This window comes from Oncorhynchus nerka, linkage group LG19 (assembly GCF_034236695.1).
Source record: "Oncorhynchus nerka isolate Pitt River linkage group LG19, Oner_Uvic_2.0, whole genome shotgun sequence".
Taxonomy (NCBI): Eukaryota; Metazoa; Chordata; class Actinopteri; order Salmoniformes; family Salmonidae; genus Oncorhynchus; species Oncorhynchus nerka.
In genome coordinates this window covers 39,501,433-39,645,611 of record NC_088414.1, presented here as the reverse complement: position 1 = coordinate 39,645,611, position 144,179 = coordinate 39,501,433, and the positions used below count along the sequence as shown (strand labels likewise).

Sequence of the window (144,179 nt, the reverse complement as noted above, 5' to 3'; positions counted from 1 at the left end):
GTGGGAGAGGACCAGGAGAAAGAGACATGTATGTGAAGTGTAGAGGAACTAGAGGAGGTTGTGACTGGTGAAGAACTAGAGGACAAGAGTGTGAGCCGAGAGGATGGAAGTGTGTAAAGCGGAGACGAATGGACTGGAGTGTTTGGCTGAGATTTTAAAGGGATCTCAATAGTCTAAAGATGCTTCCTCTCTTCGTCTCCGTCTCCTTGGCTCTTCATCTCCTTGTCTTCCGCTGTATCTGTTGGTCCATCCATCCCTCCCTCCCTCCACTCACTATGCCTCTGTTTCTGTGGAGATGGAGTCTGTCACTGCATCTAAAATGGCACCCTATACCCTATATAGTGCACTAGGGGTCAGGTCAAAAGTAGGGCACTATATAGGGAATAGGGTGCCATTTTGGATGCAGTCTGTGAAACTCTTCACAGACGCCTTGGACTGATACTTGAATGGACACCTACAGACACTAACCACCACACACATTCACCAGGAGATGAAATGGATCTGAACAGGTTGGTTGAATGGTTCAGCTGTTCGTTTGACCACCTAGCTATCACAGTGTCTGGAAATGTAGATAATACACTGAACAAAAATCTAAACGCAACACGCAACAATTTCAAAGATTTTACAGAGTTACAGTTCATATAAGGAAATCAGTCCATTTAAATCAATTCATTAAGCCCTAGTACATGGATTTCACATGACTGGGAATACAGATAGGCATCACAGATATCTTATGGATCAGAACCAGTCAGTATCTGGTGTGACCACCATTTGCCTCAGGCAGCGCGACACATTTCCTTCACATAGAGTTGATCAGGCTGTTGATTGTGGCCTGTGGAATGTTGTCCCACTCCTCTTCAATGGCTGTGTGAAGTTGCTGGATGTTAACTGGAACACGCTGTCGTACATGTCAATCCAGAGCATCCCAAACATGCTCAATGGGTGAGATGTCTGGTGAGTATGCAGGCTACGGAAGAACTGGGACATTTTCAGCCTCCAGAAATTGTATACAGATCATGCTGAAACATGAGGTGATGGCGGTGGATGAATGGCACAACAATGAGCCTCAGGATCTCATCATACCCATGGGGCACTCTGTTCACATCGTTGACATCAGCAAACCGCTCGCCCACACAACGCCATACATGTGGTCTGTGGGACCGCTTGGATGTACTGCCAAATCTCTAAAATGACGTTGGAGGCAGCTTATAGTAGAGAAATGAACATTAAAATATCTAGCAACGACTCTGGTGGACATTCCTGCAGTAAGCGTGCCAATTGCACGCTCCCTCAAAATCTGTGGCATTGTGTTGTTACAAAACTGCACATTTTAGAGTGGCCTTTTATTGTTCCCAGCACAAGGTGCACCCGTGTAATGATCATGCTGTTAAATCAGCTTCTAGATATGCCACACCTGTCAGGTGGATGGATTATATTGGCAAAGCAGAAATGCTCACTAACAGGGATGAAAACAAAGAGAGAGAATAAGCTTTTCGTGCGTATGGAACATTTTAGGGATCTTTTTATTTCAGCTCATGAAATATGGGACCAACACATGTTGTGTTTATATTTTTGTTCAGTGTAGTTAGTATAGCTACTGTAACTAGTATACTAGTTAGTTAGTGTATCTACTGTAACAAGTATACTAGTTAGTCATCACTGATGAACACTACTCACACAGATTTTATTATTGATCACTAAACTGTTGGATGTTATGTGTGCTTATAACCCAGTACCACAGAATGAGTCAGTGTAGTAGTGTGTAGGCGAAAATGTGTGTGTGTGTGTGTGTGTGTGTCATATTTATCTGGAGACAATAACTAACCCTTCTTCAACTTAAGAGGCTCTACGTCTGGGGCGGTACAGAATTTTTTTTTTTCGTTTTTAAAAACTTCATCTCATTCCTTTTCTTTAGTAATGTAATTTTAATTTATATGAATTGTATGAATGTTATGATTCACATTCCTGAATGTTTTAAGTGAAAAGGAAAATGGAATCTTGTCATTGTGTTTTTATTGTCTGAAGTTTTGGAAACACTGGAGAAGTAACAGAGCTGTAGTATGGCTGTATGTCCAAAATGGGACCCTATCGCCTATGTACTGCTTTACATATGACCGGCTCCCATCCCATAGGGACAACAAGTAGTGCACTGTATAGGGAATACAGCCATTTAGGACAGAGTCCTATGGGTTTTTCCAGTAGGCCTAAGACCAAGTCTAGTACAGCACAGGTACAGAGTTGTGATGTAGAGGAGCTACCTCACTGTTTGGTGTTTTCACATGTCATTTGTCATTGATCAAAACGAGAATATTAAAGTGTTGACAGATATTCTGTTGTGATGTGATGGATGCAGGAAGGTGATGGAGGGAGCGAGGGAGGGAGGAAGCAAGGGAGGGAGGAAGGAAAGGGAAATGTGTAATTTAACACATCTGTGTATTGACCACTGAGCAATACTTCTGTCAACTTGACTGTCAGTGTTTAGTGTAACATCATGACCCATCTCATTACTGTACCCAGTGTGCACAGACTACAATAACCTTTAGCTCACTTAGCTACGCTGTCTATCCTACGTCAGAGAGACGAGACCCTTTTTACCCAGCCAGAGGACAGAGAGACGAGCCCCTGTCACCCAGCCAGAGGACAGAGAGACGAGGCCCTGTCACCCAGCCAGAGGACAGAGAGACGAGGCCCTGTCACCCAGCCAGAGGACAGAGAGACGAGCCCCTGTCACCCAGCCAGAGGACAGAGAGACGAGCCCCTGTCACCCAGCCAGAGGACAGAGAGACGAGCCCCTGTCACCCAGCCAGAGGACAGAGAGACGAGCCCCTGTCACCCAGCCAGAGGACAGAGAGACGAGCCCCTGTCACCCAGCCAGAGGACAGAGAGACGAGCCCCTGTCACCCAGCCAGAGGACAGAGAGACGAGCCCCTGTCACCCAGCCAGAGGACAGAGAGACGAGCCCCTGTCACCCAGCCAATGGACAGAGACTGGACACAGCCAGGACAGAGACTGGACAGAGACAGGACTAGGGTTGCTGCGGTGACTATTACCGCCACACCGGCGGTACCGAGTCAAGAAGGCACTCAAATTCCACGTGACCGTTTAGTCAAGGTAATTGGGCTTCTCCAAGCTCTGATGCTGCTGATGGTCATTAGTAGCCTACTGAACTTGCTAACTGCCTGGTACTCAGCACTTTATTGTCCCTCTAATCACTCTGACGTCAATGCAAATCTAATCAAACACTTCATTAGAGCTCATGTTGCGCAACATTGCTATAGGCTATGCAATTGCGCAAGAAAACAGAGTGATGGCCTCTTAAAAAGAGGAGGATCCCATTAGCTTTCTAAAGGCTAAGCCTACTATATTTATTTCTCATAATATTAAACACATTGTTCTCTTTACAACAGGAGTATAGCCTACCTGTCTGGCATGAAAATGAACCATGGGAAAATCGTCCTTAATTCGCTATTTAAGTGCATAGATCACATGTATTTCTTTCCCCCGCTGGACCCTGTTTTGAGACGGTTGCATGATAATTGTCCATTCTAAATCAAAACATATTTCACACGTTCAAAAGTTTGGGGTCACTTAGAAATGTCCTTGTTTTTGAAAGAAAAGCAAAAAGAATTGTCAATTAAAATAACATCAAATTAATCAGAAACATTGTTAATGTTGTAAATGACTATAGTAGCTGGAAACAGCTGATTTTAATGGAATATCTACATAGGCGTAGAGGCCCATCATCAGTAACCATCACTCCTGTGTTCCAATGGCACGTTGTGTTAGCTAATCCAAGTTTATCATTTTAAAAGGCTAATTGATCATTAGAAAACCCTTTTTTGCCATTATTTTAGCATAGCTGAAAACTGTTGGCCTGATTAAAGAAGCAATAAAACTGGCCTTCTTTAGACTAGGTGAGTATCTGGAGCATCAGCATTTGTGGGTTCAATTACAGGCTCGAAATGGCCAGAAACAAATAACTTTCTTCAGAAACTCGTCAGTGTATTCTTGTAAATGAAGGCTATTCCATGCAAGAAATTACAAAGAAACTGAAGATCTCGTACAACGCTGTGTACTACTCCCTTCACATTACAGCACAAACTGTCTCTAACCAGAATAGAAAGAGGAGTGGGAGGCCCCGGTGCACAACTGAGCAAGAGGACAAGTACATTAGGGTGCCACTAAAGTGGCCAAATGACTTCTTTAAAATTAAGGGCATTAATCCGGGGGTTTAGAGCCTAACTGATGTGAGTTTCAAGTTTGAGAAGAATTTTCCCTATAAAAATGCACCTTTTATAATTAAAGCATTACATGTATAATAGCATTTGCGGTCACTTTTGATAATGGTGGTTTCCTGCTAAAGGAACATTTGCGCTTATGGCATGTGTCCTTTCCTGTGTTTTATAATATGAAGAAATAGCTTAATAGTTTGTCAACATTTTAAGCTAAACATTCTGATCTGTTGCGTCAGCCACATTAACCTCTCTAGGGTACGTGGGAGGGTAGTGTCCCACCTCGTCAACAGCCAGTGAAACTGCAGGGCTCCAAATTCAAAACAACAGAAATCCCATAATTAAAATTCCTCAAACATTTATTTACATTTACATTTAAGTCATTTAGCAGACGCTCTTATCCAGAGCGACTTACAAATTGGTGCATTCACCTTATGACCTCCAGTGGAACAGTAGTGCATCTAAATCTTTTCAGGGGGAGGGGGGGTGAGAGGGATTACTTTATCCTATCCTAGGTATTCCTTAAAGAGGTGGGGTTTCAGGTGTCTCCGGAAGGTGGTGATTGACTCCGCTGTCCTGGCGTCGTGAGGGAGTTTGTTCCACCATTGGGGGGCCAGAGCAGCGAACAGTTTTGACTGGGCTGAGCGGGAACTGTACTTCCTCAGTGGTAGGGAGGCGAGCAGGCCAGAGGTGGATGAACGCAGTGCCCTTGTTTGGGTGTAGGGCCTGATCAGAGCCTGGAGGTACTGAGGTGCCGTTCCCCTCACAGCTCCGTAGGCAAGCACCATGGTCTTGTAGCGGATGCGAGCTTCAACTGGAAGCCAGTGGAGGGAGCGGAGGAGCGGGGTGACGTGAGAGAACTTGGGAAGGTTGAACACCAGACGGGCTGCGGCGTTCTGGATGAGTTGTAGGGGTTTAATGGCACAGGCAGGGAGCCCAGCCAACAGCGAGTTGCAGTAATCCAGACGGGAGATGACAAGTGCCTGGATTAGGACCTGCGCCGCTTCCTGTGTGAGGCAGGGTCGTACTCTGCGGATGTTGTAGAGCATGAACCTACAGGAACGGGCCACCGCCTTGATGTTAGTTGAGAACGACAGGGTGTTGTCCAGGATCACGCCAAGGTTCTTAGCGCTCTGGGAGGAGGACACAATGGAGTTGTCAACCGTGATGGCGAGATCATGGAACGGGCAGTCCTTCCCCGGGAGGAAGAGCAGCTCCGTCTTGCCGAGGTTCAGCTTGAGGTGGTGATCCGTCATCCACACGGATATGTCTGCCAGACATGCAGAGATGCGATTCGCCACCTGGTCATCAGAAGGGGAAAGGAGAAGATTAATTGTGTGTCGTCTGCATAGCAATGATAGGAGAGACCATGTGAGGTTATGACAGAGCCAAGTGACTTGGTGTATAGCGAGAATAGGAGAGGGCCTAGAACAGAGCCCTGGGGACACCAGTGGTGAGAGCACGTGGTGTGGAGACGGATTCTCGCCACGCCACCTGGTAGGAGCGACCTGTCAGGTAGGACGCAATCCAAGCGTGGGCCGCGCCGGAGATGCCCAACTCGGAGAGGGTGGAGAGGAGGATCTGATGGTTCACAGTATCGAAGGCAGCCGATAGGTCTAGAAGGATGAGAGCAGAGGAGAGAGAGTTAGCTTTAGCAGTGCGGAGCGCCTCCGTGATACAGAGAAGAGCAGTCTCAGTTGAATGACTAGTCTTGAAACCTGACTGATTTGGATCAAGAAGGTCATTCTGAGAGAGATAGCGGGAGAGCTGGCCAAGGACGGCACGTTCAAGAGTTTTGGAGAGAAAAGAAAGAAGGGATACTGGTCTGTAGTTGTTGACATCGGAGGGATCGAGTGTAGGTTTTTTCAGAAGGGGTGCAACTCTCGCTCTCTTGAAGACGGAAGGGACGTAGCCAGCGGTCAGGGATGAGTTGATGAGCGAGGTGAGGTAAGGGAGGAGGTCTCCGGAAATGGTCTGGAGAAGAGAGGAGGGGATAGGGTCAAGCGGGCAGGTTGTAGGGCGGCCGGCCGTCACAAGACGCGAGATTTCATCTGGAGAGAGAGGGGAGAAAGAGGTCAGAGCACAGGGTAGGGCAGTGTGAGCAGAACCAGCGGTGTCGTTTGACTTAGCAAACGAGGATCGGATGTCGTCGACCTTCTTTTCAAAATGGTTGACGAAGTCATCTGCAGAGAGGGAGGAGGGGGGAGGGGGAGGAGGATTCAGGAGGGAGGAGAAGGTTGCAAAGAGCTTCCTAGGGTTAGAGGCAGATGCTTGGAATTTAGAGTGGTAGAAAGTGGCTTTAGCAGCAGAGAGAGAAGAGGAAAATGTAGAGAGGAGGGAGTGAAAGGATGTCAGGTCCGCAGGGAGGCGAGTTTTCCTCCATTTCCGCTCGGCTGCCCGGAGCCCTGTTCTGTGAGCTCGCAATGAGTCGTCGAGCCACGGAGCGGGAGGGGAGGACCGAGCCGGCCTGGAGGATAGGGGACATAGAGAGTCAAAGGATGCAGAAAGGGAGGAGAGGAGGGTTGAGGAGGCAGAATCAGGAGATAGGTTGGAGAAGGTTTGAGCAGAGGGAAGAGATGATAGGATGGAAGAGGAGAGAGTAGCGGGGAGAGAGAGCGAAGGTTGGGACGGCGCGATACCATCCGAGTAGGGGCAGTGTGGGAAGTGTTGGATGAGAGCGAGAGGGAAAAGGATACAAGGTAGTGGTCGGAGACTTGGAGGGGAGTTGCAACGAGGTTAGTGGAAGAACAGCATCTAGTAAAGATGAGGTCGAGCGTATTTCCTGCCTTGTGAGTAGGGGGAAGGTGAGAGGGTGAGGTCAAAAGAGGAGAGGAGTGGAAAGAAGGAGGCAGAGAGGAATGAGTCAAAGGTAGGCGTGGGGAGGTTAAAGTCGCCCAGAACTGTGAGAGGTGAGCCGTCCTCAGGAAAGGAGCTTATCAAGGCATCAAGCTCATTGATGAACTCTCCGAGGGAACCTGGAGGGCGATAAATGATAAGGATGTTAAGCTTGAAAGGGCTGGTAACTGTGACAGCATGGAATTCAAAGGAGGCGATAGACAGATGGGTAAGGGGAGAAAGAGAGAATGACCACTTGGGAGAGATGAGGATCCCGGTGCCACCACCCCGCTGACCAGAAGCTCTCGGGTGTGCGAGAACACGTGGGCAGACGAAGAGAGAGCAGTAGGAGTAGCAGTGTTGTCTGTGGTGATCCATGTTTCCGTCAGTGCCAAGAAGTCGAGGGACTGGAGGGAGACATAGGCGGAGATGAACTCTGCCTTGTTGGCCGCAGATCGGCAGTTCCAGAGGCTACCGGAGACCTGGAACTCCACGTGGGTCGTGCGCTGGGACCACCAGATTAGGGTGGCCGCGGCCACGCGGTGCGGAGCGTTTGTATGGTCTGTGCAGAGAGGAGAGAACAGGGATAGACAGACACATAGTTGACAGGCTACACAAGAGGCTACGCTAATGCAAAGGAGATTGGAATGACAAGTGGACTACACGTCACGAGTGTTCAGAGAGTTAAGCTTACGTAGCAAGAATCTTATTGACTAAAATGATTAAAATGATACAGTACTGCTGAAGTAGGCTAGCTGGCAGAGGCTGCGTTGTTGACTAAGTAGGCTAGTTGGCATTGGCTGGGTTGTTGACACTACACTAATCAAGTCGTTCCGTTGAGTGTAATAGTTTCTACTGTGCTGCTATTCGGGGCTAGCTGGCTAGCTAGCAGTGTTGATTACGTTACGTTGCGTTAAAAGAACGACAATAGCTGGCTGGCTAACCTAGGAAATCGCTCTAGACTACACAATTATATTTGATACAAAGACGGATCAAAGACGGATCAAACAAATCAAGCCGTTGTACTGTAATGAAATGAAATGAAAAATGTGATACTACCTGTGGAGCGAAGCGAAATGCGACCGGATTGTTGAGTGCAGAAGTTCTGTTCGGTAGACGTTGGCTAGCTGTTGGCTAGCTAGCAGAGTCTCCTATGTTAAGGACGACATAAAACTACACACTCTAAACTACACAATTATCTTGGGTACGAAGACAGCAAAGACAACTATGTAGCTAGCTAACACTACACTAATCAAGTCGTTCAGTTGAGTGTAATAGTTGTGCTGCTAATCGGTAGACGGTGGACTAGCTAACGGTGGACGTTAGCTAGCTGGCTAGCTGCAGGGCAGTGTAGACTGCGTTAGGACGACGAAATACGATAATTACGCAATTATCTATGATAATTATCTATGATACAAAGACGGCTGTGTAGCTAGCTAAGAAGAAATTGCTAAGATTAGACAAATCAAACCGTAGTACTATAATGAAATGTAATGAAATGTAATACTACCTGCGGACCGAGTGCAGATGCGACCGCTCGCTCCAACCCGGAAATGTTGGATTTACACCATTTTAAAGATACATTTGGTGTAAATCCAGCCACAGTGTCCGATTTCAAAAAGGCTTTACAACAAAAGCAAACCAAACGATTGTGTTAGGTCAGAGCCAAGTCACAGGAAAACACAGCCATTTTTAGGAGTCACAAAAAGCAGAAATATAGATAAAATTAATCACTAACCTTTGATGATCTTCATCAGATTTACATTTACATTTACATTTAAGTCATTTAGCAGACGCTCTTATCCAGAGCAGATGACACTCATAAAACTTCATGTTACACAATCCATGTATGTTTGGTTCGGTAAAGTTCATATTTATATCCAAAAATCTGAGTTTACATTGGCGCGTTATGTTCAGTAGTTCCAAAAACATCCGGTGATATTGTAGAGAGCCACATCATTTTACAGAAATACTCATTATAAATGTCAATGAAAATACAATTGTTAGACATGGAAATATAGATACACTTCTCCTTAATGCAACCGCTGTGTCAGATTTCAAAAAAACTTTACGGAAAAAGCAAACCATGCAATAATCTGAGTACGGCGCTCAGACGACAAATCAAGCCAAATTGATATCCGCCATGTTGGAGTCAACAGAAGTCAGAAATAGCATTATAAATATTCACTTACCTTTGATGATCTTCATCAGAATGCACTCCCAGGAATCCCAGTTCCACAATAAATGTTTGTTTTGTTCGATAATGTCGATAATGATTTCCCACTTCCTGGTTGGATTTCTTTCTCAGGTTTTTGCCTGCCATATGAGTTCTGTTATACTCACAGACATCATTCAAACAGTTTTAGAAGTTTCAGATTGTTTTCTATCCAAATCTACCAATTTATATGCATATTCTAGCTTTTATGGCTGAGTAGCAAGCAGTATAATTTGGGCACGCTTTTCATCCAAAATTCCCAATGCTGCCCCCTAGAGATTTAAGTAAAAAAGTTTTTTTTTTATGCTCGTAGTTGTGTTAATTTGGGATATATTGCACCCCACAACTGTCCCAGACTGTTTGGAATATTTATTTCTGGCACAGAATAGAATAGGTTGACTTTTGTACTATGGGGGATAGTAGAGTGACATAGGCTAGTGCTTTTGCTGATCGTTAGGCCTACTCATCTTGTTGGCTGACGAAAAGTAAATGTGGACAGCTCTTCCAATATCTTCAAAATGCTCCTCGGAATTGGATAAGGACGCACGCAGTTGCGCCCCCGATGTGTCTGTCTTCACTTTGTAGCCTGTGAGAAAGACCTGATCACTTGATGCAGAGCCATGTGAGTGAGAGGCACTTTGGATTGTGCAGCACTCCGGGAGAAGGGCACAACGCAGGACTCCGTGACGACGCAAAATGCATGCATTTTTTTTTACAGACAGATGCATTACAGACACAAAGGGGATGCCACTGTGAAATTCGAGGCATTATCAAGTGCTTGTCAAATTGTGAGTGAGAGACTATTGAAGTGTTTGCAGCCTGCGCAAAAACAACTAAGCAGTGCTCTTGCCTTTCAAGCGATTTTGTCCAAATCAGCATTAGTCGCATCATGCAGCCTTAGAATGTATTGAAAATCTAAACATATAACCCAATGTTTATCACAACTAAAGTTACATAAATAACTGTAAATTAAGCATATAGAAATACTAGTTTCTTTGTTACCCGCGCAACACAGAATAACCGCTATATTACATGGATTTATTAGACTTTTTAAAATGTAGATGGTCTGCATTAAGGTCTGAAGGCATTAATTGATTGTAGGCTATGTGTAGGCTATGTTGTAGGCTATGTGTAGGCTATGTGTGGAAGCCAGGAGATGCTAAATGTGTTTGTGAATTAACGTTCAATTACCATGAGACCAACAGTTATTTGTGTGACAATCACCAGTTGACTAAATTTCGTGACCGCCACAGCCCTAGACAGTGAACAGCCAGGACAAAGACAGGACATACAGGTGTGTGTGTGTGTGGTCAGCTGAACTGAGTGATCTGTTTCTGTCTGTAACTGAGTTAGGGATCAGTGAGATCCAAAGGAGGAAATGACATAAAGACAACCTGCCTTCTGCTTCCTGATTCTGTCATAAGAGTTCGAACATTCCTTTTGGCCCTCCCCTGCTGAACTACTTCCTAGAGAATCTTGAAGATTCCCTGTTTAATGACATCACAGTCTAATCCATCTTGATCTCATTTTGTTTTCCTGGTTTGAATGTCCTGTCTATGAACACAATGTGTTGATGGTGATCACTGGTCGCAGCGAGCCAAGTGAGGCAGTGGATGAGAAACAGGAAAATCCCACTAAATAGGGCCAGAGAAAAGTCTCACTATGCTTGTGTGTTTGTGTATGAGATTGGTATCCTTATCTCTGTGTGTGTGTGTGTGTGTGTGTGTGTCCTGGCACTGAGCCAATCAAATTATACTTATGGGAACCAAAACAGGAAGTGAGGCGCCAAAGTCACTAGGACACAGAGGGCAGGACTGACACACACACACACACACACATCCCTGCTAGAGCTAGGAAAGTTGGAATGATTACTGTAACAGATCACGGCACTGATGACAACCCCACCCACCCCGACAAAACACACACAAATATGTTTACATACCCTCATGTTTTTATAATCACTCCTCTTACGTAGCCAGAGGTCATATCATAGGAAACACAGAGGAACCTATAGAAGTTTGACACGTGACGCTACATGGACAGACACCATCAATAGGTTGAACACTGACTGGTTAATTACAGACATCTCTATGAAGTCATAATAACGCAATCTTCTGTCTGACTGAGTCAGTGTTGTGCTGGTCATCGCAGGTTTCCTGACAAAACGGCACCCTTTTCCCTATATAGTGTGCTACGTTTGACCAGGGCCTATAGGCAATGGGGTTAGAAGTAGTGCACTATGTAGGGAATAGAGTGCCCATTTGGGATGTAACCTCAGAATGTTGTTTTTGTTGCTGTTACAGGTTCTGTGGAAGCTTAACAGATCAATCCCATAATGCCACAGTGTTTTCTCACTGGGCACAGACGTCAGTTCAACGTCTAGTTTTGATTTACACTTGGTTGAGTTGGTTGAGTTCACTAGCGTGAATACATTGTTAAATCACCCCCCCCCCCCCAAAAAAAATCACTGTCATTTGGATTTAGGTTCCAATTTGGGTGGGGAAGAAAATATAAAAAGGACATGTCCTTAAGATGATGACTTTTTGCAAATCCAATTAGTTTTCCATGTCGATCACATTGATCATCACATTGATGGTCACATTGATTCTTTGGGTTGGAGTCCCGTGGAAACAAGGTTAATTTAAACCAGCTGTTTTCCCAGTGGGTTAGCACTGTGGCGAGGTGCTGCTCACCCCACACGACACAACTGACCAACAACAATCCTGTATTAATTATAGATGTATCATGCTTGTTGTTTATCGAGTGGCTCAGATCTGCTGGTTTAAACGGCTCGGTAGGATTCCCTCACGGCATTTCAGCCGCTGTTCAACAACGTCAATAAAACCGCCGGACAGCTGTTGGGCTAAACTCCATGGCTGTGTCTGTATTGGCTCTCTTTTCACTATACAGGGCTCTCTTTTCACTATACAGTACTCTCTTTTCACTATACAGGGCTCTCTTTTCACTATACAGTGCTCTCTTTTCACTATACAGGGCTCTCTTTTCACTATACAGTACTCTCTTTTCACTATACAGGGCTCTCTTTTCACTATACAGTGCTCTCTTTTCACTATACAGTACTCTCTTTTCACTATACAGTACTCTCTTTTCACTATACAGTGCTCTCTTTTCACTATACAGGGCTCTCTTTTCACTATACAGTACTCTCTTTTCACTATACAGGGCTCTCTTTTCACTATACAGTGCTCTCTTTTCACTATACAGTACTCTCTTTTCACTATACAGTACTCTCTTTTCACTATACAGTGCTCTCTTTTCACTATACAGTACTCTCTTTTCACTATACAGTGCTCTCTTTTCACTATACAGTACTCTCTTTTCACTATACAGTACTCTCTTTTCACTATACAGTACTCTCTTTTCACTATACAGTGCTCTCTTTTCACTATACAGTACTCTCTTTTCACTATACAGTGCTCTATGTTTGATCAGTGCCTATAGGGCTGTGGTTAAGTAGTGTGTCATTTGGGGACATCACTACAGAGCGTAGAGCTAAAGACAGCCTGCCCACAGGGCACAAACTGGTTGTACCGAAGTTGTTTCAACGTAATTTGTTAACGTATTGTGAGGTGGAGTCTACGTAAGAAAATACATTGGATTTGAAAAAAGTAATCAACTTGTTTTGAGGGTGAAATTTCAACCACAAGATTATGTCATCATTGTAACACATATTCAACATAAATAAACCTTGTATATATGTTGAATTTGTACCTTTGAAAAAAAACGTTGATTCTTCAACGTTATATCCACATTCAGAAAAAAACAATAGGCTGGGCAGCACCTCCTACTGGAGAGTTGATTTATCTACAGCACCTCCTACTGGAGAGTTGATCTATCTACAGCACCTCCTACTGGAGAGTTGATTTATCTACAGCGCCTCCTACTGGAGAGTTGATTTATCTACAGCGCATCCTACTGGAGAGTTGATTTATCTACAGCGCCTCCTACTGGAGAGTTGATCTATCTACAGCACCTCCTACTGGAGAGTTGATTTATCTACAGCACCTCCTACTGGAGAGTTGATCTATCTACAGCACCTCCTACTGGAGAGTTGATTTATCTACAGCGCCTCCTACTGGAGAGTTGATCTATCTACAGCACCTCCTACTGGAGAGTTGATTTATCTACAGCGCCTCCTACTGGAGAGTTGATTTATCTACAGCGCGTCCTACTGGAGAGTTGATTTATCTACAGCGCCTCCTACTGGAGAGTTGATCTATCTACAGCACCTCCTACTGGAGAGTTGATGTATCTACAGCACCTCCTACTGGAGAGTTGATCTATCTACAGCAACTCCTACTGGAGAGTTGATGTATCTACAGCTACCCCTTCGGTCTCCCATCCAGGGTTTTAGCCAAGCCCAGGTTAGCTTTGATATTCGTCACTGACTACTACCAATGTGCTGTCGTGAGAATGAGCATTGAGAGATCTCTTTAATAACTAAACATACGCCCTGTTGCTATGGAAGTCATTCCAAAGGGAAGGTTTAACAGAGCAAATAAAACGGAACCATACTTTCACTCATATATCATCAACAAGACTATTTAGGACTATATAGTATCTGCAGTCATCAACAGCTATTGTTTCAATTCAGCACAGGATGCATGGGGTGGCAGGATAGCCTAGTGGTTAGAGCGTTGGACTAGTAACTGGAAGGTTGCAAGTTCAAACCCCCGAGCTGACAAGGTACAAATCTGCCGTTCTGCCCCTGAACAGGCAGTTAACCCACTGTTCCTAAGCTGTCATTGTAAATAAGAATTTGTTCCTAACTGACTTGCCTAGTTAAATAAAGATACAATTTTAAAAAATCTAAAAACAGACAATACTTCAAGCTTTGGTTGATTTTTAACAGAATCTACAAGTGAATCATTAATATGTTAGATTTACATGTCCGTCTCAACCAAAAATCTAAGTTAAAGAATAGAATAAGAACTACAACTAATCAAACTTTAAATACACTTTTAGATAAAGTATTTGATTTAAGATGGAGACGTGAATCCAGCATACACATTATTCATTTGCAGACATGATTAAATTAAAGCCAGACTAAGTGGTTAGAGCGTTGGACTAGTAACCGAAAGGTTGCAAGATCAAATCCCCGAGCTGACAAGGTAAAAAATCTGTCATTCTGCCCCTGAACCGGCAGTTAACCCACTGTTTCTAGGCCATCATTGTAAATAAGAATTTGTTCTTAACTGACTTGCCTAGTTAAATAAATAAACAACATCCATGGCCACATGTTGAGGTTAACCTACTGTAGCATATGAATAAATGCCTTCTTATGTAATCATAGAAAGCTGCATTTTCAAGATAGCGTACAAAAGTCGCAGGTCGGTGGAGATCTTCACTATTACTGTAATAATCTGTGCAGAATCTCCAACAGCGTTGATCTCTTGCACCATGTACTTTTTAAATGTAATCTCAACTGTAATCTAGTTATTTTGGTTCTGCTTTTAAGATAAAGCAAAGTGAGAACACATTACATTGTTGTATAAATACAAAATATTTCACATTGTTTTTCCCATTTGAACTTTGTTGCGTTTTGTAAAATGATTGAAAGGATTGAAAGGACAGATGACAACTATACCAAAAATCAGACGTTGTTTTTTTCCATTGGAATTTGGTTGTGCTTTCATGTGGTTGAAAGCATAGTGATAACACATTGGGAATTACAACGTCTCTACCAAATATCACCCACATTTTGAAATGATGTGGGTGTGTCCAGTGGGTGGTTTCATTAACTGCTGCGTGAGCTGGCATGAGATCACTTCGTTCTTTAACCCAGTGGTTCTCAAACCTCTCCTCGGGGACCCCCAGCGATTCCATGTATTTGATCTAGTCCATAGGTATCACCACCGATTTTTTTGCAATTGTCAACTAATCATCTAGCTAGTACTTGATTAGCTGAATTAGCTGAGCTAGTTCAGGGCTACAACAATATTGTGAAACGTCTGAGGAGAAGTTTGAAAACACCTGCTATAACCAATATCTCTGTCGATGCTGTAAATGTGTGGTGAATGCCGGGGGTAGCATAACCAGGACTTACACAGGACTTACACCAAGAGGCTCAAATCTTTTGATGAAGTTACTCAGTGTCATACGAAGGACTCTTTGAGGACCCACAGGAGGGGACTCGACAAATACAGCTCTATGACTGGGCTAAGCTCTGGATTCAACAGTAGAGCCCTATGGATCCATAATGAATAGCTCCAGCTAGTGGTCACTGTCCACCTGACAACCACAACCCACCTGATATCTACCTAGCAAATACCTCTCCTACCCACAAATTGCAGGCTTTCGGTGTGTGTGTGCGTGTGAGCACACCTAAGTTTCACACTCTCAACCAATTTATACATGTCCTGTCATCATGATATGAGAGAGGGAAGGAGGGAAAGAGAGCGAAAGAGAGAGAGAGAGAAAGAGGGAGAAATGAAGTGTGTGAGAGAGAGAGAGAGAGAAGGACAGGGAGGGAGTCCTAGAGAGAGAAAATGAGAGAGAGAGAGGAAGAGGGAGAAATGAAGTGTGTGTGAGAGAGAGAGAAGGACAGGGAGGGAGTCCTAGAGAGAGAAAAGGAGAGAGAGAGGAAGAGGGAGAAATGAAGTGTGTGTGAGAGAGAGAAGGACAGGGAGGGAGTCCTAGAGAGAGAAAAGGAGAGAGAGAGGAAGAGGGAGAGAGAAAGAGGGAGAAATGAAGTGTGTGAGAGAGAGAGAGAGAGAGAGAGAGAGAGAGAGAGAGAGAGAAGGACAGGGAGGGAGTCCTAGAGAGAGAAAAGGAGAGGAAGAGGGAGTGAGAGAAGAGGTGAACACTAACTCAGGTTCATAGGCTGGGTTTATGGTCTGTTATAATAACACAGCTGACTGTGTGGCTGGTCTGACTGTAAAGATTTACTGTACTTAGTGAGGCAGTGGTCAGCGTTAGCTACGGCTGCACAATAACAATGGAAACACTACTGACGTCATGCATAGAAGGTGATGATACCTCTCTAAAAGTCTCTTCACACTTACTAGACTTTTGGTAACCATCGGCTACACATATTACTCACGTAAACTGGTGTACTTGTTACATCTCGACCCAGCCTGGTCTCATAGATTGGACATAACATAGTAAACGTAAATCTGGGAAACTCAAATTTAGTATGATATGTTACATTTGGTATGGTTACGTAAGACAAACGGTTACTTGAAGCAAAAACAAATGTTAGCTAACCCAAAAACACATGTTAGCTAACCCTTCCCTTAACCCTAACTTTAACCATTACAGATAGCCCTTCCACTATCCTTAAACCTATCTCTTAACCTTAACCCCTAGCCTAGCTAACATCAAGCCAGATAGCTAACATTAGTGTTAACCACCTAGCCACCTAGCTAACATTAGTGTTAACCACCTAGCCACCTAGCTAACATTAGTGTTAACCACCTAGCCACCTAGCTAACATTAGTGTTAACCACCTAGCCACCTAGCTAACATTAGTGTTAACCACCTAGCCACCTAGCTAACATTAGTGTTAACCACCTAGCCACCTAGCTAACATTAGTGTTAACCACCTAGCCACCTAGCTAACATTAGTGTTAACCACCTAGCCACCTAGCTAACATTAGCCACAAATAATTTGGAATTCGTAAAAAATCATATGTTTTGCAAATTCATAATATATTGTACATTTTGCTAATTTGTGGCATACGAAATGGATGATGGACATTCAGAAATTAATACATACCAAACAAAAATAAACATATAGTAAATGGAGTGTCTCAGATTTACATACACAATAATACAAAATGCTCTGAGACCAAGTTGCTCGACCAGTATGCACGACACTCACCCAACAGTTGCCCCCCCTTGAAGCAGCGCATATTTGTCTCCTTGAGCCAACACTCCTACAGTGTACATGGTAATAGCAGAGCAATGGTTTTGAAGCAGCTGAAAACGTATAGACATTTTATATTTGAAATTTGTTGTATTGAGTTTTTACCTGAAATTGCAGTAACATCCTGTGACATTCTGAAATTGTTGCAGTAGCTGCCAGCTGCACTGAGCCATGTGAAACTATGGAAGCCCATCACCACCAAAAACATGTCAAATGTAGATCATACAAATAGGATTTCCCCCCCCACTTGTAACATTGTGTTGATTTCAGAGGTGGCACCACAGGTCCCAGAGTGGTGTGGAGGGGGAGGGATTATTGTGTTGATTTCAGAGGTGGCACCACAGGTCCCAGAGTGGTGTGGAGGGGGAGGGATTATTGTGTTGATTTCAGAGGTGGCACCACAGGTCCCAGAGTGGTGTGGAGGGGGAGGGATTATTGTGATGATTTCAGAGGTGATAGCAGGTTAACCTAACCATCTCCGGACCTAGTAGTAATAAATCAGCTGAACAAAAGGTTTTATATGGGCTATGATGGGACCAGTAGCAGTAGGGTGGTAAAATCACTATGGAAGCCAAGCCCCCAAATAAGTCATATTACAACCTATGTGTTGTGACACTTGCATTGTTTGCTCTATAACTTTTTAGTTCATATGTGTTGACACGGTCTGAGGCCGAGACAATAAGAAGATACAGTGATATATAGGCCTGAGGCCGAGACAATAAGAAGACAGTGATATATAGGCCTGAGGCCCAGACAATAAGAAGATACAGTGATATATAGGCCTGAGGACGAGACAATAAGAAGACACAGTGATATATAGGCCTGAGGACGAGACAATAAGAAGATACAGTGATATATAGGCCTGAGGACGAGACAATAAGAAGATACAGTGATATATAGGCCTGAGGACGAGACAATAAGAAGATACAGTGATATATAGGCCTGAGGACGAGACAATAAGAAGATACAGTGATATATAGGTCTGAGGCCGAGACAATAAGAAGATACAGTGATATATAGGCCTGAGGACGAGACAATAAGAAGATACAGTGATATATAGGCCTGAGGACGAGACAATAAGAAGATACAGTGATATATAGGCCTGAGGACGAGACAATAAGAAGATACAGTGATATATAGGCCTGAGGACGAGACAATAAGAAGATACAGTGATATATAGGTCTGAGGCCGAGACAATAAGAAGATACAGTGATATATAGGCCTGAGGACGAGACAATAAGAAGATACAGTGATATATAGGCCTGAGGCCGAGACAATAAGAAGATACAGTGATATATAGGTCTGAGGCCGAGACAATAAGAAGATACAGTGATATATAGGCCTGAGGCCGAGACAATAAGAAGATACAGTGATATATAGGCCTGAGGACGAGACAATAAGAAGATACAGTGATATATAGGTCTGAGGCCGAGACAATAAGAAGATACAGTGATATATAGGCCTGAGGCCGAGACAATAAGAAGATACAGTGATATATAGGTCTGAGGACGAGACAATAAGAAGATACAGTGATATATAGGTCTGAGGCCAAGACAATAAGAAGATACAGTGATATATAGGCCTGAGGACGAGACAATAAGAAGATACAGTGATATATAGGCCTGAGGACGAGACAATAAGAAGATACAGTGATATATAGGCCTGAGGACGAGACAATAAGGACAAAGTGGAAGAATAGATTTATTCTTTTCTTTCTTTGTTTCATCACAAAACCGGAGAGCAACCCCTGTCCGATGTAGGTCATTTTAACAAACAGTTAAATGACCTGTAGCATGGTCAAGCAAGTTAATGTTTCTGACATTTCTGGACTACTAAACAAATGGTGATTTAGAACAACAGAGTTATTGCAAGTTGCAAAGAAAACAAGAGCTGCCTCCACTATTCCAAGCACCATTTCAACTTCAACATTTCAACATAACCTCTGCTTAGTCTAATACAGTGACAACTAAAAGATACCAAAAACGATTTATTCCAATCAACGTAAGTTAAATTTGAAGGGTTCTGTTGATAGTTCTGATGTGTGTGTGTGTGTGTGTGTGTGTGTGTGTGTGTGTGTGTGTGTGTGTGTGTGTGTGTGTGTGTGAGTGAGTGCAAGTAGAAAAAACCATGTTGATTCACCCTCCTCTCTTTCATATTGACGAAACGGTCTATGACTCCGTCATACCGTATGCTTTTAGTTGTTGTCATAGGCTACCTGGCTAAAATGCTTGCTCTCTAGTCTAACTTCCTTTCCAACGATGAGCCAGCTAGTTAACATTAGCCTACTACATCTAGCTTCATACTGAACTTCCACCCCTCTCAGGCTAGACGCACAATGTATGAATTTATGGTTGGATCAGAATCGCCATTATAATCATTAATCAGTACGGAGAATTAAGTAAAACCACAAGTCCAAATGCTGATTGGCTATTGTTTGATTATTTATTTATTTTTAATCAAGGGAGACCAAATGCTCGTTGGCTTCCCTTGCATTCAATGCTATGGGCGGCAAAAAATGTCATACTTCTTTTGACCAGACAGCATCAGATAGATGGGCTACACATACAGAGACAGAGGGGCGCTGTTTCTCTCTCTTGGATGCTTTCTCTGGTGAGATACAGTACATTCAGCCTCTTGCGAATTGAAGGAAAATTATGAAACGTAGAGAGACAAAATATTATTTTGGGGGTTTTTTTTGTAAAAAAAAATGGGCGGGGGGGAGCCTGGCTTCCCTTGGCATCCATGAATACATGCCACTGGATGGGGCCACATACGTTTTCTAATCAGGTCATATGTTGTTGTTTTTTAAACGATTGGAAAAACTAGGGAGGATGAAAACCTTTTACCCAGACACAGACAACAAAACAATGAACAGGGCTGAGCTGTCTGTATGCAGGGCTGCATCGTTAAACCTTTGTATCTGTAATTAAAAAGATACTCATACCGTATGCAATCACTATTGTGTTGATCGATTCATTCTAGTCAATCATTTGAGATTAAAAAGGCCGAGGTAGCCTAGCCACCTGTTGTTTGAATATAAACCACATTTGATCACATTCACGTTTTCTCAGAACACAAATAAATGGGCCAACATGACGTTACGTTTCCCCTGGCCCAGATGGGATCAGAGCGCATAGACTTCTCTAGGCTACCTGCAGCTGTGGTTGTAATCAGTAGACTTCTCTAGGCTACCTGCAGCTGTGGTTGTAATCAGTAGACTTCTCTAGGCTACCTGCAGCTGTGGTTGTAATCAGTAGACTTCTCTAGGCTACCTGCAGCTGTGGTTGTAATCAGTAGGCTACAGTTGATCAGACTGAAGTCAAATGTCTGTTGATGATCTGGTGCTTCTGTCCCCAACCAAGGAGGGCCTACAGCAGCACCTAGGTCAGGGATCGTCAACTACATTCAGCCACGGGACGATTTTCTTCTTGAGAGGATGGTTGGGGGGACGGAACATAAATATACAAAACAAAAATATAAACACAACAGGCAACAATTTAAAAGATTTTACACTTCATAGAAGGAAATCAGTCAATCGAATTAAATTCATTAGGACCTAATCTACGGATTGCACATGAACCGGGGCGCAGCCATTGGTTGGCCTAGAAGGGCACAGGCCCACCAACTTGGGAGCCAGGTGCACCCACTGGGGAGCCAGGCCCAGCCAATCAGAATGAGCTTTTCCCCACAAAAGGGCTATTTTGAGAGAAATACTCCTCAGCACTCCCCCTCCTCAGACAATCCCACAAGTGAAGAAGCTGGGTGTGGAAGTCCTGGGCTGGGGTGGATATACGGGGACTGCGGTTGTGTGGCCAGTTGGATCTACTGCCAATTCTCTGGGAACAGCTCTGTTGGACATTCCTTCAGTCAGCATGCCAATTGCACACTCCCTCAAATCTTGAGACATCTTTGGCATTGTGCTGTGTGACAAAACTGCACATTTTAGAGTGACCTTTTATTGTCCCCCAGCACAAGGTGCACCAGTGTAATGATCATGCTGTTTAATCAGATTGTTGATATGCCACACCTGTCAGGTGGATGGATTATCTAACTTTTTGGGGGAGAAATAAGCTTTTTGTGCGTATGGAACATTTCTGGAATCTTTAATTTCAGCTCATGAAAAATGGGACCAACATTTGGTCCCATTGCGTTTATATTTTTGTTCAGTGTATACAGAAAGGAAATTACCATTGAACTGACCCCAAGATCCCAGATTCTACCTTTATGGGTTCACAAATCCCAGATTGTACCTTTATGGCTGGTATCAGGTTTAGCATATATCTAGCTAGCAAGAACAAGCTAATAATGTGGCAAGATCTAATAACAGGTCTGAGATCTGCATATAAATACACTCAACCATGATCAGAGCCACTTTTTTAAATGTTGAACTGCAATTAATGTGCTGGTGCTGCTAGCTAGCTAAGGTAGTTCATTTTTGCTGTAATGCTTTTCAGTGCTGTGGTAAACAAGTTTGAGACCAAGCTGATCAAACAAAATATTTGGAGAAACGATCAAATTAGTACACTACAACTGTGTCCTAAAATTCAGCTATGATCAGCTATGATCAGCATTTCTGATAAACTGTAAATTACAGTGCATTGAGAATGTATTCAGACCCCCTTTTCACATTTTGTTACATTATAGCCTTGTTCTAAAATGTATTAAAATACTTTTTTTCTTCATCAATCTACACACAATAACCCACAATGACAAAGTGAAAACAAGTTTTATAAATGTTTGCAAATGTATTAAAATAAAAACCAGAAATACCTTATTTACATAAGTATTCAGACCCTTTGCTATGAGACTCAAAATTTTGCTAAGGTGCATCCTGTTTCCATTGATCATCCTTGAACTGTTTCTACAACTTGATTGGAGTCCACCTGTGGTACATTCAACTGATTGGACATGATTTGGAATGGCTGTCTATATAAGGTCCTACAGTTGACAGTGCATGTCAGAGCAAAAACCAAGCCATGAGGTCGATGGAATTGACCGTAGAGCTCCGAGACAAGATTGTGTCGAGACACAGATCTGGAGAAGGGAACCAAAACATTTCTGCTGTATTGAAGGTCCCCAAGAACACAGTGACCTCATTCTTAAATGGAAGAAGTTTGGAACAACCAAGACTCTTCTTAGAGCTGGCTGCCCGGCCAAACTGAGCAATCGGGGGAGAAGAGAGGAGACCAAGAACCTGATGGTCACTCTGACAGAGATCCAGAGTTCCTCTGTGGAGATGGGAGAATCTTCCAGAAGGACAACCATCTCTGCAGCACTCCACCAATCAGTCCTTTGTGGTATAGTGGTGATGAAACCAAGATTGCACTCTTTGGCCTGAATGCCAAGCATCAAGTCTGGAGGAAACCTGGCACCATCCCTACGGTGAAGCATGCTGGTGGCAGCATCATGATGTGGGGATGTTTTCAGTGACAGGGACTGCTAGACTAGTCAGGATTGAGGGAAAGATGAACAGAGCAAAGTACAAAGATATCCTTGATGAAAACCTGCTCCAGAGCACCCAGGACCTCAGACTGGGAGAATAAATTGAGAAACTCCCCAAATACATGTGTGAAAAAATGGTTGCATCATACCCAAGAAGACTAGGCTGTAATCGCTGCTAAAGGTGCTTCAATAAAGTACTGAGTAAAGGTTCTGAATACGTAAATGTGATATTTCAGAATGACCATACTAGAGACATATTTCCCTCAGATTACACAAATACACAAAGAATTAGAAAACAAACCCAATTTTGATAAACTCCCATATATATTGAGTGAAATACCACAGTGTGCCATCACAGCATTATTATCTAGTTCACTTGCTTTGGTAATGTTAACATACGTTTGAAGGGTAACACACACATGCACACACAAAGCTGTTGACGAGGAGAGGCTGAGAAGGTCATCTAAATGGTTAGACTTGACAGTGTTTTTTTTAGAGAAGAAAAGACCAACAGAACGGCAAAGTTCAGAAAGAACACACACCGGGGGCAGACTGGGACCCAAAATATAAATCAGCATTTCTAACACACCGGCCCCCACATCGGCCCATTGTTTAACAGATAACGATCATTTTGCCTAAAACCCAAGTTAGACAGGCCCGCTGGGCTAAAAATGGAACAGCCCATCTGACAGTTGCCTGAAATGCCAGATGGCCAGTCCTCCCCTGACACACACTATAAATCCTTATAGCTCAGAGAATAAGATCCTGTAAAATGAGTTCTCACCTCCACATACTGTACACACGCACACACACACATACACACACTAGTATCTCTCCGTCAGTGTACCTCTCTGTGTATCTTCCAGTAAATCACTGTGTATATTTATTGTCCTGAAAGACAGTTGTGCAGATTATAAAATCCCCTCCACCTAATCCCCAGAGAAAAATAGTTCCGCAGTAGATAAGCCCAGGCTTTGTTATCCTCCTGATTTAAATCTAAATCAGGGCTTACGACATGGATAGTCCCAAATAGTAACATTTTCCCTACTTAGTGCACTACTTTTAACCAGGACCCAGCAGTCTGGTAAAAATTAGTGCGCTATATTTTTACCTTTATTTAACTAGGCAAGTCAGTTAAGAACACAATTTTATTTTCAATGACAGCCTAGGAACAGTGGGTTAACTGCCTGTTCAGGGGCAGAATGACAGATTTGTACCTTGTCAGCTCGGGGGTTTGAACTTGCAACCTTCCGGTTACTAGTCCAACGCTCTAACCACTAGGCTACCCTGCTGCCCCATATAGGAAATAGGGTGGCATTTGGGCCAGGGAGGAAGTGATGAAATTGATTAGAGCTACTCTCAGTGATAGCTACTCTCAGTGACAGCTACTCCCAGTGACAGCTACTCTCAGTGACAGCTACTCTCAGTGACAGCTACTCTCAGTGACAGCTACTCTCAGTGACATATACTCTCAGTAACAGCTACTCTCAGTGACAGCTACTCCCATTAAGAGCTACTCTCAGTGACAGCTACTCGCAGTAACAGCTACTCTCATTAACAGCTACTCTCAGTGACAGCTACTCCCAGTAACAGCTACTCTCAGTGACAGCTACTCTCAGTGACAGCTACTCCCAGTGACAGCTACCCTATTTGACACCTACTATCAGTGACAGCTACTCTGTGACAGCAACTCTATGTGTGTGTGTGTTTGTGGTTGTGTGTGTGTGTGTGCATGTCTGTGCCAGTTTGTGTTGCTTAACAGTCAATGACAGCTACTCTTAGTGACAGCAACTCTCTGTGACAGCAAAAGTGATCAAAAACCAACCTGTCAAAAAAAAATGCATTCTGTGACAAAACCCGTTTCATTTGAAGTTAATCTCCAATAAGATTTATTGTAAAGTCACGGTTGAGGGTTGAATGGGTCCAAGCGTCATACTGACGGTACCTACAGTGTGTGTGTGTGTGTGTGTGTGTGTGTTTGTTGAGGATTGGTTTGGTGGCTTATACCTTTGTACTCCACAGCTTTAGGCTCAAAGTCCTCTGGAGAGGCTGAGAACAGCAGCTGACACTGAAAACATTACTAATCAGCAGCACTCATGAGGTGGGTGTGTGTTAGTGTGTGTGAGTCTGTATGAACGTGTGTGTGGGTGTGTGTGAGTCTGTATGAGTGTGTGTGGGTGTGTATGAATGTGTGTGTGTGTGTGAGTCTGTATGAACGTGTGTGTGTGTGTGTGTGTGTGTGTGTGTGTGTGTGGGTTTGTGAGTCTGTATGAACGTGTGTGTGTGTGTGCCTGTGAGTCTGTATGAACGTGTGTTTGTGTGTGTTTGTGAATGTGTGAGTGTGTGTGAGTCTGTATGAACGTGTGTGTGTGTGTGAGTCTGTATGAAAGTCTGTGTGTGTGTGTGTTTGTGAATATGTGTGTGTGGGGGTTTGCGTGTGAGTCTGTATGAATGTGTGTGCGTGCGTGCGTGCGTGTGCATGCGTGTGTGTGTGCGTGTGTTTGTGTGTGTGTGTGTGTGTGAGTGTATGAAGATATGTGTGTGTGTGTGTGTGTGTGTGTGTAAGTGTATGAACATATATGTGTGTGTGTGTGTGTGTGTGTGTGGTCCAGCTACAGTCATTTGCTTCATTGTCCCGATGCAGACACTGCTTGTTGTTTCAGCTAATACTCCACCAGGGACATTACTAAGTGGATAAGGGGATTACAATGCTACATTGTCTTTGAAGGAGTGGAGTGAGTATGTGTATATGTATGTGTAGTGGGTGTCTGTGTGTGTGTGTTTATGTGTGTGTTCCACCCACACACACACACACTCTTTTGGTAAGGGAAAATGAATTGTTCCGGGGAGGTACCTGATCAGACAGACAACGCGGATAAGGAAGTGACGTAGGCATTGACGTACAGGTAACTGCCAAAATAAAGGAAACACCAACATCTTAACAGGGCGTTGGGCGCTGGGCGTTGGGCGTTGGGCCACTACGAGACACCACAAAAACTTCAATGCGCCTTGGCAGAGATTCTACAAAGGCCTGGAACTCTATTGAAGGGATGCGACACCTGTGGAGTCAAATCCGATTCAAAAGTCAAACGGGCGCATGGCGGCTTGTGCAAGCAAGATCAAACATCAATGCATGAGCAAACACTTGAGCTATACACACGACTCTGACAAGAGTTTGCAACTTTGAGTAGTAAATTCATGTAAGAGCCCTAAAGTTTCCCTAAAGAAGGTTTACTACATGTCAAAATGTGTTGATCGAATTTCGGTCACGTTTTTAAAAGATTTCCTTTATTAAAGTCCCCAGCTACAATAAATGCGGCCTCAGGACACGTGGTTTCCAGTTTGCACATAGATCCTTGAGAGTCGTTGCGGTGTCAACCCATTGCGGTGTCGGCTCGTTGCAGTGTCGGCTCGTTGCGGCGTCGGCTCGTTGAGATTTTTTGTTGAAATATCACATTTACGTAAGTATTCATACCCTTTCATCAGTATTTTGTTGAAGCACCTTTGGCAGCGATTACCAACTCGAGTCTTCTTGGGTATGACGCTACAAGCTTGGCATACCTGTATTTGAAGAGTTTCTCCCATTCTTCTCTGCAGATCCTCTCAAGCTCTGTCAGGTTGGATGGGGAGTGTTGGTGCACAGCTATTTTCAGGTCTCTCCAGAGATGTTTGAACAGGTTCAAGTCCTGCCTTTGGCTGGACCACTCAAGGACATTCAGAGACTTAGGTCGTTGTCCTATTGGAAGGTGAGGTCCTGAGTGCTCTGGAGACGGTTTTCATCAATGATCTCTCTGTACTTTGCTCTGTTCATCTTTCCCTAGATCCTGACTAGTCTCCCTGCCGCTGAAAAATATCCCCACCACATGATGCTGCCACCACCATGCTTCACCGTAGGGATGGTGCCAGGTTTCCTCCAGAAGTGACTCTTGGCATTCAGGCCAAAGAGTTCAATCTTGGTTTCATCAGACCAGAGAATCTCGTTTCTCATGGTCTGATAGTCTTTAGGTGCCTTTTGGCAAACTCCAAGCAGGCTGTCTTGTGCATTTTACTGAGGAGTGGCTTCCGTCTGTACACTCTACCATAAAGGCCGGATTGGTAGAGTGCTGCAGAGATGGTTGTCCTTCTGGAAGGTTCTCCCATCTCCACAGAGGAACTCTGGAGCTCTGTCAGAGTGACCATCGGGTTCTTGGTCACCTCCCTGATCAAGGCCCTTCTCCCCTGATTGCTCAGTTTGACCGGGCAGCCAGCTCTAGGAAGAGTCTTGGTGGTTCCAAACTTCTTCCATTTAAGAATGATGGAGGCCACTGTGTTCTTGGGGACCTTCAATGCTGCAGACATTTTTTGGTACCCTTCTCCAGATCCGTGCCCCGGCACAATCCTGTCTCGGAGCTCTACGGACAGTTCCTTCAACCTCATGGCTTGGTTTTTGCTCTGACATGCAATCTCAACTGTGGGACCTTATATAGACAGGTGTGTGCCCTTCCAATTCATGTTCAATCAATTGAATTTACCAAAAGGTGGACTCCAATCAAGTTGTAGAAACATCTCAAGGATGATAAATGGAAACAGGATGCACAGGAGCTCAATTTTAGGTCTCATAGCAAAGGGTCTGAATACTTATGTAAATAAGGTGTTTCTGTTTTTTATTTTTTATACATTGCAAAAATTGAGGAAAAAAAACGGTTTTCGCTTTGTCATTATGGGGTGTTGTGTGAAGATTGTTGAGAACATGTTTTTATTTAATACATTTTAGAATAAGGCTGTAACGTAACAAAATGTGGAAAAAGTCAAGGGGTCTGAATACTTTCCGAATGCATTGTAGATAGGGATAAGGTGACTAGGCGACAGGATGGATAATAAACAGTAACAGCAGCGTATGTGATCAGTCAAAATATTAGTGCAAAAAGGGTCAATGCAGATAGTAAAATAGTTAACCAAATAGCTACCCCAGATTAACTATTTAGCAGTTTTATGGCTTGGGGGTAGAGGCTGTTTAGGGTTCCAGACATGGTGCATTGGTATTGTTTGCCATGCGGTAGCAGAGAGAGCAGTCTATGACTTGAGGGCTTTCCTCTGACACTGCCTGGTCAAATCAAATGTTATTTGTCACATATACATGGTTAGCAGATGTTAATGTGAGTGTAGCGAAATGCTTGTGCTTCTAGTTCACACCATGCAGTAACAAGTAATCTAACCTAATAACTACCTTATACACACAAGTGTAAAGGAATGAATAAGAATATGTACATATAAATATATAGGTGAGCGATGGCCGAATGCCACAGGCAAGATGCAGTCGATGGTATAGAATGCCACAGGCAAGATGCAGTAGATGGTATAGAATGCCACAGGCAAGATGCAGTAGATGGTATAGAATGCCACAGGCAAGATGCAGTAGATGGTATAGAATGCCACAGGCAAGATGCAGTCGATGGTATAGAATGCCACAGGCAAGATGCAGTAGATGGTATAGAATGCCACAGGCAAGATGCAGTAGATGGTATAGAATGCCACAGGCAAGATGCAGTAGATGGTATAGAGTACAGTATATACACAGGCAAGATGCAGTAGATGGTATAGAGTACAGTATATACACAGGCAAGATGCAGTAGATGGTATAGAGTACAGTATATACATAGGCAAGATGCAGTAGATGGTATAGAATGCCATAGGCAAGATGCAGTCGATGGTATAGAATGCCACAGGCAAGATGCAGTCGATGGTATAGAATGCCACAGGCAAGATGCAGTAGATGGTATAGAATGCCATAGGCAAGATGCAGGCGATGGTATAGAATGCCATAGGCAAGATGCAGTCGATGGTATAGAATGCCATAGGCAAGATGCAGTAGATGGTATAGAATGCCACAGGCAAGATGCAGTCGATGGTATAGAATGCCATAGGCAAGATGCAGTAGATGGTATAGAATGCCACAGGCAAGATGCAGTAGATGGTATAGAATGCCACAGGCAAGATGCAGTAGATGGTATAGAATGCCATAGGCAAGATGCAGTAGATGGTATAGAATGCCATAGGCAAGATGCAGTAGATGGTATAGAATGCCATAGGCAAGATGCAGTAGATGGTATAGAATGCCATAGGCAAGATGCAGTCGATGGTATAGAATGCCATAGGCAAGATGCAGTCGATGGTATAGAATGCCATAGGCAAGATGCAGTAGATGGTATAGAATGCCACAGGCAAGATGCAGTAGATGGTATAGAATGCCATAGGCAAGATGCAGTAGATGGTATAGAGAATGCCATAGGCAAGATGCAGTAGATGGTATAGAATGCCACAGGCAAGATGCAGTAGATGGTATAGAATGCCACAGGCAAGATGCAGTAGATGGTATAGAATGCCATAGGCAAGATGCAGTAGATGGTATAGAATGCCATAGGCAAGATGCAGTAGATGGTATAGAATGCCATAGGCAAGATGCAGTAGATGGTATAGAATGCCACAGGCAAGATGCAGTAGATGGTATAGAATGCCACAGGCAAGATGCAGTAGATGGTATAGAATGCCATTGGCAAGATGCAGTAGATGGTATAGAATGCCATAGGCAAGATGCAGTAGATGGTATAGAATGCCACAGGCAAGATGCAGTAGATGGTATAGAATGCCACATGCAAGATGCAGTCGATGGTATAGAATGCCATAGGCAAGATGCAGTAGATGGTATAGAATGCCACAGGCAAGATGCAGTAGATGGTATAGAATGCCACAGGCAAGATGCAGTAGATGGTATAGAATGTCACAGGCAAGATGCAGTCGATGGCCGAATGCCATAGGCAAGATGCAGTCGATGGTATAGAATGCCACAGGCAAGATGCAGTCGATGGCCGAATGCCATAGGCAAGATGCAGTCGATGGTATAGAATGCCACAGGCAAGATGCAGTCGATGGTATAGAATGCCATAGGCAAGATGCAGTAGATGGTATAGAATGCCACAGGCAAGATGCAGTAGATGGTATAGAATGCCATAGGCAAGATGCAGTAGATGGTATAGAATGCCACAGGCAAGATGCAGTAGATGGTATAGAATGCCACAGGCAAGATGCAGTAGATGGTATAGAATGCCACAGGCAAGATGCAGTCGATGGTATAGAATGCCACAGGCAAGATGCAGTAGATGGTATAGAATGCCACAGGCAAGATGCAGTAGATGGTATAGAATGCCATAGGCAAGATGCAGTCGATGGTATAGAATGCCATAGGCAAGATGCAGTAGATGGTATAGAATGCCACAGGCAAGATGCAGTAGATGGTATAGAATGCCATAGGCAAGATGCAGTCAATGGTATAGAATGCCATAGGCAAGATGCAGTAGATGGTATAGAATGCCACAGGCAAGATGCAGTAGATGGTATAGAATGCCATAGGCAAGATGCAGTCGATGGTATAGAATGCCATAGGCAAGATGCAGTCGATGGTATAGAATGCCATAGGCAAGATGCAGTCGATGGTATAGAATGCCATAGGCAAGATGCAGTCGATGGTATAGAATGCCATAGGCAAGATGCAGTCGATGGTATAGAATGCCATAGGCAAGATGCAGTCGATGGTATAGAATGCCATAGGCAAGATGCAGTCGATGGTATAGAATGCCATAGGCAAGATGCAGTCGATGGTATAGAATGCCATAGGCAAGATGCAGTCGATGGTATAGAGTACAGTATATACATATGAGATGAGTAATGTAGGGTATATAAACATTATATGAAGTGGCATTGTTTAAAGTGACTAGTGATACATTTATTACATCCAATTTTTAGTTATTAAAGTGGCTAGAGATTTGAGTCAGTATGTTGGCAGCAGCAACTCAATGTTAGTGATAGCTGTTTAACAGTCTGATGGCCTTGAGATAGAAGCTGTTTTTCAGTGTAGGTGTCCTGGAGGGCAGGTAGTTTGCCCCCGGTGATGCGTTGTGCAGACCTCACTACCCGCTGGAGAGCCTTGTGGTTGTGGGCGGAGCAGTTGCCGTACCAGGCGGTGATACAGCACGACAGGATGCTCTCGATTGTGCATCTGTAGAAGTTTGTGAGTGTTTTTGGTGACAAGCCAAATTTCTTCAGCCTCCTGAGGTTGAAGAGGCATTGTTGCGCCTTCTTCACCATGCTGTCTGTATGGGTGGACCATTTCAGTTTGTCCGTGATGTGTACGCCGAGGAACTTAAAACTTTCCACCTTCTCCACTACTGTCCCGTCGATGTGGATAGTGCGGTGCTCAAGAGAGGGCTGAGAACGCACCCTTGTGGGGCCCGAGTGTTGATAATCAAGCCTACCACTGTAGTGTCGTCTGCAAACTTGATGATTGAGTTGGAGGCGTGCATGGCCACGCAGTCTTGGGTGAACAGGGAGTACAGGAGAGGGCTGAGAACGCACCCTTGTGGGGCCCGAAGTGTTGAGGATCAGCGGGGTGGAGATGTTGTTTCCTACCCTCACCACCTGGGGGCGGCCCGTCAGAAAGTCCAGGACCCAGTTGCACAGGGTGAAGTCGAGACCCAGGATCTCAAGCTTAATGACGAGTTTGGAGGGTACTATGGTGTTAAATGCTGAGCTGTAGTCAATGAACAGCATTCTTACATAGGTATTCCTCTTGTCCAGATGGGTTAGGGCAGTGTGATTGCGATTGCGTCATCTGTGGACCTATTGGGGCGGTCAGCAAATTGCAGTGGGTCTAGGGTGTCAGGTAGGGTGGAGGTGATATGGTCCTTGACTAGTCTCTCAAAGCACTTCATGATGACGGAAGTGAGTGCTACGGGGCGGGCGATAGTCGTTTAGCTCAGTTACCTTGCTTGGGACAGGAACAATGGTGGCCATCTGAGAACTTTTTGAGGTTCTGAGGGCCCATTACAAATCTTTTCAGCCTTCTAAGGGGGATCCAGGTCAGGGAAGTGTAATTTCTGGTGAGTGACCGCCAATCTAATGTCCAAAAGTTATTTGGGGCTGTAGTTAATAATATAATAAATGTTCTGAGCAAATAATGTAACAAATAACACAAAAATATATATAATACTACTGCAAATTTAGAAACAGGGTGACCGTGTCTGTCAGCCTTGTCTTCTTTGGGTCATCTTGTGTGGTTGAACAACACTAGTTGTTCTCAGGAGACAAGTCAGTGTGTGTAGAGATAACACATTTGACCAGGTGGAGTCCTGGACCACTACACAAACGAGGCAGAGGACCTCAAGTTTGGACCAGTGAGTCACCAACTCATCCTTACACAACTCGGCACATATGTATCGCTCCGCCTTCGTCAAACTCCAGTGCCTTACTTTTATTGAGCTTTTAACCAATGTCTATGAATGCAAGGACTGACCATCAGACCTCCTCCAAAGGAGGTACGGCAACTGCTCCGCCCACAACCGTAAGGCTCTCCAGAGGGTAGTGAGGTCTGCACAACGCATCACCGGGGGCAAACTACCTGCCCTCCAGGACACCTACACCACCCGATGTCACAGGAAGGCCATAAAGATCATCAAGGACAACAACCACCCGAGCCACTGCCTGTTCACCCCGCTATCATCCAGAAGGCGAGGTCAGTGCAGGTGCATCAAAGCAGGGAACGAGAGACTGAAAAACAGCTTCTATTTCAAGGCCATCAGACTGTTAAACAGCCATCACTAACATTGTATGTAATAAATGTATTACTAGCCACTTTAAACAATGCCACTTCTTATAATGTTTAAATACCCTACATTACTCATCTCATATGTATTTACAGTACTCTATACCATCTACTGCATCTTGCCATCTTGATGTAATAAATGTATCACTAGCCACTTTAAACAATGACACTTTTATGTGTTTATATACCCTACATTACTCATCTCATATGTATATACTGTACTCTATACCATCTACTGCATCTTGCCTATGCCGTTCTATACCATCACTCATTCATATATATATTTTTTTATTTTATTTTACATACTCTACATTACTCATCTCATATGTATACCTGTATGTATATACTGTACTCTATATCATCTACTGCATCTTGCCATCTTTATGCAATACATGTATCACTAGCCACTTTACACGATGCCACTTTATGTTTATATACCCTACATTACTCATCTCATATGTATATACTGTACTCTATATCATCTACTGTATCTTGCCATCTTTATCTAATACATGTATCACTAGCCACTTAAACAATGCCACTTAATATAATGTTGACATACCGTACGTTACTCATCTCATATGTAAATACTGTACTCTATATCATCTACTGCATCTTGCCTATGCCGTTCTGTACCATCACTCATTCATATATCTTTATGTACATATTCTTTATCCCTTTACACTTGTGTGTATAAGGTAGTAGTTGTGGAATTGTTAGGTTAGATTACTCGTTGGCTATTACTGCATTGTCGGAACTAGAAGCACAAGCATTTCGCTACACTCGCATTAACATCTGCTAACCATGTGTACGTGACAAATACATTTTGATTTGATTTGAGAAGGATGTGAGTAGAGAGGAAGTGAGGAGTTAAGCAGAGATGATTGGGACAGAGCTCATATCATTGTTTTTGATGGAATCTTGTGTTTGAATGATACTTTTGTATCATGTATCAATATACCAATTAGGCACATTTGGGCAGACTTGAGACAACATTTTGAACAGTAATGCAATGGTTCATTGGATCAGTCTAAAAATGTGCACATACACTGCTGCCATCTAGTGGCCAAAATCTAAATTGTGCCTAAACTGCAATAATACATTAAGGCCTTTCTCTTGCATTTCAAAGATGATAAAATTAAAATAAAACGCACGTTTTTTCATTGTAATATCTTTTACCAGATCTAATGTGTTCTATTCTCCTACATTAATTTCACATTTCCACACATTTCAAAAGTGTTTCCTTTCAAATGGTATCAAGAATATGCATATCCTTGCTTCAGGTCTTGAGCTACGGGGAGTTCGATTTGGGTGTCATTTTAGGGGAAAATTGAAAAAAAGTGTCTGATCCACAAACCTAATGCAATGGTAAATCTAACCGCTGGTGGTAGCACTATTAATTCGGGGGTGTGTCAGAAATATTTTAGCTATTTTCACAACCACAGTTATCTGCACAGTTGCTGGAGTTTGTGCGAAAGTGCTTGGTTTTGATGAATTTGTGGGTTGTGAAATTAAATATACAGTATAGCATTCACACTGATATAGGGGCTATACCTAATGTAAATTGCATTATGGCTGAGCATAATAAACAATATTCAATATTAAAATGGAATACAAAGAACAGCATACAAACAATGTAGACTTTGATCTGAAGCCATTCTTGTGATTATTGTGACTTTGCCATTGTAATTGTTTGTAAACTTGTGTAGTCGAAAATGTATTTATGATTGTATGCTCTCCATTTGTTGTTTGTATGCTGTTGTTTGTATGACATTTTAATATTTGATAATTAACCAATGATATTAGGCCACTCCTGGCCATGATTACAGACACCTGTGTCTTTTGACACTATATAAACGAGTCATCCCGCAGTGTTTGTGATTATACCCTGATGAAGACAGCTTGGCTGTCGAAACGTTGGTAATTACATTTTTGCATCTGAGCTCCTAGAGTGTGCGGCTCTCTTTTATTTTTAAGTTTTCTACTCCGCTAGCCAGCACCTCGCCTAAATAGGTGTGCGTTTCTTTTTCTTCTAGATTACTTGGTAGTGACCGAACATAATCGTTGTGGTGCTTTTGCTGTAAACACCTATTTGAAATCGGACACTTTGGTGGGATTAACAACAAGATTACCTTTAAAATGGTATAAGATCTTCCCCTTTATGTTTGAGGAATTTTAATTATGAGATTTCTGTTGTTTTGAATTTGGCACTCTGCACTTTCACTGGCTGTTGTCATATCGATGCCGATAACGGGATTGCAGCCCTAAGAAGTTTTAAGGGTAAAAAATGACCCGCCACTATGTTTAACAGCAGAGAAAACCCCCTAATGATATTTTTTAAACTTGAAATTTGATGACTTTTCTAAAGTGACTCCAACATTAGAAAACGTGCAACCTTTGTTTATATTTCCATGAAAGCTGTACACCACCAGGGTACAAAGATTGTCTGAGGGTAATGTTTTACCTGGCAGTTATAAAATCATTTACACACACACACACACACACACACACACACACACACACACACACACACACACACACACACACACACACAACAAATTGAGATTATGTGTGCTACTAATTGAACTCAGCCAGCAGCTCCTCAAGAGGAAGATCACCATGGTTGGCACAGTTAGAAAGAACAAGCCTGAGCCCGCTGCACTCCTCGCAACAAGGGGGAGAGAGGCCTTCTCATCAAAGTTTGCCTTCACCCCCACCAACACTCTAGTTTCTTACCTCCCATAGAGGAACAAGAATGTGGTCCTCCTGAGCACAATGCACAAAACAGCTGAGATTAGTGATCGTGAGGACAGGAAGCCAGCCATCATCCTGGACTACAACCACAACAAAGGAGGCGTGGACAACCTGGACAAGGTGGTTGGAACTTACAGCTGCAGGAGGATGACTGACCGCTGGCCCCTGGTCATCTTCCATAACTTTACTGATGTGTCCTCATACAATGCCTTTGTGATATGGAACAAGATCAACCCACTCTGGATGCCTGACAAGCGAAACAAGAGGAGGGTGTTCCTGGAGCAGCTGGGAAAGGCACTTGTAAACCCACACATTTCAAGCAAGGAGCAACTCCCCTGCACAGCAGCCTCTGCAGCGCTTGTGAAAGCTGTTCAAGGGGCTGAATCTTGTGCTGATCCACCCGAGGCTGTAGCTGGGGCAGGCAAGAGGAGGAGATGCCAATTCTGCCCCCCAAAGAAGGACTGTAAAACAAATACTATGTGCTGTACATGTGAGAAATACATCTGCAAAGTCCATGCACACACACATGCATACTGTCCTACATGTGCTAATTAGAGTTGATTGATTGACGTTCTTCACATTTTTGTTTTGTATCTTATCTTATTTTATTTGTATTTATTGTTGTTGTTTATACACTTTGTGGGTGGGGGCAATGGTTAAAAAAACGTGACAAGACTAGTATTTTGTAGTGGAATTCCTCATTGAACAGTCTATAAGAATAGATCACTATGTTACCAAAAAGGTTCACGACTGCTATTGTGTCTCTTCAATAAAATGGATTCAAAACTACTTTCTGTCCATTTCTGCTACCTTCTTAGGCTATACAAGTGCTATCTCTTGCTAAGAAAACTATGCAGTACCAATAATAACAATAATAATAATAAACCTCTACTATAGGTAAAGAAAACCTTTATGCCAGGTGTGTGGTAATAAAACGAGTGGTGTCCACTGATTAAATGCAGTCTGTCTGCATCGTGAAGAGGGAAAACACAGATATTAACAAAGTTTGTGATGAATGACAGGTTGTTTCTTCATGAAAAAAAAAGATTTGGGGTTTAAAATTCAATTAAGCTGCTTTATTTTAGGGGTTTAGTGAAGGCAGGTCATTTTTGACCCTTAGGACAAGGGGAGTATACAGAATGTTAAGACACAAGAGTCAAGTCTAATTTCCAAGCGGTCTCACGAGCCAAACACTTTATCGATGGTCCCGACTAGCCTACTTAATTAAATCTGGCAGGACAAAAAGAAAACGGCCTTCATTGAGAGGAGGGAAGGCTATGCTTGTTTTTTTTTTATCAAATAAAAACAACAAATATTATTGTTTTAAGTTTCTAAATACGAAGTATACAGGCACCAAAAACACATCTTGTCCCATGTGGACAGTGTTGCGTCACAGCTGGATAGGCTGCATTTCCGCTGTCAAAATTAAACCAGCTTTTGGTTGATCTTAAATATCTCTAACTGCCTGAAATTAGCACTTTGGATCATGTTTTTAAAGACACCCCTCAAATATATCCACCCATCTAAGCACGAGCGTGCTAGTGTTAGACAGGTCAATTGCCGAAACTTGCGTTAGGGCTGGAAAATGGCAGTGCAGCAATTTTTTACATGACAAAATTGCAAACTAAAACTTGTGTTTGATGCTAACGCCGCCTTAACGCTAGCCGATAATAGAGCCCCCTGTGTGATTCGGCTCCCATATTATTGGCTGTGTTCAATAAAACTTCCAATGCCAAATGGAAATAATTTGAGACTCTAATTGATAGACAATGGTAGTTCTCGATCAGACAATTACTAGAACCAATGTCGGCTCTAGCTGGTATGGCTCCCTGGGCGAAGCCTCACTTCATTCTGCACCAACTGTCATTTTTATTCAGACATTTGGAACAACACAAATAAATAATCATAACATTTAAAACTATATAAATATAAAGATATATAGAAAAATAAGACTCATAAATATCAAAAAGAAGCAACAAAGACAAATAGAAACAAATGTGTTGATTTGGCACTCGCGCATCAATACATTACCCATCCCCCAACACCGTCAACCAAGAGTCAAGACTAAACCAATTTACTTTGGTGGTGTGCAGACTGGTTTTATACTATTCTTAACGATTTCACACAAACCCCCCCAAAAAATGCAACAATATGTCTGTGAAATTATATTATTTCACAGTATTATGAATGAATTGTGGTTTATTTGGTAGTATTTCGTAGTATGACTGATTTTACTAATTGCATTTAGTACTGTACAAAGTTAGAGGTGTGCTAATTGATAGATTCCCCCGCTGTCCCTACCTCGGGCTTCCAGTGGGGAGACCTGAGGTCAACCTACCCACGCCTCCCTACCTCGGGCTTCCAGTGGGGAGACCTGAGGTCAACCTACCCCCGCTCCCCTACCTCAGGCTTCCAGTGGGGAGACCTGAGGTCAACCTACCGCCCCCCCCGCCCCCCTACCTCAGGCTTCCAGTGGGGAGACCTGAGGCTTCCAGACCTACCCCTGCCCCCCTCCCCAAATCATACTTCTAAGTGAGACACCTTCCCAGGCAGTAGCCGGTTTAGCTCACAAACTAGAATCAGGACGCCCAATCCGACAAGTTAAATTGACCCACAGTCCCACACGGTGACATGATATCATTGATGTGACGTGCAAATGAAAGATAGAAAACCGATTGCGCAAATGTCACCATTCCAATTATTTTTTGTTTTGTGTGGGTGCCCCGTACCACCCCCGGCAAGATGCCACTCTGGGTGGCTGCCCATGTCGCCTATATCTAAATCCGCTACTGATTATAACACAAATCTGTGTTCCTCAGTGCAATGTTGGAGAGTGCATGGTGTTGTTTTGTCCTCACTCCTCCTTTGAATGCTGTGTGTACTGATTCAGTTCTAAACGAGAGTCCTCCATCACTGCAATGGATTGTCTGCTCTGCTGAGAGCAGGTCCTTGGCTTCCACCTGCCTTGCATCGAGGTCCTGCACAACTCCGGGGCAAGGAAACGTGCAGGAAAGATCATCGCTGACAAATCCCACCCACTCTTTCAAAGACTCCCCTCTAGTAAATGCTTCAGGTAAATCATGACCAAAACCTCCAGCCACCTGAACTGTTCCTTGGCCATCAACAACCAGTCACCTGGTCCAAGATGATCCTCTCATCCACAGACTAGGCACTCTGCACGATTCATCCACAGACTAGGCACGCTGCACTATTCATCCACCGACTAGGCACGCTGCACTATTCATCCACAGACTAGGCACTCTGCACTATTCATCCACAGACTAGGCCCTCTGCACTATTCATCCACAGACTAGGCACTCTGCACTATTCATTCACAGACTTGGCACTCTGCACTATTCATCCACAGACAAGGCACTCTGCACTATTCATCCACAGACTAGGCCTTCTGCACTATTCAGCCACAGACTAGGCACTCTGCACTATTCATCCACAGACTAGGCACTCTGCACTATTCATCCACAGACTAGGCCCTCTGCACTATTCATCCACAGACTAGGCCCTCTGCACTATTCATCCACAGACTAGGCCCTCTGCACTATTCATCCACAGACTAGGCCCTCTGCACTATTCATCCACAGACTAGGCACTCTGCACTATTCATCCCAGAACTGCACATTGCTCTTTGCACTCTATGCACATCTCTTACAGGAATCATTTATAATGTAGCTTATAGTGTTCATAGTGTAGTCTATATAGTTTATAGACTTCATAGTGTAGTCTATATAGTTTATAGTGTTCATAGTGTAGTCTATATAGTTTATAGTGTTCATAGTGTAGTCTATATAGTTTATAGTGTTCATAGTGTAGTCTACATAGTTTTAAATTCATAGTGTAGTCTACATAGTTTTTAGCTTATTGTGTTCATAATGTAGTCTATATCGTTTTAAATGTTCATAGTCTAGTCTATTTAGTTTATAGTGGTTATAGAGTAGTCTATATAGTTTATAGAGTTCATAGTGTAGTATAAATAGTTTATAGTGGTTATAGAGTAGTCTATATAGTTTATAGAGTTCATAGTGTAGTATAAATAGTTTATAGTGGTTATAGAGTAGTCTGTATAGTTTATAGAGTTCATAGTGTAGTATAAATAGTTTATAGTGGTTATAGAGTAGTCTATATAGTTTATAGAGTTCATAGTGTAGTATAAATAGTTTATAGTGGTTATAGAGTAGTCTATATAGTTTATAGAGTTCATAGTGTAGTATAAATAGTTTATAGTGGTTATAGAGTAGTATACATAGTTTATAGTGGTTATAGAGTAGTATATATAGTTTATAGAGTTCATAGTGTAGTATAAATAGTTTATAGTGGTTATAGAGTAGTATAAATAGTTTATAGTGGTTATAGAGTAGTCTATATAGTTTATAGAGTTCATAGTGTAGTATAAATAGTTTATAGTGGTTATAGAGTAGTATATATAGTTTATAGAGTTCATAGTGTAGTATAAATAGTTTATAGTGGTTATAGAGTAGTATATATAGTTTATAGAGTTCATAGTGTAGTATAAATAGTTTATAGTGGTTATAGAGTAGTCTATATAGTTTATAGAGTTCATAGTGTAGTATAAATAGTTTATAGTGGTTATAGAGTAGTATATATAGTTTATAGAGTTCATAGTGTAGTATAAATAGTTTATAGTGGTTATAGAGTAGTCTATATAGTTTATAGAGTTCATAGTGTAGTATAAATAGTTTATAGTGGTTATAGAGTAGTCTATATAGTTTATAGAGTTCATAGTGTAGTATAAATAGTTTATAGTGGTTATAGAGTAGTCTATATAGTTTATAGTGGTTATAGAGTAGTATATATAGTTTATAGAGTTCATAGTGTAGTATAAATAGTTTATAGTGGTTATAGAGTAGTATAAATAGTTTATAGTGGTTATAGAGTAGTCTATATAGTTTATAGAGTTCATAGTGTAGTATAAATAGTTTATAGTGGTTATAGAGTAGTATATATAGTTTATAGTGGTTATAGAGTAGTATATATAGTTTATAGTGGTTATAGAGTAGTATATATAGTTTATAGTGGTTATAGAGTAGTATATATAGTTTATAGTGGTTATAGAGTAGTATATATAGTTTATAGTGGTTATAGAGTAGTATATATAGTTTATAGTGGTTATAGAGTAGTATATATAGTTTATAGTGGTTATAGAGTAGTATATATAGTTTATAGAGTTCATAGTGTAGTATAAATAGTTTATAGTGGTTATAGAGTAGTCTATATAGTTTATAGAGTTCATAGTGTAGTATACATAGTTTATAGTGGTTATAGAGTAGTCTGTAGAAATTCTGCATGTCTTGCCTGTATACTGTATATTGAGTTCATGTGACAGAACCATTTTTTCTGAATCAAACTCCTCTACATGAAAATGTATTTGGCGAATAAAGCTGATTCTGACAACGTTAACCTATCATGTCAGTTTACATTCTATTATTTGGGACTGGTTATGTACTGGATGAATGGTATCAGGTAGTAGTTTATCCCCTTTGTGTCTTCATATAATCCTAAATCCCCATGTGCTCTCTCTCTGTTTCTCTCTGTTTTTCTTTGTCTCTCTCTCTCTCTCTGTTTTTCTTTGTCTCTCTCTCTCTCTCTCTGTTTCTCTCTGTTTTTCTCTGTCTCTCTCTCTTTCACTCTGTCTCTCTCTCTGTCTCTCTCTATCTGTCTCTCTATCTGTCTCTCTCTCTTTGTCTCTCTCTCTCTCTCTGTTTCTCTCTCTGTCTCTCTCTCTATCTGTCTCTCTCTCTGTCTCTCTCTCTTTGTCTCTCTCTCTCTCTGTCTCTCTCTCTGTCTCTCTCTCTTTGTCTCTCTCTCTTTGTCTCTCTCTGTTTTTCTCTTTCTCTCTCTGTCTCTCTCTCTCTCTGTTTTTCTCTTTCTCTCTCTCTCTCTCTCTTGCTCTCTTTGTCTCTCTCTCTCTCTCTCTCTTTCTCTCTCTCTCTCTGTCTGTCTGTCTCTCTCTCTCTGTTTTTCTCTCGGTCTCGCTCTCTCTCTCTCTCAATTCAATTCAATTTACTTTATTGACATGGCAAGTTTATTATTACTTACATTGTCAAAGTATACATATCAAAAAATAAAAATAAAATAAAAACATATATTTATATATAAAATATATATATATTTATATATAAGTAAATGATGAGGCCAACAGCAATAATAATAGTAGTAGTGAACATGGGATTACCATTAACAACAACTACAACAACAATATTAATGAGAACAACAATACATTAAAGCAATGGTAGTAGACCAGTGTCAACATGACTGAGAAGACACATGACCTGGTAGTAGACCAGTGTCAACATGACTGAGAAGACACATGACCTGGTAGTAGACCAGTGTCAACATGACTGAGAAGACACATGACCTGGTAGTAGACCAGTGTCAACATGACTGAGAAGACACATGACCTGGTAGTAGACCAGTGTCAACATGACTGAGAAGACACATGACGTGGTATGAAAGACAAAACAAAACAAAATGGGAAATATTATCGACATTATTTGCACTTTTCATTGGCTGTCCCTCAGGTTGTGGCAGCAGGACACATATTTGGCTGCCGAAACTGCACATTTTGGCTTTTCACCCAATAAATATTAGATTTTTCTTCATCTTTTATAGTTTCAAATTCTTTGTATTGAATATAATTTTGGGAAAGAAATATTCTCTTAGGTCTGAGTATTTGTCACAGTATAATAGGAAATGCAGCTCTGTCTCTACCTCTCCCCTGGAGCAGATTGAGCACAGCCTGTCCTCTCTGGGCAGCCAGGTTTGTCTGTGATGACAGGTCTCTATAGCCAGACTGTGCTCACTGAGTCTGTACCTAGTCAATGTTTTCCTCAGTTTTCTATCAGTCACAGTGGTCAGATAGACAGTACATGGTGGCAGACTGTTTAGAGCCAAATAGCATTGAAGTTTACTTTGATTTTTTTGTGGTGTTTTTCCAATAGGTGATATATTTTTATTTTTGTTTTATGATGATTTGGTTGGGCCAGATCTTCTGCGTGCTGTCCTGAGGCTCTATGGGGTTGGTTTGGGTTGGTGAACTGAGCCTCAGAACCAGCTGGCTGAGTGCTGTCCTGAGGCTCTATGGGGTTGGTTTGGGTTGAGTGCTGTCCTGAGGAACTGAGCCTCAGAACCAGCTGGCTGAGTGCTGTCCTGAGGCTCTATGGGGTTGGTTTGGGTTGGTGAACTGAGCCTCAGAACCAGCTGGCTGAGTGCTGTCCTGAGGCTCTATGGGGTTGGTTTGGGTTGGTGAACTGAGCCTCAGAACCAGCTGGCTGAGTGCTGTCCTGAGGCTCTATGGGGTTGGTTTGGGTTGGTGAACTGAGCCTCAGAACCAGCTGGCTGAGTGCTGTCCTGAGGCTCTATGGGGTTGGTTTGGGTTGGTGAACTGAGCCTCAGAACCAGCTGGCTGAGTGCTGTCCTGAGGCTCTATGGGGTTGGTTTGGGTTGGTGAACTGAGCCTCAGAACCAGCTGGCTGAGTGCTGTCCTGAGGCTCTATGGGGTTGGTTTGGGTTGGTGAACTGAGCCTCAGAACCAGCTGTCTGAGTGCTGTCCTGAGGCTCTATGGGGTTGGTTTGTTGGTTGGTGAACTGAGCCTCAGAACCAGCTGGCTGAGTGCTGTCCTGAGGCTCTATGGGGTTGGTTTGGGTTGGTGAACTGAGCCTCAGAACCAGCTGGCTGAGTGCTGTCCTGAGGCTCTATGGGGTTGGTTTGGGTTGGTGAACTGAGCCTCAGAATCAGCTGGCTGAGTACTGTCCTGAGGCTCTATGGGGTTGGTTTGTGTTGGTGAACTGAGCCTCAGAACCAGCTGGCTGAGTGCTGTCCTGAGGCTCTATGGGGTTGGTTTGTGTTGGTGAACTGAGCCTCAGAACCAGCTGGCTGAGTGCTGTCCTGAGGCTCTATGGGGTTGGTTTGGGTTGGTGAACTGAGCCTCAGAACCAGCTGGCTGAGTGCTGTCCTGAGGCTCTATGGGGTTGGTTTGGGTTGGTGAACTGAGCCTCAGAACCAGCTGGCTGAGTGCTGTCCTGAGGCTCTATGGGGCTGGTTTGGGTTGGTGAACTGAGCCTCAGAACCAGCTGGCTGAGTGCTGTCCTGAGGCTCTATGGGGTTGGTTTGGGTTGGTGAACTGAGCCTCAGAACCAGCTGGCTGAGTGCTGTCCTGAGGCTCTATGGGGTTGGTTTGGGTTGGTGAACTGAGCCTCAGAACCAGCTGGCTGAGTGCTGTCCTGAGGCTCTATGGGGTTGGTTTGGGTTGGTGAACTGAGCCTCAGAACCAGCTGGCTGAGTGCTGTCCTGAGGCTCTATGGGGTTGGTTTGTGTTGGTGAACTGAGCCTCAGAACCAGCTGGCTGAGGGGACTCTTCTCTTGTTTCATCTCTTGACATTGTAGAGCTGTGTGATGGAATGTTTTGGGGTCACTTGTTTTTAGATGGTTGTAAAATTTGATGGCTCTTTTTTCTATTCGAATGAGGAGGGGGTATTGGCCCAATTCTGCTCTACATGCGTTATTTGGAGTTTTTCTTTGCACTTGCAATACAGTCTTGCAAAACTCTGCATGCAGTATTTCAATTGGATGTTTGTCCCATTTGGTATATTCATTATTAGAGATTGGACCCCATACTTCACTGCCATATAGAGCAATTGGTTCTATAACTGATTCGAAAATTTTGAGCCAGATTCTAATTGGAATTTCGATTTTGATGTTCCTTTTAATGGCATAGAATGCTCTTCTTGCTTTGTCTCTCAGCTCATTTACAGCCATGTGAAAGCTACCTGTGTTGCTGATATTTAGTCCTAGATATGTGTAGTTTTTGGTGTGTTCTAATAGAGCTGTGTCCAAATAGAATTTATATTTGTCATCCTTATTTCCGGACCTTTTTTGGAATATCATTATATTAGATTTTTTGGGGTTAACGGTCAGAGCCCAGATCTGACAGAACCTGTGAAGACGATCTCGGTGCTGCTGTAACCCCTCTTTAGTAGGAGACAGTAGCACCAGGTCATCTGCGTACAGCAGACACTTGATTTCAGTGTTGTGTAGGATGATACCAGGTGCTGCCGATTCTTCTAATGTTTTTGCCAATTCATTAATGTAGATGTTAAATAGTGTTGGACTTATTGGTCAGCCCTGTTTCACTCCCCGTCCCTGAGAGAAGAAGTCTGTTTGCTTGTTGCCAATTTTAACCGCACATTTGGTTTTAGTGTACATTGATTACACTACGTGTACATTGATTTAATAAAATCACATGTTTTCCCTCCAATACTTAGTTTATAAAAAATACCTTCTTGCCAAATTGAATCAAATGAAGTCTTGAAATCTACAAAACACAAGCTGATTTTGCCTTTGTTTTGGCTTACTTCTTTATCAATTAGAGTGTGGAGGGTGTAAATGTGGTCTGTTGTACGATAATTGTTTAGAAATCCAATCTGGCTTCTGCTCAGCACATTGTGTTCGTCAAGGAAATGATGTAGTCTGCTATTTATGGTACTGCAGAGAATTTTCCCCAAGTTGCTGTTAACGCAAATTCCTCTGTAATTATTTGGGTCAAATTTGTCTCCATTTTTATAGATTGATGTGATCAATCCCTGGTTCCAAATACCTGCAGTGAGGATAATGTTGAAGAGTTTGAGTATAGCCAATTTTGAATTTGTGGTCTGTATATTTGATCATTTCATTTAAAATACCATCAGCACCCCAGGCCTTTTTGGGTTGGAGAGTGTGTAGTTTTTTCAATAATCCTTCTTCTGTAATTGGGGTATCTACATGATTCTGATAGTCTTTGACTGCTGATTCAAGGATTTGTAATATTTCTTGTATATCTTGTTGTTCTGGTCTCTTCTGTTATATTGCTGTAGAGGTTTGCAAAGTGATTTCTCCACATATTCCCATTTTGGATAGCCAGTTCCTCCTGATGAGGTTTGTTTAATATATTCCAATTCTCCCAGAAGTCGTTTGATTCTATGGATTCCTCTTCCGCTGTTCCTTTTTTGTTCTTAGGGTGTGTTTGTATTGCTTCAGTGTTTTCCCCATATTGAAGGCGTATATTTTTGTTGTCTGGTTCTCTGTGTTTTTGATTAGATATATTTCTCAATGACTTTCTTATGAATTTTGCAATCATTATCAAACCATTTTTCATTATCTGTTATTCCTGGTTTGCTCTTATGCTTCTTTAAATTAGCCAAGGAGGCTAATTTGTCAAATATAAAGTTTATGTTCCAAACCATGTCTGTACTGTTTGCACTCTCTCAATAGGCCTGTTTTGTACCATGTAATTTATTGGGCCGTGATGCTTCATGGTTGGGTTCTGCTCTACTCAGATACACTGTGATTTTACTGTGGTCTGAGAGAGGTGTTAGTGGGCTGACTGTGAAGGCTCCGAGAGAGGTGTTAGTGGGCTGACTGTGAAGGCTCTGAGAGAGGTGTTAGTGGGCTGACTGTGAAGGCTCTGAGAGAGGTGTTAGTGGGCTGACTGTGAAGGCTCTGAGAGAGGTGTTAGTGGGCTGACTGTGAAGGCTCTGAGAGAGGTGTTAGTGGGCTGACTGTGAAGGCTCTGAGAGACTCTGGGTTGAGGTCGGTGAGGAAATAGTCTACAGTACTACTGCCAAGGGATGAGCTGTAGGTGTACCTACCAGAAGAGTCCCCTCTCAGCCTACCATTGACTATGTACAGACCCAGTGTTCGACAGAGCTTCACAAGCTGTACTACGTTTTTGTTTTTCACTTTGTCATAGTTGTTTCTGTGGGGGTCTGTGGGGAGGGAAAGGTTGTTGCTTCCTGGTAGGTGTTTATCCCCATGACTGTTAATAGTGTCTTGTTCTTCTGCTCTTCTAAGCATTCAGGTCTCCACAGACCAGTACGTTGCCTTGGGCCTGAAAGTGACTAATTTCCCCCACTAGAATGGAGAAACTCTCGTCATTGAAGTAGGGTGACTCTGAGGGGGGAATGTATGTGGCACAGAGTCTCTCTCTCTCTCTCTCTCTGTCTCTCTCTCTGTGTCTCTCTCTCTCTGTGTGTCTCTGTGTCTCCTTGGTCTTAATACCCTAAATATCGGCTTCCATTATGGTGTTTGCTAGAGCTGACTGTCTGCTTTTGGTTTTACAGACGAACGTTGCCGGCTAACAAGTAATTAGCTAGCTTACTTTGGCAAGTAGATTTCACTCAACTCAATTTAAATGTATTTGGTTATCAAGCTGCTGGGTATCGCCTATCTGAAATCTTTGGGACATCCCTACCCCATTGAAGTTTGGATGTAAAATGGTTAAGGAAACGGTTAAGGGTAGGGTTAGGTTAAGGTAAGGGTTAGGTTAAGGTAAGGTAAGGGTTAGGGTTAGGTTAAGGTAAGGGTTAGGTTAAGGTAAGGGTTAGGTTAAGGGTAGGGTTTAAGGTTTGCACTGACCCGCACTTCTCAAGCCGGCTAGCTAGCTAAACCTTACAGTCTAAGATAGAGGTCCTGGATGGCAGGAAGCTTGCTTACCAGGCAGTGATGCAACCAGTCAGGATGCTCTCGATGGTGCAGCTGTAGAACCTTTTGAGGATCTGAGGACCCATGCCAAATCTTTTCAGTCTCCTGAGGGGGAATAGGTTGTGTCGTGCCCTTTTCACGACTGTGTTGGTGTGCTTGGATCATGTTAGTATATGTGTTTTTGTGCGTGCGTGTGTGTGTGTGCATCAACGACCTGTGTGTGTGTGTGTGTGTGTGTTTGTTTGTGTGTGTGCATCAACGACCTGTGTGTATGTGTTTGTGTCTGTGTGTGTGTATCAAAGACCTCCAAATTAAGATTCTTAGAGTGTCTTGGACTTTGGCTCTGGGTAGCACACACTGAAACACTTCCATTGCGCAGATTAGGGAAAACACACACACACACACACACACACACACACACACACACACACACACACACACACACACACACACACACATCCATCATATCTCAGCCCCTTTAGAATTGAATTGACAGAGTTGATCTGGTGACGTATTGAGAGTCTTGGCTTACAGGCTGACGAGTTCAGAGGGCCCCTCACACACTCACACAGACACACACTCACACAGACACATATACACACAGACACATATACACACAGACACATACACACAGACACACACTCACACAGACACACACTCACACAGACACATATACACACAGACACATATACACACAGACACATATACACACAGACACACACTCACACAGACACATATACACACAGACACATATACACACAGACACATATACACACAGACACATATACACACAGACACATTTACATTTACATTTACATTTAAGTCATTTAGCAGACGCTCTTATCCAGAGCGACTTACATATACACACAGACACACACAGACACACACTCACACAGACACATATACAAACAGACACACACTCACACAGACACATATACACACAGACACATATACACACAGACACACAGACACATATACACACAGACACATATACAAACAGACACACACTCACACAGACACATATACACACAGACACATATACAAACAGACACACACTCACACAGACACATATACACACAGACACATATACACACAGACACACACTCACACAGACACATATACACACATACACATATACAAACAGACACACACTCCCACAGACACATATACACACAGACACATATACAAACAGACACACACTCACACAGACACATATGCACACAGACACATATACACACAGACACACACTCACACAGACACATATACAAACAGACACACACACACACAGACACATATACACACAGACACATATACACACAGACTCATATACACACAAACACATATACACACAGACACATATACACACAGCCACATATACACACAGACACATATACACACAGACACATATACACTCACACAGACACATATACACACAGACACATATACACACAGCCACACACTCACACAGACACATATACACACAGACACACACACACACAGACACATATACACACAGCCACACACTCACACAGACACATATACACACAGACACACACACACACACAGACACATATACACACAGACACATATACACACAGACACATATACACACAAACACATATACACACAGCCACATATACACACAGACACATATACACACAGACACATATACACTCACACAGACACATATACACTCACACAGACACATATACACTCACACAGACACATATACACACAGCCACACACTCACACAGACACATATACACACAGACACACAGACACATATACACACATATACACACAGACACATATACACACAGACACACACTCACACAGAAACACACTCACACAGACACACATACACACAGACACATATACACACAGACACATATACACACAGACACACACTCACACAGACACATATACACACAGACACATATACAAACAGACACACACTCACACAGACACATATACACACAGACACATATACACACAGACACACACTCACACAGACACATATACACACAGACACATATACAAACAGACACATATACACACAGACACACACTCACACAGACACATATACAAACAGACACACACACACACAGACACATATACACACAGACACATATACACACAGACACATATACACACAGACACATATACACACAGACACACACTCACACAGACACATATACACACAGACACACACTCACACAGACACATATACACACAGACACATATACACACAGCCACACACACTCACACACATAGACAGACACACACTCACACAGACACACTCACACATAAACACACTCACACAGACACACATACACACACACACACTCACACAGACACACACTCACACAGACACACACTCACACATACACACATACACACTCACACAGACACACACTCAGACAGACACACACACACACATGCAGGCCCTGTCTGAAGGTTTAACGTAATTGACTTGAAATTTTCACCCTTGTTCCAAGATGAACCCCTAAACCCAGGCACTCCCCTCTCTTACCCTCCCAGTCACCGGCTGCTCTCAGAACCAGAGATACGGGCCAAGATCTGCTCTTCCCCAGTCAGGACTTCAACCATCGTACTGTGCCTGGAATGATACATCTTTTAGATCTTCTATACCTCTCACTGACCAAAGTGTCAGACATGCATTATAGGCCTAGAATATTATTCATAAAAATTAATGTCCTTTTTTTAATGTTCCAATCAAAAAAACATAGGTTTGTGAATATATCAATTATTAATACTATATTATTTATAATGTACCAGGCAAGTATACAGGCAACTACAATGATTTAATTACAATTAACCCTTATGACTCATATAATAGGTTATAAAATATGGCTGCTGCCTAAACATCCTGATTAATCTAATTCAAATTAGAGTAAATTTATTAGGAAAGCATGAATCATAGTTTAGTGACACAGTGAAGAATGACCTTCTGTTTAAGCATGTAGATATCTTTAGTCTTTTTATAGACTGGTCACCTTGGTGTGTCTAGGGTCACTTTGACTCGAACCCTCTGGGAGTGTGAGTGTGTCTGTGTTCATTCACGTGAAAAGAAACCCCCCCACTTTCCGCCCCTTTCTCGACACGGAGGCCTATGCAAGCAAGCTTTCCCCCCACCAAACGACACCGAGACCGTTTTATCTTTCCAACTCGCAACAGTAGTCTCCCCCTCCTCCCTCTCTCTTTTCAGTTCAGCGCTTTTTTTTTTCCTACCGTGAAGTGAACTGCCGCCATGTTCTTCTGAGCCAGTATGACAGTCAGACGGGAGGAAGAGAGACAGGGACATAGTCTGTGACTAAAACGACGGTTTAACTCAGCTTTTCGGAGTATGAGAGAGATATTTTAACGCCACTGAACGTTTAGAACGGTGGAAGTTTTCCGTTTAATTTTTTTTTGCAACAGAAGAGCCGTTCGGATTTACAGAGAAATCGGCGTGTCCGGATGTTACAGCGCGATATATTTTATTTTCCTATGGCGTAGGCACCTTTATATAAAGGCTGATCTTTTTACACATTTGGGGGTCGGAGGGTCGCCTCCGGTCGAATCTATAAGCACATCCTAGTCTGTTTTTAAAAACCTTTTTTTAACCGAAAAAATACACGGAGTAAATGTCTAATTTGTGTGAAATAGAAGAAAAACACATTCCAACATTCGTTCGTGACTGAAAGGATGACTATCGATACTAACGGGATTTAATTGGTGTTTTGGACGTTTAATTGATTATCAAAGACTCATCATTTGCCGTCTACGAGATTTTAAAGACGACGATAGGGGAAATACTATTATTTCCTTCCTTGAAGCCCTACGGTGAGCGGATTCCAAAGATGACGGGCTCTACCCCGGCAGACATGGTGAGAAATTTTGCCAAATGTTTCAGAAGAAAAATGTAACCAGTTCGGTGTCCTCCAACGTCAAATTCATATTGTGAATAGGTCTATAATGAATTCTTATTAGTGTGATTAAACTCGGTCTATTCTTCAGCCTGTAGACAAACTTGAAGATGACTAGATAACGAAATTGGTCAATCAAATAATGTTATTTTGGCTGGTCAGATGGCTATCATTAATTTTTTTATTAAATAAAATGTTAATGATTAAGAGATTTTAAAAATATTAAATAAGGAAAAGGACGAGAAGCACAGATAGCAGCAGTAGCTATAACATTTGGCACAGTGGGGCTACTGTTTACATTTAGCTGCTGTCTGTGTGGGGTGCCCTTGCAGTCCTCAGTCATATAGGCAAAAGGCATAACTTTGGGTTATATGTGGGGGGGTCAGGGTTAATGGGTTCCGGTGTCCCCCTCCCCCCAGGAGAATAATACAATAAAAAATAGCTGTGAAAAGGTTGTTTCGTACTGCTGTTGTTTTTTTATGCTGTGTTTTTATGGTATGGTAGCTAGATGTTTTATTTCTACTAAATGTTTTGGTAAATCACGGCATTTAACAAACTTTAAAGTCCTTTTTTAAGGAGAGATGTTCCTGGCTGCCAGGCAGCAGATCAAGATGATTTGATTTACAGTTCTGGTTGCCTAGTGATGGACTTTAGTCCTGCTTCAGAAGCCTCATTCCTTTACAGACAAGTCAAATGCCCATTCAAATCTCCAGGGAAGGTTTCGTGTTGGCATTTAAAAATGTTTTGTGTAAGTCTACCCTAACAAACATGCTGAAGCCGAGGCGCTTTCAAGGGCCCACATTCCATTATGCCTGAAAAGGATAAGGGATAAAGCCTACTGTAATTTCATATTATGAGGCTAAAATGAATAGTAGGCTACCCCGTGCTCGCAAGACTGGCCCGAAGATACCTCTGTATCCTGGCGACATCAGTGCCATGAGTAGGCTAGGATATTCTACACGCAACAGACTGAAGACTGAACACACACTTGCATCATTAGCCAAGAGACAGAGCAGGCAGGCCATGTTTTGGTAATCTGCATCTCGCAATGTCTTGTCATGCATGCATTGCAAATTCACCAAAGTAGTCTAAAGTTCACCTCTTCCTCTCTGTATTTATGTGAATTACACAACTTTCCCAGACCTTTATAGCCTATCGACTATAACGCCGAAAATGCTGTGTTTTGTGATAACTGCACTGTGATTTTAATTAAGTGGTGAAAAATTAATTAAGTGAAAAAAACATAGTGTTTCGGGTTAGGGATTTTGCTGAATGTTAAAGATTCCAACTTCCTTTAAATGTTTTAACATCTAAACATTCACACCCCTCCTCTCTACTGTCTCTGACCACTGCCAAATTAAATCACAATGATGGCAACAACTGTTTTCTTCGAGCACTTGGGCTATAGTCAGCAAAGATGAGGAGTTGAACTAATAGTGTCTTACAACACACATTGTCATGTATTGACCAGTTCCTCCTCCTCCTCGCCTCGCCTCAACATGGGCGGTGCAATCTCTCTCTATTGCCTGTCTTTGATCCCTGCCACGACCATATGACATTGACATCTGAGTCATTTAGCAGACTCTTATCCAGAGACACGTATAGTTAGTGAGTCATTTAGCAGACTCTTATCCAGAGACACGTATAGTTAGTGAGTCATTTAGCAGACTCTTATCCAGGGACACGAAGAGTTAGTGAGTCATTTAGCAGACTTTTATCCAGAGACACGAAGAGTTAGTGAGTCATTTAGCAGACTCCCTTATCCAGGGACACGTATAGTTAGTGAGTCATTTAGCAGACTCCCTTATCCAGAGACACGTATAGTTAGTGAGTCATTTAGCAGACTCTTATCCAGAGACACGTATAGTTAGTGAGTCATTTAGCAGACTCCCTTATCCAGGGACACGTATAGTTAGTGAGTCATTTAGCAGACTCTTATCCAGAGACACGTATAGTTAGTGAGTCATTTAGCAGACTCTTATCCAGAGACACGTATAGTTAGTGAGTCATTTAGCAGACTCCCTTATCAAGAGACACGTATAGTTAGTGAGTCATTTAGCAGACTCTTATCCAGAGACACATATAGTTAGTGAGTCATTTAGCAGACTCTTATCCAGAGACACGTATAGTTAGTGAGTCATTTAGCAGACTCCCTTATCAAGAGACACGTATAGTTAGTGAGTCATTTAGCAGACTCTTATCCAGAGACACGTATAGTTAGTGAGTCATTTAGCAGACTCTTATCCAGGGACACGAAGAGTTAGTGAGTCATTTAGCAGACTCCCTTATCCAGGGACACGTATAGTTAGTGAGTCATTTAGCAGACTCCCTTATCCAGAGACACGTATAGTTAGTGAGTCATTTAGCAGACTCTTATCCAGAGACACGTAGAGTTAGTGAGTCATTTAGCAGACTCTTATCCAGAGACACATATAGTTAGTGAGTCATTTAGCAGACTCTTATCCAGAGACACGTATAGTTAGTGAGTCATTTAGCAGACTCCCTTATCAAGAGACACGTATAGTTAGTGAGTCATTTAGCAGACTCTTATCCAGAGACACGGAGAGTTAGTGAGTCATTTAGCAGACTCTTATCCAGAGACACGTATAGTTAGTGAGTCATTTAGCAGACTCTTATCCAGAGACACGGAGAGTTAGTGAGTCATTTAGCAGACTCTTATCCAGAGACACGGAGAGTTAGTGAGTCATTTAGCAGACTCTTATCCAGAGACACGGAGAGTTAGTGAGTCATTTAGCAGACTCTTATCCAGAGACACGGAGAGTTAGTGAGTCATTTAGCAGACTCCCTTATCAAGAGACACGTATAGTTAGTGAGTCATTTAGCAGACTCTTATCCAGGGACACGTATAGTTAATGCATTCATCTTAAGATCGCTAGGTGGGACAACCACATATCACAGGCATGGAAAGTACAATCTTCCTCAGTGAAGTAGCTATCAATAGAGTCAGAGTTAGAAGGAGGGGGGGGGGGGGGTAGTGCTGTCATCAAGACAAAGGTTGGCTATTTTGAAGAATCTCAAAACTCAAATATATTTAGATTTGTTTAACACTTTTTTTTTGGTTACTACATGATTCTCTATGTGTTTTTTCATTGTTTTGATGCCTTCACTATATTATTCTACAATGTAGAAAATAGTAAAAAATAAAGAAAACCCTTGAATGAGTAGGTGTTCTAACTTTTGACTGGAAGTGTATTATTTACATGTTTTTACTAATGTTGCTATAACAACAAAAAATGATGTCATATTATCCTTGAAACATTGAATTGAATTACTGTAGAATTCCATTCATTCCAATATCCCTTAATGACAAAACACATTTCCGAAACTATTCAGACCCTTTGGTAGCGATTACAGCCTTGATTCTTCTTGGGTATGACGCTACAAGCTTGGCACACCTGTATTTGGGGAGTTTCTCCCCATTCTTATCTGCAGATCCTCTCAAGCTCTGTTTGGTTGGATGGGGAGCGTCGCTCGTCCATTAGATCCCTGGGCTATTCCACGTAGGCCATGGTAGGCTAACGTTGTAATAATGTTGGGATAATGAGTTCAGTTGGGATTGTGTCTGACTGTGGCCTAACTCTGAGGGGTTGTGTGTGTTTGTTTTGTTCTACCTCATACCACATGAGGAATGCTATGACCTGTCCAACCATAGACGAGGTATGAATGCCCAGGGCTTGGAGGTCTGCCATAGGCTAGTAATTAAAGTACGCTGACTACCCTAGGAACTCTCACAATCTCTCTCACTCTCTCTCCCTGCTACAGTACTGTAATTCAATCATAGTAAAGAAAAGGTGTGTGTGTGTGTGTGTGGCAGCGATAAGTGTTCAGCTGGATGAGAGAGAGGGTCAGAGTTGGAGGTGAAGACGGAACTGTAGAATAAAGCCTATGAATACATCCACTTTTTAACCAAGAGAGAATGAGATTTTTGGTTAAAGGAGAGGAAGGTAGGAACCGAGGAGGGGAAATAAAGAGAGAGCGTGGATAACACACAGAGGAATCAAGAAGGCGTCTCATCGCTGTGGGGTCCTCACCTGTGAAGTGTGGAGGTGTGGGGCAGGAACTTCATAACAATGGGAGTGTGTGTGTGCCTCAGTGTTCTGTTCTAAGGTTCTAGAAGGAGTTTAGGAGCCCATTGTGAGGTTATTAAGTAGAATCAATTAGAATGGTCACAATGGACTGGGTCATTCCGTACTCCACAAAAGGTTGAATACCCTTCTGTTCTAGCTACCACACACAGTTGGATGTAGCAGGGGTTAAAGGTGAGAGGTGTGTGTGGGCTGGGGGTGAAAGAGAGAGAGGAAACAGGGATGGAGTGGGTTTCTTGTGGTTGAAATGCCCATCCTGTATCACCTCTCACTAGCCTGTCTCAGTATTAGTCACACGCACACATTCCGGGCATTACCATCTAAAAGGACCCCTGAGCACCGACATGTGAAGTTTCCTAGGATAATATCAAATGAAAGCTAAAAGTCTATATATTGTTTTTAAATGAAGGTATAGATACATGTTTCAACAATTTTACATACAAAAAAATGAGGAATAAGCTTTAATTTCTAGTCAAACGGATGAAAAAGGGGTTCTTAGAAAACATCTACCAGAACAAGTCTTAAACAGCATTAGAAATACATAAAAACCCCGTAATGTGGAAGTAAAGACCCATGTACACTAATATCAACACTTATATTTAGTTTTGCTTGAAATGATTTGCCTTTTGTAAGTTTAAAAAACATTGCCTTGTGCCTTATAATTCTGTTACCACATATCTTGAAGATATTTGTTCTAATTTCTCTCCCTCATGAGGAGAGAGGATACTGAAAGTAAAAGTAGCCCTATCAATTCATTATAGTTTTTTTTTTAGTTATATCAACTTTGTTTATGAATTATTATCAGTAATGGAATTATTGATATTTTGAATTGGCTACAATGAGAAAATCATAGTAGTCACAAACCACAGTTGGGTCACCTGCTACTGTCCTCCCTTCCACTGGTATACTGTTAATGTTCAGTACTACTGTCCTCCTGGTATACTGTTAATGTTCAGTACTACTGTCCTCCTGGTATACTGTTAATGTTCAGTACTACTGTCCTCCTGGCACACTGTTAATGTTCAGTACTACTGTCCTCCCTTCCACTGGTATACTGTTAATGTTCAGTACTACTGTCCTCCTGGCACACTGTTAATGTTCAGTACTACTGTCCTCCCTTCCACTGGTTAATGTTCAGTACTACTGTCCTCCCTTCCACTGGTATACTGTTAATGTTCAGTACTACTGTCCTCCCTTCCACTGGTATACTGTTAATGTTCAGTACTACTGTCCTCCCTTCCACTGGTATACTGTTAATGTTCAGTACTACTGTCCTCCCTTCCACTGGTATACTGTTAATGTTCAGTACTACTGTCCTCCCTTCCACTGGCACACTGTTAATGTTCAGTACTACTGTCCTCCTGGCACACTGTTAATGTTCAGTACTACTGTCCTCCCTTCCACTGGTATACTGTTAATGTTCAGTACTACTGTCCTCCCTTCCACTGGTATACTGTTAATGTTCAGTACTACTGTCCTCCCTTCCACGGGCACACTGTTAATGTTCAGTACTACTGTCCTCCTGGCACACTGTTAATGTTCAGTACTACTGTCCTCCTGGTATACTGTTAATGTTCAGTACTACTGTCCTCCTGGTATACTGTTAATGTTCAGTACTACTGTCCTCCCTTCCACTGGCACACTGTTAATGTTCAGTACTACTGTCCTCCTGGTATACTGTTAATGTTCAGTACTACTGTCCTCCTGGTATACTGTTAATGTTCAGTACTACTGTCCTCCCTTCCACTGGTATACTGTTAATGTTCAGTACTACTGTCCTCCTGGCACACTGTTAATGTTCAGTACTACTGTCCTCCTGGTATACTGTTAATGTTCAGTACTACTGTCCTCCTGGCATACTGTTAATGTTCAGTACTACTGTCCTCCTACTGTTAATGTTCCTACTGTCCTCCCTTCCACTGGTATACTGTTAATGTTCAGTACTACTGTCCTCCTGGCACACTGTTAATGTTCAGTACTACTGTCCTTCCACTGGCACACTGTTAATGTTCAGTACTACTGTCCTCCTTCCCTGGTATACTGTTAATGTTCAGTACTACTGTCCTCCTGGTATACTGTTACTGTCCTCCTGTTCAGTACTACTGTCCTCCCTTCCACACTGTTAATGTTCAGTACTACTGTCCTCCCTTCCACTGGTATACTGTTAATGTTCAGTACTACTGTCCACGGGCACCTGTTAATGTTCTACTGGCACACTGTTAATGTTCAGTACTACTGTCCTCCTGGTATACTGTTAATGTTCAGTACTACTGTCCTCCTGGTATACTGTTAATGTTCAGTACTACTGTCCTCCCTTCCACTGGCACACTGTTAATGTTCAGTACTACTGTCCTCCCTGTTAATGTTCAGTACTACTGTCCTCCTGGTATACTGTTAATGTTCAGTACTACTGTCCTCCCTTCCACTGGTATACTGTTAATGTTCAGTACTACTGTCCTCCTGGCACCTCCCTTCCACTGTCCTCCTGGCATACTGTTAATGTTCAGTACTACTGTCCTCCTCCACTGGTATACTGTTAATGTTCAGTACTACTGTCCTCCCTTCCACTGGTATACTGTTAATGTTCAGTACTACTGTCCTCCCTTCCACTCCACTGGTATACTGTTAATGTTCAGTACTACTGTCCTCCCTTCCACTGGCACACTGTTAATGTTCAGTACTACTGTCCTCCTGGCACACTTCCACTGGTATACTGTTAATGTTCAGTACTACTGTCCTCCCCTCCACTGGTATACTGTTAATGTTCAGTACTACTGTCCTCCTTCCTGGTATACTACTACTGTCCTCCTGGCACACTGTTAATGTTCAGTACTACTGTCCTCCTGGTATACTGTTAATGTTCAGTACTACTGTCCTCCTGGTATACTGTTAATGTTCAGTACTACTGTCCTCCCTTCCACTGGCACACTGTTAATGTTCAGTACTACTGTCCTCCTGGTATACTGTTAATGTTCAGTACTACTGTCCTCCTGGTATACTGTTAATGTTCAGTACTACTGTCCTCCCTTCCACTGGTATACTGTTAATGTTCAGTACTACTGTCCTCCTGGCACACTGTTAATGTTCAGTACTACTGTCCTCCTGGTATACTGTTAATGTTCAGTACTACTGTCCTCCTGGCATACTGTTAATGTTCAGTACTACTGTCCTCCTGGTATACTGTTAATGTTCAGTACTACTGTCCTCCCTTCCACTGGTATACTGTTAATGTTCAGTACTACTACTGTTCAGTACTACCCTTCCTGGTATACTGTTAATGTTCAGTACTACTGTCCTTCCCTGGCATACTGTTAATGTTCAGTACTACTGTCCTCCCTTCCACTGGTATACTGTTAATGTTCAGTACTACTGTCCTCCTGGCACACTGTTAATGTTCAGTACTACTGTCCCTCCCTGGTATACTGTTAATGTTCAGTACTACTGTCCTCCTGGCATACTGTTAATGTTCAGTACTACTGTCCTCCCTTCCTGGCAGTATACTGTTAATGTTCAGTACTACTGTCCTCCCTTCCACTGGCACACTGTTAATGTTCAGTACTACTGTCCTCCTTCCCTGGCACACTGTTAATGTTCAGTACTACTGTCCTCCCTTCCACTGTCCTCCCTCAGTACTACTGTCCTTCCCTGGTATACTGTTAATGTTCAGTACTACTGTCCTCCCTTCCTGGTATACTGTTAATGTTCAGTACTACTGTCCTCCTGGTATACTGTTAATGTTCCACTGTCCTCCCTTCCACTGGTCCTCCCCCTTCCATACTGTTAATGTTCAGTACTACTGTCCTCCTGGTATACTGTTAATGTTCAGTACTACTGTCCCTGTTAATGTTCAGTACTACTGTCCTCCCTTCCACTGGCACACTGTTAATGTTCAGTACTACTGTCCTCCTCCTGGTATACTGTTAATGTTCAGTACCTTCCACCTGGTATACTGTTAATGTTCAGTACTACTGTCCTCCTGGCACACTGTTAATGTTCAGTACTACTGTCCTCCCTTCCACTGGCACACTGTTAATGTTCAGTACTACTGTCCTCCCTGTTAATGTTCCTACTGGCACACTGTTAATGTTCAGTACTCCCTGTCCTCCTGGCACACTGTTAATGTTCAGTACTACTGTCCTCCTGGCACACTGTTAATGTTCAGTACTACTGTCCTCCTGGCACACTGTTAATGTTCAGTACTACTGTCCTCCTGGCACACTGTTAATGTTCAGTACTACTGTCCTCCCTTCCACTGGCACACTGTTAATGTTCAGTACTACTGTCCTCCTGGCACACTGTTAATGTTCAGTACTACTGTCCTCCCTTCCACTGGCACACTGTTAATGTTCAGTACTACTGTCCTCATGGCATACTGTTAATGTTCAGTACTACTGTCCTCCTGGCACACTGTTAATGTTCAGTACTACTGTCCTCCTGGCACACTGTTAATGTTCAGCTCAGTTTTTTCCTTCTCTGTCTGTCATGTGGTGGTCAAAGCAAGACTGTGAAAACTGTCTGGACAACCCCTCCGTCCCACTCACTTTCCTCTCTCTCTCTCTCATCTCTGTCTCCAGTTAATGTCACCTCACCCCGGGTCTGACAGACACCTAACATGACACCCACCGTCTTTCCATTTACTGTAACAAGCACCGACCGACACCGGACGTCCGTGGACGTTGAAAAGGAGTTTTGTCATTTTGGTCAGTCCGCCCTGGCTGAACCAATCATAGACGTCTATGCTTCACAAGTTCAGACAGTACAGTAGAGAAGGGTGCCGTGCCGTAGGGAAGGGTGCCGTAGAGGAGGGTGCCGTAGAGGAGGGTGCCGCGCCGTAGAGAAGGGTGCCGCGCCGTAGAGAAGGGTGCCGTAGAGAAGGGTGCCGTGCCATAGAGAATGGTGCCGTAGAGAATGGTGCCGTAGAGAAGGGTGCCGTGCCGTAGAGAAGGGTGCCGCGCCATAGAGAAGGGTGCCGTAGAGAAGGTTGCCGTGCCATAAAGAATGGTGCCGTAGAGAATGGTGCCGTAGAGAAGTGTGCCGCGCCGTAGAGAAGTGTGCCGCGCCGTAGAGAAGTGTGCCGCGCCGTAGAGAAGTGTGCCGCGCCGTAGAGAAGTGTGCCGCGCCGTAGAGAAGGGTGCCGCGCCGTAGAGAAGGGTGCCGTAGAGAAGGGTGCCGTAGAGAAGGGTGCCGTAGAGAAGGGTGCCGTAGAGAAGGGTGCTGTAGAGAAGGTTACCGTGCCGTAGAGAAGGGTGCCGTGCCGTAGAGAAGGGTGCCGTAGAGAAGGGTGCCGTGCCGTAGAGAAGGTTACCGTGCCGTAGAGAAGGGTGCCGTGCCGTAGAGAAGGTTACCGTGCCGTAGAGAAGGGTGCCGCGCCGTAGAGAAGGGTGCCGTAGAGAAGGTTACCGTGCCGTAGAGAAGGGTGCCGTGCCATAGAGAAGGGTGCCGTGCCGTAGAGATGGGTGCCGTAGAGAAGGGTGCCGCGCCGTAGAGGAGGGTGCCGCGCCGTAGAGAAGGGTGCCGCGCCGTAGAGAAGGGTGCCGCGCCATAGAGAAGGGTGCTGTACTCAAAATGTCTACTATACTCTAATATACTGTGTGGGACTGTGATGTCCAAACTTGTGAAGCATAGGCGTCTGTGATTGGTTCAGATTTGGTCTGGTCCTGCCCAAACAAAATGTGGTCTTGTTTGGGGATTGGGCTTGTTACAATAATAGCCTGGGTGTTGAATAATACCCAAATATACAAAAGAAGAATATTGCATATTTCCACCTTTTGTGTACCTATTCAGGATACATCACCATGAAGAGAATGACATTCATATCTATAATTATATAACAAGAAGAGAGACAGGTAGGTGTTAAACAGGTGTATGTATTAGGAAGACAAGAAGTAGGTGTTAAACAGGTAGGTGTTAAACAGGTGTATGTATTAGGAAGACAAGAAGAGAGACAGGTAGGTGTTAAACAGGTGTATTAGGAAGACAAGAAGAGAGACAGGTAGGTGTTAAACAGGTGTATGTATTAGGAAGACACGAAGAGAGACAGGTAGGTGTTAAACAGTGTGTATTAGGAAGACAAGAAGAGAGACAGGTAGGTGTTAAACAGGTGTATGTATTAGGAAGACAAGAAGAGAGACAGGTAGGTGTTAAACAGGTGTATTAGGAAGACAAGAAGAGAGACAGGTAGGTGTTAAACAGGTGTATGTATTAGGAAGACACGAAGAGAGACAGGTAGGTGTTAAACAGGTGTATGTATTAGGAAGACAAGAAGAGAGACGGGTAGGTGTTAAACAGGTGTATGTATTAGGAAGACATGAAGAGAGACAGGTAGGTGTTAAACAGGTGTATGTATTAGAAAGACAAGAATAGAGACAGGTAGGTGTTAGACAGGTGTATGTATTAGGAAGACAAGAAGAGAGACAGGTAGGTGTTAAACAGGTGTATGTATTAGGAAGACAAGAAGAGAGACAGGTAGGTGTTAAACAGGTGTATGTATTAGGAAGACAAGAATAGAGACAGGTAGGTGTTAAACAGGTGTATGTATTAGGAAGACATGAAGAGAGACAGGTAGGTGTTAAACAGGTGTATGTATTAGGAAGACAAGATGTAACCTGTCTGACCTGTTCAGAATGCTGTCACTGTGAGACGAACCAGGAAGTGGAGCTCTGACCTAGCACAGTGAGGAAGGAAAGAGACAAGGCTCTGGTATACACAAAGGGACAAGGCTCACAAAAGGACAAGGCTCTGGTATACACAAAGGGACAAGGCTCTGGTATAACTCTGGGAGGACTAACACCAGAGAATAGACAAGAAAATGGAAAGAGGGAATGGTGTCGGCCAGCATCCCGGAGTCGCCTCTTCATTGTTGACGTTGAGACTGGTGTTTTGCGGGTACTATTTAATGAAGCTGCCAGTTGAGGACTTGTGAGTCGTATGTTTCTCAAATGAAACATTAAATAGTACCCGCTAAACAAGTCTCAACATCAACAATGAAGAGGCGACTCCAGGATGCTGGCCTTCTAGGCAAAGTTCCTCTGTCCAGTGTCTGTGTTCTTTTGCCCATCATAATCTTTTATTTTTATTGGCCAGTCTGAGATATATCTTTTTCTTTGCAACTCTGCTGCCTAGAAGGCCAGCATCCCAGAGTCGCCTCTTCACTGTTGACGTTGAGACTGGTGTTTTGCGGGTACTATTTAATGAAGCTGCCAGTTGAGGACTTGTGAAGCATCTGCCTCTCAAACTAGACACACTAATGCATTTGTCCTCTTGCTTAGTTGTGCACCGGGGCCTCCCACTCCTCTTTCTATTCTGGTTAGGGCTAGTTTGCGCTGTTCTGTGAAGGGAGTAGTACACAGCGTTGTACAAGATCTTCAGTTTCTTGGAAATTTCTCACATGGAATAGCCTTAATTTCTCAGAACAAGAATAGACTGACAAGTTTCAGAAGAAAGTTTTTTTTTAACCATTTTTAGCCTGTAATCAAACCCACAAATGCTGACGCTCCAGATAGTCAACTAGTCTAAAGAAGGACAGTTGTATTGCTTCTTTAATCAGTACAACAGTTTCAGCTGTGCTTATGTAATTGCAAAAGGGTTTTCTAATGATCAATTAGCCTTTTAAAATTATGAACTTGGATTAGCTAACATACATATAAATAGTGCATTAGGAAAGTATTCAGACCCCTTGACCTTTCCCACGTTTTGTTGCATTACAGCCTTATTCTACAATAGATTAAATTACCTTTTTTCCCTCATCGATCTTCACACAAAACCCCATAACGACAAAGTGAAAACAGGTTTTTAGACATTTCTACAAATGGATTAAAAATTAAAATGAAATACCTTATTTACATAAGTATTCAGACCTTTTTGCAATGAGACTGAAAATTGAGTTCAGGTGCGTCCTGTTTCCGTTGATCTTCCTTGAGATGTTTCTACAACTTGATTGGAGTCCACCTGTTTAAATTCAATTGATTGGACATGATTTGGAATTGCACACACCTGTCAATAAATGTCAGACAAAAACCAAGCCATGAGGCTGAAGGAATTATCTGTATAGATTGTCGAGGCACAGATCTGGGGAAAAGTATAAAAGTTTTGCAGCATTGAAAGTCCCCAAGAACACATTGGCCTCCATTATTAAATGGAAGATGTTTGGAACCACCAAGACTCTTCCCAGAGATGGCCGCCCGGCCAAACTGAGCAATCGGGGTGAAGGGCCTTGGTCAGGGAAGTGACCAAGAACCCAATGGTCTCCCTGACAGTGTGACTCTCTCCAGAGTTCCTCTGTGGAGATGGGAGAAGCTTCCAGAAGGACAATCATCTCTGCAGCACTTCACCAATCAAGCCTTTATGGTAGCGTGGCCAGACAGAAGCCGTTCCTCTGTAAAAGGCACACGACAGCCCGGTTGGAGTTTGCCAAAAGGCTCCTAAAGGACTCTCCGAACATGAGAAACAAGATTCTCTGGTCTGATGAAACCAAAATTGAACTCTTTGGCTTAAATGCCAAGGGTCACAGCTGGAGGAAACCTGGCACCATCCCTACTGTGAAGCATGGTGGTGGCACCATCCCTACTGTGAAGCATGGTGGTGGCACCATCCCTACTGTGAAGCATGGTGGTGGCAGCATCCCTACTGTGACGCATGGTGGTGGCAGCATCCCTACTGTGAAGCATGGTGGTGGCAGCATCATGCTGTGGGAATGTTTTTCAGCGGCTAGGACTGGGAGACTAGTCAGGATCGAAGGAAAGATGAACGGAGCAATGTACAGAGTGATCCTTGATGAAAACCTGCTTCAGAGAGCACAGGACCTCCGACGGGCTTCGGGACAAGTCTCAATGTCCTTGAAGTGGCCCAGCCAGAGCTCGGACTTGAACCTGATTGAACATCTCTGGAGAGACCCCCATACGCTACGCTTGTAGCGTCATACCCAAGAAGACTCAGGGCTGTAATTGCTGCCAAATGTTGTTCAACAAAGTACTGAGTAAAGGGTTTGAATACTTATGTCAGTGTGATATGAGTTTGTTATTTTTTATAAATTTGATACAATTTCTAAAAACCTGTCTTTTGCTTTGTCATTATGTGGTATTTTGTGAAGATTTATGAGGGGGAAAAATGTATTTAATCAATTTGATAATAAGGCTGTAATGTAACAAAATGTGGAAAAAGTCAAGGGGTCGGAATACTTCCCAAATGCACTTTTATGTGTGGGTGGAGAGGGAGAGAGACAAATTTATCACCGACCTCAACCCAGTTTCCCTCGGAGCTTTCACAGTCAGCCCACTAACACCTCTCTCAGACCACAGTAAAATCACAGTGTATTTGAGAAAAGGGGACCGAGGCAGTGAAAAATGGTGACCGAGGCAGTGAAAAATGGTGACCGAGGCAGTGAAAAATGGTGACCGAGGCAGTGAAAAATGGTGACCGAGGCAGTGAAAAGGGTGACCGAGGCAGGCATTAGGGACCGGCACGGTTAATCGAAAATCTGGATATCCGAACGGGACGTTAATATTGACTACTTTAGTGAGTGTTAATTTTTGAAGACATTTCTTCTGGGCTATTTTAACAATGAAAAAAGCTTTTTTCATTGCTTTTTTATAACGATGTGTTGATCTACTGCTTTACATTTAACCCTCAAAGGTTTTTGGTAAAATAGAAATGTTTTGCATATCCCACTCCCCTTGAGACAACCTCGGATATCTGGTTCCCGAAAAAAAATCCCCTGGCGTTGTTTGAATATTAAAACATAAATACGTGTCCATCCTTAGTTCAAGTAGTCTGGGTTAAAGAGAGAAAGAGTTTGAGAAGGTTTGTGTGGAAGTTTTTAGAAAGAGGGAGGAAGTGAGGGATTGGAATAGTATGGTTTAAAAAGGGAGTAAGTGAGGGATTGGCATAGTATGGGTTAAAGAGGGAGGAAGTGAGGGATTGGCATAGTAGGGGTTAAAGAGGGAGGAAGTGAGGGATTGGCATAGTAGGGGTTAAAGAGGGAGGAAGTGAGGGATTGGCATAGTATGGTTTAAAGAGGGAGGAAGTGAGGGATTGGCATAGTAGGGGTTAAAGAGGGAGGAAGTGAGGGATTGGCATAGTAGGGGTTAAAGAGGGAGGAAGTGAGGGATTGGCATAGTAGGGGTTAAAGAGAGAGGAAGTGAGGGATTGGCGTAGTATGGTTTAAAGAGGGAGGAAGTGAGGGATTGGCGTAGTATGGTTTAAAGAGGGAGGAAGTGAGGGATTGACGTAGTAGGGGTTAAAGAGGGAGGAAGTGAGGGATTGGCATAGTATGGTTTAAAGAGGGAGGAAGTGAGGGATTGGCATAGTAGGGGTTAAAGAGGGAGGAAGTGAGGGATTGGCATAGTAGGGGTTAAAGAGGGAGGAAGTGAGGGATTGACATAGTAGGGGTTAAAGAGGGAGGAAGTGAGGGATTGGCATAGTATGGTTTAAAGAGGGAGGAAGTGAGGGATTGGCATAGTAGGGGTTAAAGAGGGAGGAAGTGAGGGATTGACATAGTAGGGGTTAAAGAGGGAGGAAGTGAGGGATTGGCATAGTATGGTTTGAAGAGGGAGGAAGTGAGGGATTGGCATAGTAGGGGTTAAAGAGGGAGGAAGTGAGGGATTGGCATAGTAGGGGTTAAAGAGGGAGGAAGTGAGGGATTGGCATAGTATGGTTTAAAGAGGGAGGAAGTGAGGGATTGGCATAGTATGGTTTAAAAAGGGAGTAAGTGAGGGATTGGCAAATGATGGTTTAAAAAAGGGAGGAAGTGAGGGATTGGTATAGTAGGGGTTAAAGAGAGAGGAAGTGATGGATTGGTTAAAGAAATAAACCTTTCAGCTGGGAACAGTTTCCATCCAACAGCTCTGTCCTGTTAGAGAGAGAAGAGCACGGTTACATCACCACTACAGCTACTGAGGGGGGGGGACAGACAGGAAGAGAGAGAATACATTCACTACTGCTGAAAAAAGAGGGAGGGAGCGAGGGGAACAGAATTACATTCACCACAAAATCAAATCAACTTTTTTCCCCCACATGCTTCGTAGACTAACAGTGAAATGCTGACTTTACGGCCTTTTCAAGAGTTAACAGAGTTAAAGATAAGATAAAGAATAAAATAAAAAATATAATTAATGACATGAGGAATAAATACACAGTGAAAAACGAAGGGAGGGAGTGGGGGAGTGGGACGGTGGGGGAGTGGGACAGACGGAGAGTGGGAGAGTGGGACAGACGGAGAGTGGGGGAGTGGGACGGTGGGGGAGTGGGACAGACGGAGAGTGGGGGAGTGGGACAGACGGAGAGTGGGGGGAGGGGACGGTGGGGGAGTGGGACGGTGGGGGAGTGGGACAGACGGAGAGTGGGAGAGTGGGACAGACGGAGAGTGGGGGAGTGGGACGGTGGGGGGGAGTGGGGACGGAGAGTGGGGAGTGGGACAGACGGAGAGTGGGAGAGTGGGACAGACGGAGAGTGGGGAGAGTGGGACAGACGGGGGTGGGGAGTGGGAGAGTGGGGGAGTGGGACAGACGGAGAGTGGGAGAGTGGGACAGACGGAGAGAGTGGGACAGACGGAGAGGGGGGAGTGGGACGGTGGGGGAGTGGGACAGACGGAGAGTGGGAGAGTGGGACAGACGGAGAGTGGGGGAGTGGGACGGTGGGGGGAGTGGGACAGACGGAGAGTGGGAGAGTGGGACAGACGGAGAGTGGGAGAGTGGGACAGACGGAGAGTGGGAGAGTGGGACAGACGGAGGGTGGGGGAGTGGGACGGTGGGGGAGTGGGACAGACTGAGAGTGGGGGAGTGGGACGGTGTGTGAGTGGGACAGACGGAGAGTGGGAGAGTGGGACAGACGGAGAGTGGGAGAGTGGGACAGACGGAGAGTGGGAGAGTGGGACAGACGGAGAGTGGGGAGTGGGACGGTGGGGGAGTGGGACAGACGGAGAGTGGGAGAGTGGGACAGACGGAGAGTGGGAGAGTGGGACAGACGGAGAGTGGGAGAGTGGGACAGACGGAGGGTGGGGGAGTGGGACGGTGGGGGAGTGGGACAGACGGAGAGGAGAGTGGGACAGACGGAGAGTGGGAGAGTGGGACAGACGGAGAGTGGGAGAGTGGGACAGACGGAGGGTGGGGGAGTGGGACAGACGGAGAGTGGGAGAGTGGGACAGACGGAGAGTGGGAGAGTGGGACGGTGGGGAGTGGGACAGACTGAGAGTGGGGGAGTGGGACGGTGTGTGAGTGGGACAGACGGAGAGTGGGAGAGTGGGAGAGTGGGACAGACGGAGGGTGGGAGAGTGGGACGGTGTGTGAGTGGGACAGACGGAGAGTGGGAGAGTGGGACAGACGGAGAGTGGGAGAGTGGGACGGTGGGGGAGTGGGAGAGTGGGACAGACGGAGAGTGGGAGAGTGGGACAGACGGAGAGTGGGGGAGTGGGACGGTGGGGGAGTGGGACAGACGGAGAGTGGGAGAGTGGGACAGACGGAGAATGGGAGAGTGGGACAGACGGAGAGTGGGAGAGTGGGACAGACGGAGAGTGGGAGAGTGGGACAGACGGAGAGTGGGAGAGTGGGACAGACGGAGAGTGGGGGAGTGGGACGGTGGGGGAGTGGGACAGACAGAGAGTGGGACAGACGGAGAGTGGGAGAGTGGGGACGGAGAGTGGGGAGAGTGGGGGGGAGTGGGACAGACGGAGGGTGGGGGAGTGGGACGGTGTGTGAGTGGGACAGACGGAGAGTGGGAGAGTGGGACAGACGGAGAGTGGGGGAGTGGGACAGTGGGGGAGTGGGACAGACGGAGAGTGGGAGAGTGGGACGGTGGGGGAGTGGGACAGACGGAGAGTGGGGGAGTGGGACAGACGGAGAGTGGGAGAGTGGGACAGACTGAGAGTGGGAGAGTGGGACGGTGGGGGAGTGGGACAGACGGAGAGTGGGGGAGTGGGACAGACGGAGAGTGGGGGAGTGGGACAGACGGAGAGTGGGGGAGTGGGACAGACTGAGAGTGGGGGAGTGGGACAGTGGGACAGACGGAGAGTGGGGGAGTGGGACAGACGGAGAGTGGGGGAGTGGGACAGTGGGGGAGTGGGACAGACGGAGAGTGGGGGAGTGGGACAGACGGAGAGTGGGGGAGTGGGACGGTGTGTGAGTGGGACAGACGGAGAGTGGGGGAGTGGGACAGACGGAGAGTGGGAGAGTGGGACAGACTGAGAGTGTGGGAGTGGGACGGTGGGGGAGTGGGGACGGAGGTGGGGGAGTGGGACAGACGGAGAGTGGGGGAGTGGGACAGACGGAGGGTGGGGGAGTGGGACAGACGGAGGGTGGGAGTGGGACAGACGGAGGTTGGGAGAGTGGGACGGTGGGGGAGTGGGACAGACGGAGAGTGGGGGAGTGGGACAGACGGAGAGTGGGGGAGTGGGACAGTGGGGGAGTGGGAGAGTGGGACGGTGGGGGAGTGGGACAGACGGACAGTGGGGGAGTGGGACAGACGGAGAGTGGGAGAGTGGGACAGACGGAGAGTGGGGAGTGGGACAGACGGAGAGTGGGGGAGTGGGACAGACGGAGAGTGGGAGAGTGGGACAGACGGAGAGTGGGAGAGTGGGACAGACGGGGAGTGGGACAGACGGAGAGTGGGGGAGTGGGACGGTGGGGGAGTGGGACAGACGGAGAGTGGGAGAGTGGGACAGGGAGAGTGGGTCAGACGGAGAGTGGGAGAGTGGGACAGACGGAGGGTGGGGGAGTGGGACAGACGGAGGGTGGGGGAGTGGGACAGACGGAGAGTGGGAGAGTGGGACAGACGGAGAGTGGGAGAGTGGGACGGTGGGGGAGTGGGACAGACTGAGAGTGGGGGAGTGGGACGGTGTGTGAGTGGGACAGACTGAGAGTGGGAGAGTGGGACAGTGGGAGAGTGGGACAGACGGAGGGTGGGAGAGTGGGACGGTGTGTGAGTGGGACAGACGGAGAGTGGGAGAGTGGGACAGACGGAGAGTGGGAGAGTGGGACGGTGGGGGAGTGGGACAGACTGAGAGTGGGAGAGTGGGACAGACGGAGAGTGGGAGAGTGGGACAGACGGAGAGTGGGGGAGTGGGACGGTGGGGGAGTGGGTCAGACGGAGAGTGGGAGAGTGGGACAGACGGAGAGTGGGAGAGTGGGACAGACGGAGAGTGGGGGAGTGGGACGGTGGGGGAGTGGGTCAGACGGAGAGTGGGAGAGTGGGACAGACGGAGAGTGGGAGAGTGGGACAGACGGAGGGTGGGAGAGTGGGACGGTGTGTGAGTGGGACAGACGGAGAGTGGGACAGACAGAGAGTGGGAGAGTGGGACAGACGGAGAGTGGGACAGTGGGACAGGGAGAGTGGGACAGACGGGGAGTGGGGAGTGGGACAGACTGTGGGAGAGTGGGAGAGTGGGACAGGGGGGGAGTGGGACAGACGGAGGGTGGGGGAGTGGGACAGTGTGTGAGTGGGACAGACGGAGAGTGGGAGAGTGGGACAGACGGAGAGTGGGGGAGTGGGACAGACGGAGGGTGGGGGAGTGGGACAGACTGAGAGTGGGAGAGTGGGACGGTGGGGGAGTGGGACAGACGGAGTGGGGGAGTGGGACAGACGGAGAGGGGGAGTGGGACAGACGGAGGGTGGGAGAGTGGGGGGAGTGGGACAGACAGAGTGGGGGAGTGGGACAGACGGAGGGTGGGAGTGGGACAGACTGAGGGTGGGAGAGTGGGACGGTGGGGGAGTGGGACAGAAGGAGAGTGGGGGAGTGGGACAGACGGAGAGTGGGGGAGTGGGACAGTGGGGGAGTGGGACAGACGGAGAGTGGGGGAGTGGGAGAGTGGGACGGTGGGGGAGTGGGACAGACGGAGAGTGGGGGAGTGGGACAGACGGAGAGTGGGAGAGTGGGACAGACTGAGAGTGGGAGAGTGGGACGGTGGGGGAGTGGGACAGACTGAGAGTGGGGGAGTGGGACAGACGGAGAGTGGGGGAGTGGGACAGACGGAGAGTGGGGAGTGGGACAGACTGAGAGTGGGAGAGTGGGACGGTGGGGGAGTGGGACAGACGGAGAGTGGGGGAGTGGGACAGACGGAGAGTGGGGGAGTGGGACAGTGGGGGAGTGGGACAGACTGAGAGTGGGGGAGTGGGACAGACGGAGAGTGGGGGAGTGGGGACGGTGTGTGAGTGGGACTGACGGAGAGTGGGGGAGTGGGACAGACTGAGAGTGGGAGAGTGGGACGGTGGGGGAGTGGGACAGACGGAGAGTGGGGGAGTGGGACAGACGGAGAGTGGGGGAGTGGGACAGACGGAGGGTGGGGGAGTGGGACAGACGGAGGGTGGGAGTGGGACAGACGGAGGTTGGGAGAGTGGGACGGTGGGGGAGTGGGACAGACGGACAGTGGGGGGAGTGGGACAGACGGAGAGTGGGAGAGTGGGACGGTGGGGGAGTGGGACAGACGGAGAGTGGGGGAGTGGGACAGACGGAGAGTGGGAGAGTGGAGAGTGGGACGGTGGGGGGAGTGGGACAGACGGAGAGTGGGGGGAGTGGGACAGACGGAGAGTGGGGAGTGGGACAGACGGAGAGTGGGAGAGTGGGACAGACGGAGAGTGGGAGAGTGGGACAGACGGGGGGTGGGGGGAGTGGGACAGACGGAGAGTGGGGGAGTGGGACAGACGGAGAGTGGGACGGTGGGGGAGTGGGACGGTGGGGGAGTGGGACAGACGGAGAGTGGGGAGAGTGGGGAGTGGGACAGACGGAGAGTGGGGGAGTGGGACAGACGGAGAGTGGTGGGGGAGTGGGACAGACGGAGAGTGGGGGAGTGGGACAGACGGAGAGTGGGGGAGTGGGACAGACGGAGTGTGGGGGAGTGGGACAGACTGAGAGTGGGAGAGTGGGACGGTGGGTGAGTGGGACAGACGGAGAGTGGGGGAGTGGGACAGACGGAGAGTGGGGGAGTGGGACAGTGGGGGAGTGGGACAGACTGAGAGTGGGAGAGTGGGACGGTGGGGGAGTGGGACAGACGGAGAGTGGGGGAGTGGGACAGACGGATGGTGGGGGAGTGGGACAGACGGAGGGTGGGGGAGTGGGACAGACGGAGAGTGGGGGAGGGACAGTGGGGGAGTGGGACAGACGGAGAGTGGGAGAGTGGGACGGTGGGGGAGTGGGACAGACGGAGAGTGGGGGAGTGGGACAGACGGAGAGTGGGAGAGTGGGACAGACTGAGAGTGGGAGAGTGGGACGGTGGGGGAGTGGGACAGACTGAGAGTGGGGGAGTGGGACAGACGGAGAGTGGGGGAGTGGGACAGACGGAGAGTGGGGGAGTGGGACAGACTGAGAGTGGGAGAGTGGGACGGTGGGGGAGTGGGACAGACGGAGAGTGGGGGAGTGGGACAGACGGAGAGTGGGGGAGTGGGACAGTGGGGGAGTGGGACAGACTGAGAGTGGGGGAGTGGGACAGACGGAGAGTGGGGGAGTGGGGACGGTGTGTGAGTGGGACTGACGGAGAGTGGGGGAGTGGGACAGACTGAGAGTGGGAGAGTGGGACGGTGGGGAGAGGGACAGACGGACAGGGGGGGGGAGTGGGACAGACGGAGAGTGGGGGAGTGGGACAGACGGAGGGTGGGGGAGTGGGACAGACGGAGAGTGGGAGAGTGGAGAGTGGGACGGAGGGGGGAGTGGGACAGACGGAGAGTGGGGAGTGGGACAGACGGAGAGTGGGGGAGTGAGGCAGAGGGGGACAGAGGGAGTGGGAGAGTGGGACAGACGGAGAGAGTGGGGGAGTGGGACAGACGGAGGAGTGGGGGAGTGGGACAGACGGAGAGTGGGGGAGTGGGACAGACGGAGAGGGAGAGTGGGACAGAGGGGGGACAGAGGGTCGGGAGTGGGACGGAGTGGGGGGACAGACGGAGAGTGGGGGAGTGGGACAGACGGAGAGTGGGGGAGTGGGACAGACGGAGAGTGGGGGAGAGGGGGGACAGACGGAGAGTGGGGGAGTGGGACAGACGGAGAGTGGGGGAGTGGGACAGACGGAGTGGGAGAGTGGGGGGGAGTGGGAGAGTGGGACGGTGGGGGGAGTGGGGGGTGGGGGAGTGGGACAGACGGAGAGTGGGGGAGTGGGACAGACGGAGAGTGGGGAGTGGGGGACGGAGAGTGGGGGAGTGGGACAGACTGAGAGTGGGAGAGTGGGACGGTGGGGAGTGGGACAGACGGAGAGTGGGGGAGTGGGACAGACGGAGAGTGGGGGAGGGGAGTGGGGGAGTGGGACAGACTGAGAGTGGGAGAGGGGAGTGGGGGAGTGGGACAGACGGAGAGTGGGGGAGTGGGACAGACGGATGGTGGGGGAGTGGGACAGACGGAGGGTGGGGGAGTGGGACAGACGGAGGGTGGGAGTGGGACAGGCGGAGAGTGGGACAGACGGAGGGTGGGAGAGTGAGGGTGGGGGAGTGGGACAGACGGAGGGTGGGAGAGTGAGGGTGGGGGAGTGGGACAGACGGAGGGTGGGAGAGTGAGGGTGGGGGAGTAGGACAGACGGAGGGAGGGGTGGGAGATGGAGGGTGGGGGACAGATGGAGGGTGGGAGTGGGACAGACGGAGGGTGGGAGAGTGAGGGTGGGGGGAGTGGGACAGACGGGGAGTGAGTGAGGGAGTGAGGGTGGGGGAGTGGGACAGACGGAGGGTGGGGGAGTGAGGGAGTGAGGGTGGGGGAGTGGGACAGACGGAGAGTGGGTGGGGGAGACTGAGGCAGAGGGGGACAGACGGAGAGAGACGGAGGGTCGGGTACAGACGGAGAGAGAAGGGAGGCAGAGGGACAGACAGAGGGTCAGGGAGTGGGGGAGACTGAGGCAGAGGGGGACAGACGGAGGGTCAGGGAGTGGGGGAGACGGAGGCAGAGGGGGACAGACAGAGGGTCAGGGAGTGGGGAGACTGAGGCAGAGGGGGACAGACAGAGGGTCGGGGAGTGGGGGAGACGGAAGCAGAGGGGGACAGACTGAGGGTCAGGGAGTGGGGGAGACGGAGGCAGAGGGGGACAGACGGAGGCAGAGGGGGACAGACGGAGAGAGAAGGGAGGCAGAGGGACAGACGGAGGGTCAGGGAGTGGGGCAGACGGAGGCAGAGGGGGAAGACTGAGGCAGAGGGGGCAGACGGAGGCAGAGGGGGACAGACGGAGGCAGAGGGGGGGCAGAGGGGGCAGACGGAGGCAGAGGGGGCAGACGGAGGCAGAGGGGGCAGACGGAGGCAGAGGGGGCAGACGGACAGACGGAGAGTGGGGGAGTGGGACAGACGGAGGGTGGGGGAGTGGGACAGACGGAGGGTGGGGGGAGTGGGACAGACGGAGGGTGGGGGAGTGGGGCAGACGGAGGGTGGGGGAGTGGGACAGACTGAGAGTGGGAGAGTGGGACGGTGGGGGAGTGGGACAGACGGAGAATGGGGGAGTGGGGACAGTGGGGGGGAGTGGGGAGTGGGACAGACGGAGAGTGGGAGAGTGGGACGGTGGGGGAGTGGGACAGACGGAGGGTGGGAGTGGGACAGACGGAGGGTGGGAGTGGGACAGGCGGAGAGTGGGACAGACGGAGGGTGGGAGAGTGAGGGTGGGGGAGTGGGACAGACGGAGGGTGGGAGAGTGAGGGTGGGGGAGTAGGACAGACGGAGGGAGGGAGGGAGTGGGACAGATGGAGGGTGGGAGTGGGACAGACGGAGGGTGGGAGTGGGACAGACGGAGGGTGGGAGAGTGAGGGTGGGGGAGTGGGACAGACGGGGAGTGAGTGAGGGAGTGAGGGTGGGGGAGTGGGACAGACGGAGGGTGGGGGAGTGAGGAGTGAGGGTGGGGGAGTGGGACAGACGGGGGAGTGAGGGAGGGAGTGAGGGTGGGGGAGTGGGACAGACGGATGGTGGGGGAGTGAGGGAGTGAGGGTGGGGGAGTGGGACAGACGGAGAGTGGGGGAGTGGGTGGGGGAGGCGGAGGGGGACAGACGGAGAGAGACGGAGGGTCGGGTACAGACGGAGAGAGAAGGGAGGCAGAGGGACAGACGGAGGGTCAGGGAGTGGGGGAGACTGAGGCAGAGGGGGACAGACGGAGGGTCAGGGAGTGGGGGGAGACGGAGGCAGAGGGGGACAGACGGAGGGTCAGGGAGTGGGGGAGACGGAGGCAGAGGGGGACAGACAGAGGGTCAGGGAGTGGGGGGGGAGACAGGGTGGGGAGGCAGAGGGGGACAGACGGAGGGTGGGGGAGTGGGAGAGGGAGTGAGGGAGGGTGGGGGAGACGGAGGCGGAGGGGGACAGACAGGACAGACGGAGAGAGAGGGGAGGCAGAGACAGAGGGGGACAGAGGGTCAGGGAGGGGGAGACAGAGGCAGAGGGGGACAGACGGAGGCAGAGTGGGGGAGACAGAGGCAGAGGGGGACAGACGGAGGCAGAGGGGGCAGACGGAGGCAGAGGGGGCAGACGGAGGCAGAGGGGACAGACGGAGGCAGAGGGGGACAGACGGAGGCAGAGCAGGGGGACAGACGGGAGGCAGAGGGGGACAGACGGAGGTCAGGGGGGGGGGAGAGAAGAGGCAGAGGGACAGACGGAGGCAGAGGGGGCAGACGGAGGCAGAGGGGGCAGACGGAGGCAGAGGGGGGCAGACGGAGGCAGACGGAGGCAGGAGGGGGACAGACGGAGGCAGAGGGGGACAGACGGAGGCAGAGGGGGCAGACAGGAGGCAGACGGAGGGTGGGGGGGACAGACGGAGGCAGAATGGGGGAGGGGGCAGACGGAGGCAGAGGGGGCAGAGGGACGGAGAGAGAAGGGAGGCAGGGGGGGGCAGACGGAGGCAGTGGGGGGGCAGACGGAGGCAGAGGGGGACAGACGGAGGCAGAGGGGGCAGACGGAGGCAGAGGGGGACAGACGGAGGCAGAGGGGACAGATGGAGAGAGAGAAGGGAGGCAGAGGGACAGACGGAGGGGAGGGGGGAGTGAGGGTGGGGGGGGAGTGGGACAGAGTGAGGGGGGAGGAGGGAGGGAGTGAGGGTGGGGGAGTGGGACAGACGGAGGGTGGGGGAGTGAGGGAGTGAGGGTGGGGGAGTGGGACAGACGGAGAGTGGGGGAGTGGGTGGGGGAGACGGAGGCAGAGGGGGACAGACGGAGAGAGACGGAGGGTCGGGTACAGACGGAGAGAGAAGGGAGGCAGAGGGACAGACAGAGGGTCAGGGAGTGGGGGAGACTGAGGCAGAGGGGGACAGACGGAGGGTCAGGGAGTGGGGGAGACGGAGGCAGAGGGGGACAGACAGAGGGTCAGGGAGTGGGGGGAGACGGAGGCAGAGGGGGACAGACGGAGGGTCAGGGAGTGGGGAGACGGAGGCAGAGGGGGACAGACGGAGGGTCAGGAGTGGGGAGACGGAGGCAGAGGGACAGACGGAGGGTCAGGGAGGGGGAGACGGAAGCAGAGGGGACAGACTGAGGGTCAGAGGAGTGGGGGAGACAGAGGCAGAGGGGGACAGACGGAGGCAGAGGGGGCAGACGGAGGCAGAGGGGGGCAGACGGAGGCAGAGGGGGCAGACGGAGGCAGAGGGCGGCAGACGGAGGCAGAGGGGGACAGACGGAGGCAGAGGGGGACAGACGGAGAGAGAAGGGAGGCAGAGGGACAGACGGAGGGTCAGGCAGAGGGGGCAGACGGAGGCAGAGGGGGCAGACGGAGGCAGAGGGGGACAGACGGAGGCAGAGGGGGCAGACGGAGGCAGAGGGGGACAGACGGAGGCAGAGGGGGACAGACGGAGGAAGAGGCAGGGGACAGACGGAGGCAGAGGGTGGGGGGGGGACAGACGGGGAGGAGGGAGGCAGAGGGTGGGGGGGGACAGACGGAGAGAGGGAGAAGGGTGGGCAGAGGGACAGACGGAGGGTGGGGGAGTGGGGCAGACGGAGGCAGAGGGGGCAGACGGAGGCAGAGGGGGACAGACGGAGGAGAAGGGAGGCAGAGGGGTGACAGACGGAGTGGGGGGCAGAGAGGGGGGGCAGACGGAGGCAGAGGGGGACAGACGGAGGCAGAGTGGGGGGGCAGACAGAGAGAGGGTCAGGCAGAGGGGGACAGACGGAGGCAGAGGGGGACAGACGGAGGGTCAGGGAGAGAGGGAGGCAGAGGGGACGGAGGGTCAGGGAGTGGGGCAGACGGAGGCAGAGGGGGCAGACGGAGGGTCAGAGGGGGAGACGGAGGCAGAGGGGACAGACGGAGGGTCAGACGGGGCAGACGGAGGCAGAGGGGGCAGAGAGGGGGAGACAGAGGGGGCAGACGGAGGCAGAGGGGGGCAGACGGAGGCAGAGGGGGCAGATGCAGACTATGGCAGCTTTAGAGACCAGACCAGTAATGTTGTAATCCAGTAGATGACATTGAATTTAATCAGAGGGGGAAATGGAGGCAGAGGGGGATTGACGGAGAGAGAAGGGAGGCAGAGGGACAGATTAGAGGGTCAGGAGTGGGGCAGACGGAGGCAGAGGGGGCAGCCGGAGGCAGAGGGGGACAGCCGGAGGCAGAGGGGGGTGTCTGAGGCTGGGGACAGACCAGAGGCAGAGGGGGCAGACGGAGGCAGAGGGGGACAGACAGGCAGAGGGGGACAGACGGAGGCAGAGGGGGACAGACGGAGAGAGAAGGGAGGCAGAGGGACAGACGGAGTCTGTGCTGTGGGCAGACGGAGCCAGAGGGGTCAGTGTAGGACAGGGGGACAGACGGAGGGAGAAGGGAGGCAGAGGGGGGCAGACGGAGCCAGAGGGGGCAGTCTGAGGCTGGGGGCAGCCAGGAGGCAGAGGGGGACAGACGGAGACAGAGGGGGACAGACGGAGGCAGAGGGGGACAGCCGGAGAGAGAAGGGAGGCAGAGGGACAGACAGGAGGGTCAGGAGTGGGGCAGACGGAGGCAGAGGGGGCAGACGGAGGCAGAGGGGGCAGACAGGCAGAGGGGGGCAGACGGGGACAGACGGAGGCAGAGGGGGGCAGAGGGGGACAGACGGAGGCAGAGGGGGGCAGACGGAGGCAGAGGGCAATGCATTACTATGGCTACTGCTTTAGAGACCAGACCAGTAATGTTGTAATCCAGTAGATGACATTGAATTTAATCATATTCTGAAATGAATACGATATTGATCTAGAGAAGGGGAAATTAGATCAGCAGCAGACACACAGCCTTTCAGACAGACAGCCTGCCTGTGTGTCTGTGCTGTGTGAAAGCCAGTATGTCTAGTGTAGACACGGAGACAGACATACACATGGCTTTCAGACAGCCTGCCTGTGTGTCTGTGCTGTGTGAAAGCCAGTATGTCTAGTGTAGACACGGAGACAGACATACACATGGCTTTCAGACAGCCTGCCTGTGTGTCTGTGCTGTGTGAAAGCCAGTATGTCTAGTGTAGACACGGAGACAGACATACACATGGCTTTCAGACAGCCTGCCTGTGTGTCTGTGCTGTGTGAAAGCCAGTATGTCTAGTGTAGACACGGAGACAGACATACACATGGCTTTCAGACAGCCTGCCTGTGTGTCTGTGCTGTGTGAAAGCCAGTATGTCTAGTGTAGACACGGAGACAGACATACACATGGCTTTCAGACAGCCTGCCTGTGTGTCTGTGCTGTGTGAAAGCCAGTATGTCTAGTGTAGACACGGAGACAGACATACACATGGCTTTCAGACAGCCTGCCTGTGTGTCTGTGCTGTGTGAAAGCCAGTATGTCTAGTGTAGACACGGAGACAGACATACACATGGCTTTCAGACAGCCTGCCTGTGTGTCTGTGCTGTGTGAAAGCCAGTATGTCTACTAGTGTAGACACGGAGACAGACATACACATGGCTTTCGGAACACAGACACCAACAACCATATGATGCTTATTGGATTAGATTGTTACACAATGTCCTGTATAGATTAAATAAACTGTACCATTTAAAAAGGACAGTACATGGCATTCTCACGTTTTTAACGAGGTCAGTCATCTGTGATATCCTGATGTCATTCAGTTCACTGATCAACAGAAGACCTTGAGGTTGGTACACACAGTTGGACTAAGCAGTAGCAGCAGTGAGTAGAGCAGTCAGCCAGGGGTCACGCCAGATACCTTTAACCTCCTAAACAGGATCAAGACTGATACAACCCCAACCGCTAACCCCTGAGCTGTAACCTTAATCCTAACTTCCAACCACTATACCGTGACCCTATACCGAACCCATGACCTCCCTTAACAGGCAGTCATACCTTCAGGTAGCATTGCGGCTTGGTTATGTGAAAATGTATCCACTCACTACTTACTGTAAGTCTGCTAAATTACTAAAATGTTAATGTAAATGAAAGTTACTTATAGGTACACTGTAGATTTTGATATAATGCAGAGGTAGAGATGTAGAGAGAGGGGGGGATGCAGAGGTAGAGATGTAGAGAGAGAGGGGGATGGAGAGGTAGAGATGTAGAGAGAGAGAGGGGGATGGAGAGGTAGAGAGAGAGGGGGATGGAGAGGTAGAGAGAGAGGGGGATGGAGAGGTAGAGATGTAGAGAGAGAGGGGGATGGAGAGGTAGAGAGAGGGGATGGAGATGTAGAGAGAGAGGGGGATGGAGATGTAGAGAGAGGGGGATGGAGAGGTAGAGAGAGGGGGATGGAGAGGTAGAGAGAGGGGGATGGAGAGGTAGAGAGAGGGGGGATGGAGAGGTAGAGAGAGGGGGATGGAGAGGTAGAGAGAGGGGGGATGGAGAGGTAGAGAGAGGGGGATGGAGAGGTAGAGAGAGAGGGGATGGAGATGTAGAGAGAGAGGGGGATGGAGAGGTAGAGAGAGAGGGGGATGGAGAGGTAGAGAGATGGGGATGGAGAGGTAGAGATGAGAGAGAGAGAGGGGGAGAGGTAGAGATGTAGAGAGAGATGAGAGGAGAGAGAGGGGGTGGAGAGGTAGAGAGAGGGGGATGCAGAGGTAGATGATAGGAGAGAGGGGGATGCAGAGGTAGAGAGGTAGAGAGAGGGGGATGGAGAGGTAGAGATGTAGAGAGGGGGATGCAGAGGTAGAGAGGTAGAGAGAGGGGGATGGAGAGGTAGAGATGTAGAGAGGGGGGGATGCAGAGGTAGAGATGTAGAGAGAGGGGGATGGAGAGGTAGAGATGTAGAGAGAGGGGGATGCAGAGGTAGAGATGTAGAGAGGGGGGATGCAGAGGTAGAGATGTAGAGAGAGGGGGATGAGAGGTAGAGATGTAGAGAGGGGGATGGAGAGGTAGAGATGTAGAGAGAGGGGGGATGCAGAGGTAGAGAGAGAGGGGGATGGAGAGGTAGAGATGTAGAGAGAGAGGCCGGCAAGGTTAAGGATTACTTGATTGATTGATTGATTAACTAACTAATTGATTGATTGGATTTATATAGCTCTTGTCGACACAGAGGATCAGAGCACTGGTGTTTGTGGTTACAATCTTGTTTGTATCAGTCCTTTCTAGCACAGTCAAATAGTGATATCCTGTCTGTCCTCATGGTCAAATAGTGATATCCTGTCTGTCCTCATGGTCAAATAGTGATATCCTGTCTGTCCTCATGGTCAAATAGTGATATCCTGTCTGTCCTCATGGTCAATGAGTGATATCCTGTCCGTCTGTCCTCATGGTCAATGAGTGATATCCTGTCTGTTTGTCCTCATGGTCAATGAGTGATATCCTGTCCGTCTGTCCTCATGGTCAATGAGTGATATCCTGTCCGTCTGTCCTCATGGTCAAATAGTGATATCCTGTCTGTCCTCATGGTCAATGAGTGATATCCTGTCCGTCTGTCCTCATGGTCAAGTAGTGATATCCTGTCTGTCCTCATGGTCAATGAGTGATATCCTGTCCGTCTGTCCTCATGGTCAAATGCTGAAATCCTGTCTGTCCTCATGGTCAAATAGTGATATCCTGTCTGTCTGTCCTCATGGTCAAATAGTGATATCCTGTCCGTCCTCATGGTCAAATAGTGATATCCTGTCTGTCCTCATGGTCAAATAGTGATATCCTGTCCGTCCTCATGGTCAAATAGTGATATCCTGTCTGTCCTCATGGTCAAATAGTGATATCCTGTCTGTCTGTCCTCATGGTCAAATAGTGATATCCTGTCTGTCCTCATGGTCAAATAGTGATATCCTGTCTGTCTGTCCTCATGGTCAAATAGTGATATCCTGTCTGTCTGTCCTCATGGTCAAATAGTGATATCCTGTCCGTCCTCATGGTCAAATAGTGATATCCTGTCTGCCTGTCCTCATGGTCAAATAGTGATATCCTGTCCGTCCTCATGGTCAAATAGTGATATCCTGTTTGTCCCCTCGTGGTCAAATAGTGGTATCCTGTCTGTCTGTATTGTCGGTCTGTTTGTCCCCTCGTGGTCAAATAGTGGTATCCTGTCTGTCCTCATGGTGAATTAGTGATATCCTGTCTGCCTGTCCTCATGGTCAAATAGTGATATCCTGTCTGCCTGTCCTCATGGTCAAATAGTGATATCCTGTCTGTCTGTCCTCATGGTCAAATAGTGATATCCTGTCTGTCCTCATGGTCAATTAGTGATATCCTGTCTGTCCTCATGGTCAATTAGTGATATCCTTTCTTTGCCTGTCCTCATGGTCAATTAGTGATATCCTGTCTGCCTGTCCTCATGGTCAATTAGTGATATCCTTTCTTTGCCTGTCCTCATGGTCAATTAGTGATATCCTGTCTGCCTGTCCTCATGGTCAAATAGTGATATCCTGTCCGTCCTCATGGTCAAATAGTGATATCCTGTCTGCCTGTCCTCATGGTCAAATAGTGATATCCTGTCTGCCTGTCCTCATGGTCAATTGGTGATATCCTGTCTGTCCTCATGGTCAAATAGTGATATCCTGTCCGTCCTCATGGTCAAATAGTGATATCCTGTTTGTCCCCTCGTGGTCAAATAGTGGTATCCTGTCTGTCTGTATTGTCGGTCTGTCGGTCCCCTCGTGGTCAAAGAGGGGTATCCTGTCTGTCTTTATTGTCGGTCTGTTGGTCTCCTTGTGGCCAGGTAGTGATATCATATCTGTCCTCGTGGTCAAATATTGATATCCTGCCAGTCTGTCCCTCCTCATGGTCAAATAGTGATATCCTGTCTTTCCTCAATGTCAAGTAGTGATATCCTGTCTGTCCTCATGGTCAATGAGTGATATCCTGTCCGTCTGTCCTCATGGTCAAATGCTGAAATCCTGTCTGTTTGTCCTCATGGTCGTATAGTGGTATCCTGTCTGTGTCCTGATGGTCAAATAGTGATATCCTGTCTGTCCTCATGGTCAAATAGTGATATCCTGTCTGTCCTCATGGTCAAATAGTGATATCCTGTCCGTCCTCATGGTCAATTAGTGATATCCTGTCTGTCCTCATGGTCAATTAGTGATATCCTGTCTGTCCTCATGGTCAATTAGTGATATCCTTTCTTTTGTCTGTCCTCATGGTCAATTAGTGATATCCTTTCTTTTGTCTGTCCTCATGGTCAATTAGTGATATCCTTTCTTTGTCTGTCCTCATGGTCAATTAGTGATATCCTTTCTTTGTCTGTCCTCATGGTCAATTAGTGATATCCTTTCTTTGTCTGTCCTCATGGTCAATTAGTGATATCCTTTCTTTGTCTGTCCTCATGGTCAAATAATGATATCCTGTCTGTCCTCATGGTCAAATAGTGATATCCTGTCTGTCCTCATGGTCAAATAGTGATATCCTGTCTGTCCTCATGGTCAAATAGTGATATCCTGTCTGTCCTCATGGTCAAATAGTGATATCCTGTCTGTCCTCATGGTCAAATAGTGATATCCTGTCTGTCCTCATGGTCAAATAGTGATATCCTGTCTGTCCTCATGGTCAAATAGTGATATCCTGATCATGGTGTCTAGACATTCCATACTGTAGGCCACAGCCTGGTGTAATAGACAATCACTAACACATTTCTTGTGTGTGCATAGCTGAAGATGATTGTAAGCAATATGATGGCCTCACCAATTTATGTACGGCTTCCGCTGTATAGCCAGTTTCTTTAGATCTGCTAACACACACACACACACACACACACACACACACACACACACACACACAGATTTGCAGACAGATAACTGACAGGGCGGGGCAGGACAGGACGGGGCAGGACCGGGCAGGACAGGACAGGGCAGGACAGGGCAGGACAGGGCAGGGCAGAGACACATTTATATGGACGTAAACAACGTGTGACAGCTTGTGTGTGTGTTAGGGACAGATTGAGGCAGGGTCACGTGTGTGTGTGTGTTACAGATTGAGGCAGGGTCACATCAGAGTGTGTGTGTGTGTGTGTTAGGGACAGATTGAGGCAGGGTCACATCAGAGTGTGTGTGTGTGTGTGTGTGTTAGGGACCGATTGAGGCAGGGTCACGTGTGTGTGTGTGTTACAGATTGAGGCAGGGTCACATCAGAGTGTGTGTGTGTGTTAGGGACAGATTGAGGCAGGGTCACGTGTGTGTGTGTGTGTTACAGATTGAGGCAGGGTCACATCAGTGTGTGTGTGTGTGTGTGTGTGTGTGTGTGTGTGTGTGTGTGTGTGTGTGTCTATAGATGTGTGTGTGTGTGAGGGCCAGATGTCTGTGTGTGTTGGTTTTGCTCATCTGCCCTGGGGTAGAGGGTGTGACAGTCACAGAACAAATCCAGCAAATGAAGTTATTTATAGCATGTTTATTTAATCATCTACTACACTGTCTGATAGTGGACAACATTGTCTGGCACAGAGACTGCATTATGGCTTGTCCGTGTGCGTACATGAAGGGATGCCAATGGATGTTTCCAATGCCATCTGGTAAACCCAGGACAGAGAGCATTTCACATCTCTGGTCCCCACACGCATGCAGGCTCTGACTGCAGGGCAATACATTAGAGAGAGAGAGAGAGTCTCTCTTCTTAGCTTCTGCCCTTATTCCTTCAGTCTCATTTGAAACCTCACTCCTCTCACGCTATCTACAGAGAGTGGAGAGAGGAGAAGGAAATAACCAAAATAGTAGAGAGGGAGAGAAGGTTACAGAAGGAGAGGATAGTAGTCTGTGGGATTAAGGGAGGAGGTGAGGGAGAGGATAGTAGTCTGGGATTAAGGGAGGAGGTGAGGGAGAGGATAGTAGTCTGGGATTAAAGGAGGAGGTGAGGGAGAGGATAGTAGTCTGGGATTAAGGGAGGAGGTGAGGGAGAGGAGGTGGTCGGGGGTTAAGGGAGGAGGTGAGGGAGAGGAGGTGGTCGGGGGTTAAGGGAGGAGGTGAGGGAGAGGATAGTAGTCTGGGATTAAGGGAGGAGGTGAGGGAGAGGATAGTAGTCTGGGATTAAGGGAGGAGGTGAGGGAGAGGAGGTGGTCGGGGGTTAAGGGAGGAGGTGAGGGAGAGGTGGTGGGGGTTAAGGGAGGAGGTGAGGGAGAGGATAGTAGTCTGGGATTAAGGGAGGAGGTGAGGGAGAGGAGGTGGTCGGGGGTTAAGGGAGGAGGTGAGGGAGAGGATAGTAGTCTGGGATTAAGGGAGGAGGTGAGGGAGAGGATAGTAGTCTGGGATTAAGGGAGGAGATGAGGGAGAGGAGGTGGTCGGGGGTTAAGGGAGGAGGTGAGGGAGAGGATAGTAGTCTGGGATTAAGGGAGGAGGTGAGGGAGAGGAGGTGGTCGGGGGTTAAGGGAGGAGGTGAGGGAGAGGAGGTGGTCGGGGTTAAGGGAGGAGGTGAGGGAGAGGATAGTAGTCTGGGATTAAGGGAGGAGATGAGGGAGAGGAGGTGGTCGGGGGTTAAGGGAGGTGGTGAGGGAGAGGATAGTAGTCTGGGATTAAGGGAGGAGGTGAGGGAGAGGATAGTAGTCTGGGATTAAGGGAGGAGATGAGGGAGAGGAGGTGGTCGGGGGTTAAGGGAGGAGGTGAGGGAGAGGATAGTAGTCTGGGATTAAGGGAGGAGATGAGGGAGAGGAGGTGGTCGGGGTTAGGGAGGAGGGGACAGGGGATGAGGCAGTCGGGGGTTAGGGAGGAGGTGAGGGAGAGGAAGTGGTCGTGGGTTAGGGAGGAGGTGAGGGAGAGGAGGTGGTCGGGGGTTAGGGAGGAGGTGAGGGAGAGGAGGTTGTCGGGGTTAGGGAGGAGGTGAGGGAGAGGAGGTGGTTGAGGTGAGGGAGAGGTTGTCTGGGATTAAGGGAGGAGGTAAGGGAGAGGAGGTGGTCAGGGGTTATGGAGGAGGTGAGGGAGAGAATAGTAGTCTGGGATTAATGGAGGTGGTGAGGGAGAGGAGGTTGGGGGTTAGGGGGAGGGGAGTATGAGGTTGTGGGGGTTAGGGAGGAGGTGAGGGAGAGGAGGTTGTCGGGGGTTAGGGAGGAGGTGAGGGAGAGGAGGTGGTTGGGGGGTTAGGGAGGAGGTGAGGGAGAGAAGAGTAGTCTGGGATTAAGGCAGGAGGTGAGGGAGAGGAGGTGGTCGGGGGTTAGGGAGGAGGTGAGGGAGAGGTCTGAGGGGTAGTAGAGGGAGGGGAGTCTGGGATTGAGGGAGAGGGAGGAGGTGAGGGAGAGGAGGTGGTCGGGGGTTAGGGAGGAGGTGAGGGGAGAGGAGGTGGTCTGGGGGTTAGGAGGAGGTGAGGGAGAGGATAGTAGTCTGGGATTAAGGGAGGAGGTGAGGGAGAGGAGGTGGGGGGGGTTAGGGAGGAGGTGAGGGAGAGGGATAGTAGTCTGGGATTAAGGGAGGAGGTGAGGGAGAGGAGGCTGTCGGGTGTTAGGTGAGGGGAGGAGGGGGTTAGGGGAATGAGGTGGTCGGGGGTTAGGGGGGGTGAGGGAGGGAGTCTGGGATTAAGGGAGGAGGGAGGTGGTCGGGGTTAGGGAGGAGGGAGGGGGAATGAGGTGGTAAGGGGGGTTGGGGGGGAGGTCGGGGAGGGGAGGGGGGGAATGAGGTGGTCGGGGTTAGGGAGGAGGGGACGGGGGAATGAGGTGGTTGGGGGTTAGGGAGGAGGGGATGGGGGAATGAGGTGGTCGGGGTTAGTCTGGGGGGAGGAGGGGACGGGGGAATGAGGTGGTCGGGGTTAGGGAGGAGGGGACGGGGGAATGAGGTGGTCGGGGGCAAGGTTAAGCCCTTTTATCAACTCGCTGTGTGATCTTCTTACATACCCCACAACGTGTCTGTCTGTGTCTGTCTGTGTCTGTCTGTCTGTCTGTCTGTGTCTGTGTCTGTGTCTTTGTCTTGTCTGTGTCTGTCTGTGTCTGTCTGTGTGATCTTCTTACATACCCCACGCCCACAACGTGTCTGTCTGTGTCTGTCTGTCTGTGTCTTGTCTGTGTCTTGTCTGTGTCTTGTCTGTGTCTGTCTGTGTCTGTCTGTGTGATCTTCTTACATACCCCACGCCCACAACGTGTCTGTCTGTGTCTGTCTGTATGATTTTACAGGTATTTAGAGGTTGAGTTTGTGTCAATGACTTGTAGAGGAGATTTTCCATCTGTGGAAAATCTGTGGCAGTAGCATTATTGTTAGCAATATTACAGATACACTGTTGTATTAATGACTGTAGGAGTATTACAATCAAATTCAATCAATCAAATGTATTTTTTAAGCCCTTCTTACATCAGCTGATATATCAACGTGCTGTACAGAAACCCAGCCTAAAACCGCAAACAGCAAGCAATGCAGGTGTAGAAGCACTGTGGTTAGGAAAAACTCCCTGAAATGCCAAAACCTAGGAAGAAACCTAGACAGGAACCAGGCTATGAGTGTTGGCCACCTCTTCTGGCTGTGCCGGGTGGAGATTATAACAGAACATGGCCAAGATGTTAAAATGTTCAAAAATGACCAGCAGGTTCAAATAATAATAATCACAGTAGTTGTCGAGGGTGCAACAGATCAGCACCTCAGGAATAAATGTCAGTTGGCTTTTCATAGCCAATCATTGAGAGTATCTCTACCACTCCTGCTGTCTCTAGAGAGTTGAAAACAGCAGGTCTGGGACAGGTAGCACGTCCGGTGAACAGGTTCTGGTTCCATAGCCGCAGGCAGAACAGTTGAAACTGGAGCAGCAGCACGGCCAGGTGGACTGGGGACAGCAAGGAGTCACCATGCCAGGTACTCCTGATGCATGGTCCTAGGGCTCAGGTCCTCTGAGAGAGAGAAAAGCAGAGAGAGAGAGAGCACACTTAAATTCACGCAGGACACTGTATAAGACAGGACAAGTTGTCCAGATATAATGGACTGATCTGTAAAGCTGTCATCAAGTCAAAGGATGGCTACTTTGAAGAATCTCAAGTATAAAATATATTTGGATTTAGCACTTTCTTTTGGTTAGTACATGATTCCAAGTGTGTTATTTCATAGTTGTGATGTCTTCACTATTCTACAATGTAGAAAATAGTAAAAATAAAGAAAAACCCTTGAATGAGTAGGTTTGTCCAAACTTTTGACTGGTACTGTAGTTTTTGAGAGGGGTGGTTGATAAGGCTCTGTGGGATGTAGCTAGGAGAGCACTGTGACTGACAAGTGAATTTAAATGTCGCATTGAGCTTGGGGGTTACTGCGCAAGATCCCATGGACAGGGTTGTATTCACTAGACAAAACGGAGGCAAAGAGGCTGAAATTGGAGGCGGTACGATGTCAACTTGTCCAATAAGAAATGTCTGCTTTCTTTTCCGGCGCCACATCAGATTGAAACGTACTGGTGCAAATGGTTTCCAGTGGTTCTTCTCCCTCCCATCACCCTCTCTTCTCTCTTTTCTTCTCCACCCGTCTGTTTTATGTGATGTGGATTGAATTCATCCTTTCTCTGTTGAGCTGGCTGGTCTGAACCACCCAGATGTCCTGAGTAGATAACCTCTTACAGATGGTCCTGAGTAGATAACCTCTTACAGACGATTCTGTTACAGGCCTCTGAGGCGACACACTCCGGAAATATCTGCGTCTCACTCTTCGTCTCTTCCACATTGCTTTTTATCTTCTCTTCTTCCTGTCAACCTCTTCTCTCTTTCGCTCATGCACACACACTCACACTCTAATCTAATTTCCCCAGATCATTAGTAAAGTGTCATCTATGAGGCAGCTCTCATGTCTCGTAATGACATTTAAAGCTCCTTCCTGTGTCAGAAACATACCTCTGACTCACACAGTACACTATACTATACACTATATACTATACACTAGAGGTCAACCGATTATGACTTTTCAACACCGATACCGATTATTGGAGGGCCCCAAAAAAAAATGATACCGATTATTGGAGGGCCCCAAAAAAAATGATACCGATTATTGGAGGGCCCCAAAAAAAATGATACCGATTATTGGAGGGCCCCAAAAAAAAATGATACCGATTATTGGAGGGCCCCAAAAAAAAATGATACCGATTATTGGAGGGCCCCCAAAAAATGATACCGATTATTGGAGGGCCCCAAAAAAAAATGATACCGATTATTGGAGGGCCCCAAAAAAAAATGATACCGATTATTGGAGGGCCCCCAAAAAAAATGATACCGATTATTGGAGGGCCCCAAAAAAAAATGATACCGATTATTGGAGGGCCCCCAAAAAAAATGATACCGATTATTTGATTTAAAAATAAAAAACAAAAAATAATTAATAATAATAATTTAAAAAATAATAAAAAAATAAATACAAATAAAATACAAATTAAAAAAATATGTATTTGTAATAATGACAATTACAACAATACTGAATGAACACTTATTTTAACTTAATATAATTCATCAATAAAAATCAATTTAGCCTCAAATAAACAATGAAACATGTTCAATTTGGTTTAAATAATGCAAAAACAAAGTGTTGGAGAAGTAAAAGTGCAATATGTGCCATGTAAGAAAGCTAACGTTTCAGTTCCTTGCTCAGAACATGAGAACATATGAAAGTTGGTGGTTCCTTTTAACATGAGACTTCAATATTCCAAGATAAGAGGTTTTAGGTTGTAGTTAATATAGTATTTATAGGACTATTTCTCTCTATACCATTTGTATTTCATATACCTTTGACTATTGGATGTTCTTATAGGCACTTTAGTATTGCCAGTGTAACAGTATAGCTTCCGTCCCTCTCCTCACTCCTCCCTGGGCTCGAACCAGGAACACAACGACAACAGCCACCCTCAAAGCAGCGTTACCCATGCAGAGCAAGGGAAACAACCACTCCAAGGCTCAGAGCGAGTGACGTTTGAAACGCTATTAGCGGGCGCTAACTAGCTAGCCATTTCACTTGGGTTACACCAGCCTCATCTCGGGAGTTGATAGGCTTGAAGTCATAAACCGTGCAATGCTTGACACACAACGAAGAGCTGCTGGCAAAATGCACAAAAGTGCTGTTTGAATGAATGTTTACGCGCCTGCTTCTGCCTACAACCGCTCAGTCAGATACTTGTATGCTTGTATGCTCAGTCAGATTATTTGCTACGCAGGACACGCTAGATAATATCTAGTAATATCATCAACCATGTGTAGTTAACTAGTGGTTATGATTGATCGTTTTTTATAAAATAAGTTTAATGCTAGCTAGCAACTTATCTTGGCTTACTGCATTCGCGTAACAGTCTCCGTTTGGAGTGCAACGAGAGAGAGGCAGGTCGTTATTGCGTTGGACTAGTTAACTGTAAGGTTGCAAGATTGGATCCCCCGAGCTGACAAGGTGAAAATCTGTCATTCTGCCAATGAACAAGGCAGTTAACCCACCGTTCCTAGGCCATCATTGAAAATAAGAATGTGTTCTTAACTGATGCCATTAAAGGGTAATTTACCACCTTCACAAGTGCAGTCTCATTGCTATGATGGGGTCTAAAACCAGACTGAAGCATTTCATATACATTGTTTGTCTTTAGGAGGCAGTGAGTTGCTGTGCAACAGCTTTTTCTAAAATTTTTGAGAAGAGTGGGAGATTTGATAGAGGTGATATTTTTTTATATTTTCTGGGTCAAGGTTTGGCTTTTTCAAGAGAGGCTTTATTACTGCCACTTTTAGTGAGTTTGGTACACATCCGGTGGATAGAGAGCCGTTTATTATGTTCAACAAAGGAGGGCCAAGCACACGAAGCAGCTCTTTCAGTAGTTTAGTTGGAATAGGTTCCAGTATGCAGCTTGAAGTTATAGTACTAAAACATTTGAGTGTCTCCTTAATCCTGGCAGAGGTTGTGCAGACTGATAACTGAGCTTTGGAGGAATACGCAGATTTAAAGAGGAGTCCGTAATTTGTTTTCTAATGATCATAATCTTTTCCTCAAAGAACTTTGTGAATGTATTACTGCTGAAGTGAAAGCCATCCTCTCTTGGGGAATGCTGCTTTTTAGTTAGCTTTGTGACAGTATCAAAAAGACATTTCGGATTGTTCTTATTTTCCTTAATTAAGTTGGAAAAATAGGATGATCGAGCAGCAGTAAGAGCTCTTCGATACTGCACGGTACTGTCTTTCCAAGCTAGTCGGAAGACTTCCAATTTGGTGTGGCGCCATTTCCGTTCCAATTTTCTGGAAGCTTGCTTCAGAGCTCGGGTATTTTCTGTCTACCAGGGAGCTAGTTTCTTATGACAAATGTTTTTAGGGGTGCAACTGCATCTAAGGTATTGCGCAAGGTTAAATTGAGTTCCTCAGTCGGGTGGTTAACTGATTTTTGTCCTCTGATGTCCTTGGGTAGGCAGAGGGAGTCTGGAAGGGCATCTAGGAATCTTTGTGTTGTCTGAGAATTTATAGCACAACTTTTGATGCTCCTTGGTTGGGTTCTGAGAAGATTATTTGTTGCGGTTGCAAACGTAATAAAATGGTGGTCCGATAGTCCAGGATTATGAGGAAAAATATTAAGATCCACAACATTTATTTAATGGGACAAAACTACGTCCAGAGTATGACTGTGGCAGTGAGTAGGTCCGGAGACATGTTGGACAAAACCCACTGAGTCGATGATGGCTCCGAAAGCCTTTTGGAGTGGGTCTGTGGACTTTTCCATGTGAATATTAGTCACCAAAAGTCCGATAGGTATTCAGGGAACTCAGTGAGGAATGCTGTATATGGCCCAGGAGGCCTGTAAACAGTAGCTATAAAAAGTGATTGAGTAGGCTGCATAGATTTCATGACTAGAAGCTCAAAACTATACTATACATTACACTAAACACTACACAATACACTACACTATAAATACTATACACTATACTATGCATACTATACACTACACTGTACACTACACTATACAGTCGTGGCCAAAAGTTTTGAGAATGACACAAATATTAATTTCCACCAAGTTTGCTGCTTCATTGTCTTTAGATATTTTTGTCAGATGTTACTATGGAATACTGAAGTATAATTACAAGCATTTCATAAGTGTCAAAGGCTTTTATTGACAATTACATGAAGTTGATGCAAAGAGTCAATATTTGCAGTGTTGACCCTTCTTTTTCAAGACCTCTGCAATCCGCCCTGGCATGCTGTCAATTAACTTCTGGGCCACATCCTGATTGATGGCAGCCCATTCTTGCATAATCAATGCTTGGAGTTTGTCAGAATTTGTGGGTTTTTGTTTGTCCACCCGCCTCTTGAGGATTGACCACAAGTTCTCAATGGGATTAAGGTCTGGGGAGTTTCCTGGCCATGGACCCAAAATATCTATGTTTTGTTCCCCGAACCACTTAGTTATCACTTTTGCCTTATGGCAAGGTGCTCCATCATGCTGGAAAAGGCATTGTTATTCACCAAACTGTTCCTGGATGGTTGGGAGAAGTTGCTGTCGGAGGATGTGTTGGTACCATTCTATATTCATGGCTGTGTTCTTAGGCAAAATTGTGAGTGAGCCCGCTCCCTTGGCTGAGAAGCAACCCCCTCACATGAATGGTCTCAGGATGGTTTACTGTTGGCATGACACAAGACTGAAGGTAGTGCTCACCTTGTCTTCTCCGGACAAGCTTTTTTCCGGATGCCCCAAACAATTGGAAAGGGGATTCATCAGAGAAAATGACTTTACCCCAGTCCTCAGCAGTCCAACCCCTGTACCTTTTTGCAGAATATCAGTCTGTCCCTGATGTTTTTCCTGGAGCGAAGTGGCTTCTTTGCTGCCCTTCTTGACACCAGGCCATCCTCCAAAAGTCTCAAAAGTCAAGCTCTGTACTGGTGGTGCACCGATCCCGCAGCTGAATCAACTTTAGGAGACGGTCCTGGCGCTTGCTGGACTTTCTTGGGGGCCCTGAAGCCTTCTTCACTACAATTGAACTGCTCTACTTGAGGTTCTTGATGATCCGATAAATGGTTGATTTGGGTGTGAACTTACTGGCAGCAATATTCTTTCACGTGAAGCCCTTTTTGTGCAAAGCAATGATGACGGCATGTGTTTTCTTACAGGTAACCATGATTTAATTTTTTAATTTAATTTTTTAATTTAACCTTTATTTAACCAGGCAAGTCAGTTAAGAACACATTCTTATTTTCAATGACGGATTGACAGAGGAATAACAATGATTCCAAGCACCACCTTCCTTTTGAAGCTTCCAGTCTGTTATTCAAACTCAATCAGCCTGACAGAGTGATCTCCAGCCTTGTCCTTGTCAACACTCACACCTGTGTTTACGAGAGAATCACTGACATGATGTCAGCTTGTCCTTTTCTGGCAGGGCTAAAATGCAGCGGAATTATTTTGCGGGGGATTCAGTTCATTTGCATGGCAAAGAGGGACTTTGCAATTAATTGCAATTCATCTGATAACTCTTCATAACATTCTGGAGTATTTGCAAATTGCCATCATACAAACTGAGGCAGCAGACTTTAAGATTTGTGTCATTCTCAAAACTTTTGGCCACGACTATACACTATACTAAACACTATACACTACACTATACATACTATACACTACACTATACATACTATACACTACACTATACATACTATACACTACTCTATACATACTGTACTAAACACCATACTATACACTATTCACACTACACTATACACTATACTATATATTACACTACGCTATACATACTATACTATACTAAACACTACACTATACATACTATACACCATACTATACACCATAGATATGGACTCCCAAGTGGTACAGTGGTCTAAGGCACTGCATCTCAGTGCAAGAGGTGTCACTGCCGTCCCTGGTTCAAATCCTGTCTGCATCACATCCGGCTGTGATTGGGAGTTCCATAGGGCAGTGCACAAGTGGCCCGGCGTTGTCCGAGTTTGGCCGGGGTAGGCCGTCATTGTAAATAAGAATTTGTTCTTAACTGACTTGCCTAGTTAAACTAAGGTTACAAAAAATGTACATTATACATACCATACACTATACACTGCACACACAGTGCTCTTGACATATTATGCATTATAATGTACATACAGCATACATATATTAATTACACTACACAATGGTCTGATTTCAGACCCCCCGCCCACCTAATACGATATCCACCCAAAGCATATCGGACTGCTTTTTCTCTACCACATCTCCGGATTCCTACTGCAAGCTCTGAAGCTTTACACCGGAACATCGCAGCTAGCTAGCTGCTATCCGGGTCGCTACTCCTGGCTAACTTCTCTGTCTCGAAGCAAGCACCAGTTAGCCTGGAGCTAACCTCGTGCTAGGCCCCCTCCCGGCTAGCCGAAGAGGTCCTTCAGTCAATTCCTGGGCTACAAGACCTATTTTGCCAATTGGCCTGGACCCTTTTACTGCCCACACGGAGCCCTGCTGATCCATCATGGCTGGTCTTCCAACGTAACCACCCGAGGGGGTTTCAACAGGCTTTTCCGTTGCGACGTCCCCTGGAGGCCCTGCTGCTAACCTGCTATCCCAGGCCCGCTAGCTGTCTGAAACGCTGTGTCTCCAGCTCGCCTAGCTACTCACTGGACCCTATGATCACTCGGCTACACATGCCTCTCCCTAACATCAATATGCCTTGTCCATTGCTGTTTTGGTTAGTGATTGTTGTCTTATTTCACTGTAGAGCCTCCAGCCCTGCTCAATATGCCTTAGCTAACCCTTTAGTTCCACCTCCCACACATGCAGTGACCTCACCTGGCTTAAATTGTGCCTCTCGAGACAAAACCTCTCTCATCGTCACTCAATGCCTAGGTTTACCTCCACTGTACTCACATCCTACCATACCCTTGTCTCTACATTATGCCTTGAATCTATTTTTCCGCGCCCAGAAATCTGCTCCTTTTACTCTCTGTTCCGAACGCACTAGACAACTAGTTCTTATAGACTTTAGCCGTACCCTTATCCTACTCCTCATCTGTTCCTCTGGTGATGTAGAGGTTAACCTCGACCCTGCAGCCCCCAACCTCGGCCCTGCAGTCCCCATCACCACTCCCATTCCCCAGGTGCTCTCATCTGTTGACTTCTGTAACTGTAAAATGCTTGTTTTCATGCATGTTAACATTAGAAGCCTCCTCCTTTTTTTTTTCTCACTTTTGCTTTAGCACACTCTACCAACCCTGATGTCCTAGCCGTGTCTGAATCCTGGCTTAGGAAGGCCACCAAAAATCCTGAAATTTACTTCCCTAACTATAACATTTTCCGACAAGATAGAACTGCCAAAGGGGGCGGAGTTGCAATCTACTGCAGAGAGAGCGTGCAGAGTTCTGTCGTACTATCCAGGTCTGAGCCCAAACAATTCGAGCTTCTACTTTTAAAAATCCACCTTTCCAGAAACAAGTCTCTCACCGTTACCGTTGTTATAGAATCTTCAGCCCCCAGCTGTGCCCTGGACACCATATGTGAATTGATTGCCCCCCATCTATCTTCACAGTTTGTACTATTAGGTGACCTAAATTGGGACATGCTTAACACCCTGGCCGTCCTACAATCTAAGCTAGATGCCCTCAATCTCACACAAATTGTCAACGAATCTACCAGGTACAACCCTAAATCCGTAACCATGGGCACCCTATCATCCTGACCAACTTGCCCTCTAAATACAGCTCTGCTGTCTTCAACCAGGATCTCAAACCAGGATCTTTTTGCACCCCAGTATCTCTACTTGCACATCATCATATGCACATCTATCAGTTCAGTATTAATGCTAAATTTTATATTTTTTTGCCTCTGGCCTATTTATTGCCTTACCTCCCTACTCTAGGGCCTATTTATTGCCATACCTCCCTACTCTATGGCCTATTTATTGCCTTACCTCTCTACTCTAGGGCCTATTTATTGCCATACCTCCCTACTCTATGGCCTATTTATTGCCATACCTCCCTACTCTATGGCCTATTTATTGCCATACCTCCCTACTCTTCCACATTTGCACACACTGTACATAGATTGTTTTATTTTGTGTTATTGACTGTACGTTTGTGTAACTCTGTGTTGTTGTACGTTTGTGTAACTCTGTGTTGTACGTTTGTGTTTGTGTAACTCTGTGTTGTTGTACGTTTGTGTAACTCTGTGCTGTTGTATGTTTGTGTAACTCTGTGCTGTTGTACGTTTGTGTAACTCTGTGCTGTTGTACGTTTGTGTAACTCTGTGTTGTTGTACGTTTGTGTAACTCTGTGCTGTTGTACGTTTGTGTAACTCTGTGCTGTTGTACGTTTGTGTAACTCTGTGCTGTTGTACGTTTGTGTAACTCTGTGCTGTTGTACGTTTGTGTAACTCTGTGTTGTTGTACGTTTGTGTAACTGTGTTGTTGTACGTTTGTGTAACTCTGTGTTGTTGTACGTTTGTGTAACTCTGTGCTGTTGTACGTTTGTGTAACTCTGTGTTGTTGTACGTTTGTGTAACTCTGTGTTGTTGTACGTTTGTGTAACTCTGTGTTGTACGTTTGTGTAACTCTGTGCTGTTGTACGTTTGTGTTTGTGTAACTCTGTGTTGTTGTACGTTTGTGTATGTGTAACTCTGTGTTGTTGTACGTTTGTGTATGTGTAACTCTGTGTTGTTGTACGTTTGTGTATGTGTAACTCTGTGTTGTACGTTTGTGTAACTCTGTGTTGTACGTTTGTGTAACTCTGTGTTGTTGTACGTTTGTGTAACTCTGTGTTGTTGTACGTTTGTGTAACTCTGTGTTGTTGTACGTTTGTGTATGTGTAACTCTGTGTTGTTGTACGTTTGTGTATGTGTAACTCTGTGTTGTTGTACGTTTGTGTTTGTGTAACTCTGTGTTGTTGTACGTTTGTGTTTGTGTAACTCTGTGTTGTACGTTTGTGTAACTCTGTGTTGTTGTACGTTTTGTGTAACTCTGTGTTGTACGTTTGTGTTTGTGTAACTCTGTGTTGTTGTACGTTTGTGTAACTCTGTGTTGTTGTACATTTGTGTAACTCTGTGCTGTTGTACGTTTGTGTAACTCTGTGTTGTTGTACGTTTGTGTAACTCTGTGTTGTTGTACGTTTGTGTATGTGTAACTCTGTGTTGTTGTACGTTTGTGTATGTGTAACTCTGTGTTGTACGTTTGTGTATGTGTAACTCTGTGTTGTACGTTTGTGTATGTGTAACTCTGTGTTGTTGTACGTTTGTGTATGTGTAACTCTGTGTTGTTGTACGTTTGTGTAACTCTGTGTTGTTGTACGTTTGTGTATGTGTAACTCTGTGTTGTACGTTTGTGTATGTGTAACTCTGTGTTGTTGTACGTTTGTGTATGTGTAACTCTGTGTTGTTGTACGTTTGTGTAACTCTGTGTTGTTGTACGTTTGTGTATGTGTAACTCTGTGTTGTACGTTTGTGTTTGTGTAACTCTGTGTTGTACGTTTGTGTAACTCTGTGTTGTTGTACGTTTGTGTAACTCTGTGCTGTTGTACGTTTGTGTAACTCTGTGTTGTACATTTGTGTAACTCTGTGCTGTTGTACGTTTGTGTAACTCTGTGTTGTTGTACGTTTGTGTAACTCTGTGTTGTTGTACGTTTGTGTAACTCTGTGCTGTTGTACGTTTGTGTAACTCTGTGCTGTTGTACGTTTGTGTAACTCTGTGTTGTTGTACGTTTGTGTAACTCTGTGTTGTTGTACGTTTGTGTTTGTGTAACTCTGTGTTGTACGTTTGTGTTTGTGTAACTCTGTGCTGTTGTACGTTTGTGTAACTCTGTGCTGTTGTACGTTTGTGTAACTCTGTGTTGTTGTACGTTTGTGTATGTGTAACTCTGTGTTGTTGTACGTTTGTGTATGTGTAACTCTGTGTTGTACGTTTGTGTTTGTGTAACTCTGTGTTGTTGTACGTTTGTGTAACTCTGTGTTGTTGTACGTTTGTGTAACTCTGTGTTGTTGTACGTTTGTGTATGTGTAACTCTGTGTTGTTGTACGTTTGTGTTTGTGTAACTCTGTGTTGTTTATGTTGCACTTCTTTGCTTGATCTGGGCCAGATCACAGTTGTAAATGAGAACTTGTTCTCAACTGGCCTACCTGCTTAAATAAAGGTGAAATAATCAAATATTTTTTTTTGTAGAATGATATTATTATAATTCAGCCTGCAGCATACCACCCTGCATCCCACTGTAGGGTGGTACTGAATCTATGCAGGGTTGTTCCTGGTCAGTCCCTGGATGGGAGACCAGATGCTGCTGGAAGTGGTGTTGGAGGGCTAGTAGGAGGCAATATTTCCTCTGGTCTAAAATAAATATATTCTAATGCCCCAGGGCAGTGATTGGGGACATTGCCCTTTGTAGGGTGCTGTCTTTCGGATGGGACATTAAACGGGTGTCCTGACTCTCTGTGGTCACTAAAGATCCCATGGCACTTATCGTATGAATAGGGGTGTTTCCCCCATGTCCCTCATACCACAATGGCCACCCAATCATTCCTTGCGCGGCGTAGCATTTGCCGGAGCATGTTAGTTTCTTCTCGGCAGTGAGTTTGGATGTGAATACATTCACGGCTGTCTGATTGGTTCAGAAACCGCTGGGTTGGCCAGAGCCAGAACACATGGGTAAAGCAGTGGTTTGAATATTTTGTCATTGGCTTTTATACTCTGGTTAAAGAGCACCCAATCGTTGATTACTTTCTTTTGAACAACACCCCTTTTGCACCTCGAACGACTTCAATGATGTCATTCTCAGATTAAAGTATGTAGCGAACAACAGAGCAGCAGTAGTGTTTAGTGGAAGTCATCAGGCTAGTAACCACACCATTTCCTCATGGGTTTTTTCACAATCAATACAGGCCTGAGGGTGTGTGTGTCAGGGTGTGTGTGTGTGTGTTCAGTGCAATCCACAAGTGTGTTTGACATTTGACTGCAAGCTGTTTGTGTCCCAGTGCAGTAGGATGTTTATTTTACCTTTATTTAACTAGGCAAGTCAGTTAAGAACAAATTCTTATTTTCAATGACATCCTAGGAACAGTGGGTTAACTGCCTTGTTCAGGGGCAGAACGACAGATTTGTACCTTGTCAGCTCAGGGATTTGAACTTGCAACCTTTTGGTTATTAGTCCAACGCTCTAACCACTAGGCTACCCTGCCCTCCCAAAAGGATGTATGATATTCCTGTTTGTGTCCCAGTCAGTCAGGGTTAAACTCAACTAGCCTGTGTCTGAGAGAGGGCTATCAGAGGATGAGGATGAAGAAGGAATTACTGCTTTCTGTCAGAGATGAGAGAGAATGATGATGAGGGATGACTTTCCTGTGTGAGGTGATAGAGAATGGACAGATGGATGGATGAGTGGATTAAAGAAGGGAAGATGAAAGATGAGAAGAAGTTCCCTAATTTCCCTTTCCCCTTTGGTTGGTGTCCGGTCTCTGTATTTCTGACTTAATGGTGTGAATGAATCACAGGGTTGGAAAATCCCAGAAACTTTTCAGAAACCCTGGTGGTGAATATCTAGAATCAAAAGGGAATAAACCGCCAGCGAATTCTTCAACTGGGATTTATTGCAACCCTACCGACACACAGAAGATCATTATTATGACGGATAAATCATGTCTGCCAGCCTGCCCTCTTCTATCAGCTTCAGTGTTGTTTTTAAGAGTAGCTATGATGTTCCGCACTACCTCTAGCTGGGGTCACAACACCAAAGTAAAGTCTTTAACCATTTAACCATTTAACTATTAACTCCTACCTGATATCCATTTAACTATTAACTACTACCTGATATCCATTTAACTATTAACTCCTACCTGATATCCATGTATCTATTAACTCCTACCTTAAACCCATTTAACTATTAACTATTACCTGATATCCATTTAACTATTAACTCCTACCTGATATCCATTTAACTATTAACTCCTACCTGATATCCATTTAACTATTAACTATTACCTGATATCCATTTAACTATTAACTCCTACCTGATATCCATTTAACTATTAACTCCTACCTGATATCCATTTAACTATTAACTCCTACCTGATATCCATTTAACTATTAACTCCTACCTGATATCCAATTAACTATTAACTCCTACCTGATATCCATTTAACTATTAACTCCTACCTGATATCCATTTAACTATTAACTACTACCTGATATCCATTTAACTATTAACTCCTACCTGATATCCATGTATCTATTAACTCCTACCTGATATCCATTTAACTATTAACTCCTACCTGATATCCATTTAACTATTAACTCCTACCTTAAACCCATTTAACTATTAACTCCTACCTGATATCCATTTAACTATTAACTACTACCTGATATCCAATTAACTATCAACTCCTACCTGATATCCATTTAACTATTAACTCCTACCTGATATCCATTTAACTATTAACTACTACCTGATATCCAATTAACTATTAACTTCTACCTTAAACCCATTTAACTATTAACTCCTACCTTAAACCCATTTAACTATTAACTCCTACCTGATATCCATTTAACTATTAACTCCTACCTGATATCCAATTAACTATTAACTCCTACCTTAAACCCATTTAACTATTAACTCCTACCTGATATCCATTTAACTATTAACTACTACCTGATATCCATGTATCTATTAACTCCTACCTTAAACCCATTTAACTATACTGTGCAAAAAATATAATGCAACATGTAAAGTGTTGGTCCCATGTTTCACGAACTGAAATAAAATATCCCAGAAATGTTCCATATGTACAAAAAGCTTATTTCTCTCAAATGTGTTTACATCACTGCTAGTGAGCATTTCTCCTTTGCCAAGATAATCCATCCACCTGACAGGTGTGACATACCAAGAAGCTGATTAAACAGCACGATCATTACACAGGTGCACCTTGTGCGGGGGACAATAAATTGCCACTCTTACATGTGCAGTTTTATCACACAACACAATGCCACAGATGTCTCAAGTTTTGAGGGAGTGTGCAATTGGCATCCTGACTGCAGGAATGTCCACCAGAGCTGTTGCCAGAGAATTTAATGTTAATTTCTCTACTGTAAGCCGCCTCCAATGTTGATTTGATTAAGATGGTAGAAATCCAAATAAATGATCAAAAGCCATCTACGGACCCCCCAAACCTCACATCAAGCCCCCCCAATGTCCAGTATATATAGTATCAGTTCTATATGTTTGACAAGTAGTTTACAGTTGCGCCTTAGATAATTGTTTATTCAACCCATGTTTTGTATTCTCTGTGAATATGGTGATGTGTTTTTCACCCCCTGTTCAGAGAAATAGTCATTGAAGTTGTTAGGTAATGCGATGGGGCATACGCTTGATGTTACCACGATCTGACCACTTGATGGTGCTGTTTCTGCTATACTGGCTCGCTCTATCATCCAGTTAGAGGTTGCCTGTTGCATATCCAATACAAATTCACCAATATGGTTTAGATTCAGAATGTACCAATCAACATGTCAATTGGCCACAGTTGAAGTTGGGTACTACCCACATTATGCCCTTAAGTTTGACTTGGTCCTGGGGAAACCTATGGGTGAGCATACAATGGTGATTGTGCGAGCCTTTGATTTTTCTACTTTGCTGCTATGATGATGAGTACTGGATTACAATTGCGGATGCTGTGGATGAAGAAAACATGGACATAAAAGGGCATCCAAGTTATCCAGCAAGGTCATATTTTTGGCCAAACAGAGAGGACACATGTTATCTACTAAAACCAAGCATCATCTGCACCATTAAGGGACCAACCACTGCTACTGGTCGCCTATATAATTTGGGGTGTAGGAACATCACTGTAATTGAAGGTGCACTTAAGACCGAAAAGAAAGTGAAAGAGTGACATTTCTTTACAATAACACATTTACTTGTGTTAATGCTGTTGGCTCCGTCATTCTCTTACCAAACTTTGCATCTGCACTGTTCTTCAAGTAAAACATGTTTTTGTAAAATGTTCAATGGAAATTGTTTTAAATCTCTGTCTATATTGTCCATGCGTTTTTAGGGAGATCGAAAATAGCCTTTTTTTCATAAATCAATCAATCAATCAAATGTATTTATAAAGCCCTTTTTACATCTGCAGATGTCACAAAGTGCTGTACAGAAACCCGGCCTAAAAGTCCAAAGAGCAAGTAATGCAGATGTAGAAGCACGGTGGGAAAAACTACCACCAGTTTGACTGAATTGCACGAGAATTATACATGTATGGATTTTCTTATGCGTTGTTTTCTCTTTATTCAACCAACCTGCCTCCTGCCATTCACCCACACAATATTTCATGACCCTGAACCCGCCTGCCCCACGGATATAACCGCCCGTGCGTCACTAGTGTGTGATGTGTTCATACACACATTAAAGGGAAGGCTTTGACCAAAATATGCTCTAAGAATTTCTTCCCATCGATCGTCCTTACCCCTCTTCTCTTTTTCCCTAACTTTATGCAAACCTTTTGACGCGGTTGCTAGGTGTTGGGTTAAGGTCGCTACACTATCCCTTTCCTTTGGGAGAGCTTTTCCCCACGGCCTCTCTGATGGTCTCACGGGCGCCATCCCACTTCTGACACTGTCTTGTTTTTTATGTGTCTATCAGCTTCTAATCTCCTCCTCTCCCTTTGTGTGTTTCAGATTAACCTGCGTCTCATCCTGGTCAGTGGGAAGACGAAAGAGTTCCTGTTTTCTCCCAATGACTCGGCCGCAGACATTGCCAAACACGTCTACGATAACTGGCCAATGGGTGAGTGACACCTCACAGACACACATTACAACTGGCCAATGGGTGAGTGACACCAAATGCATACATATCAGTGGAGGCTGCTGGAGGGAGGATGATATTATTCAATTCCAGCCATTACAATGAGCCTGTCATGCGATTTAAAGTGACACCAGCCACTACTGGTGCATTTGGAAAGTATTCAGACCCCTTGACTTTTTCCACATTTTGTTACTTTACATCATTATTTTCAAATGTATTCAATAAAAAAAAAATCCTTATCAATCTACGCACAATACCCCATAATGACATCACAATATCCCATAATGACATCACAATACCCCATAATGACATCACAATACCCCATAATGACATCACAATACCCCATAATGACATCACAATACCCCATAATGACATCACAATACCCCATAATGACATCACAATACCCCATAATGACAGCACAATACCCCATAATGACATCACAATACCCCATAATGACATCACAATACCCCATAATGACATCACAATACCCCATAATGACATCACAATACCCCATAATGACATCACAATACCCCATAATGACAAAGTGAAAACAGGTTTGAAGAAAGTTGAGCAAATTTATTAAAATAAAAAAAAAAAAATACCTTATCTACATAAGTATTCAGACCCTTTGCTATGATACTCGAAATTGAGCTCAGGTGCAGCCTGTTTCCATTAATCATCCTTGAGATGTTTCTAGAACTTTATTGGAGTCCACCTGTGGTAAATTCAATTGATTGGATATGATTTGGAAAGCACATGCCTGTCTATATAAGGTCCCACAGTTGGCAGTGCATGTCAGAGCAAAAACCAAGCCATGAGGTTGAAGGAATTGTCCGTAGAGCTCAGAGACAGGATTGTGTCGAGGCACAGATCTGGGGAAGGGAACCAAAACACTTCTGCAGCATTGAAGGTCCCCAAGAACACAGTAGCCTCCATCATTCTTAAATGGAAGAAGTTTGGAACCAACAAGACTCTTCCTAGAGCAGGTTGTCGGCCAAACTGAGCAATCGGGGGGAAAAGGGCCTCAGGAAGGTGACCAAGAACCTGATGGTCACTCTGACAGAGCTCCAGGATTTCTCTGTGGAGATAGTTGTCCTTCTGGAAGGTTCTCCCATCTCTGCAGCACTTCACCAATCCGGCCTTTATGGTAGAGTGGAAGCCAGTCTTCAGTAAAGGGCACATGACAGCCCGCTGGGATTTTGCAAAAAGGCACCTAAAGACTCTAAGACCATGAGAAACAAGATTCTCTAGTCCGCTGAAACCAAGATTGAACTCTTTTACCTGAATGTCAAGCGTCACATCTGGAGGAAACCATCCCTACGGTTAAGCATGGTGGTGGCATTATCATGCTGTGGTTGTTTTTCAGCGGCAAGGACTGGGAGACTAGTCAGAATCGAACAAAATATGAACAATGCAAAGTACAGAGAGATCCCTGATGAAATCTGCTGAGGACCTCAGACTGAGGTGAAGGTTCACCTTCAAACAGGACAACGACCCTAAGCACACAGCCAAGACAAAGCAGGAGTGGCTTCGGGACAAGTCTCTGAATGTCCATGGGTGGCCCAGCCAGAGCCCGGTCTTGAACCCGATCACAAATCTCTGGAGAGACCTTAAAATAGCTGTGCAGCGATGCTCCCCAACTACCTGACAGAGCCTGAGAGGATCTGCATAGAGGAATGGGAGCAACTCCCCAAATGCACGTGTACCAAGCTTGTATCGTCATACCAAAGAAGTCTTGAGGCTGTAATTGCTGCCAAAGATGCTTACATTTACATTACATTACATTTAAGTCATTTAGCAGACGCTCTTATCCAGAGCGACTTACAAATTGGTGCTTTCACCTTATGACATCCAGTGGAACAGCCACTTTACAATAGTGCATCTAGGTCTTTTAAGGGGGGGGGGGGAGGGGGAGAAGGATTACTTTATCCTATCCTAGGTATTCCTTAAAGAGGTGGGGTTTCAGGTGTCTCCGGAAGGTGGTGATTGACTCCGCTGTCCTGGCGTCGTGAGGGAGTTTGTTCCACCATTGGGGGGCCAGAGCAGCGAACAGTTTTGACTGGGCTGAGCGGGAACTGTACTTCCTCAGTGGTAGGGAGGCGAGCAGGCCAGAGGTGGATGAACGCAGTGCCCTTGTTTGGGTGTAGGGCCTGATCAGAGCCTGGAGGTAGTGAGGTGCCGTTCCCCTCACAGCTCCGTAGGCAAGCACCATGGTCTTGTAGCGGATGCGAGCTTCAACTGGAAGCCAGTGGAGAGAGCGGAGGAGCGAGGAGGAGCGAGGTGCTTCAACAAAGTCCTGAGTAAAGGGTCTGAATACTTATGTAAATGTGACATTTTTATTTTTAATAAGAAACTTTCTAAAAACCTGTTGTTGCTTTGTCATTATGGGTTATTGTGTGTAAGTTGTTGCGTGGGAAAAAAACAATTGAATCCACTTTAGAATCTGGTCAGGCTTCTGGTCAGGCTCCGGAGACGGGCACATCGCGCACCGCTCCCGAGCATACTACTCGCCAATGTCCAGTCTCTTGACAACAAGGTTGAGGAAATCCAAGCAAGGGTAGCAATCCAGAGAGACATCAGAGACTGTAACATTCTTTGCTTCATGGAAACATGGCTCACTCGAGACATGCTATCGGAGTCGGTACAGCCAGCTGGTTTCTTCACGCATCGCGCCGACAGAAACAAGCATCTTTCTGGTAAGAAGAGGGGTGGGGGCGTATGCCTTATGATTAGCGAGAGGTGGTGTGATCATAACAACATACAGGAACTCAAGTCCTTCTGTTCACCTGACTTAGAATTCCTCACAATCAAATGTCGGCCGAGAATTCTCTTCGACTATAATCACACCGGTATATATTCCCCCCCAAGCAGACACATCGATGGCCCTGAACTAACTTTATTTGACTCTAACTGGAAACCACATATCCTGAGGCTGCATTCATTGTAGCTGGGGATTTTAACAAGGCTAATCTGAAAACAAGGCTCCCTAAATTCTATCAGCATATCGATTGTTCTACCGGGGCTGGTAAAACCCTGGATCATTGTTATTCTAACTTCCGTAACGCATATAAGGCCCTCCCCCGCCCTCCTTTTGGAAAAACTGACCACGACTCCATTTTGTTGCTTCCAGCCTATAGACAGACACTAAAACAGGAAGCTCCCGCACTCAGGTCTGTTCAACGCTGGTCTGACCAATCTGATTCCACGTTTCAAGATTTCTATGATCACATGGACTGTGATACGTTTCGCATTGCGTCAAACAACAACATTGAAGAATATGCTGATTCGGTGAGCGAGTTTATTAGCAAGTGCATCGGCAATGTCGTACCCACAGCAACTATTAAAACATTCCCAAACCAGAAACCGTGGATTGATGGCAGCATTCGCGCAAAACTGAAAGCATGAACCACTGCTTTTAACCAGGGCAAGTTGACCGGAAACATCACCGAATACAAACAGTGTAGCTATTCCCTCCGCAAGGCAATCAAACAAGCTAAGCGTCAGTATAAAGTAGACAAAGTAGAGTCGCAATTCAACGGCTCAGACACGAGAGGTATGTGGCAGGGTCTACAGTCAATCACAGACTACAAAAAGAAAACCAGCCCCGTCGCGGACCCTGATGTCTTGCTCCCAGACAAACTAAACAGCTTCTTTGCTCGCTTTGAGGACAATACAGTGCCACCGACACGGCCCGCTACCAAAACCTACGGACTCTCCTTCACCGCAGCCAACGTGAGTAAAACATTTAAAGTGTTAACCCTCGCAAGGCTGCAGGCCCAGACGGCATCCCTAGCCGTGCCCTCAGAGCATGCGCCGACCAGCTGGCTGGTGTGTTTACGGACATATTCAATCCATCTTTATCCCACTCTGCTGTTCCCACATGCTTCAAGAGGGCCACCATTGTTCCTGTCCCAAGCAAGGTAACTGAGCTAAATGACTATCGCCCCGTAGCACTCACTTCCGTCATCATGAAGTGCTTTGAGAGACTAGTCAAGGATAATTTCACCTCCACCCTACCTGACACCCTAGACCCACTGCAATTTGCTGACCACCCCAATAGGTCTACAGACGACGCAATCGCAATCACACTGCACACTGCCCTAACCCATCTGTACAAGAGGAATACCTACAGTGGCGCAAAAAAGTATTTAGTCAGCCACCAATTGTGCAAGTTCTCCCACTTAAAAAGTTGAGAGAGGCCTGTAATCTTCATCATAGGTACACTTCAACTATGACAGACAAAATTAGAAAAAAAATCCAGAAAATCACATTGTAGAATTTTTAATTAATTTATTTGCAAAATGTTGAAAAACTCAAAAGGGTCTAAATGCACTGTATGATACTTCATGCAGTATAAGAAGTAATACAGGGAAGATGGAGGAGAAGTACTACAGGGAAGATGGAGGAGAAGTACTACAGGGAAGATGGAGGAGAGGTAATACAGGGAAGATGGAGGAGAAGTTATACAGGAGAAGTACTACAGGGAAGATGGAGGAGAAGTACTACAGGGAAGATGGAGGAGAAGTTATACAGGGAAGATGGAGGAGAAGTACTACAGGGAAGATGGAGGAGAGGTAATACAGGGAAGATGGAGGAGAAGTTATACAGGGAAGATGGAGGAGAAGTTATACAGGGAAGATGGAGGAGAAGTTATACAGGGAAGATGGAGGAGAGGTAATACAGGGAAGATGGAGGAGAAGTTATACAGGGAAGATGGAGGAGAAGTTATACAGGGAAGATGGAGGAGAAGTTATACAGGGAAGATGGAGGAGAAGTAATACAGGGAAGATGGAGAAGTTATACAGGGAAGATGGAGGAGAAGTACTACAGGGAAGATGGAGGAGAAGTTATACAGGGAAGATGGAGGAGAAGTACTACAGGGAAGATGGAGGAGAAGTACTACAGGGGAGATGGAGGAGCTCTGGTGGGAATGAAGGGGACATGTTACACACTAATGAGTATAAAGACATTGAGCCAGAACCCCTCACAGAACCCAGGATATTATACACACACACACACACACACCCGAACATGTTAACTTGCATGGCTTGTTAGGCGCGGCAGGGTAGCCTAGTGGTTAGAGCGTTGGACTAGTTACCGGAAGGTTGCAAGTTCAAACCCCCGAGCTGACAAGGTACAAATCTGTCGTTCTGCCCCTGAACAAGGCAGTTAACCCACTGTTCCTAGGCCGTCATTGAAAATAAGAATTTGTTCTTAACTGACTTGCCTAGTTAAATAAAGGTAAAATAAAAATAAAAGGTGTGGGTTGGTATGGTGTCCTCCAGACCCATTTCTCTGTCTTCCTTCTTTCTATCTGTCTCTCCTTCTGTTGATGGCGATGATAATGTTGTTGATGATGGTGGTGATGGTGATCTTCATTTCTCTTCAGACTGGGAGGAGGAACAGGTCAGCAGTCCTAATATCCTGAGGCTCATCTACCAGGGTCGCTTTCTACATGGAAACGTCACGCTAGGAGGTGAGAACACACCGGAAACACACACACACACACCGGAAACACACACACACACCGGACACACACACACACCGGAAACACACACACACACACACACACACACACACACACACACACACACACACACACACACACACACCGGAAACACACCAGACACACACACACACACACACAGTCAAAATCAGTCAATTGAAATCAATTCATTAGGCCCTAATCAATGGATTTCACATGACTGGGAATACAGACCTTTTCTGGATCAGAAACCAGTCCCATATCTGGTGTGACCACCATTTGGCTCACGACACAAGCTGTTGATTGTGGCCTGTGGAATGTTGTTCCACTCCTCTTCAATGGCTGTGAGAAGTTGCTGGATATTGGCGTACAGATCCTTGTGACATGGAGCATTATCATGCTGAAACATGAGGTGATGGTGGCAGATGAGTAGCATGACACCCACAGGTTTCATCAGCTGCTCGGTGAAGAAGCCAGATGAGTAGCATGACACCCACAGGTTTCATCAGCTGCTCGGTGAAGAAGCCAGATGAGTAGCATGACACCCACAGGTTTCATCAGCTGCTCGGTGAAGAAGCCAGATGAGTAGCATGACACCCACAGGTTTCATCAGCTGCTCGGTGAAGAAGCCAGATGTGGAGGTCCTTTACACGTGGTCTGCGGTTGTGAGGCCGGTTGGACGTACTGCCCAATTCTCTAAACGACATTGGAGGCAGCTTATGGTAGAGCTATTAACATTAAATTATATAGCAACAGCTCTGGTGGACATTCCTGCAGTCAGCATGCCAATTGCACGCTCCCTCAAAACTTGAGACATCTGTGGTATTGTGTTGTGACAAAATTGCACATTTTTAGAGTGGCCTTTTATTGTCCCCAGCACAAGGTGCACCTATGTAATGATCACTCTGTTTTAATCAGCTTCTTGATATGCCACACCTGTCAGGTGGATGGATTATTTTGGCAAAGGAGAAATGCTCATTAACTGGGATGTAAACAAATTTGTGCACAGAATTTGAGAGAGAGAGAATCTTTTTGTGCTTATGGAAAATCTCATTTTAACCATTATCTCGCTCATAAAGCTTTAGCCTCTGTACACAAAGCGCACCCTATACCCTATATAGTGCACTATTGTACCATAGTGCACTACTTTGACCAGAACCCTATGTAGGGAATAGGGTGGAATATGTGACGCAAACATAGACATTTTGAATCCTTTTACACTTAGGCCAATATTCCCATCGAAAGGATAATGGCCCAAAATTCCTGACATAAACATTCTTCGTTCAGAGAGGCTGAGGATTAGAGATTTCGGTGTTCTGGGATCTGCGGATGTTGGAATCCCAGCCCGGTCTCATAGACTAGACGTAACATAGTAAATGTATATCTGTATGTTACGTTTGGTATGGTTACGTAAGCCAGATGGTTAGTTAAGGGCGAAAAAGAAAGTAGGGTATTTGGGTGGGGGTATAACACAAACGTAATATGCATCTAGCAACCCAAAGGATCCAAGTTCGAATCTCATCACAGACAACTTCAGCATGTTAGCTAATTAGCAAATGTTCAAATACTTACTACTTTTTTAGCTACTTTGCATCTACTTAGCATGTTAGCTAAGCCTAACCCTAACCTTAACTCTTTCAGCTAACCCTTCCCATACCCTTACCCTTTAACCTAACTCTTAAACTTAACTCTAACCTTAACGCCTAGCTAACGTTAGCCAGCTAGCTAACGTTAGCCACCTAGATAGAATTTGTAACATATCAAACATTTTGCAAATTCGTAACATATAATACGAGTTGTAATTCATACCATATAACACAACATGGGTGATGGACATCCACAAATGAATACATACGATACGAAATGTAACATATCATACTAAATGGAGCGTCTCGGATTTACGTACAGAATAATACAAAATGCTCTGAGACCATGTTGGGAATCCACAGAATATTAACCTGGGATACGAAGAGGGATTGGAACAGGATTTCAGACGGATAGGAGGCTCTGGAGGCTCATCCTGACATGACCCTCCTGCATGACAATGCCACCACGCACAGAACGAGCAGAACGGCTGATTTACTGCAAGACAGGAATGTCAGTGTTCTGCCATGGCCAGCAAAGAGCCTAGATCTCAATCCCATTGAGCACGTCTGGGACCTGTTGGATTGGAGGGTGAGGGCTAGGGCCAATCCCCGCCAGAAATGTCCGGGAACTTGTAGGTGCCTTGGTGGAAGAGTGAGGTACAGCAAGAACTGGCAAAGTCCATAAGGAGGAGATGTACTGCAGTACTTAATGCAGCTGGTGGCCACACCAGATACTGACTGTTGCTTTTGATTTTGACCCCCGCTTTGTTCAGGGACACATTATTCCATTTCTGTTAGTCACATGTCTGTGGAACTTGTTTATGTCTGTTATTGAATCTTGTTATGTTCATACAAATATTTACACATGTTAAGTTTGCTGAAAATAAAGTGAGAGGATGTTTCTTTTTTTGCTGAGTTTATAAGGAAATAAATCAATTCGGCCCTAACTACAAAGTGAAGGAAAAGCAGCCAACAAGTACTCAGCATATGTGGGAACTCCTTCAAGACTGTTGGAAAAGCATTCCAGGTGAAACTGGTTGAGAGAATGCCAAGAGTGGGCAAAGCTGTCATTAAGGCAAAGGGTGGCTACTTTGAAGAATCTCAAATAGGAATATATTTTGATTTGTTTAACAATTTTTTGGTTACTACTTGAATCTATAGGTGTTATGATGTCTTCATTATTATACTTTTAAAAATGTGTTTTGGTGGGGAGGGGGGGGGGGTTCCTTCCGTAATTGTCTGCATCATTTCCAATCCCCCAATTGATTAGTCGTTCAGCAGTCTTATGACTTGGGTGACTGGAGTCTTTGACAATTTTTCGGGCCTTCCTCTGACACCGCCTAGTATATATGTCCTGGATGGCAGGAAGCTTGGCCCCATGTACTGGGCCGTACGCACTACCCTCTGTAGCGCCTTACGGTCAGATGCCGAGCAGTTGCCATACTAGGCGGTGATTCAACCGGTCGGGATGTTCTCTATGGTGCAGCTGTTGAAACTTTTGAGGATCTCTTTCTCTTGTTTATGTCCACGTCCTGTCTCTCTGTCTCTCTGTCTCTCTCTCTCAGGTCTCTCTCTTTCTTTCTCCCTCTTCTCTCCTCCCGCTCCCTCTCTCTTTCTCTCTCTCTCTCAGGTCTCTCGCTCTCTTTCTTTCTCCCTCTTCTCTCCTCTCAGGTCTCTGTTTCTCTGTCTGGCTCCTGTCTCTCCTCTCTCTTGGTTGTGTATTCTATGTTAGATCAGTTAAATGATGATAGTTATGATGATATATTGTCTTTGTAACAAGTCTTTGTCTGTTAACGCTGTTCTACTCTGTCACTCGCACCCTCCTCCTCCTCTCCTCCTCCTCCCTCCCCTCCTCCTCCCCTTCTCTCAGCTCTCAAACTGCCTCTGGGGAAAACCACAGTGATGCATTTAGTTGCCAGAGAGACGTTGCCTGAGCCAAACTCCCAAGGTAACCCGCTTTTCATTTATCCCACCTTCCAGACTTTTAATTCATCCCTTGTTCCTCCCCCTCACACTAAAACACAGTAATAGATGATGCCTTTACTGTAGATGATGGTAGTAGTTATTTCTGTTTGTTTAGGAACAGCTAATGATCCATGATGAACATTTCTAACCTTATCCCAGTCCTATACAGTGTAATAAGACGTCTGTTTCAGTAAGCGTATGCAAAACTATTTAAATAATGACAGACGGTTGTTTTTGTTTCAATGATACTCTTTTTTTAGAAAAAAGGTAGATTTCTCAACAATATTGCTACTAAACAGTATCCTGACAGTGTCCTGACCGTGTCCTGACTGCGTCCTGACCTCGTCCTGACCTCGTCCTGACCGCGTCCTGACAGTCTCCTAACCGCCTCCTGACCGTGTCCTGACAGTGTCCTGACCGCCTCCTGACAGTCTCCTGACCGCCTCCTGACAGTGTCCTGACCGCCTCCTGACCGCGTCCTGACCTCGTCCTGACCGCCTCCTGACAGTGTCCTAACCGCCTCCTAACCGCGTCCTAACAGTGTCCTGACAGTGTCCTGACCGCGTCCTGACAGTGTCCTGACCGCCTCCTAACCGCGTCCTGACCTCGTCCTGACAGTGTCCTGACCGCCTCCTGACCGTGTCCTGACCGTGTCCTAACCGCGTCCTGACCGCCTCCTGACCGCCTCCTGACAGTGTCCTGACCGCCTCCTGACAGTGTCCTGACCGCCTCCTGACAGTGTCCTGACAGTGTCCTGACTGCCGCCTCCTCACAGTGTCCTGACAGTGTCCTGACCGCCTCCTGACAGTGTCCTGACAGTGTCCTGACCGCCTCCTGACCGCCTCCTGACCGCCTCCTGACAGTGTCCTGACCGCCTCCTAACAGTGTCCTGACCGCCTCCTAACCGCGTCCTGACCTCGTCCTGACCGCCTCCTAACCGCGTCCTGACCTCGTCCTGACCGCCTCCTGACAGTGTCCTGACCGCCTCCTAACCGCGTCCTGACCGCCTCCTGACCATGTCCTGACAGTGTCCTGACCGCCTCCTAACAGTGTCCTGACCGCCTCCTAACCGCGTCCTGACCTCGTCCTGACCGCCTCCTGACAGTGTCCTGACAGTGTCCTGACCGCCTCCTAACCGCGTCCTGACCTCGTCCTGACAGTGTCCTGACCGCCTCCTAACCGCGTCCTGACCTCGTCCTGACCGCCTCCTAACAGTGTCCTGACCGCCTCCTGACCGCGTCCTGACCGCCTCCTGACCATGTCCTGACAGTGTCCTGACCGCCTCCTAACAGTGTCCTGACCGCCTCCTAACCGCGTCCTGACCTCGTCCTGACCGCCTCCTGACAGTGTCCTGACAGTGTCCTGACAGCCTCCCTGAACCGCCTCCTAACTGACAGTGCGCCCTGACCTGTCCGTCCTGACAGTGTCCTGACCGACCGCCTCCTCCTAACCGCTGACCGCCTCCTCCTGACCTCGTCCTGACCGCCTCCTAACAGTGTCCTGACCGCCTCCTGACCGTGTCCTGACAGTGTCCTGACCGCCTCCTAACCGCGTCCTGACCTCGTCCTGACCGCCTCCTGACAGTGTCCTGACCGCCTCCTAACAGTGTCCTGACCGCCTCCTGACCGTGTCCTGACAGTGTCCTGACCGCCTCCTGACAGTGTCCTGACCGCCTCCTGACAGTGTCCTGACCGCCTCCTGACAGTGTCCTGACCGCCTCCTGACAGTGTCCTGACCGTGTCCTGACCGCCTCCTGACAGTGTCCTGACCGCCTCCTGACAGTGTCCCTAACCGCGTCCTGACCGCTGACCACCTCCCTGACCGACCGTGTCCTGACCGCCCTAACCGCCTCGCCTCCTGACCGCCTCCTGACAGTGTCCTGACCGCCTCCTGACAATGTCCTGACCGCCTCCTCACAGTGTCCTGACAGTGTCCTGACTGCCTCCTCACAGTGTCCTGACAGTGTCCTGACCGCCTCCTGACAGTGTCCTGACAGTGTCCTGACCGCCTCCTGACAGTGTCCTGACCGCCTCCTGACCGCCTCCTGACCGCCTCCTGACCGCCTCCTGACCGTGTCCTGACCGCATCGTGACCGCATCGTGACTGTGTTTGACAGGGTGCTGACCACATTCCTACTGTGTTTGACAGGGTGCTGACCACATTCCTTCTGTGTTTGACAGGGTGCTGACCACATTCCTACTGTGTTTGACAGGGTGCTGACCACATTCCTACTGTGTTTGACTGTGTGTTGTGTTCCTTCTCAGGTCAGAGGAACAGAGAGAAAACTGGGGAGAGTAACTGCTGTGTCATCCTGTAAATACCCACCTCCATCCCTCCCTCACCCACATCCCTCCCTCCCTCCCTCACCCGCCCACCCACCCACCTCCATCCCTCCCTCCCTCCCTCACCCGCCCACCCACCCACCTCATCCCTCCCTCACCCGCCCACCCACCCACCTCCATCCCTCCCTCCCTCACCCGCCCACCCACCCACCTCCATCCCTCCCTCACCCGCCCACCCACCCACCTCCATCCCTCCCTCACCCGCCCACCCACCCACCCACCTCCATCCCTCCCTCCCTCACCCACCCACTCACCTCCCCTCCCTCCCTCCCTCCCTCCCTCCCTCCTGCACCCACCTCCATCCATCCCTCCCGCACCCACCTCCATCCATCTCTCCCTCCCGCACCCACCTCCATCCATCTCTTCCTCCCACTCCCACCTCCATCCCTCCCTCACCCACCTCCATCCCACCCACCTCCGATCATCCATCCCTCATCACCCAGCCACCTCCATCCCTCCATCACCCACCCACCTCCATCCCTCCATCACCCACCCACCTCCATCCCTCCATCACCCACCCACCTCCATCCCTCCATCACCCACCCACCTCCATCCCTCCATCACCCACCCACCTCCATCCCTCACCCACCCACCTCCATCCCTCCCTCACCCACCCACCTCCATCCCTCCCTCACCCACCCACCTCCATCACCCACCCACCTCCATCCCTCCCTCACCCACCCACCTCCATCCCTCCCTCACCCACCCACCTCCATCCCTCACCCACCCACCTCCATCCCTCCCTCCATCGCCCCTATCTTGGATCCAACCAACACACTGTCCTGTCCTGCAGTCTCTCTAGAATTCTGCTGCACACACACACACACACACACACACACACACACACACACACACAAAACATTCTGTGTTCCTCATAGCAATACAGTGCACTTGCTCATAAACTGTGTGTGTGGGCCGGTCTCTCTCACTCAGACTTAACCACTAAATACCCCCCCCCCTCCCCTCCCAACACACACACACCCTTTGACCACCCACTTATCTAGATGTGCTGTCTGTCTCCCATAGTGCAGCAAAGCATTGACGTGCCTGATCAGAACACACACACACACACACACGCCTGTGTCCTTTTTACCTCCCCCTCTATCACTTGTGTATATGCCCTTAAATCTTACACTAGTGCATTGACAGACCGATACAGTCTTTTATTCACTCATGATGGTTCTAGCCAAATACTAACAAACACACAAACAAACTGTGTTATTTGACCGTAATATCATGTGGTTGACTGTGTTTTGACAGTCGGTCCTCTCCTCCTTTCTGACCAGTCAGTGTTTTAGATCATTCCTCCGTCAGAACCCTCATCCCCCCTTTTCCCCTGAACGAGGAGAAAGAAACTGAACAAGGGGAAGAAAGACAGACAGATCTCCCTTCTTCCCCGTTCCTCCTCACCAGAAAGACAGACAGATCTCCCTTCTTCCCCGTTCCTCCTCACCATACAGACAGATCTCCCTTCTTCCCCGTTCCTCCTCACCAGAAAGACAGACAGATCTCCCTTCTTCCCCGTTCCTCCTCACCAGAAAGACAGACAGATCTCCCTTCTTCCCCGTTCCTCCTCACCAGAAAGACAGACAGATCTCCCTTATTTCCCATCCCTCCTCACCAGAAAGACAGACACATTTCCCTTATTTCCCATCCCTCCTCACCAGAAAGACAGACAGATCTGTTGAATACCTCTAGTGTTGTGATGGGTCGGGTCTGCTTGCCAATCCAAGCCAAGGGAAAGAACCAATCTGGAATTAAGTGTTATTTTCTTTCAAATCTCTTTCTTCTTCACTTAAAGAAAGATAATGGCTTGGATTTTTTGCACAACAATGAACGCATGTGCCCTACCCAGCCCCCCCCAGCCCCCACCACCACCGAACGACCTGTAAAAAGAGTTTCTTATTTTACTTAGTATTTTTCCAATGGGAATAATATTTAAAAAAAAATAAACTAAGGTAACATATGTGTAGAATATATTGAATATAAATATTCTCTAGAACATGATGATGCCTCTAGATCCTGTTGATGCCAGTATTTTGATGTTTTTAGTGTCTCTGTGTGCACCATCATTAACTAGCTAGCTTCCTAGACAGAAGTTCAAACTGTCACCTTGCTGATGACGCTACAGTACGTCCCAAAGGACACCCTATTTCAGATCTAGTGTGATACTTTTGACCAAGGCCTATAGGACCTGCGAAAGACTAGTGCGGGAGGTGCACTTGTACATCAAGCTGCCTTAAACTAAAGAAACAGGAGATGGGCTCCTGCCTTATGGGCTTTTCTGGCTCAGACAAGGCTACTTACTTATGTAGGGTCCTGGTCCAAAGTAGTGCACTACATAGGGAATAGGGCCCTGGTCCAAAGTAGTGCACTATATAGTGTGCCAGTTAGGGCATAGTCAACTTGTTGTCCTTTAAGCAGCAAAACAGAACCATCATCCTAATCATTGACATACAGAACTATTTGAAACATTTTTTTAAAATGTGTTTTTATTTTCTGTAATTTGTTTTCAATTGTTCATAGTTTAATATAATCCTTTTTTTCTTTCTCTCTCTGTGTGATTTATTTAGCTTTGTAACAGCACTAGGTCTTAAAGGTTCTGTCCCAAATGGCACCTTATTCCCTATATGTTGTACTTCTTTTGACCAGGGGCCCATAAGGCTCTGGGCCAAGAGGTAGTTCACTATGAAAGGAAATAGGAGGCTATTTGGGATGTAGCCAAATATTATAGTTTATATTGCTCAGTGATCAGGGTTTCAGGCTGTACAGTGATAATATTGAAAAGCATTTTCTAAATGATTGTAAATAGCACTAATCTAATGCTTATCCCCTATACCCCTCTTCCAAACTTCAAATGGAATAAATCCATCTGTCAACTAAATAAAGATTAATGAAGTGCTGCCATTGATTTATGACTTGATCCATCTATTAACTAAATATAGATTATTGAAGTGCAGCCATTGACTTATGTGATCATTACTCTCATTAAACAATCATTATGTTGCGCCTTGTTACTTGTCCCTGTCTTCTTGTAGCAGCCATTACACACACACACACACACACAGACTGCCCTTTGTCCTCTCTAGTGCCACTCGGGGGCAGACAGACAGACAAAGGCGTAATCTCTTACAGTAACAGGACCTCCACTCAACACACCAGTGTGTTTCATTACACCAAGCACAACACAGGACTGTCAGTGATATTACACCACTCACTGACTCACTCAGCCCAAATACTGGCCTGCTGTAGTCTGTTGTAGAACCCAAATACTGGCCTACTGTAGTCTGTTATAGAACCCAAATATTGGCCTGCTGTAGTCTGTTGTAGAACCCAAATACTGGCCTGCTGTAGTCTGTTATAGAACCCAAATACTGGCCTGCTGTAGTCTGTTATAGAACCCAAATACTGGCCTGCTGTAGTCTGTTATAGAACCCAAATACTGGCCTACTGTAGTCTGTTATAGAACCCAAATATTGGCCTGCTGTAGTCTGTTGTAGAACCCAAATACTGGCCTGCTGTAGTCTGTTATAGAACCCAAATACTGGCCTGCTGTAGTCTGTTATAGAACCCAAATATTGGCCTGCTGTAGTCTGTTATAGAACCCAAATACTGGCCTGCTGTAGTCTGTTATAGAACCCAAATATTGGCCTGCTGTAGTCTGTTATAGAACCCAAATACTGGCCTGCTGTAGTCTGTTGTAGAACCCAAATACTGGCCTGCTGTAGTCTGTTGTAGAACCCAAATACTGGCCTGCTGTAGTCTGTTATAGAACCCAAATACTGGCCTGCTGTAGTCTGTTATAGAACCCAAATACTGGCCTGCTGTAGTCTGTTGTAGAACCCAAATACTGGCCTGCTGTAGTCTGTTATAGAACCCAAATACTGGCCTGCTGTAGTCTGTTATAGAACCCAAATACTGGCCTGCTGTAGTCTGTTATAGAACCCAGATACTGGCCTGCTGTAGTCTGTTGTAGAACCCAAATACTGGCCTGCTGTAGTCTGTTATAGAACCCAAATACTGGCCTACTGTAGTCTGTTATAGAACCCAGATACTGGCCTGCTGTAGTCTGTTATAGAACCCAGATACTGGCCTACTGTAGTCTGTTGTAGAACCCAGATACTGGCCTACTGTAGTCTGTTCCGGGATTCTTCCGATGACATTGAGGAATACACCACATCAGTCACTGGCTTTATCAATAAGTGCATTGAGGAATACACCACATCAGTCACTGGCTTTATCAATAAGTGCATTGAGGATGTCGTCCCCACAGTGACTGTACGTACAGTGCCTTGTAAAAGTATTCACCCTCTTGGCATTTTTCCATTTTTTTTGCATTACAACGTGTCATTTAAATGGAATTTTACTTGGATTTCATGTAATGGACATACACCAAATAGTCCAAATTGGTGAAGTGAAATGAAAAAAAAAACGTGTTTAAAAAAATTATACAAAATAAAAAAGGAAAACTGGTGCTTGCATTTGTATTCACTCCCTTTGCTATGAAGCCCCTAAAAAGATCTGGTGCAACCAATTACCTTGAGAAGTCACATAATTAGTTAAATAAAGTCCACCTGTGTGCAATTTAAGCGTCACATGACCTGTCACATGATGTCAGTATATATACACCTGTTCTGAAAGGCCCCAGAGTCTGCAACATCACTAAGCAAGGGGCACCATGAAGACCAAGGAGCTCTCGAAACAGTTCAGGGACAAAGTCAGGAAGTACAGATCAGGGTTGGTTCTAAAAAAATATTTGGAACTTTGAACATCCCACGGAGAAAAAAATGGAAGAATATGGCACCACAGCAAACCTGCCAATAGAGCACAGTCCACCAAAACTCACATACCAGGCAAGGAGGGCATTAATCAGAGAGGAAACATAGACCAAAGATAACCCTGAAGGAGCTGCAAAGCTCCACAGCGGAGATTGGAGTATCTGTCCATAGGACAACTTTAAGCCGTATACTCCACAGAGCTAGGGCTTTACAGAAGAGTGGCCAAAATCCATTGCTTAAATAAAAAAATATGCAATCACATTTGGTGTTCGCCAAAAGGCATGTGGGAGACTCCCCAAACATATGGAAGAAGGTACTCTGGTTTGATAAGACTAAAATTGAGCTTTTTGGCCATCAAGGAAAGCGCTATATCTGGCGCAAACCCAACACCTCTCATCACTCCGAGAATACGATCCCCACAGTGAAGCATGGTGGTGGCAGCATCATGCTGTGGGGATGTTTTTCATCGGCAGGGACTGGGGAACTGGTCAGAATTGAAGTAATGATGGATGGTGCTAAATCCATGGAATTCTTGAGGGAAACCTGTTTGTCTTCCAGAGATTTGAGACTGGGATGGAGGTTCACCTTCCAGCAGGATAATGACGCTAAGCATACTGCTAAAGCAACATTTGAGTGGTTTAAGGGGAACATTTACATGTCTTGGAATGGCCTAGTCAAAGCCCAGACTTCAATCAAATTGAGAATCTGTGGTATGATTTAAAGATTACTGTACAGCAGCAGAACCCATCCAACTTGAAGGAGCTGGAGCAGTTTTGCCTTGAAGAATGGGCAAAAATCCCAGTGATTAGATGTGCCAAGCTTATAGAGACATAGCCCAAGAGACTTGCAGCTGTAATTGCTGCAAAAGGTGGCTCTACAAAATATTGACTTTGGGGGGGGGGGAGAATAGTTATGCACGCTCAAGTTTTCTTGTTTGTTTCACAATAAAAAAGATTGTGTGTAAATCAAATGATATACAACCCCCCCCCAAAAAAATCAATTTTAATTCCAGGTTGCAAGGCAACAAAATAGGAAAAATGCCAAGGGGGTGAATACTTTCACAAGCCACTGTACAATAACCATACCCCAACCAGAAGCCATGGATTACAGGCAACATTCGCACTGAGCTAAAGGGGCATCTTTCAAGGTGTGGGACTCTAACCCAGAAGCTAATAAGAAATTCTGCTATGCCCTCCGATGAACCACCAACACAGGACTAAGATTGAACCGTACTATACCGGCTCCGACGCTCGTCAGATGTGGCAGGGCCTGCAAACTATTACAGACTACAAAGGGGTGCTTCCCTTTTGCCGTGAGCTGCTCAGTGACACAAGTCTACCAGATGAGCTTAATAACTTCTATGCTCGCTTTGAGGCAAGCAACACTGAGGCATGCATGAGAGCATCAGCTGTTCCGGACGACTGTGTGATCACACGCTCCGTAGCCATAAAGTGCTTTGAAAGGCTGGTAATGGCTCACATTAACACCATTATCCCAGAAACTCTAGACCCACACCAATTTGCATACCGCTTTAAACAGATCCACAGATGATTCAATCTCAATCACACTCTACACTGCCCTTTCCCACCTGGACAAAAGGAACACCTATGTGAGAATGTTATTCATCGACTACACCTCAGCATTCAACAACATAGTGCCCTCAAAGCTCGTCACTAAGCGAAGGATCCTGGGACTTAACACCTCCCTCTGCAACTGGATCCTGGACTTCCTGACGGGCTACCCCCAGGTGGTAAGGGTAGGTAACAACACATCTGCCATGCTGACCCTCAACACGGGGACACTGAAAACTCTCTCCAGGCCTACTCTATTAGCTCAATGTTTCTCTTTGAATAGTAGTTGTCCCTACACCAGGGGTGGCTCACGTTATCCACAGAGGGCCAAACCAAGCAGATTAAATCAAAGGCGTGATGTCGCCAAGTGCATCATCATCGAAATGCCCCTGTGGACCTGGTCAAAAGTAGTGCACTAGATAGGGAAGAGGGTGGCATTTGGGGCACAAGATTTTGGAGAGAGTCTGCAATAGTCTATTGTCCTCCCTGTCATAACATACCTCACACTGTTAGTAGTCTGTTTCTCTACTTGTACATCATCATCAGCTCATTTATCACTCCAGTGTTAATCTGTTACATTGTAATTATGTAATTATTCACTCCTATGGCCTATTTATTGCCTACCTCATGCCATTTGCACACACTGTATATAGACTTTATTTTTTCTACTGTGTCATTGACTTGTTTATTGTGTTATTGGCTTGTTTATTGTTTACTCCATGTGTAACTCTGTGTTGTTGTCTGTGTCACACTGCTTTGCTTTATCTTGGCCAGGTCGCAGTTGTGAATGAGAACTTGTTCTCTACTAGCCTACCTGGTTAAATAAAGGTGTTATAACGTACCTCACACTGTTAGTAGTCTGTCCTCGTTGTCATAACGTACCTCACACTGTTAGTAGTCTGTTGTCCTTGTTGTTATAACGTACCTCACACTGTTAGTAGTCTGTCCTCGTTGTCATAACGTACCTCACACTGTTAGTAGTCTGTTGTCCTCGTTGTTATAACGTACCTCACACTGTTAGTAGTCTGTCCTCGTTGTCATAACGTACCTCACACTGTTAGTAGTCTGTCCTCGTTGTCATAACGTACCTCACACTGTTAGTAGTCTGTCCTTGTTGTTATAACGTACCTCACACTGTTAGTAGTCTGTCCTTGTTGTCATAACGTACCTCACACTGTTAGTAGTCTGTCCTCGTTGTCATAACGTACCTCACACTGTTAGTAGTCTGTTGTCCTCGTTGTTATAACGTACCTCACACTGTTAGTAGTCTGTCCTCGTTGTCATAACGTACCTCACACTGTTAGTAGTCTGTCCTCGTTGTCATAACGTACCTCACACTGTTAGTAGTCTGTCCTTGTTGTTATAACGTACCTCACACTGTTAGTAGTCTGTCCTTGTTGTCATAACGTACCTCACACTGTTAGTAGTCTGTCCTCGTTGTCATAACGTACCTCACACTGTTAGTAGTCTGTTGTCCTCGTTGTCATAACGTACCTCACACTGTTAGTAGTCTGTTGTCCTCGTTGTTATAACGTACCTCACACTGTTAGTAGTCTGTCCTTGTTGTCATAACGTACCTCACACTGTTAGTAGTCTGTCCTCGTTGTCATAACGTACCTCACACTGTTAGTAGTCTGTTGTCCTCGTTGTCATAACGTACCTCACACTGTTAGTAGTCTGTTGTCCTCGTTGTCATAACGTACCTCACACTGTTAGTAGTCTGTTGTCCTCGTTGTCATAACGTACCTCACACTGTTAGTAGTCTGTTGTCCTCGTTGTCATAACGTACCTCACACTGTTAGTAGTCTGTTGTCCTCGTTGTTATAACGTACCTCACACTGTCAGTAGTCTGTTGTCCTCGTTGTCATAACGTACCTCACACTGTTAGTAGTCTGTCCTCGTTGTCATAACGTACCTCACACTGTTAGTAGTCTGTTGTCCTAGTTGTTATAACGTACCTCACACTGTTAGTAGTCTGTTGTCCTCGTTGTTATAACGTACCTCACACTGTTAGTAGTCTGTCCTTGTTGTCATAACGTACCTCACACTGTTAGTAGTCTGTCCTCGTTGTCATAACGTACCTCACACTGTTAGTAGTCTGTTGTCCTCGTTGTCATAACGTACCTCACACTGTTAGTAGTCTGTTGTCCTCGTTGTCATAACGTACCTCACACTGTTAGTAGTCTGTTGTCCTCGTTGTCATAACGTACCTCACACTGTTAGTAGTCTGTTGTCCTCGTTGTTATAACGTACCTCACACTGTTAGTAGTCTGTCCTTGTTGTCATAACGTACCTCACACTGTTAGTAGTCTGTCCTCGTTGTCATAACGTACCTCACACTGTTAGTAGTCTGTCCTCGTTGTCATAACGTACCTCACACTGTTAGTAGTCTGTCCTCGTTGTCATAACGTACCTCACACTGTTAGTAGTCTGTTGTCCTCGTTGTCATAACGTACCTCACACTGTTAGTAGTCTGTTGTCCTCGTTGTCATAACGTACCTCTGACTGTTAGTAGTCTGTTGTCCTCGTTGTCATAACGTACCTCACACTGTTAGTAGTCTGTTGTCCTCGTTGTTATAACGTACCTCACACTGTCAGTAGTCTGTTGTCCTCGTTGTCATAACGTACCTCACACTGTTAGTAGTCTGTCCTCGTTGTCATAACGTACCTCACACTGTTAGTAGTCTGTCCTCGTTGTCATAACGTACCTCACACTGTTAGTAGTCTGTTGTCCTCGTTGTTATAACGTACCTCACACTGTTAGTAGTCTGTCCTTGTTGTTATAACGTACCTCACACTGTTAGTAGTCTGTTGTCCTCGTTGTCATAACGTACCTCACACTGTTAGTAGTCTGTCCTCGTTGTCATAACGTACCTCACACTGTTAGTAGTCTGTCCTCGTTGTCATAACGTACCTCACACTGTTAGTAGACTGTTGTCCTCGTTGTCATAACGTACACCGGTCTTGTCGTTTTGTAACCAGTTGGTTCACTATGCCACTGTGATTTCATTTAAGCGTCACTAATCGTGTGGAGAAGCTGGCATTAGGTGACTGGGACTGGGTGTGTGGTCCCTGATGTTATTATCACATTGTATTTATTTATGGCGTTGCTGAAACACCATAGTGTTTTTTATGGTCAGCTAGTGACACCCCCTCCTGTGAACAAACCTCCATTGTGCTGCTGATAATAATGTAATCATTGTGTAGGTATTTATATCCAAAGCTGTGAACACATAGGGCTATTGACTGGTATTTGTACCCTGACATACTCTTCCTGATTGTCCCAGAAGTGATTCATCCATTTGACTTGAATTGACTCTATGAGGCCATCTGGACCTCTTTCATGTTCCAGTGGTTTATACTCAGGCCAGGATTCAACCTCAGCTCAGCGCAGCTTTTAAAAGCAACGTTCCCGAGTTATAGCGTGGGTCACATTCACAAAAAACACTGCATCTGTCTGATATTACTTTTTAGATAGGGCATCCGGCTGAATTCCAGACGTACTTTAAGCCTACACACACTATAATGTTGTTGGTAGATGGTAGCACCAAACTCAAACTAATATGCTCTGTCTTCATCAGCAGTGATCACAGGAGTCATACTGGCAGGTAATGTATGCATTAGTATCCGGCGCCATCTTCTGGCTAGAACACAGTATGACTCTGGTTGAGAATGAAGTAAAAGACCAGCAGAGCGCTTTTTGTAATGAGTTTTATAGAGGTAGCCTCCCCTGTTCATTAGACATTATCAATACTGGTTGATGGTCAACATAAAGGTACAGGGTAGTCTCCCCTGTTCATCGGACATTATCAATATTAAAAAATCAATCAATCAATACTGGTTGAGACAGACAACACAAGCAGAGAGCTTTTTGAAAATGAGATTTATAAAGATGCTATATGAATGTCTAGTTTCATCTCCATCATATTCTTGGAGAATAGTAGTATCTAGCAAAGCCAGAGCAATTAGACGACTCTGTAGCCTATACAAGTCCTATTTATAAGTGGAAACAGATATTTTACACTGTTACAGGTCCAATTGTGTGCGATTGTCTTCGAGTGATAACAGACAGTGTTGGGTTTAGTGTGTTATGTTATAGCCCTGAATTAAACTGTTATAGCCCTGAATTAACATGTTATAGCCCTGAATTAACATGTTATAGCCCTGAATTAACATGTTATAGCCCTGAATTAACATGTTATAGCCCTGAATTAACCTGTTATAGCCCTGAATTAACATGTTATAGCCCCGAATTAACCTGTTATAGCCCTGAATTAACATGTTATAGCCCTGAATTAACCTGTTATAGCCCTGAATTAACCTGTTATAGCCCTGAATTAACCTGTTATAGCCCTGAATTAACATGTTATAGCCCTGAATTAACATGTTATAGCCCTGAATTAACATGTTATAGCCTAACCCTTCATTTAGTGATAACAGCCACAGTTTTGGGTATACTCGGTTCTGTCTGGCTGTTCCTCCAGCACTGTCTCCAGCGCCCCAGGACGGCTCTGATCTCCTTGGTCCTGAAGCTATAGATGAACGGGTTGGCCACCGGGGGGAACAGGCTGTAGAATAGAATAGGTACTTTAGAAGAAGATTACTTTACTTTGTCGGTTGTCACAGAAACACTGAAATATTTTCCCTTTAAAACCTCTACAGGATCGGTGTCCCCCCACTGTGGGACGGTTGAGCTAACATAAGCTAATGCGATTAGCATGAGGTTGTAAGTAACAAGAACATTTCCCAGGACATAGACGTATCTGATATTGGCAGAAGGCTTAAATTCTTGTTTATCTAACTGCACTGTCCAATTTGCAGTAGCTATTACAACGAAAATAATACCATGCCACTGTTTGAGGAGAGTGCACAGTTATGATCTTGAAAAGTTATTAATAAACCTATTAGGCACATTTGTGCAGTCATGATACAACATTTTGAACAGAAATGCAGTGGTTCATTGAATCAGTCTAAAACTTTTCACACACACTGCTGCTATCTAGCGACAAAAATCTAAATTTCGTACATTATGGCCTTTCTCTTGCATTTCAAAGACAATGGAACAATTTTATTTTTATTTTAACAGTGTTATATTCTCCTACATTAATTTCACATTTCCACAAACTTCAGTGTTTCCTTTCAAATGGTATCAAGAATATGCATATCCATGCTTCAGGTCCTGAGCTACAGGCAGTTAGATTTGGATGTAATTTTAGGCAAAACATTTTAAAAAAGGGGTCCAATCCTTAAGGGCACAACAAGTAGTGGTTCATTCCACACTTTTTCATCGCCGGCCTGGGACTTGACTAGTAACCTTTGGGATCCTGGTCCACCTCTCTAACCTGTGTTTTACCTACCTGTAGAAAAGGGTGAGGCCGATGCGGAGGTCAGGGGTCATGATCAGGTTGGGGATGTAGGGTGTAGCGTACACTATGAAGCGGGGGATGTAGTAAATAAGAATGATACAGCCCTGAGTAGCACAGGTAGAGAAGGTCTTCATCCTGCCCTGGGTTAGAGAGGGGAGAGTAGTGGGTTAGAGGAAAGGTTTAGTTTAGATAAGAATGATACAGCCCTGAGTAGCACAGGTAGAGAAGGTCTTCATCCTGCCCTGGGTTAGAGAGGGGAGAGATGGAGAAATGTTCTCAGTGGGTTAGGGTTAGTAGTGAGTAGTTAATAAAATTAGCGACACGGACAGGACAGGAAACACACATACCCCGCCACTCCTCCCACCCAGACCCCCTGCATCCCCCACCCACCCAGACCCCCTGCAGTCGCAACCCCTCCTCCCACCCAGCCCCCTGCACCCCCACCCCTGAATTCTGACCTGTGCGTTAGCCATGCGCATCACGGTGACGATGATGTTGATATAGGAGAAGACGATGAAGGAGAAGGGGACGAGGAGCACAAAATAGGCCAGGCCAATGGAGCTGCCCTGGATCGCCGCCATGTCGGAGCAGGACAGTTTAGTCAGGGACAGAGCGTCACAGTAGGCATGGAGAATTCGGTTGGGACCACAGAATGCTACTTTCTGGGAGATAAAAACACACACACACACACACACACACAAAAGTAATTGTCAATTTGTCAAATGTATTCAGAAAGCCCTTTTTACATTAGCAGTACGTAACCCCGGCCTAGACCCCAAAAGAGCGCCACAGTTAATGTGAAGGAGCAGGTTGGCCACACCAAACGCTACTTTCTGGGAGGTGAAGCAAGGACACGTTTAGAGTAGATGCTGTGTAATTCTCAATCAATATCATTTATTTATAAAGGGTCCTTTTTACTTCCGCAATGTCCTTTAAACAGTAACCTAGACGACAAAGAGAATGGCAAGGGGAACAACTCCTTCAAAGGAGGACAATGGTCAAAAGTCTCTTCTGGCTGCAGCATATGTTTTATTGTAAAAATGTCAAGTTTAAATGTCACGTGCACAAGTACAGTGAAATGCCTTTCTTGCAAGCTACAGCACAAACCCAACAATGCAGTCATCAATATCAATGTAACACTAAAAATAACAAGGTAGAACAAAAACACAAGAAATATGAAGAAACTATAATATAATAAACAATATCCCTTCCATACCATATTCCCAATGTGCAGGGATCCTGGGGTGGTAGGGTTAGATATGTATAGAGGTAAGGTGGCATCAGGATATATGATAAACATAGTAGCAGCAGTGTATTTGATTTGACGTGTGTGTGTACTATGTATGTGTGCATGTTATGTGTCTGTTGGAGTGTGTGTGAGTGTGTACTCCTATGATTGGCTATAGAGAAAATAATAAAATACCAAGGTTTGTACTTCGGCAAAAAAATGCCTTACGTTCGTTTGTTTATTTATTATTATTATAATTTATTTTTTTGGTGGAGGGGGTACTTAAAAAATATGTATATTTAACCTTTATTTAACTAAGAACACATTTTTATTTCCAATGACGGCCTACCCCGGCCAAACCCGGACGATGCTGGGCCAATTGTGATAAAGATATGCCAATTTGATTTACCTAGACTTAAAAAAAATGTTTTTAACAGTAGTGCCCTGGAATATTGTTTTGTGACGTGTTACCTTGGTGAACTCTTTGCAGCAAACATTCTCGGGCTGTTAGGCCCTCTAATGGCTGTAGTAACACTACTATCATTATACATTATTTGATCAATCCAGTACCCTAGTGAAGTCTATGGTGCCGATGGCAGGTGAGACTGTGGCTGACATCCAGGAGAAGACTGTTAGACCACTCATTATCTGGTTGGTCATCAACATAGGGTATCTAGAGAGGGTGATGGAGAGAGGGAGAGAGGGAGGGAGGGTGGGAGAGAGAGGGAGGGAGGGAGGGAGGGAGGGAGAGAGAGAGAGAGAGAGAGAGAGAGAGGGAGAGAGGGAGGGAGGGTGGGAGAGAGAGGGAGGGAGGGAGGGAGGGAGGGAGGGAGGGAGGGAGGGAGAGAGAGAGAGAGAGAGAGAGAGAGAGAGAGGGAGGAGGGAGGGAGGGAGAGAGAGAGAGGGGGTGGAGGAAGAGAGGGAGAGAGAGAGAGGGGGGGGGGGGGGTGGAGGAAGAGTGGGAGAGGACCCCAAAAAATTATGAAACACTTTCCTCCCAAACACACTTCATTTATTTTGCATCAATAAAATCATAACCGCATAATATGTGCTGTTGTCGTTGTTACCTGAGAGGGTGACAGATAGCCAGGTATCGGTCCATAGCCATAGTCAACATGATGAGAGAGATAGGGTTAGGGTTAGGGTTAGGGTTAGGTAGATCTATGTTACCTGAGAGGGTGACAGATAGCCAGGTATCGGTCCATAGCCATGGTCATCATGATGAGAGAGATAGGGTTAGGGTTAGGGTTAGGGTTAGGTAGATCTATGTTACCTGAGAGGGTGACAGATAGCCAGGTATCGGTCCATAGCCATGGTCATCATGATGAGAGAGATAGGGTTAGGGTTAGGGTTAGGGTTAGGTAGATCTATGTTACCTGAGAGGGTGACAGATAGCCAGGTATCGGTCCATAGCCATGGTCATCATGATGAGAGAGATAGGGTTAGGGTTAGGTAGATCTATGTTACCTGAGAGGGTGACAGATAGCCAGGTATCGGTCCATAGCCATAGTCAACATGATGAGAGAGATAGGGTTAGGGTTAGGGTTAGGTAGATCTATGTTACCTGAGAGGGTGACAGATAGCCAGGTATCGGTCCATAGCCATGGTCATCATGATGAGAGAGATAGGGTTAGGGTTAGGGTTAGGGTTAGGTAGATCTATGTTACCTGAGAGGGTGACAGATAGCCAGGTATCGGTCCATAGCCATAGTCAACATGATGAGAGAGTTGAGTGTTCCAAAGTAGTGGATCATTTGTTCCTGGAACAGACACGTATGGAAGGAGATCCTCCCGTCGTCCCACCACCACCGAGCTATTACTTTGGGAAGGGCCACTGTGGCAAAACCTGGAAGGGAGGGGAAGGGAATGGAGACAAGAGGAGTGTGGAGAAAAGAGGAGCAGAGAGAGGAGAGAGGAGAAGAGAGGAGAGAGAGGAGAGGGTTGAAGAGAGAAGGAGGAGAGGACAGAGGAGAGCAGAGAAAAGAGCAGCGTAGAGGAGAGAGGAGAAGAGAGAGGAGGAGAGGGGTTGAGGGAGGGGGGGGGGAGAAGGGAACAAAGAGGAGCGGAGAAAGGAGAGAGGAGAGCAGAGAAAAGAGCAGCAGAGAGAAGAAGAGTTGAGAGAGGAGGAGAGATGGGATGAGGGGAGGGAAGGGAAGGGAGAGGAGAGCGGAGAAAGAGCATAGAGAGGAGAGAGGGGATGAGAGAGGAAGATGTGAGCGGAGACCATGTTAGACTATTGAGACAGACAGGCATGGAATGAAATCCTCCTGTTGTCCCACCAGCACCAGGCTATCACCTAGGGCAGGGCCACTGTGGAAACATTCTGGGCCCCTTGTTCTGCCTCTGTCTCTGAGAGGGAAACGCTACACAGCAGCTCTGTTTAAATGCTCATCCTTTTTTGTAAGTAATCACTGATTGATTACAGATCTGTACATGACTGTCTGATAGAGGGACTCTCCACATGATTAAAGAAGGAAGGACACATATGAGACACATTTTAACAGGACACTCTTTCTCTCATGACCTCTCCTCTCTCATTAATGCCTGAGCACCAGCAAGACACATTTAAACTCCATCGGCAGTCACATTGGGGAAGGAGAGAAAGAAAGAGATAGTGTACACATTTGAATATTCTACCACGAACCCTTACCTGTATCTGACAGAACCAGGCTGAGTATCTAACCTATATCTGACAGAACCAGGCTGAGTATCTTACCTATATCTGACAGAACCAGGCTGAGTATCTTACCTATATCTGACAGAACCAGGCTGAGTATCTTACCTATATCTGACAGAACCAGGCTGAGTATCTTACCTCTATCTGACAGAACCAGGCTGAGTATCTTACCTATATCTGACAGAACCAGGCTGAGTATCTTACCTATATCTGACAGAACCAGGCTGAGTATCTTACCTATATCTGAGAGAACCAGGCTGAGTATCTTATCTATATCTGACAGAACCAGGCTGAGTATCTTATCTATATCTGACAGAACCAGGCTGAGTATCTTACCTATATCTGACAGAACCAGGCTGAGTATCTTATCTATATCTGACAGAACCAGGCTGAGTATCTTATCTATATCTGACAGAACCAGGCTGAGTATCTAACCTATATCTGACAGAACCAGGCTGAGGATCTTACCTATATCTAACAGAACCAGGCTGAGTATCTTACCTATATCTGACAGAACCAGGGTGAGTATCTTACCTATATCTGACAGAACCAGGGTGAGTATCTTACCTATATCTGACAGAACCAGGGTGAGTATCTTACCTATATCTGACAGAACCAGGGTGAGTATCTTACCTATATCTGACAGAACCAGGGTGAGTATCTTACCTATATCTGACAGAACCAGGGTGAGTATCTTACCTATATCTAACAGAACCAGGCTGAGTATGTTACCTATATCTAACAGAACCAGGCTGAGTATCTTACCTATATCTGACAGAACCAGGGTGAGTATCTTACCTATATCTGACAGAACCAGGGTGAGTATCTTACCTATATCTAACAGAACCAGGCTGAGTATCTTACCTATATCTAACAGAACCAGGCTGAGTATCTTACCTATATCTGACAGAACCAGGGTGAGTATCTTACCTATATCTGACAGAACCAGGCTGAGTATCTTACCTATATCTAACAGAACCAGGCTGAGTATCTTACCTATATCTGACAGAACCAGGCTGAGTATCTTACCTATATCTGACAGAACCAGGCTGAGTATCTTACCTATATCTGACAGAGCCAGGCTGAGTATCTTACCTATATCTGACAGAACCCATCTGATTATCTTACCTATATCTGACAGAGCCAGGCTGAGCATGATGATGTACATGGGTTTCTGCAGGCTGCGCTCCAGGGCAAACAGCACAACTAGCAGAAGGTTCCCCACCACCGTGATCACATAGATGAAGAAGAAGAACCAGGCCATCAGCTGGTAGAAGGTTGGATGGAGCCCCGGGAAGCCCACGATCACAAACTCTGACACACGCGTGTAGTTCTCATTCACCTCAAACATACTGTACTGGGGAAGGTGGGGGGGATGGTGGAGGAGATACAGAGCCTCTTACAATCAATACCTCCCAAGTTAGAGAGCGATAATGAGTGAGAGAGAGAGAGAGATATAATGAGTGAGGGAGAGAGAGAGATAATGAATAAGAGAGAGATAATGAATGAGAGAGAGAGAGAGAGAGAGAGAGAGAGAGAGAGAGAGAGAGAGAGAGAGAGAGAGGAACATTTTTTTAAAAGAGAGATCTTGAAGACCCTACAACCTCCATCCTTACCTCCACCTGTTGGAGGGAGTAATAGAGAGATAGTGAGAGAGAGAGAGAGTTACATAAAAGAGAGAGATGTTGAAGACCCTGGATGAAGTGTCTCTCCCCTTCCTTGACTCTTAAGATGGAGAGAGTAATAGAGAGATAGTGAGAGAGAGAGTTACATAAAGAGAGAGATGTTGAAGACCCTGGATGAAGTATCTCTCTCCTTCCTTGACTCCTAAGATGGAGAGAGTGATAGAGAGATAGTGAGAGAGAGAGAGAGTTACATAAAAGAGAACAGAGACAGACAAGACAAACAAGCCATGTTTAATTCCATGGACATATAATCTATTCATTCTATGTCTATGTTTAGTTATATTCCCAGCAAATCCTTATGCATAGAGATGTTGAAGACCCTGGATGAACTCTCTCTCCCCATCCTTGACTCCTAAAATGGAGAGAGTAATAGAGAGACAGTGAGAGAGAGTTACATAAAAGAGAGAGATGTTGAAGACCCTTGATGATCTCTCTCTCTCTCTCTCTCTCTCTCTCTCTCTCTCTCTTTCCCTCTCGCTCTCTCCCTCTCCATCCTTACCTCCTTTCCAACCAGTGGCCCCAGAGGTGTGTGACGTTAGCCGTTCTGTACCTCCCAACTTTATACGCAACATGCCCTCTGACAAGACAGCCAACAGCCAATCAGAGATCTCCACCCTGGTGATGTCACCATTCTTACCTCACTCATGATGTCAATCACAGAAAGTTTTCATCCCTGGCCATCTCTCAAGTTCTCTCTATCTTTTTTTTGTCAAAAAGTAAGTGCACACCCCTTCAAGTTAGTGGGCTATTTCAGCCACACCCGTTGCTGACAGAAGTATAAAATCGAGCACACAGCCATGCAATCTCCACAGACAAACATTGTTAGTAGAATGGCCTTAGTGAAGAGCTCAGTGACTTTCAACATGGCACCGTCATAGGATGCTACCTTTCCAACAAGTCAGTTTGTCAACTTTATGCCCTCCTCGAGCTGCCCTGGTGAACTGTAAGTGCTGTTATTGTGAAGTGGAAACATATAGGAGCATCAACAGCTTGAATGGTGTAAAGCTCACAGCGATTGGACGATTGGAGCAGTGGAAACACGTTTTCTGGAGTTATGAACCATGCTTCACCAACTGGCAGTCCGACGGACGAATCTGGGTTTGGCGGATGCCAGAAGAACGCTACCTTCCCCAATGCATAGTGTCAACTGTTAACTGTTAAGCTGTTAACAAGAAAACTGGTTATTCATTTAATTTCTGTGGGTATTTCATGGGATTTATTTAACATTGACATTAGATAGAAAAGATAATCTAGCATAAAAATGACTTAATTTAGACCAAAAAAACGTATTTATATTAATAAATGATTTAAATTAATTTTATTCTGCTTTTGGCTTCATTTGGGTGACGACGTCCTTTAGCTTGTAGGCCATGGTAGCCCTTAATGAGGCCTTGTCCACCCCCTCAAAACATCTCTGAACATTAGCTGAAAGTAAAATAAAACAAACATTAATAATGACATATTATTTGAATTATTTACATTCACACTCTTAAATTCATAATCTATGAAAGAAATGTTATGAGAAAGGTTTACATCAAAACTGGAATAAAAAATGATGTATTGATTTTAAGACATAGATAATTATAATCACATCAAAAAGAGCGAGCACTTTGTTGCTTGACAAAGCTGGTTTTGCCACAGAATCTTGAACAATGTTTTGATTTCCTGCCCGACATGGAGGACACTCCTCCCTGGTGAAGAGCACCTCCATCATGTGTCCTTTTTGGGATGTGTCATTTTTGGGATGTGTCCCAAAATTGACATCTTAACCTAGTCTAAGAAATAAACCTCCCATGCCACTGGGCACAATGGACAGTTTTTAACATCTCATCCCGTGTTTTATGATTCTGATCATCTGGACCAGTCCAGTGACTGTTGTGAAAGGACAGCTGACAACATAGGAAAGTCTGTGCGACAGCTTGGAGAGACAGCTGACCGGAGGGAATAGACCCCACTGGGGCTGTCATGGGCTAGCTACCCATGTTGGCAGTCTCCGACACTACTTCAGTATGTTGGAGACACCCGCTAAGTGCTACTGAAAGTCAACAAAGGAACATACCCCTAGAGCCTGCGAGAGCTGCGGTGCAAGATGGCTCAACGACTGATCACACGGTTACGGACCCAGGAACGGAAACGACTACGAGTAGAAACACAGCACAAGAGACAACCATAACAGCAGCAGGACACACACTTCAGGTGTGCAGCTGTGGTTGGGAGAGAGTAACATCGGCAAGGGGGTTAAGGATCCATCAAGGGAGGAAAAGGTGCTTGGGAGAGCAGAGACAGGGACCTCGCGTTGACCAGTACTTCTTACGAAGCAGCCAGTCAAATCAGTCGAATGAAGCACAGCAACGGGACGCTGAGTTCTCAGAGCATCAGCACCCCTGTAACGGAGGAGGATAACACAAGCACAGAATTGCCGGTGGATGAACTCACCCAACCACAGAGACCTCTAAAAGAGGAAAATATCAAAGGGCACAGACCGAGTGTGAAGTGACCCAAAACTGTTGAAAAGAGAGAGTGGGAAACAATCAACAACGACCTGACAAAAATCTAGGAAAAACAGGTAGGAACAGCAGAGAAAAAGCTTGAAAGGATGGGAGACATTATCTACCACTACGGAGAAGAGCGCTTTGGAGTAAACGAAAGGAGAAGTGGCAAGACACCACCCGCGCCAGCCAAATCTAGGAGGCAGCAAGAGATCGAGATACTTGTCAGAGAGAGAAGGCAGCTGAGAAAGCAGTGGAAGAAGGCCTCTGATGCAGAGAGAGAAGGTCTCATGCTACTCCAAGCAGACATCAAATGTCGGCAGGCAACCTTGTGAAGAGCGGAAAACGTAAGGAAACTTCGTAGGAAGAAGGAACACTCAAGAACACGGTTCTATAAAAAAAACTTTAAGTTTGTCAAAGACCTCTTCGCAAAGGAAAAGTGCGGAATCCTAAAAACTCCAAAGCCTGAACTGGAAGAACACATGGAAAAGGTCCACCAGGACACGAAAAGGCAGATAATCATCCCACATGACATCCCACCTATTCAACCACCAGAATTCAATCTGGACACTGACCCTCCAAAATGGAAGGAAGTAGAGAATGTTGTCCGACGAGCAAGAGCGGCCTCGGCTCCTGGGCCTAATGGAGTACCATACAAGCTCTACAAGAACGCCGCGGATGTTCTACGCTTTCTTTGGAGGCTCATGAGGATAGTGTGGCAGAAGGAAATAATACCAAAGGCATGGCGAAGGGCTGGTGGTGTGCTAATCCCGAAAGAGGAGGATGCGACAGACATCAGTAAATTCCGACCAATCTCCCTTCTCAACGTTGAAGGGAAGATCTGTTTCAGTATAATAGCACAGAGGCTGTCCACTTACCTGGAAAGGAACAAGTACATTGATACATCTGTACAGAAAGCAGGCATTCCTGGTTTCTCTGGTTGCCTGGAACATACTAGTATGATTTGGCACCAGATCCAAACAGCTAAGAAGGACAAGAGAGACCTCTATGTCATCTTCCTTGACCTGGCCAATGCCTTTGGCTCAGTTCCCCATGAACTCCTCTGAGAATCCTTCAACATTTTCCATGTACCAGAACCCATCACTACACTGGTAAAGGCCTATTTCCAAGACCTGCAATTGTGTTTCACAACACCTGACTTCACAACAACATGGCAGCATATGGAAGTAGGCATAATGGCTGTACAATTTCTCCTCTGGCCTTCACTATGGCCATGGAAGTCATCATCAGGGCATCGAGATGGGTGGTCGGTGGTGAGAGAACTAAGGAAGGGCTCTGTCTCCCGAGCATACATGGATGGCATGACTACACTGACCACCACTGCAGCATGCACCAGGTGGCTACTTGCAAAACTGCAGGATAACATCAAGTGGGCCCGGATGAAAATCAAGCCAAGCAAATCTCAAAGCATCTCCATAGTCAAGGGACAGCTTAAAGATGTGAGGTTCTGCATTGGAGATGACCCGATACCAACGGTGTCTGAGCCACCCATCAAGAGCCTGGGTAGATGGTACAAGAAAGCCTCTGGGATAAAGATCAAGTGCAGCAAAGGCAGGACATCGCAGTAAGGCAGGACATCGCCAACGGTCTTGAGAACATCAACAAAACCCTACTGCCTGGGAAGCTCAAGCTTTGGTGCCTACAGTTTGGACTTCTCCCCCGGGTAATGTAGCATGGAAGGCCACTCACCGTCTATGAGGTCCCAATAACAACAGTGGAGAAAATGGAGCAAACCATTACCTCATATGTGAAGAAATGGCTGGGTGTCCCACGATGCCTGAGTAACATCGGCCTCTATGGCAAAGGGGTTCTTGAGCTACCTCTTACAAGTCTAACGGAGGAGTACAAGTGCTCTAAAGTAAGACTTCAGATGACATTGAAGGAATCCAAAGACAAGACCATTAGCATGGCTGCACCTCCACTACAAACTGGATGGAAATGGACATCATACAAGGCTGTGCAGCAAGCAACATCAGCCCTTAGGCACCAAGACATTGTGGGGAATATCCAGCATGGAAGAGGAGGCTTTGGCCTGGCAGCAAGCAATCCAACGTTCCATAAGGCAACAACATCTGAATGCAGGAAGCTGGTGGTCGAGGAGGTGCGCAGACAGGAGGAGACTGCAAGAAGTGCAAAGGCTGTCTCTCTTGCTAAACAAGGGCAATGGACGCGGTGGGAAGGCCTGGAGAGGAGAAAGATCAACTGGAGTGAGTTTTGGCAAATGGAGGCAAGCAACATCAGCTTCATCATAAGAGCTGTTTATGATGTGCTTCCATCACCAAAAAACCTACATCAATGGTATGGCGAGGACCCGACCTGCCCCCTCTGCCCAGCTCCAGCGACTCTCAGGCATATAATGATAGGTTGCAAGACCAGCCTATCACAAGGCCGCTACACCTGGAGGCACAATCAGGTCCTCAAGAGCCTGGCTGCAGCACTTGAGACCAAGAGGAGTGCAACCAATTAATTACCTTCAAAAACAAGCAATCCCGTCAAAACAACAACATTCATCCGGGAGGGACAGAAAAGGCCCAAGTATCCTCCTACAAAGCCAGAAACTGGACACCTAGCCATGGCCTGGGACTGGAAGATGCTTGTCGATATTGGCCAGCAACTAATTTTTCCACCTGAGATTGCTTCTACCAACCTTATGCCAGACATGGTACTCTGGTCCCTTTCACGAAAGGCTGTGTACATCATAGAGCTCACAGTCCAGTGGGAAAACTCTGTTGAAGAGGCCTACGAGCGTAAGAAACTGCGTTACACAGAGTTGGCAGCAGACGCAGCAGACGCGTGGCTGGAATGCAAAAGTCTGGCCAGTTGAAATGGGATGCAGAGGATTCGTGGCTTCTTCCACCATCGTTGCTGAAAGAACTTGGAATCCACGGACAGGCTCTGTGGCAGACCGTCAGAGCAGTTTCTCAAGCAGCTGAAAGAGGCAGCCAGTGGATCTGGATCAAACGGAAGGACCCTTTCTTGCCTATAACTTCATGACCCCCCACCCCCACCTGAGAACCCAATTTAGATCCCTCCAACTTGAGGAGGGCATATGAGGTATGAGGTCAGCTGTAAGGCTGGCTCAGGGAAGAGGACGCCCTTGCCTTGCATAGTCCCGTGGGAAATCTTAATTGGGTATGGGACACAAGCTAAGTGTCACGTTCTGACCTTAGTTATTTTCTTATGTCTTTGTTTTAGGTTGGTCAGGGCGTGAGTTGGGGTGGGTTGTCTATGTTCGTTTTTCTATGTTGTGATTTGCGTTTGGCCTGGTATGGTTCTCAATCAGAGGCAGGTGTCGTTAGTTGTCTCTGATTGAGAATCATACTTAGGTAGCCTTTTCCCACCTGTGTTTCGTTGGGTGATTGTTTTCTGTCTTTGTGTATGTCACCAGACAGGACTGTTTCGTTTCGTGTCATTCTCTTTGTTATTTTGTTTTTAGTGTTCTGTGTTTAATAAATTCATCATGAACACGTACCATGCTGCGCATTGGTCCTCCGATCCTTCATACTCCTCAGACGAGGACAACGCACATTACAGAATCACCCACCACCAAAGGACCAAGCAGTGTGGTATCGGGCAGCAGCAGAAATCTCGGGACTCATGGACATGGGAGGAGATTCTGGGCGGCAAGGGACCCTGGGCACAGGCTGGGGAATATCTCCGCCCCAAAGCAGAGCTGGAGGCAGTGAAAGCTGAGCGGCGGTGGTATGAGGAGGCAACATGGCAGCGCGGCTGGGACGGGAGGCAGCCCCAAAAATGTATTGGGGGGAGGCACACGGGGGGTGTGGCTAAGTCACGTAGGAGACCTGAGCCAACTCCCCGTGCTTACCATGGAGAGAGGTGGACCGGGCAGGCACCGTGTTATGCCGTGAGGTACACGGTGTCCCCGGTGCGCAGGCATAGCCCAGTGCGTTACATCGCAGCGCCTCGTATCGGTCGGGCTAGGGTGGGCATCGAGCCAGGTGCCATGAAGCCGGCTCAGCGCATCTGGTCTCCAGTGCGTCTCCTTGGGCCGGGGTACATGGCACCAGCCCTACGCATGGTGTCCCCGGTTCGCCAGCAGAGCCCAGTGCCGTCTATTCCACCTCGCCGCACTGGCCTGGCTACGGGGAGTATCCAGTCAGGTAGGGTTGTGCAGGCTCGGTGCTCGAGACCTCTAGTGCTGCTCCACGGTCCGGTCTATCCGGTGCCTCCTCCACGCACCAGGCCTCCGGTGGCAGCCCCCCGCACCGCTGCCAGAGTCTCCAGCCTGTCCAGCGCTGCCAGAATCTCCCGTCTGTCCTGAGCTGCCATAGTCTCCAGCCTGTCCAGCGCTGCCAGAGTCTCCCATCTGTCCTGAGCTGCCAGTGTCGCCCGTCTGACCTGAGCTGCCAGAGTCGCCCGTCTGTCCTGAGCTGCCAGAGTCGCCCGTCTGTCCTGAGCTGCCAGAGTCGCCCGTCTGTCCTGAGCTGCCAGAGTTGCCCGTCTGTCCTGAGCTGCCAGAGTTGCCCGTCTGTCCTGAGCTGCCAGAGTCGCCCGTCTGTTCTGAGCTGCCAGAGTCGCCCGTCTGTCCTGAGCTGCCAGAGTCGCCCGTCTGTCCTGAGCTGCCAGAGTCGCCCGCCAGTCAGGAGCTGCCAGAGTCGCCCGTCTGTCCTGAGCTGCCAGAGTCGCCCGTCTGTCCTGAGCTGCCAGAGTCGCCCGTCTGTCCTGAGCTGCCAGAGTCGCCCGCCAGTCAGGAGCTGCCAGAGTCGCCCGTCTGTCCTGAGCTGCCAGAGTCGCCCGTCTGTCCTGAGCTGCCAGAGTCGCCCGTCTGTCCTGAGCTGCCAGAGTCGCCCGCCAGTCAGGAGCTGCCAGAGTCGCCCGTCTGTCCTGAGCTGCCAGAGTCGCCCGTCTGTCCTGAGCTGCCAGAGTCGCCTGCCAGTCAGGAGCTGCCAGAGCCGCCCGCCAGTCAGGTGCTGCCAGAGCCGCGAGCCAGTCAGGAGCTGCCAGAGCCGCCGGTCAGTCAGGAGCTGCGAGAGCCGCCGGTCAGTCAGGAGCTGCCAGAGCCGCCGGTCAGTCAGGAGCTGCCAGAGCCGCCGGTCAGTCAGGAGCTGCCAGAGCCGCCGGTCAGTCAGGAGCTGCCAGAGCCGCCCGCCAGTCAGGAGCTGCCAGAGCCGCCGGTCAGTCAGGAGCTGCCAGAACCGCCCGCCAGTCAGGAGCTGCCAGAGCCGCCCGCTAGTCAGGAGCTGCCAGAGCCGCCCGCCAAAGCCGCCTGTCAGTCAGGAGCTGCCAGAGTCGTCCGTTACTCCGGTACTACCCCCAACAACAACTGCTCCCGGTTGCTGATGACGTGGATGTCGGTTAAGTCAGCCCCCCCTGCACCTCTCTGATTCAGAGGGGTTGGGTTAAATGTGGAAGACACATTTCGGTTGAATGCATTCAGTTTTGCAAATAACCAGGTATCCCCTTTCCCTAACTATTATTGTCTTCTGAAGTAATCAAGGGGAGCATGTTCACGAAAGACTACGGTGTTGGGAATGCTTTTACATAACGAATAGAGCCCTAAGTTGTATAAATACAAAATATCTGACATTGTATTCCCATTTGAACATTGTTGCGCTTTAAATTCAATTCTGCCTTTTTTGTTGGGTGAATAAAGGTTTAAATCTCATTGATCAACATCTCAGCCAAATATTACCCAATCATCCACATTGAAATGACGTAGTGTTCCCAGTGGGTTCTGGGTAGACTTGCTGTGTAGATTAAAAAAAAACTCGTAGGCTACAGTTTGTTAACACCATTTGCTCTAAAATTCGCTCACTGTAAGCTTACATAATTCACATCACCACTGTTAGTTACATAGACTAATTCAAAAATATCTATTTTCTCTTGAAACTGATTGAGATCAAATGGTTGACATGCAGATTCTGCACTGACGTTTCACTGATAAAACTTGAAGAATCCGCCTATCGTTTACGATTGACAGTGATAAATGTGAATGGAGGTTGAGCACAAACATGAAACAGGCAATTAGTTAAAAGGCAATTAGTTAACATTAAATTTCTGCAGTTTAGGCAGTTACAGCATCAATTCTGTTAGCAGGAGACAAGGATTTTAAAAAATGTAACACACCAGTAGAGATATAAATCTGAATGTAACGGATGCCTTACCTGAAAAAGTAACTGTACAAATACCACAATATTTGAACACTTGTTATATGACTACGTACACTGCATTTGGAAAGTATTCAGACCCCTTGACTCTTTCCACATTTTGTTACACTACAGACTTATTTTAAAATTGGTTTAATGAATACAAATCCACAGCAATCTACACACATAATGACAAAGTGAAAATAGTTTAAAAAAAAAATATTTTTGCAAATGTATTAAAAATTAAAATCAGTAGTACCTTCTTTACATAAGTATTCAGACCCTTTGCTATGAGACCCGAAATTGAGCTCAGGTGCATCTTGTTTCCATTGATCACCCTCGAGCTGTTTCTACAACTTGATTGGAGTCCACCTGTGGTAACATGATTTGTAAAGACACACACCTGTCAATATAAGGTCCCCGAGACAGCATTGAAGTACCCCAAGAACACAGTGGCCTCCATCATTCTTCCTAGAGCTTGCCACCCGGACAAACTGCGTAATTGAGGGAGAAGGGCCTTGGTTTGGGAGGTGACCAAGAACTCGATGGTGACTCTGACAGAGATCCAGAGTTCCTCTGTGGAGATTGGAGAACCTTCCAGAAGGACAACCATCTCTGCAGCACTCCACCAATCAAGCCTTTATGTTAGAGTGGCCAGATGGGAGCCACTCCTCAGTAAAAGACACATGACAGTCCACTTGGAGTTTGCCAAAAGGCACTTAAAGACTCTCAGACCACGAGAAACTCTGGTCAGATGAAACCAAGATTGAACTCTTTGGCCTGAATTACAAGCTTAACGTTTGTAGGAAACCTGGCACTATCCCTCCGGTGAAACACGGTGGTGGCAGAATCATGCTGTGGGGATGTTTTTCTTCGGCAGGGACTGAGAGACTAGTCAGGATCGAGGCAAAAATGAACGGAGCAAAGTACAGAGAGATCCTTGATGAAGACTGGGGCGAAGGTTCACCTTTCAACAGGACAATGACCCAAAGCACACAGCCAAGACAACGCAGAAGGGGTTTCGGGTCAAGTCTCTGCATGTCCTTGAGTGGCCAAGCCAGAGCATGCTTGATCCCGATCGAACATCTCTGGAGAGACCTGAAAATAGCGGTACAGTGTTGTGAGCCATCCAACCTGACAGAGCCTGAGAGGATCTGCAGAGAAGAATGGGAGAAACTCCCCAAATACAGGTGTGCCAAGCTTGTAGCGTCATACCCAAGAAGACTCGAGGCTGTAATCGCTGCCAAAGGTGCTTCAACATAGTACTGAATAAAGGGTCTGAATACTTATGTAAATGTAAAATGTCAGTTTTTAATTTTTTAATAAGTTAGCAAAAACGTCTGAAACCTGTTTGTGCTTTGTCATTATTGGGTATTTTGTGTAGATTGATGAGAAATGAACACCCATTTAATACATTTTAGAATAAGGCTGTAACCTAACAACATTTTGGAAAAAGTCAAGGGGTCTGAATACTTTCCAAAGACACTGCATGTCATATTACATTTGTGTCAAATTACATTTGTGTCATTTAGCAGACCCTCTCATCCAGAGTGACTTAGTGTATTTATCTTAAGATACATAGCTAGGTGGGACAACCACATATCACAGGCATAGTAAGTACACTTTTCCTCAATAAAGTAGCTAGTCAGAGACAGAAAGGGCGAGGAGGTCAAGTGTTGAGTCAGGAAAGGGAGGAGGGGGGCGGGGGAATTGAAGATACTCTGTGAAGAGGTAGGGTTTCAGATGCTCTCAAAAGATGGGCAGGGACTCTGCTGTCCTAACTTCAAGGGGAACCTAGTTCCACCATTGGGGTTCCAGGACAGAGAAGAGCTTGGAGTGGGCTGAGTGGGAGCTGCCCTCCTGTAAGGTTGGAAGGGCCAAGAGACCAGAGACATCCACTACATCCACTTGTAGTGGATGCGAGCCTCAACTGGAAGCCAGTAGAGTGTGTGGAGGAGCGGGGTGTCATGGCAAAACCTGGGCAGGTTGAAACCCAGTTGGGCTGCAGCATTCTGCATACGTTGTAGGAGTTTGATGGCACAAGCGGGGAGCCTAGCCAACAGCGAGTTGAAGTAGTCCAGATGGGAGATGACAACTGCCTGGATTAGGACCTCCGCCGCCCTTCTGTGTGAGGTAGATGTTGTACTCTACAGATGTTGTAGAGCATGAACATGCAGGACGAGTCACTGGTTTGATGTTTGCAGAGAACGTCAGGATGTTGTCCAGGGTCACGCCAAGGTTCTTTGCACTCTGAAAAGGAGACACCGTGGAGAGGTCTTTGAGTGGGCAGGCCTTCCCCGGGAGGAAGAGCAGCTCCGTCTTGTCGAGGTTGAGCTTGAGGTGGTGGGCCGACATCCAAGTTGAGATATCTGCCAGGCGGGCGTGTCGCCACCTAGGTGTCCGAAGGAGGGAAGGAGAAAAGTAGTTGAGTGTCATCCGCATAGCAATGATATGAGAGACCATGTGAGGATATAATGGAGCTACCTCGTCACCTGGTAGGAGCGGACTGCCAGGTAGGATACAATCCAAGAATGTGAAGAGCCTGAGACTCCCAGCCCTGAGAGGGTGTAGAGGAGGATCTGATTGTTCACTGCCTCAGTGGATAGATCTTGGATGAGAACAGAGGAGAGAGATTCTGCTTTTGCAGTGCGGAGAGCCTCTATGACACAGAGAAGAGCAGTCTCGGTTAAGTGACCCGTCTTGAAGCCTGACTGGTTAGGGCCAAGAAGATTGTTCTGAGAGAGATAACGAGAGAGTTGATCAGAGACAGAATGCTCAAGTGTTTTGGAAAGAAAAGAAAGAAGGTATACAGGTCTGTAGTTTGACTTCAGATGAGTCAAGTGTTGGTTTCTTGAGGAGGAGAGTGACTCTGGCCATTTTGAAGTCTGAGGGGATGCAGCCAGTGGTCAGGGATGAGTTGATGAGGGAAGTGAGGAATCTCAGATGGTCTCCAGAGATGGTCTGGAGAAGGGTGAAAAGATATTGTATTTCATACCATCTATTGCGTTTTGCCTATGCTGCTCTGTCATTGCTCATCCATATATTTATATGTATATATTCCATTCCTTTACTTAGATTTGTGTGTATTAGGTAGTTGTTGTGGAACTGTTAGATTACATGTTAGATTTTGCTGCACTGTCTGAGCTAGAAGCACAGGCATTTCGCTACACTTGCAATAACATCTGCTAACCATGTGTATGTGACCAACACCATTTGATTTGATTTGGGATGGGGTCTAGTGGGCAGCTTGTCAGACGGCCAGATCTTCCTGATCGCAGGGTTTTATCTGGAGAGAGAAAAGAGAAAGAGGTCAAGGCGTAGGGAAGTTCTGTGTGACTGAGACCAGTGTACTCAATAGGTGAATAAGGAGCGGACGTCTTCAAACTTCTTTTTCAAAGTGGTCGACAAAGTCATTCGCAGAGAGGAAGGAGGGAGGGTGATGGGGTGGAGAAAGTGGAAAAAGAGTTTACTCGATTTAGAGGCAGAAGCTTGAAATTTAGAGTGAATAGTGGCTTTAGCAGTGAATAGAGAGGAAGAGAAGGTAGAGAGGAAGGAGCGAAAGGATGAGAGGTCCTCCGGAAGTTTCTCAGATGCCCTCAGACCAGTTCTGTAAGCACACAATGAGTCACTCGGCCATGGAGCAGGAGGGGAGGGCCGAGCCTGCCAGCCGGGAAGAAAGGGGACGATGTCAGTCATAGGATGAGGAAAGGGAGGAGAGTAGGGTCAAAGAGACAGAATCAGGAACAGGAGGGTAACGGATTTAGCAGCAGGGAGAGATGATAGGATAGAAGAGGAGAGAGTCGTGTGAGAGAGAGCAAAGATTGCAAAGGATCATGGCCATCTGGGTAGGGGCTGAGTGGCTAGGGATGGAGGAAAGGGAGACAGAAAAGGAAACAAATTAGTGATCAGAGACCTGGAAGGGGGTTGCAGTGAGATTAGATAAAGACAAAAGTTATACTTATCACTCGTGGAGATATCAGGAGTCCTCTAGCTGTAGAATGAAGCATAAAAGTAATGTATTACTGTAACTGTAAGGTCTGCTTCCAACTCACACTCTCAAACACGTAGATCCCCTGAACGCAGCTCACTTTCCAGCCCACTTTCCTGTTCACACACCTGCATGTCATTCATCACACACTATTTAGTTCAGTTCCTTTGCACCCCATCATTGGAAGGTATTGTTTGTTTTGTGACACACTTCTATTCAGACCTCTGTTTTTCCTGTAGTCGATTCCTCCCGTGTATGATAGTTTTGGCCTGCCTCACTAACGACGCCTTTTGCCTATTCCCGGATCGGATTTCCTGTTATCAACCTATTGTCTGATCTCCCAGATGACGTTACTAGCCTTTTCCCTGCCTGTACTGTTGCCTTGTTGGACCCCCTGTGTATGACCTTCTGCCTGCCCCTGGACCCAGCTACCTGCCCCTGGACCCAGCTACCTGCCTCCTCCTGTGGTCCTGCGCCCTGCGCTTGAAACCAGCTCTCTGTCTCCCATCGTGTTCATTACACTAACACATTAAAGCTTTACACCCAACACTGGTCATTACACAGCTCTCTGTCTCCCATCGTGGTCATTACACTAACACATTAAAGCTTTACACCCAACACTGGTCATTACACAGCTCTCTGTCTCCCATCGTGTTCATTACACTAACACATTAAAGCTTTACACCCAACACTGGTCATTACACAGCTCTCTGTCTCCCATCGTGTTCATTACACTAACACATTAAAGCTTTACACCCAACACTGGTCATTACACAGCTCTCTGTCTCCCATCGTGTTCATTACACTAACACATTAAAGCTTTACACCCAACACTGGTCATTACACAGCTCTCTGTCTCCCATCGTGGTCATTACACTAACACATTAAAGCTTTACACCCAACACTGGTCATTACACAGCTCTCTGTCTCCCATCGTGGTCATTACACTAACACATTAAAGCTTTACACCCAACACTGGTCATTACACAGCTCTCTGTCTCCCATCGTGTTCATTACACTAACACATTAAAGCTTTACACCCAACACTGGTCATTACACAGCTCTCTGTCTCCCATCGTGGTCATTACACTAACACATTAAAGCTTTACACCCAACACTGGTCATTACACAGCTCTCTGTCTCCCATCGTGGTCATTACACTAACACATTAAAGCTTTACACCCAACACTGGTCATTACACAGCTCTCTGTCTCCCATCGTGTTCATTACACTAACACATTAAAGCTTTACACCCAACACTGGTCATTACACAGCTCTCTGTCTCCCATCGTGTTCATTACACTAACACATTAAAGCTTTACACCCAACACTGGTCATTACACAGCTCTCTGTCTCCCATCGTGTTCATTACACTAACACATTAAAGCTTTACACCCAACACTGGTCATTACACAGCTCTCTGTCTCCCATCGTGTTCATTACACTAACACATTAAAGCTTTACACCCAACACTGGTCATTACACAGCTCTCTGTCTCCCATCGTGTTCATTACACTAACACATTAAAGCTTTACACCCAACACTGGTCATTACACAGCTCTCTGTCTCCCATCGTGTTCATTACACTAACACATTAAAGCTTTACACCCAACACTGGTCATTACACAGCTCTCTGTCTCCCATCGTGTTCATTACACTAACACATTAAAGCTTTACACCCAACACTGGTCATTACACAGCTCTCTGTCTCCCATCGTGTTCATTTACATTAAACTAACACATTAAAGCTTTACACCCAACACTGGTCATTACACAGCTCTCTGTCTCCCATCGTGTTCATTACACTAACACATTAAAGCTTTACACCCAACACTGGTCATTACACAGCTCTCTGTCTCCCATCGTGGTCATTACACTAACACATTAAAGCTTTACACCCAACACTGGTCATTACACAGCTCTCTGTCTCCCATCGTGGTCATTACACTAACACATTAAAGCTTTACACCCAACACTGGTCATTACACAGCTCTCTGTCTCCCATCGTGGTCATTACACTAACACATTAAAGCTTTACACCCAACACTGGTCATTACACAGCTCTCTGTCTCCCATCGTGGTCATTACACTAACACATTAAAGCTTTACACCCAACACTGGTCATTACACAGCTCTCTGTCTCCCATCGTGGTCATTACACTAACACATTAAAGCTTTACACCCAACACTGGTCATTACACAGCTCTCTGTCTCCCATCGTGGTCATTACACTAACACATTAAAGCTTTACACCCAACACTGGTCATTACACAGCTCTCTGTCTCCCATCGTGGTCATTACACTAACACATTAAAGCTTTACACCCAACACTGGTCATTACACAGCTCTCTGTCTCCCATCGTGGTCATTACACTAACACATTAAAGCTTTACACCCAACACTGGTCATTACACAGCTCTCTGTCTCCCATCGTGGTCATTACACTAACACATTAAAGCTTTACACCCAACACTGGTCATTACACAGCTCTCTGTCTC

General features: G+C 46.1%; 3 protein-coding genes across 3 annotated transcripts; 2 read left to right on the top strand and 1 right to left on the bottom strand.

Annotated features, from left to right (window-relative positions):
* The first annotated feature begins 49,731 nt into the window (after positions 1-49,731).
* On the top strand, positions 49,732-112,005 carry ubl3a (ubiquitin-like 3a). Its single transcript, XM_065004936.1, has 5 exons — positions 49,732-50,381; positions 100,268-100,376; positions 105,784-105,870; positions 109,336-109,413; positions 111,695-112,005. The coding sequence occupies exons 1-5, from the start codon at positions 50,355-50,357 to the stop codon at positions 111,745-111,747; spliced, it is 354 nt and encodes a 117-aa protein (XP_064861008.1). The 5' UTR covers positions 49,732-50,354; the 3' UTR covers positions 111,748-112,005.
* Positions 112,006-121,890: 9,885 nt separating this feature from the next.
* On the bottom strand, positions 121,891-128,851 carry LOC115124334 (olfactory receptor 10A4-like). Its single transcript, XM_065004584.1, has 6 exons — positions 128,520-128,851; positions 126,383-126,560; positions 125,286-125,388; positions 123,946-124,149; positions 123,479-123,627; positions 121,891-122,689 (listed from the first exon to the last, which is right to left on the bottom strand). The coding sequence occupies exons 1-6, from the start codon at positions 128,740-128,742 to the stop codon at positions 122,545-122,547; spliced, it is 1,002 nt and encodes a 333-aa protein (XP_064860656.1). The 5' UTR covers positions 128,743-128,851; the 3' UTR covers positions 121,891-122,544.
* Positions 128,852-132,047: 3,196 nt separating this feature from the next.
* Positions 132,048-132,632, top strand: LOC135562552 (LINE-1 retrotransposable element ORF2 protein). Its single transcript, XM_065005052.1, has one exon. It carries the CDS (start codon positions 132,048-132,050, stop codon positions 132,630-132,632), a length of 585 nt encoding a protein of 194 aa, XP_064861124.1.
* Positions 132,633-144,179: the final 11,547 nt, after the last annotated feature.

What these genes read in the sequence shown, in the direction of transcription:
- ubl3a (XM_065004936.1), top strand. Translation starts at nt 50,355, where the DNA reads ATGACGGGCTCTACCCCGGCAGACATG. An exon ending in GCTCTACCCCGGCAGACATG is followed by an intron (nt 50,382 to 100,267) that starts GTGAGAAATTTT and finishes TGTGTGTTTCAG; the next exon opens with ATTAACCTGCGTCTCATCCT. An exon ending in CTACGATAACTGGCCAATGG is followed by an intron (nt 100,377 to 105,783) that starts GTGAGTGACACC and finishes ATTTCTCTTCAG; the next exon opens with ACTGGGAGGAGGAACAGGTC.
- LOC115124334 (XM_065004584.1), bottom strand. Translation starts at nt 128,742, where the DNA reads ATGTTTGAGGTGAATGAGAACTACACGCGTGTGTCAGAGTTTGTGATC. An exon ending in GCACCATAGACTTCACTAGG is followed by an intron (nt 124,150 to 125,285) that starts GTACTGGATTGA and finishes TTTATCTCCCAG; the next exon opens with AAAGTAGCATTCTGTGGTCC. An exon ending in GGCCTCACCCTTTTCTACAG is followed by an intron (nt 122,690 to 123,478) that starts GTAGGTAAAACA and finishes TCTATTCTACAG; the next exon opens with CCTGTTCCCCCCGGTGGCCA.
- LOC135562552 (XM_065005052.1), top strand. Translation starts at nt 132,048, where the DNA reads ATGGAAAAGGTCCACCAGGACACGAAAAGGCAGATAATCATCCCACAT.